Genomic DNA, 144,179 nt, shown 5'->3' with positions numbered 1-144,179 from the left:
TAAGTAGGAAATTTTGATTTCTGAATCAATATTGGGGACCCAATAATATCCCAACCTGTTCTACAAACTTCCATCTTGAGCACTGACAGCAGCGCTGATTCTGGCGCCACTGGGTACGTCTCTAAACACAGTGTACCTGTAATTTTTTTCATTGATTTCAGACTGACGTGATACTCATGGTTTACTCACAAACATTACTTTTAGTAAATTTGTAAAACTATGTGGATTTTCTGGGAGTCTTTTTTTCCTCAAAGTAAAAACCAAATAAATTTTCCACATGGGTTTAGCATTAGGCCTATATTACAAAAAAAAATCTGTCAGTGAAAATTTTGTCTCTCCCCATTCTCATATTATATGAAGAGAGACTCAGTGTCATCATTAATTATCTGTGTAGCAATACAAAGGTTAAAAAAAACATGAAACACCTTAGAATGTTGTTTTAATCAATTTCCTTCACTTTAAAATTTTATTATTTGAAAGTTAGCAACTCAGAATTAATCTAGAAGAAATTTCCTGTACTATTCTATAAAGGTAGGTCCTATGTGTATGCCTCTACATCAATATAAATTCTTAATAGAAATGGGACGAATATTCAGCTGCTATTCAGTATATTTGGCCCATCAACAGTTAAAGCTAAGCATTATTCAGTTAGGCGGAATAATGCTTAGGTATTTGGCCTAATATCCGAGTAAATCTAAGTACAACAAACAAATTTAGAAAAAATTATATTAATTGGAATCTTTTGCATAAATTAAAAATTTACTGATTATATTTTATTGTGAGTATCCTTCTTTTGCAAGAGGTTATATCGAGGTGAACTTCTAGATTAAGTAAAACATGAAACTGAAAATAGAATCCTACTGCAATAATGTGGAAGTGAGCATGAATTACAAATTCAGTAACTGAAGGATGTACCTAGACAAGATATGTACGTAGATAAGCTACTGAAAGAGGCAAGGAACATCTAGAGAGGAAAAATAAGTCATAATTTTTATGATACATTATTAGTAAATAATGGTTGACATTTACTTAATTAGATTTAATTAGTGACAAGTGTTACAAAAAATTGATTCTGTAAGTAATTTTAAAATACAATATATCATTGTTAAATTTGATTGTCAGTGTCATGGCAATAAAAATCTTTCAATATTACCAGTTTTTTTCATATTTATTCAAATAAATTGCATAATTAAAATTCAAAAAATATCAATGATTTGATACTACCAATAATTTTATTTGTAATTGTGATGAATTTTAAGAAAACTGATATTCAGTATTCTGTCAAATCACTATTTGTCCTATCCCTAATTCCAAATAATAAAAAAGCGATGTTTTCATCCAGGGGTCTTTAATATGTAGCCTACTGAGCTCTTATCATGTTAATACTACAACTAGATAAATCGATTTCAGACGTTTGAGAGAAACATGTTTAACCTCTTTATGTACAGGCTTTTGGAAACAAATTAGGGCAATGTGCAATTGAATTAGCAGATATAAATCTAAAAAAAGAGGTATTGTTAATATATAGGAAATCAAATGAATGAGAGAACACTTTTCCATTCCTTCTCCTTCCAGTCACTATTTCCATGTATTTAATACTATATTTTCTTTTACTTCTCGAATCTTCCCTTCACTATACACACCACTGATTATCTATCTTCTTCCCCCTCCCCATTCAAAGAGCCTGTATCTGGTTATGCAGCATAACTTAGAGGCCCACTGGCTTCATTGGAATTTTCAATATGGTCCACACAGTGTGTGAAAAGTTGAAGACATCTGTTTTTGTCTGTCTCTCTCTTTCCTAGTAGTTACGATTTTTTTCATACTAGGGCAGTGGTTTTCAAACTTTTGACAATCGTGGCTCCCTTGCCCAATTCATGATTCACCTGTGGCTTCCCAGAATAGTTTGGTAGATATTTTGCCATATAAAAGAATCAATTCAAAGCATAAATAGGCACACTAATCAATATCTCCAGCTTGTCCCAAAGTCCCCGACAAAGGTAGGAGACGCTGCCCTAAGAGCTGCACACATGGCCACCACAAGGGTGAGTCTGACAGTGCTCCAGCTCTGGGGCCGAGATGATTCTCATAATTTTTTTTTTGTTTTTTCAAGCCTACAAATTAATCATAAAGGGATGTATGAAAGTCTGGTCTGGGGGGGCCATGGAGCTGTCAATACACACTTTACCGGGGTGATAATATTTCAGTGAGACAAAGGATTTTGAGACAATAAATACAGGGTGTTGCTGGTTGTTTCCAAAATAATCAACAATTGCTCTACCATCATAAAAACGTTACTAATCGGCAGAGATAATTGAAAAATCCAATTCACACTTACTACAGCAAAATTACATAGCAAACATGCAGTGTATTAAAATGTGTTTCACCAAAAATTGAAATATTTGTGTTTGTAGGTTTGCAAATTACCTTTATTCAGGATTATAGTGAAGATAATGAAATTACATAAGCTTCATTATAGTAAAAAAACATTTTCATGAAAAAGACTATGATGGTCAAAATATGGGAAACTGACAAAACAATTGAAATTTTCAAACATTGTATCACTGCAAAATCCATGGCTTTATAGGCTTGTTAACACTTTTCTGCTATTCTGAAAAAAACATGATCTACCCAACCATTCAGAAACTACTTTAAACTTTGAGTTCCAGTCAAATAATCACAGACAATGAAAGATGACCATGGTGTGCCAGTCACTGGAAGCCGCACCTGAGTAGTGCAGTGGTAAGATCTCCATCTTCCACCATGAAAGTTAGTGTGAGGCAACCTCAAGGTTGACAGGTTCAAATCTGGGGGGGGGGGGGAAAGAAGAAAGAACATTAAAAACAAGTTCTTTATCTACTGAGTCTGGAGCGATCACAGATGGATGACGCCTTCATTTTCCACTCAACTTCACTGGTTGGAAAGTGTTGCATGGCGATAAAACCGGATTTGGTGTGCGGTAAAGTAGTACTACTGGTGGTAAGATGCTCATCTACCACAGTGAAGGTTGCCGTCAGGTCCCAGGGAATAATATAGATAACAAGATACTTCCCTTAACGAGTGAGAGGCAACCATCGATAAATAGCGCCTTCATTTCGAACCCAACTTGTTTTAATGGCAGTAAATTGCATATAGTGACATGGCTGGAGTTTGTGTAGTGAAGTAGTAGTCACAGGAAGTGATAGAAGTTGAATGATATACAATAAAGTCACATGTCACATACACATATTGGGAAAGCCTAAAATAGGAAAGGGTAAAAGAAAGTGAATTTTCTACATCTATGTTTTGTTAAAAGTGAGGAAGACTGGGGTTAGCTGGCATAGTTTTGACTTTATTTTTAAAAAATTTTCCTATAATACTTACAGCAAATATGACTAATGCTGCGGATAGCGGTACTCTTTGGCTACAAATTAATGACGAAAATATCACTGAAAATTTTATGCTCATTTTGTCAAACTTGTTTTAAAAGTGTAAAAAAATATGCCAACTTACACCAGAAATGGAGGGTAAGTTGGCATAGCACAAAAGTTAATAGGGTCTGGGAAATAGATGAAAGTTTGTATTTGTATAAAAGTTTTTTAGTTACTAAGGCCCCAACAGGCAAATTACCCAACGAGGTAGATGAGAAAGATGCCCATAAAAATATGGATTTAAAATATAATCAAAATACAGCAACCCAATATTAAAGCTACCATATATACTCATGTATAAGCAAGTTTTTTGTGAAAAAATTCATTCAAGTGAGGGGGTTGGCTTATACTTGGGTGTTTTTGATGAGAAAATATTGACCCGCACAATCAGTAGTCATTTTTGTAGCAGTGTTCGAGAAACTGGCATTATTGGTATGGGATATGTTCAAACTCGACAGAACCGATAATGTCAAAGCTAAGGCAAAGAAATCGAAAACATCATTGGCTTTGATACCAGGTGGGCTAAAGTCGATTGTACAGCCTTTAGATGTGAGCATCAACAAGCCTCTCAGACTATTTGAGGAATTTATGGATCGAATGGATGAGTTTCGATGATAAAGAAATTACAAAAAGTGGTGCTTTGAAGAAACCTGACATTGGCCTAGTGTACCATTGGGTACATGAGGCGTGGAATTCTGTTTCCACCAAAATTATCATCCGATCCTTCAAAATATGTTGCATCAGCAATGCGATGGATGGAACCCCCAAAGCAGAATATGCAGAAATGTGCGACGTACGTCGCAGAACAACCAGTGCTGTTGCAGAACAATCTGGAAGAATTTTAAGGAAAGTGTAGAAAAACGCTATTATGTATATGTGACTTTTTACTGCAGAACATTTTCAGTCAGCTGAGGGCTCGTTGCAGAACATCGCAAAACATTCTGCTTTGGGGAAAGGAACTAAAGATGATATCCTCTTTGAAAGTGACTATGGCAATGAGACAGCCCAGATGAAGATAAAAACGAAGATGCCCCACCCCTATGATGATCTGATGGATTACCATGACCTTGGAGACTTATAAGAAACGAATTAAAAAGTTTGAATCATTTTCTATAGTAAATTTCCGTAAGCTATTCATTTTGCATGAAAATATAAGATTTTTTTTTCTCTGAAATGTACAGATTTTTTGGGGTCAGATACATGGGTTTTCAATTTATTGTGGGTTTGGTGGTCCTGAAGTGGGGGGTTGGCTTATATACGAGTATATACGGTATATTATTTCTAGAGCCTGGAAGTTTAGGCACTAAAAATAGTCGAAATAGGCAAGCAAGAAGGCACTAAAAATACCTAAAATAGGCACTAAAAAAAAGGCATTTATAATATTTGGAAGGGGAAAAAAAATAATTATAAATAACTAAAAACGAAGGTGTTAAGAGTCCAAAAACTAGCTGGAAAGTCGGTTGCACTTAATCCTTTTATTGTTTTAATTACAGTTTATGATAACTGCATTATCCAGGTTAAAACAATTTTAAATCCAAAATAAAATGTTACTAGACCCTCAAGATTAGGCCAATTCTAGGGCCACCATTACCACACGCAGAGTTGGTAACGATAATGATCTGTGGGGCTCTCTCAAGTTGTGAATGATTCTCGTTTATTTGTTGTATTATTTAGAATAACCATTATCATTTATATAGTTAAAACATGGCTACCTTTTTCTATTTTTGAAAAAAGAAAAAAATTCATTTTTTTATATTACCACGTATGCGAGACTCCTTCAAGTACAGGGCCCTGTGTGGCCGCATCTGTCACACCCCTGAGGGGGGACTCTGGTCAATTTAATTGAATACTAAATATGTATGTTTAATAAATAGCCATGGTTGTTTGCAGTGCATTTATGATGCAGAAAAAAAGAAAAAAAAATCAAAACAAAATGGGTCCCAGAGCCCTGTCTGCTCCTACTTTTCCTTCTATGAGCCACGATGTCAATTCAAGACCTCTTGGAACAATCATCGGTTCGCTATATACACTGGTGTAAGAAATTAAGAGAATTTGCAGACTTGGTCGATTATCTCTAGAACTACTGTACCGATTTTAATGAAATTTGATATGTACATACATTGATACAATACAAAACAAATAACCATTCAATAATTGTAATACACACGCATGATCGTACGTAACACTCGTTGGAGTCAGAAGGTATGAAACAGCGGTTGCAGAATAAACAAAAAAATGGGTTAATAGATGGGTTAATGGGGGTATGGTCCCCTCTTACAGATATACAGGTCTCTCAGCGTGATTTCATACTTGAAATAAGGCAGTTTATCATTTCCTGTGGCAATTGGTCCCACTCGTTCAGCAACACTGTTTTCATTCCCTGGATGGTTCCCAGAAGGGGGGGGGGTTGAGAGTTGCAATTGCCCTCCCCAGAGCGTCCCAGACATGCTCTATAGGGTTAAGGCCTGGAGATCTGGCTGGCCAATCCATCTGGCGAATATCCTCGCTCTCTAGAAAATCTTTGAGCAGAAGAGCTCTATGTGGCCTCGCGTTATCGTCCATTAAAATTAACTCAGGGCCAACTGCACCCCTGAAAAGGCGAACATAGGGCTCCAAGACCTCATCCCTATACCTCGCACCAGTCACAGTGCCTCTTTCAAAGACATGGAGAGGTGTGCGGCCATCCAACATGATGCCTGCCCAGACCATTAAACCTCCTCCGCCATAATGGTCAATTTCGCTGACATTGGAGGGTAGGTAGCGGGTCCCCAGTTCTCTCCATATGAACGTACGGCGAGAATCGGTGCTTAGGCTGAACCGGGACTCATCAGTGAAGAGAACGGTCGCCCATTGATCCATACTCCAATCTCTATGCTCTCTGCACCATGATAAACGGATTCTCCTGTCCGTAGAAGTGAGCAGGACGCAAACAGCAGGTCTTCTTGCAAACAACCCTCTCTCATGAAGTCTTTTGGAAACAGTCACCCTTGATACACGGATTCCTGTGGCTGCATACAAGTCACGAGAGAGCTGAGAAGCTGTAGCACTCTTGTTACGCCTCGCTATAATCGACAAATGGCGATCTTCTCTGGCCGTCGTGGCTCTTGGACGACCTTGCCCAGGCTTTCTCTCCATGGATCCGGTATCCTGGAACTGTATCCATAAGTTACACACGACGCTGGGCGTTAAATTGAACTCTCTACAAATCTGGACTTGAGATTGGCCTGTTTCTAGCCTCCCCACAATTCGCCACCTCATTCCATCATCTAAACGTTGGTGGTTACTCATTTTTACTGTTACAATTTGAAATTAACCAATTGCTGCAAAATAACACCAAGAAATTCGCAGAGGTGTGCTAGCGAATGAAATGAGTCTTAACTTACGCACCCTTATAAAGCCTTTTTGTCTACTGGCTCCGCCTACACACGTGTACGCTTACGTATTTGATGTACAAGATTTGCATTTTTGTCTAGAAGCAGTGGTTTTACATTCAGTTCAGTTCTTTTCATGAAATTCGATAAAATATGCAAATTCTCTTAATTTATTCCACCAGTGCACATACAACGCAGTCCAATGCCTGAGCGAGACATTATGTGAAGCCTGTGGGGAAAAAATTTCTTTCCTCTGCTTTTTTAACAGGGGCTGCATTCATCTGAAACAAAATAATTCACATCTAACACCATCCAGTCAAACCAAAATTAATGCATGTCAACATCAATCTCGCAGATCACTTAGTTGCATCTAAATGGGGCTGGAGGGGGGCTTACTGATGGTAATTGAGACAGAGTTGGAAAATTTTAAAAAGAGCGATTATTTTGAAGTTTTCAATGCCCAAAATATAAGGTTTTATAGATTATGGCCTCTGAAATTCACTAATAAACTTAAAACTATGTTAAAATAGACATTTATGGCACGAAAATTTTGAAAAAAACATTTTTACCGAAAAAGTGAAAATAGGCAAAGCAAGGCATTTATGGCATTTGGCTTGAACTTTCAGGCTCTAATTATTCCAATACAAAATGAAAAAAAATGGTGTGCATATTAAGCACTCAATATATTTGGAAGAAGAAAACAAATGTAAAAGAAAAGTTACAAAAAACCAAAAAGAGCAAGGAAGCTTGATCACATTACCATCATCATTCACAGCTGCATGTTCAACAAGAAAACAGGCTGATTGCTCATTTGTGTGTGTGTGAACTGGTGGTTGTAACTTTTCCACAATTTCACTGTGGTTATACTAAATTGGTGAGTTGGTATATGACACATACTTCTATGCCAACATGCCCCTCAGCTGGGATGCCAACTTGCTCCAACATGACCCTTTACGCAAGAGGGCAGCTTCACTGTTTTGCAAAAGTTTTATGAAGCATTTCAGCACTTGAATACAGTTATTGACCACTTTACCTATCGCAGCCATTGAAAACATCTCACAGGCTTCACAGAATAAAAAACTTCCCTGGCAGGAAATCAGGAAACATGCTGTCCTTCATCTTTGGAAGCTCCCATCACACTGAAATTACAATAGATGATGCAACACCCTCAAGTGGTTTGACAGTGGTGATACTAGCACTCAGCGCTCACTGTAGTAGAGAAGAGAAGCTGTATGTCAACTAGCCATGGTCTCCCCCCACTTCAGAGTTGTTTACAAAAAACATGTACATTAGGATAGTTCTTATTTTTCACCTTTTAAAAGTTTAGCTTCCCAGCATCTTGTTTCAATCAAGAAAAACTATCTGTGCAAAATTTTAGCTCAATCGAACAACTGCTAGACAAACCTTAAAATAGCCTGAAGTTGGAACAGAGGGTAAGCAATATTCATTCTGTTCAAAAGCGGTATCTCAACCATTTTTTTCCTCCTTAGAAAAATTTATGAGGACACATCTAGGCAACCCCAGTAATTTTTTAGAAACATTTTGAATCCAATTTCTCAAAAAAATTGTCTCCTACAACCATTTGTTTCATAGATTGTTGCTGGAGACTAAAAAATACCCAACTGCGACTAAATTCCTCTTTTAGGAAAAAATAATATTCATTGTTTTTTTGTTCATGCATTATGTTTTGATTCCATAAAAATTATTGCTGCAAATAAAAAATTTTCTCTTATACAAGTCGTGCTTGCTATTAAAAAACCCTGTTTCTCAAAATTTTCATATTATTTCAGGTATTTTTCGAATTCGATTTTTTTTTTGGGAAATTGGATTCAGAATGTTTCTAAACAATTACTGGGGTTGCCTGGATGTGTTCGCATAAATTTATTTAAGAAAAATGGTTGAGACAGAGAAGAGTATACTGCTTTTATAAATGAAATTACTCACATTGTATATAAGGAATTAACATTGCTTACTATATTCCAACTTTAAGGCATTTGAGGGTTGCCTAGCAGTTGTCTGATTGACCAATTTGTTAGAATTGTCACAGAAGAATATGAACGAGGTGCATGTGTGGTTCAGTAGTTGTCTGATTGAGCTAAAATTTTACACAGATAGTTTTTTGTTGATTGGAACAGGATTAGAGGGTAAGAGCAGCAAAATTTTAATGTTCTGAAAATTACCTACAGCTATGGACCACCACCCTCCCCAATATACATAAGTTGTAGTAATCCTTACTTTAAGTCTAGAAGAGAGAACATGAAAAAAAACTGGAATTTTTGAGAATTGACATTATAACAAAAGCTTACTAGTTTTTGAACATCATAAACAGATATAATTTTTTAATCTTCAACAATCACTTGAAAATTATGCATAATGATAAGATTTTTTTTTTTTAAATTTGTACTTGTTATATCAGACTTTTACTGTATGTCTCATATGATCACTCAAGGATCAACTATTGCCATACCAGACTTTTGACTCACTAAATGGCAAATGATTTAAAAACAAGTTTGAAAAAGTTTAATGTATAAATGTAGTTTTATTTGAAAGCAGATTTTTTTTTTTTCACTTGTGTTTTAAACACTAGAAAAACAGAGGTTTTATTCTACATTAAAGGACTGATGCCAGTCAAAATGACCAGAGGTTGATTTCTACCACACACTCAGTTTCCATAAGTTTTATTACCTTTAACCCAAAAATGCAAAATTTTTCATTTTGTAATAAAAATATATTTTGAAATAAGTATTTCTGAAGTTTCCTTCTCATGTTCGTATTGAACCAGAGGTATGGACTGTCCTATAAATAAGATGTTGGGCAGACATGTATTCCAAATGTTAAAAATAACAAAACTAGTTTTTGCCATTGTAGAAAAAAGTGAGTTATACTTTTAATCCGTAAAGAAGAGCTGCAGCCCTGCACCAGAGATGAAATTTATTATCTTTTGATTTTACACTTTAATCTTACTTTGGAGGGGCCTGTGAAAGATCCTAGCATAGGCACCTTCTCCAGGATGTAAGAGCCCTTATAGATAACCTTTCCCACTATAGATTAAATTCTTCATGGCCTTTTTTATGGACAATGGCCTACCAAAAATTCAACCACAGTGCAAGAAGAATTATAAGTGTATGACAGTACGTGCTGCCTGATAAGCCTTGACCCTTAGACACAGGCATACAAACTATATTGTATATTTATGAATTGCTGGGAAGGGGCTCAGCCTCCTCGCAAAGTTTCTTGGAGGGGGGACAGGCCGAACCATCTTTACACCTGGGCCTGCTTGGACTGAGGCAAAGTCAATAGGGGGGCCTCATGACAGCGAGATTTGGTACTATGATTTTCAAGAGTGAGTACAGTAATTCCAAGCAAGGTACTTTGAGATAGGTAGAAACTAGAACATTACTTTACACGGGGAGGGGAGGCATGCTGCTTTTAAGACTACTGGGGGGGAGGAAGCTCAAGTTGCCTGAAGTTCCCACACATCTATGAACATACAGTACTGTACCACGATTTTTGTCACTTAAAAACAATTCTCGAACACATTTTGTGACATTTAGATATGCCCACTGATACATTTATAGGAAAAAGGAAGACAAAAAACTAAAACAAATGCCCAGCATCCTATTTATAGGACAGCAAATCAACTAATTGTTTTACACCATGCAATAATTTGTTTTTATGAAAAATTTGATTCAGAAATAGCCTACTCTTCTTTCTAAAGATAGAAATCTAACATCTATGTCAGACTGCAAAATGACTAGCTTCTCAGTTCACCACAGGGCATAAAAATTAATGCAAACTGGTTGAAAGCAGAATGGATACAACGCAAGGATGTTGGGACCTAGATGAATGCTAAAAACACTAATCATATTAATGTTTGTGATAAATAGGGAATAAAAGTCAAACTGTCCAATTTATAGGACACTGAGCATTAGCTGGTTAAATGTGCATATGAGTAGGCCTATAAGTAAGCAATAAAATTTCATGATTTATTAAATTTTATTTTTAAAATACCCAAAAGTTCATTGAATAACCGAAAAAAATCTAATTCCTTGCATTCACATATCATACATTCTCCATTAATACCTTTGTTACATTAGAAATGCATTTCCCTGCACAGATTTCTTTCTCATTGTAAATGTATCACTTGTTTTGTTATTGCTTGTCATAATCTGACGCTTAGGGGGTCGTTCAAGTATTACGTAAGCAAATTTGTCATTTTTGACCCCCTTCTCCTCCCGAGAGGAAAATTTCGGCATCACTGCTCCCTACCTCTTAACGCATATTGGTGGGATCAGAAACAAATGTGGGAGGGGGCTTGTGCGCCTCCTACTTCCCTCAGACAAAAATTTTTTAATGCAAAAAATATTTAACAAAAAAATTAAAATTTCGAAAGGAAATACCTATAATATGTTATTATAATCGATTTCTGTTAATTTCAATTCTATTTGAAGGGTAAGAACTCAAAAACTTTTCTTTAAAAAATTCATTGAGACTCACCCTTTAAGCCATTTTTGTATGGTAAACTCTTGACCCACAGACTAAATGTGGCCCTGAAGGTTATCTGATGTGTGGCTTTTTTGCCCCCCTCAAATCTAATTTCTTAAGAATGAGCTAAGCGGCACATTTACAAATCACTTAAATGATCCATGGCACAAGTCCAGAGCATTAAGTGGCCTGTGTCACATTTTCAGATCACTGAAGTAGGCCTCAAAGATCACCTAAGTAACCAGTGACACAGATACAGAACACTTGAACGATCCATGGAACATTTAGACATCCCTTGATCAGCACTTAAGCGGCAACATGTGGCACAGTCTTAGAGCACTTAAGCGGCCCCCAGTGCGGTTCTACAGCACTCAAGTTACCCACTGAACATTCCCAGATTACTCAAGTGATCTGTGGCATAATTACAGATCACTTGAGTGATACGTGGCGCAATTCCAGAGCACTTAAGTGGCCCAAAAACCTTTCCAGAGCACTTGAAGGATCCGTGAAACATTTAGAGATCATTAAAGTGGCTCTGTACGGAACTTATCAATAAATAGAATGTTAGTTCAGGTGCCCAATAACTATCAAAAGGTTTTTTAAATTTTTTGCCCACCGAATAAGATGCCATTAAGAACATTTCATAAAGGGTGGTTGATGACGTAAGCATCATCCAACCCCCCTTGTCATCAAAAGTCAGCAAATAGGAAACCCTCTCCCCCATAGATGCTGACGTAATACTTGAATGACCCGTTATTGTCAGCAAAATTCTGATTTCTGAATAAATAAAGTTCTCTAAGCTTTTTAGCTAATGTCAACAACAAGGAAATAACCTCACCAGTTCTTTTTCCAAAAAAAAAAAACATTCAATGAAGCCAAGTCAAATGTTGTAGAAAATGTGCACTGACAATCTGCATAATGATGCACACAGAGTGCTTTTGAGCCATCTGATCAACACTATATATGGGTCATTCCCAAAAAAAGTGTACATTCCACATTTTTGAGATGAAAAATTCAAAGTTGAATTTTCGAAATAAAATTCATCTTAAATTATAGCCAACGACTTGAAGTTTAATATTTCATAAATATTTTTCACTTTTATTTTGTAATATTTAATTTTTTGGGTTTTATGACTGAAAATGATAGATTTTGTCCACTCTGTTACGAAAACAAATATCGCTTTAAAAAAATAAATATTATTATTTCTGCTGTTTTTACCCATTAAAATAATGGAATCGGCTTATTTCTTACACATGGGCTGAAAAAAAATAGTTTAAAAAAAAAATTTGACCTTTTTTTTCTGTCGTTTTGGTTTTTCATGATTTTTTCGAAATAGCACATAGAAAAGTTTATTTTTTACATTTTTTCCAACTACTTAAACTTGACTTTACACTCCTTCAGATAATTTGCAATTATAATTTTCACTGAAATACACATGAAGAACAGCTTCATGTTTTTGTATGTTTCTAATGCACATTTGGTAAGCCCTATATTGGTGTTGGATATTAAAAATGTATTTCTTGAACAATTTAATTTCTTTTTGGAAAACATTAAGTCTGTTAGGTTCCACAATCTCTGCTCTTTTGTTATTTTGGTAACGTCTCATTTTACCATTCTTTTCCACTTTTTCTTGTTTGCGCTGCCATTCTTCACACTGCACAGTGCTATTCTCATCCAGTGATTTAGAAATTGCATTCATAGATACCATCTTGTCATGACAATTCAAACATTTGCCATACATACAGGATTTAGACTCTCTGCTACACGTGATATCATCAACTATGGTTTCAGGAGATGTTGTTTGGATTAATCTCAGTTTATATAGTGCAATCAATTTATATTTCAAATTACTGTGCTGCCAACACAAGCATGTGTGTGTGCTTCCCTATTTCCAACTTTCTTTTACTTCAAAATTTTTTGTTGAAATTGAATGGTTATTTCATGTTGGTATAAATCTCGCGTTTATGTCTCTCACATTAGTGATCCAGAGTATATCTAGTGAGACTTGGGGGGGGGGATGGATAGAGCCAGGAAACAAAAATAATTTTATAGGGAAATAATTGTTCTGTCCCTTTAAAATACAGAATGTATTGCCATATTACAGCCTTTATTCATACTAAAATGCCTCTTATACCAAATCTTCCTGGATCTGTGCCTGGCAGTGATTTTGACAATCTATAGTATTTAATTTTCGTATTCAAATGAAAAAATATGATGAGGGAGAATGTGGTAAAGGGTTTAAATTGAATAGAGATAACTTATTAAATTTAACTTAAAACTTCAAAACCTTTTAACTAAGGAAACTTTACTTTAAATCATAGTTTCCATTTTGTTCTGTTGGTTGAGTTTTTGGAAGAGGTAACAAAGTGTATGGACAAATTAGCCAAAATTATTTTTTTCAATTATAAATTTAAATGATTTGTGAAAACTTATGTTATATTTTGAAGCATATCTCCATGTGCTAACACTAGATGCTGATATAGATGAAAAAGAATCTTAATTATTTATGATAATCACGTAACAGAGTGGACATCTGACAGAGAAAAGTCTGGTACTAAAGACATGAAATGAATAAGTCATTTTGCAAAAGTCAAATCCAAAATTGTTGATCACACATTTAAAGTAAACCTTTCAGTGAGCTCAAAAGTGTTATCAGATTTAATCTGGTATAAAAATATATTTCCCAAATGACCGTAACAGAGTGGACATTTTAAAATGGGAAAAACTTTGGGACATGAACAAAAAAAAAAAAATAGTTTAAAAAAAAATAGTCATAAGAAAAAAATTTTTTTCCTCAAAATTTTATTGTCAGTTTTATTAAATCTATGGCACATATGTAAAATGTGATTCCAAGTTTTCTGAAAAAAAATCCCAGGTTTGCATCAAGTCTCTTGTGTTTAACACTTTTTTGAAGCTGGGACAGCCAGATTTTAACGTTTTGCTACAAATAATGATTTTTTTTAAAAATTATATACCATCTGAAACAAATTAAGAAACACTGCATGACAGAGAATTAAATTGAAGAACTAGAAAAAAAATTAAAATTACCCCCAGAGTGATCTGAAATTTTGTAAAAAAAATTACAAAGTCTCGGAAACAGTTTGTACACTTTTTTTGGGAATGACCCATATATAAGCACCATACTTTGTTTTGTTATAAAACTCAACAGTTTCAGGATTTTTTCTTATTTTGAGAATATTTATATATTTCAAAATTTCAATTCATTGAACTTAATAGAACATCATTTGACTTTTACTTACCCTAAAACACAAAATACTTTTGGTTTATCAAATGTATTTGATATAAAAGGGTCTTTGTTGAATTTTGCATGAAATTTTATTCAATTTTTTATCATTATACCTCTATCAAGGTATTCTGTTTCAGTTTTCCTGTAAGTATTGATAAAACAAAACAATCAAATAGTGACATTTTTACTAGCGCTTTTAGATAAGGCTCAGTGATTTGCATTACTATATTTTTTGCTAAATCAGTATTTTTATCTCGTCGGTTAGTAAGGATGCTTTCAATTAGAGGGAGAGCAAAAGAGAAAATTTGATATCACAGTTCAATGAAATATTTGCTGTGCATGCAATGAAAGTGTCTAACATTACTGAACAAATTGACTGGTCACAGCTTGTTTAGGTAAAACTAAAAATATCTCAGCTGATTTTTGTTTTTAAACTGATGATAGTTGGACAGCATAATCCTTCAATATTTTTGTGTGTGAAGAGCCTTGACATTTCAAAACTCTAAACAATCTAGTTCATTATGAAAAAAGGGAACGAGAAGATTAAAAATGATAAAAATGACTGGCTTGGTCCTTCTAGTTGAATAAATTAGATAATAAAAACCTTCTAGCTGGTAATTTTTGTATTTAAAAATAAAATAAAAACTGCAGCACGACTGGCTTTAATGTTTGACATAAATTACACGTATCTTCTCTGAAATAAGTTATACATACATATCTTCAACATGTTTGGTGCATACATTATATTGCCCACGAATACTATACAATTTAAAACAATTATGAGGCTTAAAGCAACAAATAAGCACTGGGTTTTTACAGTAAACACAGACAGCAACACATATGTGTGTGCTCATACGTATATATATATATAAACAATACTGCTATATGTTATAAACACCACATAAAACACCAACTATAGCTGTCACAAATATTGTCATTTCTGCAACAAGTGTTAAACAAGTTTCAATTCGGCTTTCAAAAAAAGCTTTTCTTACCTTTTTGGAAAAAAACAAACACATTTTGTATATGAATTTTGCTCACTATTAAACTAGAAAATCACAAGATCACATTTATCACATGCAAAGCAGCACAGCACAACTTCAAGGGACATAGTCTATCAAGCTGAAGAGAGCTACAGGAAAATACTTTATGTGTGTTTGCCACTGCGCTGTAAGCTGGAAGAACTTGACACCATTCCATTCAGCACCATCAATGGTGACTTTCAATGGTGTTTGTGGAGCTCGACATGAACAAATAAGTCTGTGGATATTTTCTACAGACTGACTCCTGCTTTCTGGCTCTTTTTCTTTTTCTTTCTTTTTTCCGAGGCGCATAATCTTTTGTTTTTTTTCTTTGGTAACATAGCTCAAAGTTAATGAGTTAGCATCAGGATTCCTCACTCTGGTGCATACACGAAGTGTCCTGAACGTTGTCTTCAAGGACATCTTCGATGTTTCACTCTTTTTTCCTCCTTCTCCTTTGGTAGGAACCAACCAACAATCAATTTGTAAATCCATTGTTTCTCCTGCAAGAGAAGGAACTGGACCACTTGCTACAGCATTACTTCCAATTAATGAGACTGAAATACTAGGAGAACTTGGAGGTGTAGTATTTTCACGAGGAGCTTTTTCGGATGCAGCTGGTGGGGAGCTTCCTGGGACATTCAACATGATACCAGAAGGTTGATCTTCAGAATCAACAGAAGCTTGTCCAATGCTTTCCATACCGACTGCAACATCAACGAGGAACGGGATGAATGTTTGTGAAGACTCATCTTCCGAACTCTTTTCTTTGTATGTAACCATAGCTTCTGCTATCGGCATCCGCCAAATGATATTAACATTATTTAAATATGATATAAGCCTCTCTATAACTTCTTGGATCTCAGGATTGATGCTAGACTCATCACATCGTTCCACAAGATTGTTCCAAGAGCTATCTACAAACTGACTACCATACACGAAATCCACATTTGCCATACATAAAGCAATAGCACTTGCACCTAATGGAACGATGAGAAAATTGACATAACCTTGCCATTCTGGTGATTTTGAAGAAAAATGTTCCACGTATGATCGCAATATTGAGTTGACAAAACCATCCTGGCCTATAATGCCTATTTTGATGGTTTGTGGAGCACGAGAATTACAATTGCAAAATTTTTGTATTTTATTCACCAAGCAAGAAAAAAAAGCTCTCAAATCAGCAAATGACAAAATGCTAACTATATTCATTGATCTTTCTGAGAGATGGGTGGCCAAACAGTTTCCTAACATTTCAATAGCAGAAATCAAAAATATATGATCTGGTATTGAATCATCTAGAGGAAATATTCGTGCTAATTGCTCCATGACTATCTTTTGAGGACTGCATTCAGAATCTTTTGAAGTGGACTTGTCATAAAATGGTTTCTCTTTCACATTTAAAGAACGCTTTTCTTTTGTAAAAGAAATGACACTCTTATCACCTTTAGCAAATAATCTCTTTTTTTCCTTTTCAACTGACTGAGTTTTCTTATCTTCTACCATCAATGACTTTGGGGGACTGCTTGCAGCCTGACTAGTGTCTGTATTATCTTGATCTGTACCGGATTCTTGATTATCCTCACTTCTTTTATACCCAATCATTTCTTCTGGGGGCATTGGAGGAATTAACTGCACTTTGTCCAAAGCAGTCAATGTACCAGATGAGAAAAAAGGCCTCAGGCTAGGCTTAGGAGTGGAAGAGATGCTAATGTCATCTACATCTGGTCCACTGTCTGTCATACTTTCAAGTTCATCAATGAGATCTTCGAATTCTCGAGGGTTACGAGAAATAAGCTCTTGCTCAAGTTCCTCTGGATATTGCTCGGAATCTGAAACCTCAGTCTCGGGTATCCTGAATTTTTTGAGTAAGGCAATGAACTTTTGCTTGATATTCCTTTCGGCAGGATCTGATCTTTCTTCACCATGCTGGTACATTTTCGGATTCAAGGTTTTTCTACTATGGCGACTCATTTGAGAGCAATCACCTTGACCTCCAGGATCCTCTACAGCTGGCTCACTATCACAGCCTTCTTCATTTGACGTATACTCTTCTTCTTCATCAGAGAAGTTATCAACCTCAACTCTTTGAATACTTCGAGACAGTTTTTGATGATCAGGGTCTTCATGATCAACAGGTTGACTAGAGAGAGCAAATACAGATACTCTTGCTATAACATCATTCTTCTCTTTACTACTTAACAAATCTAAAGTCATATCCATTGGTCTTTGTAATACTTCAGCCATATTAATAACTCCCCCAGCTAAGGTTTTGAATCCTAACATAGCTCGATTCTTGTAACGCTTTCGCCTCTGAAGCAGTATTTGCAAGTTATTGCCACTGCGCTTCAAGAAGTGGGGATACTGCAAGGAGAAAGTCAAATCAAGTTCTGTATCCAGTAACCCATTACTAGCCACCATCATCTCGTGAGACCGAAGTGTTCGTTTAGAGCTCTGCATTTTCACTGCGAGAATAACAGAGCTCATTTCATCACCAACAGCTTTCAGAACTATCAGCCTAGTCAGATTGAGAGTGCAAAGACGAGGTATGCAATTGGGTGGTGTTCGATCAACTTCCCAAGCTGCAAAAAGCTTCATGGGAACAGGTTTGCCCCATACATTTGAGGGTTTATTTGATTTTTCTGCCATGCTCAGCTTAATTTGGTCTTCACTCCATTTGAATTGGGGAACAGTAAGAGCACACTTTTTGTTATTGTTAGTTCACAAAGAAAAAAGATCTTTTCATAAAATAAGAACAAAGTTCATCTCCTTACCGGGAAACCATCAAACAATATCAGTCGAAATCCTTCTACGATGCACTTCGATATCATGAGTCACACGTATCATCGTATAAATGGAGAAAGGAACATCAGAGTTCCACATCGGAAGACTAATATAGTTTCGTTATCACCAAATTAACACATTCATTTTCTCTCCGCCAACATATGTGTGCTGCCACAGAAATTTCACTACCCGTAGTTTAAAATATTAATATCCGATCTTATAATTATTTTTTTAAATGAAACATCTGGTCACAAAAATAGACACAAAATAGACTGAAATGTTCATATAATATTGGATACCGAAAGTTAAAAAACAAACATCTTTTCTCGCAGACCGTGATGAAAGCTTCTCATCCACGGAAATACTAAAAAATCGGTGTGCGGACGACAGAAAACGTTACATGCTCTCCAACGAGGAAACATTCCGAGTTTATTTTACAAATAAAGCCGAACAATCTCGGTTCTATTTGGCGTATGTTGCAAATGTAAATGGACGCAAGCATGCAGCAGTGGCGTCGGAGCTGGGGTGCTCGAGCACCATAGCATTTTGTAGCGCCGGATTGAGCACCCCCAGAATCAATTCAGATATCAAAATCTACATAAATATCACCACAGGTGTAAAACACTTCTGACGCCTCTGATGCAGCTATTTCCCATGAGGGTAATATGACCTGACCATATGACCCGTGTTTTCTGGCGTATTCGCGTATTTTTGTAAAAATGTCCCGTTTTTTCAATGAAACCATCTAGAATTTTTATTCTTATCAAAAAAACATGGATAAAAGTATTTTCCGCAACCTATGGAGTATGTACATTTTTATACTCACCATAATATTATAATGATTTTAAATATATAGGATGACCCTTAGAGGAGAAATGAAGTTTCTTTTCAATGGGATGACCAGCCGCTGAAGTGATCGAGCCGTCAGTGACGGACACGCATCGGAAAGTTCCGGGTTCGAATCCCACTGACATCACAGTGGTGGTCTGCTGAAGTTGGTTTTCTGTGATTCCCAATTTCGAGTCGCAAATAATAGCCGATCTCCCTATTAAAAAGTCTCGCCAGAGAGAGAGGAAAAGGCCTAAAAAACGGTACAAATATTCAATCATTACATTGCACTCATTCCACTTCTGAAATATAGATAATAGCACTGAAAAACCAGACACAATACTTACGGTTAAGAGTTAGGGGGTATTCATTTAAAAAACAACGTTACTAATTAATACAATACTAAAATACAAAATGACGCTGTTCGTTGATACCGGGATCGGGTGGCCATTCTCGTTTGTTGACGATCTATGTTCTGTCCGGATGTTGCCATCACCCGCTCGGTAATAATGTTCTTTTCCGGTGTTGCCAGATACCCTACATTTACCCCTCTCTCATTTCAATAATTGAATTCCTGGTGAAATCTCAGAGGTGATTTCCTCTTACGCTCTGATCTCTTCCAAGATCCACCAGGAGAAGGTGTAGGTGCTTGTTGCTCTTTGTCATCATCCAGATGTGGGATAGACTCTGTGGGTTGTTCATGATTTTCACTGAAGCATGTTGAATGTTCAAGCTGAGATGTTTCTTCAGGTGATTGTTCGCAAAGTTCATGTTGAGTAACTTCATGTTGATCAATAGTTGACTCTTTTTCCTCTTGCAATGATCTGCATGAACACTTATTTGTCATCTATAGTTGTATAAGATAAAGAACCTGTTCAATGCTGTATGACTGCGGATTTCCATAGAAGACTTGTTTTTGGCGTAACCATGCTTTGTCACTAGTGTTGAATTCCATGTACTGTGATCTTTTACAGGGCCGGCGTCAGGTGACGATGCGGCCACCTAGGGCGTCATAATTATGGGGGCGGCATTTTTTATGACAGATTTATTATGACGGTGTTTTCACTCTCGCAAATTTTTACACATTGAAATAATTTTGAAGGAAATGCCCGAGGGAATAAATAAGCGACGGTAAATACAATACTTTTTAGTGTTGAAATGCTATTCAACTCTTTGCCGTTCAATGCTTAATTCATCTCAACACAATTCCTTTCTTGCACTTCCAAAAAGTGTCACCTATCTCTGGAGAAGCTGGTTTCTGAAAAAAAATCAGGTTCCTTCTCTTATTTTGTTAAGGATATTTTCACTCTTTATCAACATTTTTCCAATTGACTTTCCTTTCTTTAGTAGCCCAGCACAAGTTTGACCTAGAATCAAACTGTTTCCTATGCGTATTCTTTTGGATTGCAATCATAGAAAGCCTTTCTTTTCTTTCTTTCAAACCGAGCACAACTCAGGTCTATCACCATCTATGGGCGATTTACTACCTAGTGAGTTGTGCCGGAAGTTTAACTGTGTGTGTACATAACAGTCTGAGTGCGTATGCAGTGTTGTGCGTATTTTTCAGTGCTGCCATCTATATTTCAGAAATGAATGATGTGTTATGATTGAATTACTGTTTGTAGGTCTGTTGCTTTCTGTGGTGAGACTTTTTAAAGGGGAGATCGGCTCGCATTCGCGCCTTGAAGTTGGGAACCACCGAAAACCAACTTCAGCCGACCACCAGTGTATCACTTTTACACACACTGACATGTAGGAACCGATTGTGACCGAAGTCAAACGTCGTATAAATGTGAAAGTCGTATAAACGAGATTCTACTGTTCATCGTACCTCCGCGATAGCGGACACTCCCCGTTAGCGGGAAAACTTTTGCTCCCATGGCTGTCCGTTATCGAGAGGTTCTACTGTACCACAAAAAATAACAACTGTTAAAATTTTGAAGCAAACTTGATAGTTTAACTGATATTATTGCTTATAAAATATTGTGATATCATATCAAATTGTTTTTCTCATGCGGGGTACATTAATCGAAATCTGGTTGCTGATTTTAATAGAACGGGAATTTTAACAGTTTTATTTGATAGGTGGCGGAAGGGATTCCTTCATTGATGTTTTTCACATGTAATATAGTGATTCTAAATTCATGGGACATACTGTAAGAGGTGATATTAAGACACCTGAACAAGCATTTTTGATCATAGAATATGCGGTCGAATCGCAATAGCAAAGGCGGTAGAGGGTGTTTTTAGAGAGTGCGCTTCACCAAAATTAAGTATCATATTTTTCCGATGGATTTGCTGCGATATGTGCCATTAATCATTCGACGGTGCACATGCACCTTCGGATTGGATTGGAGATTGTTTTTTATTGGTGCAAGGACCATGAAGATTATGCTGCACCAAACAATTATCAAGCGGTATTATGACTGGTGGTAGATTTTGCGTTACCCAAGTTGCACCATGAGAACACCTACCACATTACAATACCCTTCACCCTGGTCACGAGCATTGGCGTATGCCAGATCGACCTTTGGAGGGGGCACATTGGGTTTGGACAGCCCATGAAATCTTTCCCAGAGAAATTTTAAGCTACTAACCTTCAAAAAGCATTTTAAATTAACAGAAATGTATAAAGATAAGATACAGTATAGAGGTATTTTCTTTCGATATTTTAATCTTTTACTAAAATATTTGAAAATATTTTTAATTTTTTATCGTCTTGTGGAGGGCACGGCCCTTCCTCCCTTATGTTCTCTCTTGCGTACTACGCCTCTGGTCACAAACGTATAAACTCACGGCTGTTACTTCGCTAGAACATTGCGCTGCAACGTATAAATAAAAAGGCAGAAAAACTTATGTTTAAGTTATGCGCGTGTAGGCAACATAACGCGGAGAATTATGATTTAAAAACTAGGAAATGAGGAGGAGAGCGACTGTTGGATTTTCAATAAATAAATTTTTTCTTTGAATTCAGAATAAATATTAATTTATTAATTTTCATGTTTTTTCATAAAAGTACGCAAAAGCACATTTATGATACTTGATTTTCCTTCACATTATTTTTACTAAATTTTATGTAGTATTTTAATTCATTATATGATATATATGAGCTAAATACCTCAATTGATCCTTTGAAGGGCAGACATTTTCCTAAATGTCATAGGAAAAAATGTAAACAGGTGCATCTACTGTGGGACCATCCTCCCCACTTCAAAGAAGAGTTATCTTAACTAAAATCGGGACGTTTTTATTTGGGAAATTCTCTCGTGAAATCTTAAATCATCAACGTTACGCCTTCCCCCAAGACGGCCGTGAACAACAACTTTGGAAACCACTGTATCAAGGTAATTGAGGGGAAGAAACGAAACTCTTTTCAGATAGTCGTATCTTAAGGGCGGCAAAATACTATTCGCCTCAGATGGCAGAATTTCTAAGACCGGCCCTGATCATTTATCATGGTGCAGTTTGGACTTGAGGCTTGGTACATCGTTTGTATGATGTGGTTTCAGCCTATCGAAATCAGTACGCAGTTCTCTGTTGAGGAATAGTTTAGCTGGAGTGGCATTTGCACGGTAATTGAATAAGAAGACTTGTAGTTGGTATTCTTGGTCTTCAAACTGGTTAGATGTTTTTCCGAATCTTGTCTTTAAAGTGCGAATTACTCGCTCAGCCAAACCGCTAATTTCGCAAATGCACTGCTATTCCGCGATTACACGATTTCAGCCAATCACGTCTCTTCTTGGTTTACGATAATTCTCACTACCTTAATATCGTAAGATCTGTTGTGCTTTCGGTCGCAAGGTGGCTTCCTTATGTAATCGCTGGAATGTATTCTGAAATATTAACACGCTGTTATGCCAAACAAACATTCTTTATTTTAATCCGCTTAAGGGAAGGATTAAAATTCCGTGGTTAATGTTAGCAAGTGATGAAAGTTGTAGTAAATTTCAAAAAAAAAAAAAAAAAAAATTCACTAAAAGTACATGTTTTTGGTGATAAACAATTTTAGGACACTTTTCGTCAGCCGAGTTAATGTAGGCGACAATGTATCGGACTGCGAACCTAAAAAACATGGTTCGACTCCAGTTCGCGAAAGTTATTTTTTTAGCTCCTCATCAGAAAATGATATAAAAATTTTAATTCTTTTTGCTGATGCAACTCATTTTACAATATATTTTGCGGACTCTTAAAATACAAGTACTGTAAATCAGTTAAATATTATAACAAAAGAAGAAGCATGCAGAAGAAATTAAGACCAATAATGTTATAAAAAAACGTATAGTTGTCTTTTAGTGTCTTTTCTTATCCTAAGTTCCAATTTTTAAATATTTTATAGCTGTTTACGACTAATTAACGTGCATAATATATATATTTTTTTATACAATAATTTTTCTGTTTATTTTTAGTCGATTTGCTATCGAAAAATGCATTGATAAATTGGAGAAATACTTTACTAAAATTTGAAAAGATTTTCTTGATCTGCGCCTTTAGCTGTTTGAATATTTCAGTTTGTACCGAATTTAATGTATTTATATTTTGCCGAATCTTAAAACTTTGGTGTATAATAAATTAATTAAATATTATAACAAAAAATATGTAGAAAAAATTATCAAGACCAATAATAATGCTCTAAAAAATGTAATTCTTTTTAGCATATCTTTACTCTTCTGAAGTTTTCTGATATTTAAATAGATGTTTAAATATTTCATAGTTGTTTGCGATTATTAACATGCACGATATATTTTTTCATTCTGTAATTTATCGGTTTATTTTTAGTCGATTTACTATCGAAAAATACATTGATAAATTGGAGAAATTTTTTACTAAAATTTACAAGGATTTTCTATCACATTTTCAAAGATTTGAAGTCGTTATCCTCCTTTAACTGTTTGAATATTTAAGTTTGCTTTCTATGCATAAATTTGTTGGTTTAAAAAATAAAATCGTTTTTATTGAAAATTCCACATTTGAAATGCCTCGCGGAACATGTCCACCTTGTTTGCACCACTGTTCCGCGATCAGATACGAAAATGGAGATATCGTAGAGTTACGCAAATTTTCGTAGAGGCTGAAGCAACGTGATTGGCTGTGTGGGAAAAAATCGTGTAATCGCGGTGCATATGCTGCCAAACCATCGCTTCTGGTAGTACGGAGTTGTTCTGATGTGTTTGACACCATTTCTGTTGCAAAACTCCTTGAATTCAGATGATGTGAATTGGATCCATTGTCAGACACAATTATGCGACAAATTCTATATGAAGCGAACAGCTTTCGTAAACATTTAATCACATTAGCTGATGAAACTTGTTTTAGTTTGAATACTTCCAGCCATCGAGAATGAGAGTCAGTGATGAAAAGAAAAAAATTTATCACCATTCAGCTGTGCTAAGTATAAGTGTACTTGGTTCCAAGGTTTGCCTGTGTTATTCCATAACAATAGAGGTGATTCACAAATTTTTGGATGGTTTATGTTACAGTCCAAGCATGTTTTAGACACATGTTCTATGTCACGGTTAATGCAGGGCCACCATACTGACATTCCGGATATTGATTTCAGCGAAACAATGCCAGCATGACCTTCATGAATTTTCTCCATCACACAGTTCTTCGGCTTGTTTGGTATTACAATGCAATTGTTCAACATTAAAATCCCTTGTTTATAAGACAGTTAATGTCGTTTCTCATAAAATGGATACAGGTTCTCATCCAATTTGTTCTTCTGTAGCCATCCACGTTCTGTGTGCAGAATAACTTTGCTTAGAGCAGGATCTTTTTCTGTTTGGGATTTGGATAATTCTTCGTGTGAGAAAGAGCTCGTTTATTGTATGATTCACAACTCTGTAGACAGCTGCACTGCTCTCAAAATCACTGATGCTTCTTTCAGGAAAAGGTAGTCTATACAATGCATCAGGAACACACATTTCTTTGCCAAGCAGATGTTCGATTTTGTAATCAAAAGCACTCAGAGTGCTAGCCCATTTTGTTAATCTTGAAGCAGCCAAACGAGGTACTTTCTTACCATTACCAAGAATGCATTTAAGTGGTTTGTGAACACTTTGTATAATGAAGTGATTGCCTATCAGGCAATTGTAAAACTTTTGCAGTCCAAACATAATGGCTAAGGCCTCTCGATCAATGCTGGAATAGTGCTTTTTGGCCTGGTTCAGAGTTCTGGAAGCAGCAGCAATCATTTTCAGTTCGCCATACACGATGTTGGATCACAGCTGCCAAACTTCTGATTGAAGCATAGCAAGACATTACGCTTGGTTTTGCCGGATCAAAATGTACTAGCTATATATCAGATGATATTTGCTCTCGCATATTTTCAAAGGATCATTGATGAACATTGCTCTATTTCCAATTTTTGTTCTTTTACAGAAGTTCGTGTAGAGGTGCACAAAGCATTTGCAAGTTCTTGACAAATCTACTGTAATAGTTCAATGAACCTAAAAAAAAAATCTTAGTTCTGGAACATTTGTTGGTGAGAGCTTTTGTTCTGTCACGATCAGGCAGAATACCGTTCTTGTTGTTTATGCGCCCCAAGAATTTGATCTCTGATTTCAAAAGCTGCAATTTTGGCTGTTGCGTCTTCAAGTCTACCTTTCGAAAAATATCGAAAACTTTGCGAAATCTTGATAAGTGTTATGTTCTATTGACTCCACCAACTGCAATATCATCTTGGAACCAGGTTACTCCCTCCGTTCTAACAAGGAACTGATCCATCAGTTTCTGGAATAATTGGAGCACACGACATTCCGAATGGCATGCTGGTGTAATGGTAATAACCCAGGTGTCGAAATTACCAGATACTTTTGTGAATATTTGTTGACGACTTGAAGAAATGCGTCCTTCAGATCGATGACACTAAACTCTATACAGCCATTCAACTTTGCAACAACATCCTCAAATGTTGGATACGGATACGATTCAGTTACCATGTAAGGATTTATTGTGGATTTGAAATTCACACATAGATGAATTTGTCAGTTTTTCTTTGTGACGTGAACTACAGGAGATGCCCATTAAATAATTTCATTGTTTACATCCACTTCTTCTGGTGTTCTGTTTTGTACCAGCCTGTCAATTTCTCTATCTACAACAACATGCAAGGCATAAGGAACTGGTCGTGCTTTCACAATAATAGGCACTGCATTTTCACTAAGCTTGATGTTGACTTCAAAGCTATTGACTGTTCCCATGTGTGACTGATCAAAAATGTCAGGATATTCGATAGGTCTATAGTTGTTAGTATCATTGGAAACATAGGAAGGCTTAGTCAGAATACCGAACGTATCGAAATTTAAATGACCATGAGTGGGTCGGGAGCAACTCCCTGTCGATTTGATTCCTAACTACCCACTTCAGCTTCACGTCATCTGCGAATTTGCTAACAATCCCATCGATATAAGTTGATAGAGTTTATCTATAAAAAGTGAAAAAGTGTGAGGCCAAGGACACCAGTACTGATGCCTGTCCAGTCAGAGAATTCCCCGTTCACCATAACCCGTTGTGAAATATCTCTCAACCACGATTATATCCAATTCAGCAAGTTGCCCCCCAATCCCAATCTCGTGTAAACGCTTCAAGAGTTTACCATGTTGAACCAGATCGAATGCCTTCTGGAAATCAAGGTAAACGACATCTACATTTTTGCCCTTACCCAAAGCCTTAGTCACGTGATCATAGAAGCAAAGGAGCTTAGTTACACATGATTTCCCCTTCCTGAACCTATGCTGATTATCCGATAATACACTATTCTCGTCTAGCCAATTCACCAATTGTTCTTTGATAATAATTTCCAAAATTTTCAAAATTTTCGAGAGGGAGCTCGTCAAACTCACTGGACGATAATTGGACACAGCCTCTCTACTACCCTTTTTAAATATCGGAACAAGATTAGCTAGCTTCCAATCCCTTGGGACGATACCCTCGGCAACACTACTTCTGTAAATCTGCACAACTGCCCCAACAATTCATTAGCACATTTAGGATAGATATCATCTGGTTCTGGTGCTTTGCTTGCACATACATTTTTTAGAAGATTTAGGACCTCCACATCTTCCACTTGAATATCGTTGAGGATTTTATTACTCCAAGCAACACCCGTACGTTGAATATCGTATTCTCTATTGAAAACCGACACGAAAAAGTCATTGAAAGCACTACACATACCTATGGTGCTGTGGCACCAACTTTGAATTTCTGTCATACTTGCATAAGCGGCACACGATTTGGTATTGTTTGTTCTATCTGCACATGTTCTTTAATTGTATCTATTGTATTTCGTTTTATGTGGCACATGTATATTTGACTCTGCACACGACTCATGGCAAATTGTTACTGTGATTGTTGCAACCGCATGTAACTCCTCATGGAAAAGAAGGCCAGAATGTCCAGCCGGCCACATTGGAAAAGAGGTAGATTGGCCCCATGTAAATTGCCCCTCTTTGGTGCTGTGGCACCAACTTTTGAATTTTATACAACTTGTATGTAGTACATGCATAAGCGGCGCACGATTTGGTATTGGTTGTTTTGTCTGCACATGTTCTTTTATTGTATCTGCTGTATTTCGCCATTAGATGTGGCACACATACATTTCTATGAACACTACTGAAATGGCAAATTGTTACTTTTATTGTCGCACCTGCATGTAACTTCCCAGGGAAAAGAAGGCCAAAATGCTGAGCCGGCCACATTGGAAAAGAGACAGATTGGCCCACCGGCGCCCCATGTAATTTGCCCCCCATTGGTGCTGTGGCACCAACTTTTGAATTTATATGTCATACATGCATAAGCAGCGCACGATTTTGGATTGTTTGTACTGTCTGTACATGGTTTTTTTTAATATATCTGAAGTATTTTTTGATGTGGCACACGCGCATTTTTCTGCACATGACTTTTGGCAAATTGCGACTTTGACTGTCTTACCCGCATGTAACTCCTCATGTGAAAAGGACAGAAGACCAGACAATTCAGAGGTGCAGGAAATAACAAGGAGAACAAGACTGGACTGTATGTAGACAAATCAAATAACTTCATACGTATAGTCAAGAATAACGCGCCGATTGAGGCCCTTGTCGCGAGGCGTTCCATGTTTTCCTTGATGAGGAGCGATGTTCCCGTCTTGTAACATATTGTTCTCTCATATCCACAATAGAGGTTCATGGGGGGGGGGGGGTTCTCCCTTCGCGGGACGTGGGGGTGTTGGGGCACCGTGGACTGTGCCGGCGCGCAGTGGCCAATATAGTGAATTTAGGAGGAAAAAATGTTTTCTCGAAAACTAATGAATATTTTTGAAAAATTCTTTTGCTTCACATCAAAAATAGGCATCCACGCAGGTTGAGAAGTATAATTGAATAATATTAACGTTTGGTAATTTTAAAACTACTTTGGCATGATTACTACGTTTTCTACATTTTTGCAATTCTTTAAATTTCAATGAAATAATTACTTATTTCTAATTAATCATCCCAGCTTTTACTGATGTTTCCTACTTTTCTGATTAACTGTCTCCAAAATAATAATGCATCACTCATATTTATTACGAATAATATTTAAAAAATTATAATAATACCAAAGCACATTCTAAACAAAATATTGCCGTGAAAACTTGTGGGGGAGGGGACACTTAATTGAAGTTTAATATGTAAAACATCAAGATTTTCACTCAAAAATAATAAATTATTATCTTATAACACAAAACATTAAAAATAAACAGTGCAAATAAACAAAATCTGATTTGTGGGCTTGATTACCAATTGAACATTTAAAATCGCCGAGCTGAATTTTTGTAGAGGAAATGTGTCAGGGTCTTGTTACTAGATCTCCACTTTATGGATAAGAAATTGATGAAACATTTAATTTTCAGACGAAACTTACTACTCTTAACTTCCAGGCTATGTTCAAAGTTTGACTTTTCATCAATATATTGGATTAACAGGTCTGCTGACTTTTTAAAAGGCAAGCTTAACCCACCATTAGCGCGAATAACGTCAAACAACTCTAGACGAGTCACACGTAAGACCATTTTAAAAATTTCTTACGTAGAAAGAGGCGGCTGGGGGCGGCTACGCATAATGCAAAGCATTCACCAACAATGTGTGGAACATCCGAAAAAACATTTTACGATTGAACAAAGTTAAACTTTTTTTATAACTCACCTTTTGTACTCAAAACTACTCAAAAATAAGCCAAACTTTAAGGGCGAATTACGAAAAATATTTTCTCTACTCGGAGCTTCGAAAATAACGAACCGAAAAGGACAGAGAACTAAAAATGAATAGCAAAAAGAACTTCATGGTTTCAAATTCAAACGCAACCGAGTAACAACCTAAGAAAGTTAAGCTTTTCATCACATTTCGGCGAGAGCTCCACCTGAGTGAGTCATTACCCTCCTTTGACCCCCCGGGATCTCCCCCCCCCCGATGTAAACAAATATCACCCCAAGATGCACCAGACATTTCTCTATACACCCATATGGATTTTTTTCTCCGACGCAAGAACTTCAATTTTTATTTTTTCCCAGCTAATTTCCCGATTTAGACCACTGTGCTGCGGGGTCCTTGTTGCTGGTGTCGGGACAGAGTCGCGCTTGCGGTACTGCCCAGACTTTGTAGAGCGGTGTTGTGCCCGAGGATTGGAGGTTTGGGTGTGGGGGTGTGGTTGTGCTGCTTGGCGGTTGGCGGGTGTTGGTCTGAACCGGGTGTGCTTTCCCGGCCGGCTTGCCGGTTTGAGTTTTCTCCGGCACGCCCACGATCTCACGATCAATGAGCTTATATTGCAAAAGCGGCAGAGCCTGGGCGTGCTCGGATCTAAACTAAAACTACACATACCTACACTGCTCTCTACCCCAAACCCTCCTATATAAAGGGAGCCAACTGCTCCCTTACATCCATTATTGACATACCTAAAAAATGATTTTGGGTCAGAGCCAATGTTATCTGCCAACTTAGAGATTCAACTTCCTTTTTACTATCCTTTATAGTTTTCTTCAACGCCCTTGTTTTATCAGCAAACAATGACAGGTCACCTCGTTCACTTTTATACTCCCTGACTGCTCTTTTGTTTTCAAGATAAAGGTTACGCACACTATCCGTGAACCATAGGGGGCGCGATGTACAAAACGCTTTTTTCGAACAAAGGGAATGGCGTCGTGCAAAAACGAAGATAGTTTCGTACTAAATTCTTCCCATTGACTTACCACCCCGACTGATTCCAACCTGTCTTTGAAAACTTCCGCTAACCTCTCTCTCTCTCAAAACATCTAAGTTAGTTCCCCGAAAATAAGGAACCGGTCTTTTATTATCAACCTTACCCGAAGGAAACTGACGACATGGACGATCACTGGAAGAAAACTTGTTCCCCACCAAAACATGTTCAACAAGATCCTCGGAACTAGTGAAAACTAAATCCAAAATAGTAGTACCCCTAGTGGCTTCTGATACATGCTGATACAAAAAAATATAGAGCATCCACTTGAGAAAGTCTCTTTCATATTGATCTCTAGCTGAAAGATTTTCCCAATTTTAAAAGGATTTTCCCAGGTAATTCAAATCCCCTAGTATGACAACCTTCTTACGCTTACACATGTAGGAAATTACATCATAAAGTTTGGCTATGTAGTTTGGATTCCTATTCGGTGGATTGTAACAAACCCCAATAATAAGTTTATGACATCTTTTGTTTTCAAGCTCAACCCATATAGTTCCAATATCACTTCACTGCACGTTACACTCTCTAGCCTTCCAACATGATTTTACGTATATCAACACTCCAGCCCCTTTCCTATCAGATCTATCTCTCAAAAAAGTATCGTATCCTGAGATGTGTAAGAAAGATTCATCTCCATCGTTTGTCCAAGATTCTGTAATGGCTATAAAATTCAGGCCCTCCACAGCTACCATAGTTAATAATTTCAGCATTGATAAAAGTGATAATTCCAAAATTAATGAAAGAGATAATAATAAAATTAATGAAAGAGATAATAATAAAATTAATGAAAGAGATAATAATAAAATTAATGAAAGAGATAACAATAAAATTAATGAAAGAGATAATAATAAAATTAATGGAAGATAATTTCAGCACTGATGAAAGAAAACAGTCTAGAATAAATGAAAGCTTGAATTCCAGAATTAAGGAAAGAGATAATTTCAAAATTGATAAAAGAAAAATTATAGAATTAAAGAGATAATTCCAGAATTAAGGAAAAGAGATAATTCCAGAATTAAGGAAAAGAGATACTTCCAGAATTAAGGAAAAGAGATACTTCCAGAATTAAGGAAAAGAGATACTTCCAGAATTAAGGAAAAGAGATAACTCCAAAATTATGAAATAAAAATTCTAGAATTAATTAGAGATAATTCCAAAATTAATGAAAGAAAAATTCTAGAATTAATGGAAGAGATAATTCCAAAATTGATGAAAGCGAGAATTCCAGAATTAAGGAGAGATAATTCCGAGATTAAGGAGAGATAATTCCAAAATTAATGAAAGAAAAATTCTAGAATTAATGGAAGAGATAATTCCAAAATTGATGAAAGCGAGAATTCCAGAATTAAGGAGAGATAATTCCAAAATTGATGAAAGCGAGAATTCCAGAATTAAGGAGAGATAATTCCAGAATTAAGGAGAGATAATTCCAAAATTAAGGAGAGATAATTCCAAAATTAAGGAGAGATAATTCCAAAATTAAGGAGAGATAATTCCAAAATTAATGAAAGAAAAATTCTAGAATTAATTAAAGAGAGAATTAATTAATGAAATATTGAGTTCTCTTAGAAATACGAAGCCCAGAAAATTAAATATAAAATAATGAGCCAGACCACAACAACCTTTGAGGTGGATATCCATGACATAGCATTAATTTCAGCTTTTTATTTATATCTTCTCAAGCACGAAAATGAGAATTAATGTCTCCGTATTGTCTTATATTATCCAATCGATCCCCACATATAGTTTAGGATATTTTGAAATTAATTATGGGGCCATATGAATTACATTGAAGAAATTCCGTAGCTTTAATCAAGCATTTTTAATTAATTAATAATTCCAGAATTAATGCGAGAGATACTTTTAGCATTGATGAAATTGATAATTTCAAAAAATGAAAGTAATAATTCCGGAATAAATGAAAGATAATTCCAGCATTAATGAAAGATAATTCGGAATTAATGAAAGATGATTCCAGAATAAATGAAAGGAAACTTCTAGTTTTAATGAAACAGATAATTTCAGTTCCAAAATAAATGAAAGCAATAATTTTAGTTCCAAAATAAATGAAAGCGATAATTCCAGCATTAATGAAAGATAATTCCGGAATTAATGAAAGAGATAATTTCAGCATTGATAAAAGTGATAATTCCAGAGTTAATGAAAGAGATAATTTCAGCATTGATGAAAGATAATTCCAGAATTAATGAAAGAAAAATTATAGATAATTGAAAAGATAATTCCAGATTTAAGGAAAAGAGATAATTCCAGAATTAAGGAAAAGAGATAATTCCAGAATTAAGGAAAAGAGATAATTCCAGAATTAAGGAAAAGAGATAATTCCAAATTTAATGAAAGAAATAATTTCAGCATTGATGAAAGTGATAATTCCAAAATTAATGAAAGAGATAATTCTAAAATTAATGAAAGAGATAATTCCAAAATTAATGAAAGAGGTAATTCCAAAATTAATGAAAGAGATAATTTCAAAATTAATGAAAGAGATAATTCCGGAATTAATGAGATATAATTTCAGATTCAATGAAAGAAATAATTCCAGCATTAATAAAAGAAATAATTCCAGCATTAATAAAAGAAATAATTTCAGCATTAATAAAAGAAATAATTTCAGCATTATAATGAAAAAGAAACATCCAAAATTAATAAAAGCAATTATTCCAGAAGTAAAGAAAGAAATAATAATTAATAAAGGAAATAATTCCAGAATTAATGAAAGAAAATTCCAGAATTAATGAAGGAAAATCCAGAATTAATGAAGGAAAATCCAGAATTAATGAAGGAAAATCCAGAATTAATGAAGGAAAATTCAAGAAATCGATGAAAGAAATTTTTCAGCAATAACGAAAGAAATTATTCCAGCATTAATAAAAGAAATTATTCCAGCATTAATAAAAGAAATTATTCCAGCATTAATAAAAGAAATTATTCCAGTATTAATGAAATAAATAATTTAATCTTTTTTTAGATGAGTTCTCTATCTTTTTTTTTAATCTTTAAAACCCAATATTTAAACACCGAACTGTTCATTTCTATGGGCAAATTGCCAGGCACGAACTTTGTTTTCACCGAGTCACGTGATTTCCTTGCATTTGATGTAGCTGCCGTCGCGGCGGCTGGATGCTCAAGTGGCTCCCTCCAGTACACTGAGCTATAAGTAAAGTTTACTTATAGCTCAGTGCTGAGTGCTCCAGTAATATAAGCTCGATGATAACGACACTCGAAGTGTTGCCAATGCGTGTGATATATTGAGAAAATATAAATATATATCTCTGAAAATGTCAACTCTTATAAAATGACATTGGACAAATTCAAGAAAATTGCGACTAAAAAACTGGAAAACCTCTGCATTTTTGCAAGAAAGTCCGGACGACCAGAAAATACCGGGACTATTCCGAGAAATCCGGGACGCATCATGAGTTTGGAAGGCTGATGGAAGTTCTAGCGGCTGGAAGCAGCCGTGATTGAAATAGTTGCATTCAGTGAGAAAATCGGATTACTGCATGTAATCGAATTTCTCGTCTATATGTCTGTGTTTGCATACAAGTCACTCAGCGTGTGTGGAAATTTTTAGCTCCTTGGAGCTTTCGCTGGTAGCGTATATATCAATTTCTTTTAAAACTTTCTGAAAATTTTTTTAGAAAAGAGGTTGAAAATACTGCTCTTAACGAAATGCGGAAAGTACTGATACATGTTTTGTTAATTCTCAAACGGTAAAAAAAAATAGATAAAATGAAATAAATTCAACATTGTTTTAAGTCCGCGATAATGTTTGTTTTTCTGTATTTCTTGTTGTAAGAATTGGTTTTTATAAGAAAATTCCAATCCCATATGGTATGACGATTAAGGAACAAAAAGTAGGACATATTTTCATATCTCTGGACAAAAAAAAAGGACAGAAATCAGTACATAACTGAAAAGATGCTAACTTTAGAAGTACCAATACTTTAACTTTAAGAATACATAACTTTAAAAGTACCAATTTCTATCTATATGAAAGATGTACAGCATCGTTATTGTCTTTGTAGGTAAACTTACGTTCGCTGTTTAGTTGAGCTTAAATACAAGTGCATTAACAACACACGCAAAATAGCAGTACCACTTGTAATTTGGCAATAATTTGATTTACTTACACAATCAGTCAAACACATTATCAACTCTCAATAGAAACAATGTTCTCAATCAAAAATTTTGAGCTATCTTTCAAGCAAGATGTACAAGTTGAAATGGCAATCATGGCAACCAAAGATTGAATTGCTAAATCGCAGCAATATATATCACCAAATCACAAGTATTCCCATAATTCTGTAAGCATTCCATGGTGATGTATGTAAGAAATTATGTGATGAATAACTCTTGCATTTGATGGAAAGTTTCCATGTTTTGATGGAATGTACTAATTTAAGTTATGATCGTTGTGTTTGCATAGGTGGGGATAGACTTGAAGGTCTGGGGTGGGGAGCAAGATGATTGTCAATATAGTCTATATGTACATTTATACAGAGTGGTACATTTTATATAGAATTTTTATGGCATATTGTTTTTGTTATGAGTGTGTATGAAACAATACTCAAAACTATATTTAGAGCAGAAACAGTAAAGATGGCTTTCATTTTTAAAATTGATAGCTGGAGGGAAGAATTTCACCCATACAATGCCAATCAAGTACACGAGTTGAAAGGCCTTCTCAGTATGGTGACTGCATGATCCACATTCTAAAGGATATTCAAATAATTTTCCTGCCCCAACCCTACTTTTAAAAATATGTCCAGGTATTTTATCCTAGCTTAGATGAATCGGTAATATTTACTAAACTTGTGGTCAAATATAGTATGCATAACTTATAAATTATATTATAACTGTGACAAAAATTTGTGTATGTTCATCTCATATTTTTGTTGTGTATAACAAATACTGAGGGAATTAAGAAACAAAATATAAGAGCATCTCACATAGGGGCAGTAAAATTAGAAATGCTTAGAACGGTAAGTGTTTTAAGCTGAGTTGGGTTTTTACCTATAAAAACTGGTTCTTATTTACCAGGACATGGTAATGCTTCTTTTGACTTTTTCAGGACATAGTGACCCTCTTTCATGTTGGCAAATATGCTGCTATAAGTTCAAAACGTTTTGTACTGCTATCAGCCTGCAATTTATTAATTACAGAAAGAAAATTTTAGGCACCAATACAAATTTTTTTGCCGCTATGGTGACCTGGTGCCTGTCCATCCCTGGTATAGAGATAGGTCATGTGTTATTGCGAAGCTTTAGCACACCTGGTATAGAGATAGAGAAGCTATTATCTACTATTTCTAAACTAAAAAACTATTATCGGTTAACACGGGTGTCTCTTCATTTCTTTTTACAAACCAATTTTAATTATGATAAATGATGTCATCAATATTCCAGTTCTTTCCCACTTTTTATTACCACTAAGAGCTCATAAGATCAATTTTTAAATGACTATCAAAGGCACATTATTTATGAAGAAAGAGGGTGACTAAGCTGTCTGTAGTCTAGGGTGGTGAATTTAAGTAATTTGTTGTCAAAAACATTAATTTGAAACAGGAGAAGAGAGGCAAAATTTGAATAGCCACCAGAAGGCAAAGCAAGAAGGCCTCTGCTATTTATAAATAGATACTGTGACTAGAATTTATAGTGTGTATACTTTTCTCTTTTAATCTATCAGCGTATGATTAGAATAGACTATACTCACCCTGCAGAAACGGGTGAGTAGAAACACTGTTATTATTACTTTTATTTACTTGAAATAAAAATGTAAATTGATATGGGCAATACAGACTTAAGTTTTAGGTAATAATTTATAATTTTTTATTTAAGTTGAATTGAAAAATTTGCAATCCAACTTTAAAAAGTGTTTCTACTCACTTTATTTTACAGCATTTTCCCAAAATCACCCATTTTTTATGGAAAAAACGATCAAATTTTTATTATCTTGTTTCATGGAGAAAGATGAATCCAAAAGAGACATACAGGAATTTTTCTTTTTTTCATGAATTTCTAAAGAAGGGGATCAGAAGGGTAAAAATAATAAAAAACCAATCTAAATTCGGCCTGTAAAATGTTAAAATGTACGTACAGTATTTGTTATACACAACAAAAATATGAGATGAACATACACAAATTTTTGTCACAGTTATAATATAATTTATAAGTTATGCATACTATATTTGTCCACAAGTTTAGTAAATATTACCGATTCATCTAAGCTAGGATAAAATACCTGGACATATTTTTAAAAGTAGGGTTGGGGCAGGAAAATTATTTGAATATCCTTTAGAATGTGGATCATGCAGTCACCATACTGAGAAGGCCTTTCAACTCGTGTACTTGATTGGCATTGTATGGGTGAAACAATGTATGAAATATAATTTTAAAAATAATTTTCATAAAATATGCAATGTCAAAGAAGAGGGGAACACGATACTTACAAAAAAAAGCAAAATCCTGTCAAATACATTTGAAAAATTAAGCCAAGTCTCTAGATTCTTTACCCGCAAAAAGTTGTGCTATCTGATGTAGAACCCAGTCAAATGCTGTTATTAACTGACACTTTAATTCACAAATCACTCAAAGGCTCTACACCAGTGATTCCCACGTGGGCATTAACTATTATTGTTAACGCCCACATACTTTCCATCATCCCCAAGGGGGCGGTTACGGGTATAACATAGGATCCTATGGGTTAGATTGCGTTGGAGGTGATGGGAGAAAAAAAAGGTTGGGAAACTATGTTTTACACCTTTGGTTTAACATTTTGGGACTTAACAGTTACGCAGCATGAGAATGTGTCAGCCTTGGTTAAGTTTATTATTTATGCCATTAATAAAATTCCATCAAATACTGTTTATGTAAGAATATGTGTATTTACAGTATTGATTTAATTTTACATAACATGATAAGCTGTAATATTTGCTGTGTAATTGCCAAGTCTCAATATTCAACTAAAGGTGTAGAGCCTTAGAGTGATTTGTGAATCAATGTGTCACATTTGATAACAGCATTTGGCTTGGCTCTACATCAGATATATCAAATTTTTACAGATAAAGAATCTCGAGAATTAACTTCATTAAATTGTTTTGACGGGGATATATATATCTCAGAAACCTAAGAAAAAATAAAAATTTTCTAATGGCATGAATGACATTTCAGATGCTAACCATTCAAGCAATATCGTTTATAAAAATAAATCATAACGTTGCAAGTTTTTGATACATTCAAAAGAAATTTTCACTGAAATGCTTTCAAAAAATGCAAAATATGATTTGAAAAAATTCAAATCTTCGCATCGTATGTTTTTTTTACTAATTTTTTTAAACATAATTTTTATGAATTTTTTTTATACCAAGCCTTTGTTATATGTGGCTTACTTATATTCAAACAATAATTGGTATACATTTCTTCCAGTTTTTCTATCTTTTCCTTTTGTACTGGAAGAGACAATTCTGGTTTCTACTCAGTTGGCAATAATTAAGGTGTGAGACACCTTTTGTTGGGCCATTCTATTGACATTCCCTGGGTCAAGTGCATTTTCTTTATTATTAAAATAATAGAAATTCCAACGTTTGTGGGGTTCTCTTTGCATTTATTTTTCACTATCTTATTTTTTGTATTTTTTCTGAAGTTATCTATTTTTAAATTTCCTTTATAAATCTCAGATACGGGGGGGGGGACTTGCTCACTAAAAGCAACAGAATTTCAATGCAGTTGAGAATTATAACATTGTACCGAATTTGGGAGGCTCAAGCTTACCTGCCTCCTGGGTGCAAAGCCTCATGTGCCACTTTAAAGACGACCCTGGTGGTGGTGGGGGGACTGACAGGGATTTAGTCCAGGTTACACTGTTCTCAACCTGGATTTTTTAGTAGAAAATTCTGCACATAATTTTTAACCATATGAAATGCTTGTTATCATATGTCCGGCTTTTAAAGAAACTCCTGTATTTTGATCCAGGATAGCTACACCATTCTAAATTATGCCAGATAACTTGATCCCCATTACGTCTCTTACTGAATTAGCCATCATTATTTACACTTGTCCTGTAAAGTAAAAGTATAATGAGGTAAAATTTTTTAAGAAATTAGTTTCTGGTGCTCCAGAGCCAGACAAGTAAGAAGCAGAATTCTTTCTTTGTTTTTATTTGACTGTTCTGAAAATATTGCTGGGTGGTCACCCAGCAATGACACCTAATTACACACTAGTCCTTGTGAAAAAATATATTCTTGTTTCTGGTAGCTATGGTTTCGTGCTCTCTCCATTCCCTCAAGTTTTCTCAACATCTTCGCCATCAAAATATGGCTCAAAAGGGTGATGTCATTTGAGTTTTTACTACTAGAAAATTTAAATAATTAGAGTTTCTAACTAAAGTCAATCTAAGCTGCCGCCCGCAACAACCTGCCACCCGGGTGCACCCTCACTTAAGCTGCCCCTGACCAAACAAAATACACAGTTTCCTCGTTATATACTTTCGCTAAAGTAGAGTGCTTTCATTACCATTTTAGAACCTGTATGGATATAGGTGCCCCGAAGAGAGTGAAAGTTAAATCTGACTACAAAAATAAGTTATATAGATAATATAGCTACTGCTTTCTTACTGTAAGACTATATATTTTTTGTTTTTATGGATTTACAAGTGACAGCTAATATTCTATAAAAGTTTGTGAAGTTTCAGCTTCTTATACTGATGGAATGCAACTCTGTATAACTGTTCAGAAATTATATAATGCATCCATGTGTGTATAATAAATCATGGGTATTATGAAAAATTATAAAAAAACTAATCAGGATGAACTTGGTCTTATCTATGTAAGTAGTTTATATTACTTTAAACAATGTAAATTCACTTGTTATAATATTGAGACAGGACATTAACATAACCTGACCAAGATTATTAGAGACTGGAATATGGCGCCTTACTTTGTGAAAGGTAAGGAAATGCCAATTTTATCTGAAAACTTCACTATTTTTGCATATTGTAAAAAAAATTGGGCAGGCAAATTTTTCTTTGTTACAAAATTTCGTTAAGTTCCGGGGTCTGTTCGGCCAAAATTTGGGTCCAGTTTCTGGACCTTTCACAAAATACTGGATCCAAAAACGGACCCTTCACAAAATAATTAATGAAACCATAAATTTGGCATTTCATTTATTTTATGATAGATTAACTATTGTTTTTCTTCCCACAAAATTACTTATTTTCACAAAATTTATGACCATTTTCACAAAAATAAGGAAAATTTTCACAAAACAGGACCCTACAAAAAAGTCTGGACAGACCCCTGAAGGTGTGAATTGGAACTAACTATGCATTTCCTTCATACAGCATTTTCTCCAAAAATTCATTTCTAAATATTTTTATAAATTTTTGGTGTGCTTAACTTTTTTTATTTATTAAACACAACAGAGATATAAAAATATACGCTGAGATGTAAAAGCATAAATTGAAATGTATATATTTTTTCATTTTCAATACTAGCCATGGGCTATGATGTTACTCGCTTTCAAGGGGAAGTGGATGAAGAACTCATTTGTCCAATTTGTTCCGGTGTCTTAGAAGAACCTGTACAGGTAATAGGATATATATATGCGCATCAGCATTGGCTATTTTTTGCCATGGCTGGTGAAAACCATCCTCTCAAAAATTGGGTGCTTTCTCATATTTTTTTATTTCATGAGTTTTGCAACCTTTCAGCTATTTTTTTTTTTTTGGTTATGAAGTAAAAAAAAGCCAAAAAAAATTTACCTAGAGGCATTTATGTATTTATATACATTTTATATTTAGCATGCAGGAAATTTACTGTGTGTAGCTGTGTTATAAGCAATTAAACATTCTTTCCTGTATTTGCGGGGGGGGGGGAGTATCTTATATATACAGATCAATTTTTGAGAACAAATCCATCCAGAGTTTTACCAACAACCCTTACAGTAAGGATGCACAGCCCCCGAAGAGGGTTCTGTCCAGCCCATGAAAGCAGAGCCAGCTTAACAGCATCATGGGGTCCTAAAGCCAAAGCCAAGCTATGTGCTGAGAAGTCCCCCCCTACAAAGTTGGAAAAGAACAGCATAAACTAATGGCCAATGCTTTTCCTCGTTTACGCTGTTCTTCCCCAACTTTTCCCAATATTTAAATTCAAATATATCTGTGAATATTGCATTTAGATACATGGAATTTTTTTTGTTGGCCTCAGGAGAGACAATACAACAATGTTCTACAGGGAAACCTGTATAAAACAGAACCTCAAGAGACTGAAACTATTTTCCGTTTTAGACAGTTTTCCATTTTATAAAAGTCCACACAAAAATATATATGCAGTGATTTATTTCTATCATTTTGGGGACTTAAATTTTGAGAATGTCCTAACTACTAAAAATGAACAGACACATGTAAATTATTATTTAGAATTTTTTCATGTTCTTCCAAATTACTATACATTTGAGATTTCATATTTAATTTGCTAATTGTTAAAATTCAATATAAAACGTTCTCTAGAATAGCAATGGAATGAACAGTTACTTTGGTTAAAATTGAAAAATTTGTAATACTTAAAATAAAAAATAATAAATTGAGAAATCTTGTATACCTTTTTAAAAATAGTCACAGTGAGATAAACAAGCAATAACCTTTTTTGAAAGAAAGGTTCTATATCTCTCTATCTCTCTTGGGGGAACGCTTATATATATATATATATATATATATATATATATATTTAGACTATATGATCTTCAGTTTTGTGTTCAAATCCAAGACGTGTTTCTTGCCACTGGTGGCCATTTCTATATTGAATGAAATGTTAAAACACTGTCACTAAAATCAGGAATAATAATCCAGTCTCCTTCCTTTATTCTTCTCCTGAACTGTAGAATTATCGACATTTTTCCAAGAAACAGCAGTGTTTTTCAACTTCCAGACACACCCATCCTCCAGAACACTTCAATATCTCAATGAGATGGGAAGCGGGGTGTGTTTGGTCTTCAAAGGTCAGTGTTTTTAACAAAAGTCATCATTTTCATCATAAGTGAAAAGCTAAACAGGCTTTTACTAAATTTTGAATAGTAAATCTGCTTCCATCCAAACCTAATCCCTTACTTCCAGAACCAGTTCAGATACAGTAGTAAGCATTAATCGTTATCATGCCATATGGCATGAAACTTTTTAATTTTCTTCCTCCCCCCTTCAAAGTGGCATCGATCTTTCCTGCAAGAACAAAAATATCTCCCTAAGTGTTTGTCAGTCTTCGCCTATAAAAAAGCAAAGCTATTTTTAGCATTTGCCTGTTTTTCAAAAAAACCCATCATCTCCCAAAAAAAAAACCAAACGTGACTTTGTGACGGCAACCGTCAAACATGCATGCACTGGCAAAGAACCGACACAGAATACACCAAAAAACATTGGTTGGAACTAGAAAAAACTGGATGAAACTCACCTCTCACATAGAAAAGGCCACGCAAAATAGCAAGAAAAAATTTATCTTAGATCGTCAAAGTGTGAATTATTGAGCTTTGCTTAGCATAGAGAAAAAGGCCAGTCAACATGTGATTCCGAACATGAAAAGCTGTGTTCTTGAGTCTCCAAGTTCATTTTTTGTTTTTTTAAAGTTCATTTTTCATCGTATGTGACTCAAGTGAATTTTTCTTCTGTGAGAGAACTGAGCATTTCTTAATTGTGGCAAGTTAGATGCCAAGCTTTTTTCATCTCCATCTTCATCGTTGCACACCAGCTTACTAGCCAACACATTGTGAAATGACAGCATGCATGGACTCACCTCCTTTGTCAACCCATCGGAGAACAATCACAAACTCTGTTGGTCTCAATAACCCTGCCATTGTGATTTAATGGGTATTCTTTTCAAATCTGTAGAGCTACAGTGTACATATTTTTTTTATGTGCACATCCCCACATTTTAAAGGTATAATAATTTTTTAAGAGCAAGCCTATAGTATAATCAATTTAAAAGAACATGAAAAACCTACATAATACAAATTTTCATTTCATATTTTGGGGTGTAATCTACATAATCACATTTTTGAGTCATAAATTTTATGTGATATCAAATTAGTTGTTCTGAATGCAAGTAATTTGTTCCGTCCCCATTTTTTACTTTTTATGTTATCCGTTGGATCTAAATTAAATCTTATGTAATATACTACCCTATCGACTTGATCTACTCATTTTGTTGCCTTTTTTTACTATTATTTTTATTTAGTTTTTATTTATCTCTCCTCTTTCCATTTTTTAGCTTTCCTCATCGAGATGACATGACAAATTTAATTTAATATATTCAATAACAAAAGTTTTTTTTTACAAATCTTTAGTACTCGTGTAGTTTTTTTGCATCACAATCTTTTTTTTGAAAAAGTAAAAGAGTTTCCTCAATAACAGGGAGATCAGTATGACTTAATTTTTTCCCATTCGAAGGACAAAAATTTGTATTTGGACAAAAATTCCTTCAGTTTCAGCAATTTTATCTTAAAATAGACTAAATTTGCCTTCCATTTCCACATTAGACAGTTCAGTCTTTTTCCCATGATTGAAAAGTATTAATTATCTACAAGACTATTTCTCTGTTCCGTTCAAGACAGGTTTTTGTCTCATACAGTGTCCGTCTTTTACAGGTTTCACTGTAATTGGGTTTTTGAGGATGACTGTGTTCATATAAAAAGTTATTTTTTATATTTTAATAACTGTTCAACCCTTTGCAACATGAATGACTTATCTGTGTGAGTTCTGCATATTATTTAGGCACTTTTTCTAATTGGAAGTATGCCTCTAGTATCAATGGTGCACCAGTAAAATGCAGTAAGGGGAGTTATATAACCACCCTGTATAATATATGGACAGCTTTTATATAAAAGGAACCACACACCATTAAATCAAAACTGAGAAAAGCTATTAAAAGTTATCTTCGATTCAGTTCTCTTAAGTTTGGTGGTTGGTTCAAGTGCACGCAGACGGCATCACAGCCTATATGTCACTTGGTTCTATTTAGATGATAAAATCCCACCTCTTTCTTCAAAAAAAAATTGGCACTTGTGGTTCCTTTTATATAATAATGAGATAATATGTAAAAAATGAAAATAAAATGTACTGAGAATTTACTTTTCTGTATAATAATCTCTCAACAATGATATTTTTTCTCTGTCTGAGAATATTGTATCAAAATTACTTGATACAATATTCTATTTCTGTGTATTAAAATTTATAACTCTCATTCATTTTAAGCAATCATAACTAAAAAAAATTAAATTCTGACAAAACTAAAAAAATGTATGTGAAAACTTCATGCCTTAATATATTTTGTATTTCTAATTTCATACACAGGCTCCTCAATGTGAGCATGCTTTTTGTAAAGCGTGTATTAGTGAGTGGTTATCAAGACAGCATTCCTGTCCTGTTGATCGGCAGCCGATTACGCCATCAGATTTGAAACAAGTGCCTAGAATACTGAGAAATTTGCTTTCTCGGTTGCAGATATTTTGTGATAATTCTTCCTTGGGGTGTACAGTTGTAGTTAAACTGGATCGTCTAGTAGTACATCGTGAAGAATGTGATTTCAATCCAAAAAAGCAAATTCCTTGTGAGCAAGGATGTGGATTAGTCATTCCAAAAGATGAGTTGAAGGTACTTGATTTTTTCAGCAAATTTGCTGAAAGTATTTGTTATGAAAAGATTTTTTTTTTCAATCAATTTTTTGCATCATTGTACATTTCACAGTTCAAGTATACGTTTTCATCATTCTTTTTATCTTCATCCTTATTAAAAAATAGTCCATAGAATTTACCATTCTCCTTGTTACTATAAAGATTTATGCTTTTGATGTAATTTTTATTTCTTAGTGTATTTGCATTTTTCTCCCAGTAACACATCCACACACCAACATGCAGGTCTCACAGCTCTCCTATTTTTCCTACTTTTCACAAATGTCCTATTTTTGCCATAATCCTCCTTTTTTTACCCCAATTCCCTCCTACTAGTCTTATTTTATCCCTCTCTTCTTTTGTTTACAGCCAACATCTCGCTATGAGAATTCCGAGAAACCCAAAATATCACTGCTTCCCACTCCCTCCCTGTAAGATGCATTTTATTCACTACTGAAAGAGAAGAGGAAAAAAATTTTTTTTCAGCTCTACTAGAGTTAGGGACAATAGTCGTATATTTTCGTCGCCGTGCTCAGTTAAAGGGCTTAAAATAAGCCTGAAGTCCAGTGGGGAAAGGGAATCTGTATGCTATAAAATAAGGAAGACAAAAAAAGATGGAGGGGGTACAGGCTGCCGCAAGAGAGGTTTCAGAAGAGACTAGGGTTTGTTAAGGATCCCGCAACAAGCATTCATCCCTAACGGGACAGAACCCTGGCCACATCTGGTTTTACAGGAGAGGGGGAGTGAGCCGATTAGTCGCTAGCTGAACCCGGTTTTTTTTTCTAACCTTCAGAAAATAATTTTTGGTGTCTTCATGCTATTTTAAAGTATACATGTGTGCTCAACCCATGGCCCGTGGGCCCACTTCAATTGTTCCTGGCACACTTACAGATAACTTAAGTGGTCTGCGGCACATTCATACCTTATTTAAGGGACCCATGGCATATTTCCAGATCACTTAAGTGACCTGGGACTTTGTTCTAGATTAGTGGTTCTCAACCTTTTCAAGCCTGTGGCCTGGTTTCATTTTTGTAAGTTGAAGGCCTGATCACACACACGACCAACGGAAAATGAAACGGCTAATCACATGGCCTGCTATGAATGATATTAGGGCCCGGTGGCTGAGAAACACTGTTCTAAATCATTTAAGTGGCCTGCGGCACATTCTTACTTCAATTTAGTGGCCCGTTGCACATTCCCAGATCACTTGATTCACCCACTGTACATTTACAGATCACACAAATAATCTGCAGCACTTATTAAGGCGTTTGTGATGCGTTTTTAAATCAGTGATGTGGCCACCTTTTGTGGAGTGTGGGTCACTTCATTGTTTTAGAAATGTGTTGCTGGCCACTTGAGTTAACTGCCACTTGAGTGTTTCTGGAAAACGTAATTAAAGCTTAAGTAAGGGATGAAGTTCAGCTCCAGTGTCAAGTGATTTTGGTATTTCAATTCAGTTCATAAGTTTTTAGAGAACCATGTTTAATAAGCTCGAGAAAATCTAAAAACAACTTTTAATACGACCAAAGACGACAACAGGTAGGATAGATAGAACAATAAAATACAAGCAAAGAGATCCTCAAAATGTCCACTAGGCAAAAAAACTGAGAAATTTAATTCGAAGCACATGCTGAATTTGAGTGTATTACTTATAGAATGTTAGCTGAACATTATGAGCTTGTTTGGCTGTCTTCTCTCCAAGCGAAAAAAAATTGTCATTACTTAATTGTAGAAGGGCAAGGGAGAGGCCACTGTGGTGGTCGAGTGACCATTGCAAGGATCTGGGTTCAAACCCCACCGCTGCCTCAGTGATGGTGATCTAAAGTTGGTTTTCTGTGGTTCCAAACTTAAGATGTGAATGTGAGCCGACCTCCCCGTTAAAAAGTCTTGCCACAGAGGACAACATTCCTACAAGCGATATAAATATTTAAAATCACTCTTCACTCACAACTTGTAATATAGTTGGCAGCACTAAAAATTCACACATAACACTATATACTCACTCAGACTATTAGGTACACACTGGCACGGTAGCCCAGGTCAATAAGATGCTCGCCTAAAGTACCAAAGGATGTGTAGAGGTGTCATGAATTTGATACCCTGTTCATCCTTGTCAGAAAGTTTCCTGACACAGAGGTACAACAGAAACAGCGACATGACCACAGAGAAAATGATTGCTACTGTAACGAGTCCCACACTGAGGGGTTAGCACATCAGTCGGTGAGTATAAAAAAAAAGTCTGCCGTTCAGAATCGGCAAAAAATTGTATGTCCTGGTCTAATTAGCCCTCGTATGTAGAAAATGACTGTGGTGCGACAAAAATGATCAAATGTACATGCACTCACACTTCTGGCATTACTCAATCAGTAGTAAATTGCCGATGGTGATAGATCAGAGTTGTGCTCGGTATGAAAGAAGAAAAAGAAAGGGCAAAGAAGAGGAAGAATTATGCCAATCTCTCCATTGACAAGAGAAACAATCCTAGGTACAAATAGGTGATACATAATACATATATGAGGTATTACAGGTTCTTATAGGTAGTTATAAGGTAATTATTAAGGTATTGTAGGTTGTTACTGTTAAACATTTAGGCAGAAGTGGGAATGCTCTTCTGCTAAAGATATTGGTCCTCTTAACCTTCTGTAAAAAACACTGATTTTTTTCATTACAATAACATATTTCATAGCCACATGTCCTTAACGACATGATACTTGCCGTTATTGCTCATATTGCAGCAAAACAATGACTAAATATTGCACAAAAGTTTTTAGACGTTATAGAAAAGCAACAAAGGCAGGAGTTTTATGGATGGTGAAGTCAGAGAATATCATCAAGTATTTATGGATTGAGTTCAATAGATGAGTCAGAGCCAGGAATTACCTGAATTTGATGGTTTTTTCCCAATTGTGTGAAAAAAGAATGGAAAAAATAGTTACTGACTATGGGACAAGCTCAATGTAGTCTGTGTGCCGAAGACAATGCCAATTAGTTATACAATACAATGAAAAGTTGACTCATTCTACTTTATTATAATGGGCCTATGACATGACATATCAGTATTAGCTGTTTGCATTCTTGTTTGTGTGTACCAAAAGACTTTTGACCCACCATACAAGTAATTTTTTTTTCTAATTTTGCAAAGTGTAGATGAGCAATTTTTTGGTCATAATAGTTTGTAATGAGATTGTGTTTGTTTTTCATAGAATATAATTCATTAAAAAATTAAAATATTAAATTCATGGAAAAAGTTGTGAAAAGACTTTTGAGTGCTAATGTATTTTGAGCATTTAAAATCATTCTATAGTTTATATCTCCAATCAGTGGGCTGTTTAAAACAGCGCTTTACAGATTCCATTTATAGGAAAATTATTTCTTTTTATAGGAACATAATTGTATCAGAGAACTGAGATTGATGGTACAAGGTCAGCAACAAAGACTGAGTGAACTGCAGGCACAGCTTAGTGAACAGAGAAGAGAATTTACTTTATTAAAGGCAAGTGGTTTTTTAGATACTCTATTAAATGAATGTGAATAAAAAGAAAAACCATTCCAATAAAATTGAGGCCTGGAAAAAATAGTACCCTTAAAACTATGGCTGTTTGTTAAAATAAGTTTTCTGAAATACAAATGAAAAGATAAGCATAAACTGAGATGAACATGTAAAACCGCTGATTACTTAAAACTTTTTTATCTTACCATCAGAAAACGTATTAGTGACACGCTATACAGCACATGAAGTACTCAAAATGTTTAAAAAATATCTGTACAAATTTAATTTTGCATCTAAGGGAATACTTCTCAGTGAGAGCCCCAGTTTTTTAACAATCTCAGTTTCAGGGACGTCACCATCTCCAAGACTCCCAAAAAGTTCTTATATTTCCTTAATTTCTACCATAATGGCAAAAATATCCTTTCTCATCCTTGATGGGAAAAAAGTTATTTCCAAAAACTTTACTCTGGAAAAAAGGATAGTTGCTTTTGTTTTTTATCTTCAAAATTACAAGCATGATATAAATTGATGCCATTGAATCAAATCACAAAATATTCATTTTTGGGGAAAACAAAATTCACCAAACAGCTAGCATCAGTTCAACCTTTCAACATCCAAAATTGGCAAGATGATTTTTATCTACTTTGACCATACTTCCCGTTTTGGGCCTGATGGTGATTTTTTGTTGGCAAGATTTGATACAAGAATAGTGATGATGGGTAATTTAAAAACCTATAGGTTGACGATGATTGGTAACTTGGCACTGATTGTTCATGACTTGCACGATGTCATGTTTTTGCAAAGAGGAAAAATCCTTACAATTTTACTTTTATTAATGAAAAATCCCCTGTATTCTTTTCAAAAATCTTTTATATTTTTTGTACAGGGCTGAGCAAATCACAGGTTCTAGGCTGCCCTGGCGACTAAAAAATTGTTATTGGTACCTAAAATTTTATTTGCGTAGTTACTAAATTGCAGGCTGAGAGTAGCACAAAATGTTTGGAATTTATAGGAGCATATCTACCAATATGAAAGACGGTCACTATGTCCTGAAAAAGTCAAAAGAATCATTATTTTGGACATCTTTCTTTGGGTAAAAATTTTCTTGATGCCTAAATATTTTTTGTGATTTGTCCAGCCCTGTTTTTGTACAGGATTTAGATCCCTTAAAAACACCTAATTCTAATTCTTGAATGTTGGCAGCTATGTCATAAAAATACACAATCTTCTCATATATACAGAAATGTTTTGAATCGTTATATAAGACACAGTCAAACCCCAATTAAATGTTACCATTAATTTTGCTGAATTCTGGGAATATAACGAGTAAATTGCATGGAAAAATGTAAATACACCAATACAATAAATAAATACAGTATATCAATATGTAAAATCGTCGGAAATAATGAAAGTGATATTCTCCTAGTATTATGAAATATTTTGATTGCTTTATTTCATTCTCACATGTCCTGCTAATAGCATACCTAGACACTATCACATAAATTATGTCTCACACACTGAATTACCTACAATATATAGAATTTTTGAACTTTTTGCAAAACCTTCACAATTGCAAAATTACAATCGCCTGTTTTATATTTTTTCTGATCAATTTTATCTCATTACTTTATGTCTTCATGCAAATAGAAAACCTAATAACATTGTAATGTACTTTGGTTCAAATTGGCGGCTAAACAAATAGAAATATTCAAAAGAAAGGAAAAAATATGTATGTATCACTTATTATATTACTTTTTTTAATTTTTTAATTATTTTTTTTCCGCTTTCTCTCTCCCCCTCTCTTGCTTGTGTAAACAGAAGATATCAATCTTGTAGGCTACCTGGAAGGACAGTCGTCCCTTGGCGCCACATAGATGTAATTTTTGTGTGTGCGCGCTCAATTTCATATGTGTATTTGTGTATTGTCTAATAAAAATATTAAAAAACAGCATTAAATGCAGGTAAACTGTTTTACCAACTTTCTGCCGTTTTTCGAATTTGAATATCTCAGTGAATATATATTGCACTTAGAAACATGGAATTTTTTGAGTTGGCATCAAGAGAGGGCAAAAACTTTCCAATAGGGTTTTTTGCACACAGGGAGAGTATAAAAAGTTTAATTTTTTTTTATTTTAACAACTATACACAACCCCTTGCAACATGAGTAACATATCTGAGCACTACACTTGATTTGGATATTTTTTCTAGCTGGAAGTATGCCTCTAGGATCAACGGTTTGCCAGTAAAATGCCATATGCCCTGTTACCTATGCCCTAACCCTATAAAATTCAAAAATTAGGAGCAATAGTTGAAGAATGATGATCCTCTGCTCACGTAAGGTGTGACGTCATCGACCTTGAAGGATTGGATTTTGGTTTTATTGGTGCAAGGACCAATTAGATCAAACTGTGCCAAAACAAATGACCAATTACAAAGAAGATAAAACTTGTCCTTGTCTTGTCAAGAAAGTAAAACTACGCATGATAAAATACAATGTTGCATGAAGCTTTAAACAATGATGTAAAAATTTTTTTACAATCTTTAATCCGTCGTATGAACCAATGGAATCTTGAAGGAAGTGAGATGAGGTTATGACCTGGCGCCATGACTCAATGTGGCAGGCGGGCCTGGTGTATCAGAAGCACAACAAGGTCGTGATCTGGCGATGTAGAGACCTGATGTGGCAGGCTTGCATGGCTATCAGGAAAACCGGTGCGCCTGCCAACTGGAGCTCATGTTCGGCAGCAAGTAGATCAACAGTTGTTTCGAAGCATAATGTAGACTGAGCGAGAAGACATGAAGAACCAGAACCAGCCAGCGATATGTGCCTTGTGCAAGAGAGAATTGGATAGAAACTATGACATCAGCATTTTAGCCAGATGGGCAGCTCTTCAAGAGCCAATTAGCAAAGCATGATTTTGTAATTGTGGACGGATGAACAGAAGCCACCTGATCGTCAGGTCTCCGGTTATTTATACCTGAAAAGGGAAGTATGGTACGATCCAACTCCAGGGACTGACCATCTCAGAAAATATATTAAAACATGACCAATGAGAAAACAAACCAACATTGAATTTTGTAGAAATTTTGCAATATCAATGTGGCAACAACAATCATCAAAATGGTAACGTGCACACATTTTTCCAGTCTATGATAATGAGAATATCAGAATATAACCAACATTATAACCAACTTGCAACCAACTGTGCATGGTTATAAATGGTAAGACAATTTGTATAAAAAATGACTAGACTAGGACTCTTTTCCCGGGAGTCTATGGGTGTGTTACATTTTTAACAAAGGTCACAATTTCTATTGTAAATGAAATGCTAAACTGGCTTTTACACAATTTTGAATAATAAATTCTACCTAAGCTTAACCACTTACTTTCAGAAACAGTTTAGATAGATAACAAGCATTCATCATTTTTCCAAGAAGCAAAAGAGTTTTCTAACGAAAGGGGGATCGATACGATGACTTCCTCCCATCCAAAGGACAAACACTTACACTTGGCCAAAAATTCTTTCTGTTTTAGGAGGTTTTTAAATTTTGAAAATAGATTAAATATGCCTTCCCTTTCTGCATTAGTGTTTCTGTCTTAAAGAGGTTTCCCATAATTGAAAAAAACATTAATTATCCACTAGACTATTTTTCTGTTCTGTTGAGAGAGACGACAGACACTTTTTTCATACAATGTCTGTTTTCGATATTTTTTACTGTATATATATATATATATGAAATTAATTAATAAAAATAAATTGAGAAATGAATGAAAATAAAGAGATCAATGTGGTTTCTAGAAGCTAACAAATATAGCTTTGGAATAAATAAATGATACAATGGAAACAAACTGAAGAGGATCGTTTTTCAACTCATTTCTTAATTTTTTGCTTATTTGATTTTTGAATGAATTGTAAAAGAATTCTTTGAATTTTGCAAGGGGAAAAAAATTTTTTTTAAACAACTTTTCACCAAATCATACTCAGAAAAGTTAACTCATTTTCAGCAGTGAGGTCGACTCGCCCAAATGTTGACTACTTTTGAACATGTACACTTGCCTTCTTTGCTCCCATATCTGATGAGAGCTTTATTTCTCATTGAAAATTCAAGAAAGAAAGACAAATATAGTGTTAGTACTGCATAATATTTTTTAATATAATTTTTTAACTTGTAGTATACTGTGCAGGATTGCATTCGGGCAATGAGACTTTCCAATCCAAATGTGCCTGCAATTGTTGAATCCATTGAGCAAGATGAAGCAATAAGGTATTACAAACTTAGACTGTAATTTGGTTATGTTGTGCTACTTATTCTCTGCATTTCAGAGAATACCTTGGAAATCTGTCATGATTTGTTAATTTGTGTTTTTAGTGTATGTATAGCATATATATTTAGTTTATGGCATTTATTAGTTTTTATAGATCAGCGTCTAAGGTTTGTTTGATAAAATTCAATTTTTTTGCATACAGTATACGTCATGATGAAAGCCAGAAGATGATAAATCCTAAGTTTTACCAAAGTGAACTGGTAAAAGCCCAAAATGGAGACATTTATAAGCATCATTATTATTGGTTGAATTTTCTGAATACGTTGGGTCTATCATTCAGAGAATTTATTTTGATCAACTAGTAATTATAATTAATGCAAGATAAATTAATATTAATTAATAAGTATATTTGGTATTAAATTTTAATGAGTTAGTGATGACTAATTAATAACAGATTCCTTAAAATGTGCTCATTCAATCACTGGTAAAAGAAAATGGGCTTTCGCCAATTTGTGTGGTAAAAGCCTGAAATAAGGACATTCACGAGTATTTTTCTGACTTCTACCAGTTTACTTCAGTAAACCTGTGGTTTTATTGGGTCCATCATTTCAACTTTTTCCGGGGGGGTAGGGCAAAGAACATATAATCAGTATATGTATGTATACAGGGTGATTCAGAAAAGATAGGAAAAACTCTAAGATGTGATAGTACACACCAATACAAACAATTGTCATCAAAGAATGCATGATCTAATATGAAATACAAACACACTAGCACATTTCGAAACGGGAGCTCCGCAAACGTTAAAACAATATTCCTGTTGAAATTTATCAGAAGAAAAAGAACACCATGCATGTAAATGCAACATGGGGAAGAAGAAACCATATGCAAATCTGCATCACAGTGAATAAAAGGTGCGGACACCAGCCCCTTGAAGTTATTTGAGTGTGCAACCGTTCTAATAGTTGTAGTGTACGAGATAATGGCACACTTTAGTAATACTGAGTCTGTGCCCTTTATTCACTGTGACGCAGATTTCCATACGGTTTCTTCTACCCCAGGTTACATTTGCATGCATGGTGTTCTTTTTCTCCTGATAAATTTCAACAGGAATGCCATTTTAACGTTTGCAGAGCGGCCGTTTCGAAATGCGCTAGCGTGTTTGCGTTTCATGTTAGACCATGTATTTGATGATTGTTTGTATTGGTGTTTACTATCACCTCTTAAAGTTTTTCCATCTTTTCTGAAACACTCTGTGTGTATATATAACATACATTCTAAAAGAAATACTGAATTAAAAACCAAATGTTTTGAAAAATTTAAAATTAAAACATTTCAAAAGCCAGAGTATAGCGCCAAAGGCAGCTGTATACACATAACTAGAAATTATAAAATTAGAAGAAAAATGAAAAGATGAAAAAATACAAAAGTAAATGGAACAATGAGGTCGTTCTCAAAGGGGGAACCCCCCCCCCCCCCCCCATTGTTCCAAGCAGCAAAAATGTTTCTAATGATAGTAAGCCAAGAAAAGGCATAGAATTACCTAAATGTCAGGTCCCCTGATATTTTTGCAAAAAACAAGCTTTGGAAATCGAAAAAAGCAAATATGAGAAAATACAAAAATTGAAAAACTAGAAAAACATGAAAAATACATTAGTAGAACAATATTAAATGGACACCTCCAGAAAAGTGTGTTCAAAAGTTGAAAAATAAAAATAGAAAAAAAATACATTTTTTTATTTTCTATTCAACTTTTGAACACACTTTTGTGGAGGTGTCCATTTAATATTGTGCTACTAATGTATTTTTCGTGTTTTTCTAGTTTTTTTCAATTTTTGTATTTCCTCATGTTTGCTTGTTTCAAGTTCCAAACTTTGTTTTTTGCAAATATGTCGGGGGAACTGATGGCAATTCTATGCCTTTTCTTGGCTTACCATCATTAGAAACCTTTTGCTGCTTGGAACAATGGGGGGTTCCCCCTTGAGAACAACCTCCTCATTGTTCCATTTATTTTTGTATTTTTTCAATCTTTCAATTTTTCTTCTAATTTTATATGTATATTTCAACTTGTCCATTTCTATTGTATTTTTTAAAGCTGGGGTGGGGGCACTCATCCCTCCTGCAAATGACGGGTCTGGGGTTTACTGGTCTTTGGGCTTTTACCATAACATAATTTTTTTGCTGCCACAGGGACATTTGTGAAAAATAATATTTTGAAAGTAGCAAAATATCCGTTTTTGTAACACGTTTAGTGTTTTACATCTGTTCATCATACATTATACAGTTTTTCTTCATGTAGGTGGTCAAACTCACTTCAGAGAGCTCGAGTAACCAGGTGGGGTGGGATGATTTCTACACCTGACTCAGTTCTTCAAGCTATGGTGAGAAGAGCCTTAAGTGAAAGTGGATGTCCACCACGTATTACTGATGAGTTAATGGAAAATGCTCATGAAAGGCGTTGGCCACCAGGTTTGAGTACACTAGAAACAAGACAGTCTAACAGGCGTTACTATGAGAATTATGTATGCAAGCGCATCCCAGGGAAGCAAGCAGTGGTGGTGATGGCTGTTGACAACCCTCATATGAATGATGATATGCTACTTGAACCTGGACTGGTGATGATATTTGCTCATGGAATAGAATGAATGGCATTTTACATAGGCATGTGATTTTATTTTCAGTGATTTAAGGTGCACATCGTATATTGCATCAAACAATCTCTGTGCATGGTTCATTCATTGTGAACACCCTTTTTTTTCCCAAGCTAGATCTATTTATGAGAGGAAAGGTTAAAGGACTAATGATTTTGAGTGTAGGACTGCTCCTTTATGCAGGACATACCAATGAAAAGATTGAAAAGAAATGGATGTGTGAAAGATTTTTGATTAATGAAGCAGGATTATATATATAAAGATTTTTATGACTTTTTGAAGCATGTGGAAACATTTCATCACGCTTTTTCAAATGTTGTTTTTATAATACAGGGGTTTTGAACACACATGGCCTACAGGCTCTTTGGTAATGTGTGTAGTATAGCTTTGTGGCTGCAAGCCTGATAAAAATGTCAAATGTGGCCCGCTCTGTGTCAACGGTTGAAGTTGGTATTATAGTTTCTTGCCATATATATAACATTGAGATGAATGTATGTGTAAGCTGCTATATGAATAAAATATTTTCAGTCATCAAATAGGATGTCCATTCCAGTTATTTCATGTTCTGATTTACAGAAGAATGAAAGCGGCACAGTTGTGTGGGTAACTAATTTATCCATACTTTTAAACATCACTGATGGATTGGTAATATTTGCTCTTATAGGTTCAATTGTTGATGAATGCATTGAAAATACAATTTCATATGTATTATTGGGAAAGCTACACAAGCAAATGTTTTTAAAAAAAGCGAGCATAACGAGCTTACTGCCTGTCTCTGGCTAAAAATAAATTTTGGTTAGATTACCAAGGCAAGTATGAAAGTGTCTTAGTAGCTACTTGGATTTTGTTTTAAGCTATTAATATTTGTCTGATCCGTCTGTGAGTTTACGAATGGGTGTGATGTTAAAATTGAACCAAAGAAAAGCTAGAAATTATGGCGATAAATATTTGCCATTATTTGAAAGGAGTGACATGCCACTGAAATAGCAATCAACAGGGTTTATGAGCTTTCCAGAAAGACAGAAGAAACACGACAAGTATGGGATAGAATTATGTTTTTTCTTAATATGTATATGCTTTGAATTTTAAATGAGAAAATATATGTTGTAGGCATCTTTTCTTTTAATCTACGTTTACATCATACATTAATGTGGAAGAGTAAATAATCCTTTCCCTTATATCATCACAAAAAAAGACCAATGAAAAGGGAAATACGGAATTTTATATTTTTTCTGTGTAATAGATTTTGAGACACTGTGGGTGTTGTCTTCAGAGGATAAATGTAATAACCACTGTGATGCTGACTGGGTATCCCAATTGGATTGGATACCGAATCTTAACTACTAGTTGCTCAGTGGAAAAAACGTGTGTCTATAAATCAAATGATGCCAGAATGAAGCTGAGCACCTGCATGTAAGTCTAATACAACGTTCTGATTGGTTGATTGTGAAATAGTTATTTGATTGGTCTATTCAAATTTTCTAGGCACAAATGTATATGTCTTCATAGAAGTCTAAATTAGCCATGGACTTCGTGAAAAACTCTGGCTTCACATGAAATTTGAATTTGTGGCCCTCTTGCCAGCAGTGAGAGGCGATGGTTGATTTCTCACATTCTTGATTCGTAACACAGCAAGTGTGTTCATTTAATCTTGATTTAGATGGCAATCACCACATGGAATGTGATACAGTATACTCTCACTAATCCAGCACATATCAGACCAGGGTGTGCCAGATTACTGTAAGCCAAGGGAAAAAGCCTATTTAAATAATACAAACTTCTGTGCAAAAACATGCAGTGACATATTGTTCCTCTTCAGTGCTTGAGGAAAACCTGCCTAAAAAACACAGGATTTATGGACGGCTGTACTAGCACACAGTTGGATTATCAAGAGTCTACTGTAAATGTCCTATTGTTTTTATGCTGTGGTATTTCATCTTTAAGGGGTTTGAAACTTAATTTTTTAATAGGTACATAACTACTCTCTCTTTAAGTAGCCTCTCTTTAATGTAGTTCCTCATTCAAGTTTCATGTATTTTCTACTTATTTCGTCAACAATCTTGGTGTCGAACTCCATCTTTAGCAATTACTCTGATGGTTTCAAGTTCGCTCTGTAGCATGTTCTGATCTGAGCAGATATTAAATGCTTTCGCTACATATGTACAAAATGTCTAGAGTTTGTTTCATGGTTGACAAGATCAAAAATGGGGTGATAGTGAGACAGAAAGGTTTACGATAGATGGAAATTTGAAAATGTGATTTCTGTTTTGTTACTAATATGAAAGATAATAAAGGTAGATATAATTCATTATTTCGAACAGACTTGTGTAGCCTATATTTTTCCACTGAGCAATCAGGAATTCAGATTTGGTGTCCAATCTAAGTGGGATACCCAGTCAGTGTGATAGTGATTATTATATTTATCCTCTGAAGATGATACCCATAGTGCGTTGAAATGCATTAGGGAATTTCATATTTTTTGGTCTATTTGTGTTTTTGGTGTATTTGCATTTTTGTTGGTCTTTCGTGATTACATTAAATGTGAATTTGGTGTATTGGTGTATTTGCATTTTTGTTGGTCTTTTGTGATTGCATTAAATGCGATACAAATTCTGTGTGATTTATCAATATTTTTTTTCATTCATGATTGACCTGTCAAGTAACTGACACTTAAAAAGTAAACTGAATTTTGAATGTGCAATTGTGCTTTGTTGCAAAATACATAATTGCAATAGGGAATAGATACAAGTTTTTTGAATGTATGCCATAGTACAATTTTTTTTTTCAATTTATTTTCATGTGAATTTTTAATTTTTATCATACTTTTTTTTGTAACACCAGCATTATATTAAAATAATGAATAGAATAATTTTGTATATGGTTAAATATGTAGAGTGTGCAAATATGCTGATTGTTTCCAAAGCGGAACATCTTGCATTATTCTCAGCTGATGAAAATGTTCTGCAGTAAAAATTCCCATAATAGTGTTTGTCACATGGAAGAGGTCTTTTCAAAGAATTATTCTCCTAATTGTTCTACAGCAGCACTGATTGTTCTGAGACATCACAATTTTCAGGACATTCTGTTCTGGGCTGATGGTTGTGAAACCTTCTTAACTTCTTTGAGTACGTCTCCTGTAAAAGTGGTTGCAGTTATTCCCATAGTCTATATGTTGACTAAACTATCCCTGTCTGGACTGTATTTTTTATTTTATTGAGTTTTAAATTTTTGTTTCTCTTAATTTTTTGTGCTTGTGCTACAATACTGGCTGAGCAATATTAGTCATTAAAGTCTGACAGGTAGTACCTTCTGTCTGGATTATAGATCTGGATTATTCACACTCAAAATTGATACTCGTCTTGGTCATTGTAAAATATATCACTGTAAATGTTTTGACAATTCACGAAAAACCGTTAAATCTGAGTTTTATTTAACCCAAATTTTATTGAGGAAATAAACTTCTCAACTTAAAAATTAAGCATGTGTAAATTCTCATTTTAGTTTTTTAAATTCATCTGCAGTTATACTGAATTTATTTTTAGTTATTTTTTCAATGCATTGATTTAGTTCCATTGAGGTTTGAAATTTTTAGAAAGAAATATGATAGAAAAAAAATCATAATCTACCTTTGTACCTATTGAAATAATCTTTGTTTATGAAATTGTGAAGTTGAATTATTTGGCACAAGGTTAGAATATCAAAGATAAAAGTTAAAAAAAAAATCGGTTTTCACATTGAGGGAACTGGCATGTTAGGGGCCATTCAAGTATTAGGTAAGCAAATTTTTAGCCATTTTTGACTCCCCCCCCCCCTTGTCAGCAAAAAGCTGACCCCCTTCCCCCTTGTCAGCAAAATTTCGTCATCAGCTCTGCCCCTCTGAATGCAACTCATATTTTCATAAAGGGTGGTTGATGACAAGCATTATAAAAATCCCCCTTCCCCCCTTGTCATCAAAAGTCAGCAAATCGCAAACCCCCTTCCCCCCCCCCCCATCGATGATGACGTAATACTTGAACGCCCCCTTATGCTTATTTTATTTGTTTTTTTGTTATCCTTTGTACAATTGAATTCTTTAGGTGTTATCAACAGTAAATGATGAAAATTAGTGTTCATAGAATATTTAATGTGAAGCCCTGTTATAACAATTTTTGCGGGACATTTAGGTTGCTATATCAAATCTAATACTGTGGAACACTATTTATATAGGGGGAAGGGGTTGCTCATCAAAATGTTGTATGAATGTGAAAACCACATAGCTGAAATTTCTTTGAAAATTACCTCCCCTTCATGGATCTAGAAAAAAATGAATTTGGGTATTGCTGCTCATTGATAAGAAACCTTAATAAGGACAGGGCATTTGTCAAGCCATTTGATTGATTGATATTCATCCCTCATCAAGTGCATTATGTCCATATTATGAGGGCAGTAAGAGAAACTCAAGAGTTTTGTGGTTCTCCTTGCATTTAGTTTACATTATTTTTTATATTCATTGTTTCAAGTTTCCTTTGAAGTTCCTTGTTAAATCTAAGCTACCGTAAGAAATATGCTTTCTAAATTGTTGTACAAGATATCTTGACAGAATTTGTATACAATTAGCATTGTATCAAACAGAAAGCATTAATGTGCTCATAAGTATGTCCAACTGTAGTGGTACAGTGAATTCTGCTGAAGGGGAGTTGATACCTTTAACACGGGGAAAAACTATACGCTAACAAAAATATCATTAAAAATACTATTTAACTATTGATTTATTTTAAATTTGTTACACATGTTCTTGATTGTATGTGCTATCCTATGCTGGTATAAATTTCACATATCTTGGACACTTCATTTTTTGTAAATTAAAAAAAAATGCATTAAAAAAGCTTGCACATATAATAAAATATCATGGCATCAATTTAATTGAATAAAAAATTGATTCAAAATAAAGGAAACTGTTAAGTTCACATGAAATGAAGCAAAAAGTTGAGATTTTGTTGACTCAATCTTATCTAAAATTAAATTTTAAAATTTAAATTTACAAAAAATTTTAAATAAGATTGAGTAAATGAAATCTTAACCTTTTGCATCATTGCATTCACCGAACAGTTTATTTTGAATCAATTTTTATTCAGTTACATTGATGTCATGGTATTTTATTATGTGTGCAAGCTTTTTTCATGAATTTTTTTTAAAAATTTACAAAAAATTTAGCATCTAAGATACGAAAAACTTTATACCAGCATAGGATAGCACAAGCAATCAAGAAGGTGTGTAAAAAAATTTAAAATAAATCAATCATATTTTTAATGATATTTCTGTTAGAGCAGTGTTTCACCATGTTAAAGGTATCAACTCCCCCCCTAAATTTGTTACCTGATTGATAAGGAAATTTATTTTTATATACTGTCCATTTTTTTGTACTGGTTATTTTTTTATGCTCAATGATTATTTTGAATTATTCCACTTACTGAAGTCAATGAGGCATTGATGGTGACCATACAATAACATATCAAACAAAAAAATATTTTTACACCATGAAAATACATACTCATCAATATTATGAAACATTCACTTTATTAGCATTTTGGATTTTACTCTTTTGTTAGCAAGATAGGTAATTTTTTTAAATCATTTTTGTCACACCACAGTCATTTTCTGCACAAGGGCCAATCACATCGGTGGGACCTACAATTTATTGCCAATTCTGAATGGTAGCGTTCAAAATTTACACTTTCTTATCAACCTGGGCTACCACATCCCCTAGCAAGATTGACAGAGAATTATAAAAACATATGGTTTTATGTCTTTTATCTTTTTTTTTTCTTTGGAAGATTTTCCGCCTTTGCCAAAGAATTAATTGGGATATAACTTTTTTCTGATTCAAACTATATGGGAAGTTTTCTTTTTGCATTCAAGTATATTCCTTTTTAATTTTTAAACTAGTGTTTACTTTTTGGGTTTCATGCTGCTCATTTTACCACAAGGTTTTAAAAATATTTAACCTCAAACATATCAAAAGCAAACAGTACTTCAAACTTAAATGCTTGAAAACCTGTTTTGCAAATCTCCAGTCATGGGATTTAACATCTAAATATGTTCTAGATTATTTTCCCCATGCTTTAAGTGCAATAATTGTATTATTACAAAATGATAACACACATCATATACAAAAGACCAGAAATGAAAATGAATCTATTGAGATTTAACCTTTTACTAAAAAATTTTCAATTAAGCAAAGTTTCCCCTCATTAAAATATGAAAAAGCATGTTACTCACACATACCCTTGATAATGTTTTACACCAAAAATGAGATGTGGGGAAACAATTGGGACTTCGAACTTCTGGGAGTGGGGGGCGAGGAACACCTTAAGAAGGGTTCCTAGCATTCTACTTTATAACATATTTTCTTTTTCAGGTTTGTCTCTATTGAATTTAAGCTTTAACATAATTATTGGACTGCCTATTGTCCTGACATCTGTCCTATGAATGAATCTCTTTTGTGTGAAACTATTGCTTGACAGTGTTGTTGAGGTATAGCATAACTTTGCACTGTTTTGATGGTGGTTGTATTTAATTTGATGAATCTCTTTTGTGTGAAACTATTGCTTGAAAGTGTTGTTGAAGTATAGCATAACTTTGCACTGTTTTGATGGTGGTTGTATTTCACTGCTGAATTTTTGTGACAGAACTTTGCTGAAACTAGTCCAGACACTATAGCATGTGGCATTTCTTGTCGGTGGCTGGCTAAATACAGTAGATCCGAATTAATATGTATTATATTTTTTGTTTTGTGACACGGGATGGGAGAAAATATAATTTTTTATGTATATAGAATTAGTAGAAACTTTGAGTATTTTGGTTATGTATTTCAGCACGAAATAAAAGTGTATTTGAGTTAAAAGACTTGGTTTATTTTACATTTCATTAGTTGACAGTACACAGAAGAAATGTATAAATCAAAACTTGTGGCAAGCGAGACTGCTAAAATATTCTATATTTTACTTTCTGTAGTTTTTAGTGTCGAATCAGATTACCTAATCATACTAGGAATTTATAAATCCTCCATTTGTATTCAGCATTAATGTACTTTCGTATGCTTCTGCCGCCCATATTTGGTATAGGCTATTCAGTACATTTTGTAGCTTGTTGGCGAGAGTCCTATATTCAAATTTATTTTGGGTGATTTGATGGTTTTCAGCTAAACTTTTGTTTCATTTTTCATGAATAGATGGTTAATCGTATTCAGCTGTTTATATCAATTTTTCAAAACAATGCAATCTTGTTTCTTTCAGAAGTTTTGTTGCATTTAAAAATATAAATTCAGTGCAATTACAGTAGAACCTCGATTATCCATGTGTGGATTAACTGTGCTATGAAAATTTCATGTTCAGCTCTTCCATATCCGTGTTGTAGTTGTTGGCTTTTTTTTAACATTGGTTACATAAGATTTTGTGGAGGTTGTGATGAAAACAGACATTTCCATTTCATAGAACTGGATTTCTTCAGTACTTTACATAATCGCCCCCCTCCCCCATTCTATGAGCTGAACTCCCCCATATGCATACATAAGAACCAGAGATTGTCCTGGGGTGATTGGCACTTGAAGATTTACAGGAAATGCCAGGAAGTTAGTAAAAATCTGAAAGATAAGGCACAAGAAATGGTGTAACTGAATGTGGTCACATGATGGCATGAATCATCGACTGGGTTAGTGCTGTTCTTGTTTGTGTCATCTCGTAGTACATTTTGTAACTATGCAGAATGGGGCTGACAGGAAAAGGGTAACCTTCCCCGCCATTAATCTAGATAATCGAGATTCTACTGTATTTCTGCCTTCAATGGAACTGTATATAAGTAGTGTTGCTATCTTTCAATAAGTGGTGTAATTTTGTTGTAAAATTTTTCGCATGGATATGAATATATATAAGGAATAGTCATTTCAAAAAAAGGTAAAATACATAAATACTACTTTTTTTCAATTTTTTTACTTTGAATCTTTTTTAAATCCTTCCCCCCCTCCATTAGCCCGGATAATCAAGGATCCACTATACTTTCATTTTTTTGAGGTGATAGAGATAAACATAGAATAATTTTATTAGGACATATATTCATCCAGAAAATTATGAACAAAATATTTACATTGTCAATTTTACTCTACAATAAGATAAAAAAAATGACAGCTACACACAAATGTTCAAATAAAAGGTCATGGATAAGATTAATGATAAAAATTGTGTTTGTGCATTGGGAGGAACAGATTTTTAGGTGAAAAAATTTTTCAGCATTTGTGAAAAATTTTTACTATATTATGTCATCCTAGATTTGGTCCCCCAATGGTATTGGATGTGAAACTTGAATATATTGTGTGTTTATCCTGCATTTGTTCAGAACATTGACTACAAATTCCACCTTTGAAGAAAATCTGAATGGTGAAAATTACTAGCGCAAAGAAATGATCAAATTACTGTCATTCTGCTTGCTGATCCAATTTGTTCTTCATCAAAAGCATTGTTGGTTAGACCATGCTCTTTTTCTGCAGGATATTGAACTTCGTGAATAGATTTTTCACCTAGAGAAGAAATAGCTTGTATGAAATGAAATTGTTTCACTTAGGGCTCATTGAACTGTTTGGAGAAACATTTGTCTAAAAGAAACTACAATTGGGAACAGCATTTCTCTCTATTAAAATGAAAAAAATAATAATCTTCATAAAATAAAAGTTCACTGGAAATCATAAGTTAAAGCTGTTGTGTCTTGAAAGCATTCTAACATTAACATATAAACAATTTGTCATTTTAAACACCCTAGTGTTCTTGGTTTTGTATCTTATCTCAGTTAAGCGACTCGTGGTAGAATTGTGAGCTTTTAAAATTTAACGCGTCACATTAAAGAAGATGATCATGAGAAAATTTTGATTTATCTTACAAAAGAAAGACTACATTTTTGCATACTGTTTCATAGTGTAAATTTTCGAACTTCTTATGCTCATCAGACTAATTGCTTTATTTTATAGCGCTTTCTTGGTATTCTATCTTAACCCTTTGCAGCACAATTTTCCAAAACCCATAGAAAACAATGTAAACAGGTGATCTCACTATGGGGACACCACATCTGAAAGGGTTAAAGTATGGTACATTGAGTAATATTGCAAACATTTATAATACAGCATACTTTGGCTAACAAATGCCTCGTTCATGAATTTTTCAGTTAATGAAAAGAATTTTTTTCCAATGATTTCATGCCTTGGTTAATGAATACGAATTTGGCTAGCAAACATTTCAGTTGGTATAGATGCATTCACTCACAAAACAGTCGCGTTGTGAGCTAAAATTATTGATCTAATCAAAATGAATCCAAAATGAGTAATTATTATTTGAGCAAGATTAATTTATTTCCACCTCAGAATTGCTTTCCAGACACACTTCTCTTTCAGAAATATTTCGAGCCATTTCATGTGAAATAAATGATTAAGCTAACAGGAAATGCATTTAAATAATTTTTTAAAATTTCCTAAGACACTTAAATGATTTCAGTGTATATGAGTAAATTCTTAGTTCTAAACTGAACAGTCAAGGCATACTAGGAACTCATATTTTTCATCTGCATGTGTGTGGGAGAAATGAGGTGACTAACATCACATAGCACACTACCTCACACTTTTTTTTTCTAGTATGGCTCATGAACCTGACTGTATAGCGTAAATTAGTATAAACTAAGAGATGTTCAATTTTTTACTTTTATTTTCTTTTTAAATTCTTCATACTTAATAATTGTAAAGCTGTTTATCTCAGCCTTTGGCCATCATTTGTCTTTTTAACAGTGCTTTTTAGTGTTTTATGAATTTGGTTGGGATTGCACTATAAAAGTGTGATAAAAGATCTCTCACAAAACTTGAAAAAAAAACAACCAATGATCCCATTGGCTACATTCGCTCAAATGTAACCAATGCGCTTATTGGTTGCATTTTTCAAGTTTTATAGAAGAACTTTTCTAAAACTTTTATAGTGTGATCCCAACCTTAAACTATTTTCCATAAAAACCTATCACATTCATTTCATCAGTGAAATCACATTCATTAGCTGAAACGTGATAGGTTTCTATGGAAAATCACGTTTCAGCTAATGAATGTGATTTTGGAACAAATTATCTTAGCCAAGGTAATCGTATATAAAAGTCTTTCAACCAGTGTGCCGTGAGATATGGAGATAAACCAAAAAATATAACGGTCCACTTAAAGTCTTAAAATAAATTATGTCAAATTATTCTCATGCACAACAGGTGGCAACACTGTTGATTCATTTTGATGAATTAATTACTCTTGCGTCCGTCAGATGGCATTACAGTCAATCCCTCCTGAACATTTCCAAGGTTTGATTCAATACACTCGATTCCTCATGAACATTCCGAGGCTTCGACAGAACTATCTATAAAAGTTTGAGTTTTCCTGACACTTTTAGTTGTTTTCTTAGCATTGATTCACAGTATTTTGCTATGGATAAGTTCATTCTTAAATGTAAACTCCAGGACAATGAAAGTGAACAGTTGGCTCCTACTGCTTGCTTCAAACCGAACCTTACAGTTTTTCCCGGACCATCAACTTCAACACATAATGGAAACGAAGACAAAAGAACGTACCTGGACAGTTACTTAGCACATGGATTTCCATTTAATAAGAATGAGGAAAACCCTCTCCCTGTGTGTGTGGTTTGTGGCTAAACAGCAACCAGGCCATGGTGCCTAGCAAACTGAAGCTGTATCTTACAACAAAGCATCATAGTGTGTCACAGAAAAGTTTGTCATATTTTTCACGTCGAGGGAGGGAGGGAGGGAGGGAGGGGAGAAGAAAGCAGCTCTGTGAGAATGGTTAAGAGTGTTACCATAGCTGACATTGCTCTTGAAGCATTATTTTAAGTAGCAGAACTGATAGCTAAGAAAAAGAGACCTCATACTCTTTTAGAGGAAATCATTGGCCCTGAATGCAAAATTATAGTTTTAACAATACTTGGCAAAGGAGCAGCTGATCAAGTTTCAAAAATATAACTCTCCAACAATGCAATCAGCTGCATGATATCTGAAATGTCATGTAATATCAACGAACAAGTCGTGGAGGAAATAAAATCTCATAGAATATTTGCTTTGCAAGTAGATGACAGTATTGATATTGTTGACAAACCACAACTCTTTGGGTTTATCAGATATATTGATGATAAAGATATCAGTGAGCAGTTTCTGTTCTGTAGACAGCTGGAGACTACTACCCACAGGCCATGATATTTTGTTTCTATTGCTTCCTATATCAATAATCATGACCCTCCATGGAAAGACTTGTGGTATATGTATGGATGGTGCACCATCTGTGTCTGGGAAATTTAAAGGTTTTACTGCCAGAGCTCTCAATGAAAATCCATCCATTATTATAATTCACTGTTTTTTGCACAGAGAGGCATTAGTTGTGAAAGCTTGTAATGAAGAGTTTGCTGCAGTTTTTAACAGAGTCATGAAAATGGCAAACTACATCAAGTCTTCATCTTTGAAGTGCAGAATTTTTGAACAGTTATGCTGCAAAACGGATGCCTTATACCTCTTTGTTACTTCACAGGGCCATCATTTCAACTTTTTCCAGGGGGGGCAAAGCACGTGTACTCAATGTATGTATATATATACACCATTTTTAGTGTATTTTCGAAGACGGGCCTGTTACTTCACTCAGAAATAAGGTGGTTATCATGACTGTGTATTGAACCAGTTTCTTGAACTCAAAGAACAAGTGAAAACATTTTTAAGAATGAAAATCAAGGCACTGTTACTAAATGATTCTTGGTGTTTGGAACTGTCGTATCTGGCAGATATTTTTCATAAGCTGAATGACCTTAATGTTTCAATGCAGGGTCGACAGGAAACAATAATTTCCTCAACCAGTAAAATGAAAGGTTTAAAAAGAAAACTTGGTTCTCGGAGGTCTGCAGTTCAGAAAAGAGATAGTCAAATTTTCCATCTTTTCTCATTCTGGCAGGAGATAAACATCTGGGTAAGCTGAAAGACCTCATATTTGTCATCAGTTATCAAGACTCAATATGCAATAGATATGTACTTTCCACTGAGAATCTCTACTAGGTTGTCTCACGATTCGATTTTTCAGACAGTGGGTAGGAAATACATTTCACTGCTTGCGAACGAGATGAAGTTATTGATCTTTGCCCTCTGATCTTATTCTACACTCAAAGATAAGTTCACCAAGACTGAGGCATTGGTGGCTGCTTTTCGACTTGGACTGAGAGAGGAGTATTGTAATCTAAATGAAGAAAGCAATTAACACACTTTTGCCCTTTTGGACATTATATCTATGCCTGCAAGCCTTCTCAGCTATGGCGAATAAAATACAAAGCAAGAAATAGACGGCAAGACCTTGAGGACGATATGCGTGTTTCGTTGTCAGCTGTAAAACATGGTATCAAGCATCAATCACAAGTTTCATGTTAATGATTAATCGACCAAAACTATTGATACATTTTTACTCAGTGATTTTTGTTGTATTCAAGGAAGGGTGCCCCAAGTTTTTAATGTTAATCCCAAGGGTGCCGCGAACTTCAAAAGGTTGGGAAACAACTGGTATATAGTAATATAATGTTATAGTAACCATAAAAAAAAGTCTAAAAAAAGAAAAATTGAACTTCAAAAAATGTAACCTTCAATTCCAACATGTGAAACAATGTGTGTGTTCCAACATGTGTGATTTCAAGTTTTCCAACTTTAGAAGTTACATATTCTGCTTTCATGATCATCAATTACCACTGCCAGTATATAGAAAAAACCGGAGCTGCCCGGGCTTTCTCTATATATTAGAAGCATTGAAGAAGCAAAACAAACCATTGTAAAAAAAAATCTGTCTGAAACACATTGTTTGGAAACTATGACTGTTCACACATTGTTTCCACATCTGTATGCAGAATTTGTGGAGGGAAAAGAATAAGGACTTACTGGGTATGATATCCAATGATTTTGATCGTGAACATTTATGAATGTAAAGCTGATAGATTATGCTTATTATTACACAGAAAGCTGTCATCGAAAACGCATATAGCCATGGAAAAAGTAAAACTTTGCCTTGATCCTGTGGGAATGTAAAAATACAAAAATGATTACAGTTTAAATGGCAAATACAAAAATTTCCTCCAATCTATGAAAAATGTATAAAAATGAGAAAATAACTTGCATGTACTGTATTGGTTGCATAACAGTTTTGGTTGCTTGAATTTTACAGATTGTTAAATTATCAATTTTAACAATGTTACACTTTTGCTCAAAAATATTTATTTTATCAGTATATTTCTATTATTTTGTTTTGATTCGCAAATGAATGAATAAATTAATATAAAATTCGAAGAAATTTTTAACATGTTTTAAAGTCACAATTAATCAAAACATGTAATGTGTTGAAAATTTCTTTGAATTGAAACCAGGCAATGTTTTTTTTTTGGGTAGTAGTGGAAAATTGCTGATTTTTTTTTTTAGAGTTTTGAATCTGAGTTAGTGGACACATAATCTGGAATAGTTAAGCACACTTTGAGGTGCACAAAACATATTTCTAAGTTTTCAGTTTTCCTCCAGTTTAATATGTGTAAAATGAGTAAAAATAAGTATATATATATATTATACGGAATTGTCCTACAGGTGTCAATTTAACCACATTGACCAACATTTGTATGAATTAACCTTTTTAGCTGGTTTTTAAAATTTCATCGGTTGGTATTATAACTCCCATAGTGTAAATCACACTGAACCCTATGTAAAATGCCATACCTCTTTCCAAAAAGAATATTTTTTTTCAGATTTTGTGCAACTAATAGTGCTTTCTCCCCACACCTCTAAAAATGATTTAAAAAGAACTACCCAGGAAGAGAAATACATTGGCTTTTTCTGTTATTATATGCATCTGTTACTATATGCATATTTCTATACTACCTTGAAGGGAAAGAAAAAAAACCAGTCTCTCTCTCCCCCCCCCTTCCGTTATCAAACTTTGTATAAAAGTGAGCTCCCGTCACTTGATCTGACAAGTTGTGTGGGGGGAGAGGGATAAAATGAAAACATGTGTTAGACTGTAAAAGTGTTTTATGATGTATGATATCTTGTACTTGCTAAATTAAACAGCATTGAGTTAGGCAAGATGCCTAACTCAATGCTTCCAATGCCGCTTTAAGGGTTGAATTGAGATAGTAAGCTTATCATGACTTTAACATTTAGCGAAATAAAACATTTACCAAATTTCATGATTTTTTCTCAAATATTTACTCACCACAAAAGGAAATGATAATGAAGCAATAGTCAATGCAGTGCCAACATTTTGAACACCTGATTCTATCGAAACAGTGCGTCGCACAGGTGGGGCTTGTCTGAAGATGCAGGCGATTGTATATCCTAAACCAAATCCTAGAAATGGTAGCAACACGACTGCTAGGTACAACTGGTATGGTACGTTAACGAATATGTCTGGGAAGATGAAGAACTCCATTGTCTGACAAATAAATATTATAGCAAACCCTGCTACACTTCCGGCCTAGTATATGTAGGAATGAAATAAGGTTAGATATTTCCTATAAATTAGTGGAAAAGATTAAAATTAATCAAAACACACTTAAAAATTACTTAAGACAAAGTAGTTTCTTGAGTGAAATACCTATTATATGATTCAAATTACACTCGTGTACAAAAATTATGCTTGATGCATGAAATGCCGAAAATAAAGGTAATATGAGAGACATGAACTCTTGGAATAATCTGCATAAGAGCTCAGGTTGTGGGAATTTGCAAATGTTAGATGTGGTTATGTGTGCAGTTAGCAATGAGGCACCTATAAACTAGCCAATGGTATCAGAGCTGGGATGCTGTGCCACACTAGAGATAATGCCTCACAACTGACAACAATAGTTTGAGTGTTATAATATGTGGGCTGTAGTGGTATATTTTGCACTTCTTTCATTACACACACAAGATATCAATTTTCAGAAGATAATACACAAATGTGTTATGCCGTTCTGTTAAGGAAGTAACAAAACTGAACAAAGTAGCACCTTTTGAAGTAGGCCTGGAATACACATGGTTTTAATAAAAAGGATATAGGCTTGGAATACATATGCTACTAATTAGCACAAAAGCATGCCACTTTCGAGCATATGCAATCAATGAGCTTATAACATTTGCTCGAATACAACCAATAAGTTCATTGGTTGTATTCAAGGTATTCCCAGGTTTAGTTCCAAAAAAGCATTCTAGGGCAGTGGGTCTCAACCTTGGGAAGCCCATGGCCCAGTCGATTCCTTTTTTGTGGGTGGAAGGCCTGGTCATACACACGACTGAGAAATAAATGAAGAAAAATGCAACAGAGTAAATTGCTCTGGGCTCGGCGGTTGAGAAACACTATTCTAGGGTGAGTGGTAATTAATTTTATTTTAATGAAATAAAGGACAAAATTCAGCAGCACTTATGTTAGGCGATCAATAATATTTTATTACATGTTTGTTGATTTTATTCTGAAATAACTTCACATAAATTTTTGTGAAGTACATTGTATACTTGTGGAAATACAAATTGTGTGTGTGTGTGGGCTGAGAAAAAGCAGTCTCACTCTCTATATTGTGTACTGCTAGCTTTTATCTTTTAACTGGCCTCCCACATAGGTGGGGCTGACAGAGCTCCAACCCTTTTTTGGGGGCCCGGAACGATTCTGATATTTTTGTTTTTTCACACTATATGGGCTGTCCGAAATTGTTTGCCCAGTGGATATCTTTGTAACTGTTGACTTTAGTTTACAAACGTACCATTACAAAAAGTTTTCAAATGGCTGCAGTTACTTAAAATCTGAAAATTTATTTTTTAGGGACCGTACACATAAAATGAAGGAATCAACTTTTTATTCAGTCTCTTTTTCTCTCCTTCAAAAACCCTGTGAGAGATTTATGAAATAAAATAGTTCAATTTTCAACCACCAGGTGAAAAAGTGGTGCTTTTTTTATTGAATTTTCCTTTTCCCCATGGACCATATAGCTTATATACCAAGTTTCAATGAAATGTATCCTCCAGAACGGGCGCTACATAGGTCGGAGTAGTGTCGGTATACTAACGGGTGCTACATTAGTTTCCGGGCAATTCAGCAGTATACTGAAACTACTCAGACCTATGTAGCGCCCTTTCTGGTAGACGTATTACATTGAAGCTTGGTATATACGCTATATGGTCCATGGGAAATAGGAACATTCAATTAAAAGCGCCACTTCACCTGGTGGTCAAAAGCTGAACTATTTTTTTATTTCGTAAATCTTTTCCATGGTCTCATTAAGATATCCTAAAAATTTGGCTGTATTCGACTCAGAGTACACACTCGGGAACTTTAATTGTAATCACTCTGTATATAGTAGAAAGATCATATGTGGGGAAAAGAATCGCTAACTGTGTGTGTGTGGAGTATAGATAAAAACGAGAAGCAAAAAACTTTTTGATTTGTAGGGTTACAATAAAAAAGCTTCGCGCTGGTGGGGAGAGTGAAGAAAACAGAACTGAATTGCATTTATTCCACTGCTGCTTTTGGATGACATATTTCGTTCGTGATCGTAGAGGGGTTAATAAAGATGAATAAACTGCATGCGAACAAAGCGACACTGTTTGTCAGTGATAAACCACTGGCGTTCACCGATCCCCGTAAATGTTTTCTCAAATTCCCACATTTTCTGATCCGGGAAATTAAAACAACCACGGATATTTTTCAATACAACCATCGTTTTTAATAATAGTAAATCTGAATTTGTGTTTATGTTAAGAACATTCGCAACAAATATTTATTCCTAGATGCTTCGGAAGTGCTATTAGTATAGGATGGTTATAATTCAAACTGACCTATGTAGAGGATGTTCTGCTTGAAGTATTTCGTTGAAACTTACTATGTAACATGGGGAAAACAAAAACTACAATAAAAAAATAATTCAAATTTCGATCACCAGGGGAAGAAGTGGCGCATGGAGAATAGGAAACACAAATTGGAAACAAAACTTCATTTAATCACAGCAGTTTTTCAATTTGTTATTACATTTACATCCTCAAACCATGGGCGGAGATACGGGGGGGGGGCGGCATTGCGTCCCAGCGTCAAAGGTGGAGTCGACTGATCTAATGTATATATGAAATGACATCATTATCGTGTCCCCCCCACAAATTTCCATCTTGAAGAGTGTTCCATCATGAATGCCCGTTACTGCAAACTTGTGCAGTAGCAAGTTATTCCTGCTTTACAAGAGCGAGAATGTCCGGAGACGACTATCTATGCACAAGATGGTGGAACAACTCATATTGGCCGACAAGTGAAGAACTGCTTCATGCTCTCACTTTGGAGATATTCGGGTAATTTCGAGAAGTATCCCGAAAATGACTGGACTTCTCGTTCTCTAGATTGATTTCAGGTTGTGGAAATTCATAAAAGAACGTATCTATGGAGGAAGCCATGGCCCCTACAAGGGCGGGGCTGACAGGGCCAGGGACATATCTCATCATTTTTTGCTTTAAATTTTTCATGCTGTAAATTAACTATAGAAGGGGCCCTGCTCCAGGATGTGGGGGTCATGTAGGAAGCATACAAATTCTGACTGAATTGAAAGCAAACGTGCGTAACATGCCATGTTGCTGTGATTCCTCAGGAAAGTGTTCACGCCAGTGGCGGATTACCGCACAGGCGCATGAGGCGCGCGCCTGGGGCCTCGGCAGAGCGGGGGGCCTCCAAATAGTTGTGTGCTTCATCCTACATGTGAATTTACATGCGCATCAACAAATCTCTTGAACTAAGTACAGTATCTGCTCTCCCTTTTTTTTTCAACCGCAATTTTTTTTTATTTTTTATTTTTGTTATTTTTTGTATACTGTACGTATGAGTTATGGAAGAAAAACGGGAACTGAAAGAAAAGAACAATTTACAAGACGCAGCTCTCAAGGGCCAGTTCTTCCCCGACAAAGAAAGAAGAGACATTGTAAAGCGATCATTCAGGGAGGGTCATTTTCAAACAGTATTTCCCTAAGGGCACAAGCAGGAGGAGGGATGAGAACAGCAGGTCCTAATGTCTGTCCGAAATGAAAATTGTAGTGAAGGCATAAACAGATGTCTCATTCCACAGTATTAAATGCTTTTATGGGCGCCGATAATACGACAGCTTTGGTGTAAGCTTTTGTATACAGTATAATGGATGGCAAGATGGCTATCGGCAAGCGGCGACATCGACAGGAAGAGACAGTCGTACTAATTAAAATGAATGTAGTAGAGCTCTTATTGTGATTTTGTCTCCCACTTGTTTGAATGAAATACTATAAGCTGGTTCAAACAACATATACATTTGCAATCTATGACTGGAACCATACGACCATATGACAAAAGAAAAGTGGGGTTTGAAATGAATGCTGAATGACATGCATTCTGAATCACGTGATTTTTCTGTTGCTCTTTTAACACTCCCTCCCCGGCTGAAAAAAATCAAGGGGGTTTCTTTTCCTTCTTTCTAAAGAAAAGAGCTACATTTTTGGATTGGTCAAGGAGGCTTGGGTAGACAACATCTTTGTGTCAGACCGAAAAGTGTTTATTGTTAATGTAATTGTAATGTGTGTTATTGTAATGAAAAAAATTTTCATGCCGATCCTCAAGATTTCCTTTAGGATTTAGATTGCAGAATCTCCAAAAATAACGGTAAGCAAAACTAAAAATATATAAATTATCTGATAAATTTTTATTTGAGCATTTCAATTCAACTACAGTAGTCTCTCGAGAATTCGGTCGTGCTCTAATCCAGCACGTCCAGTAGTCCAGGATATTTAGGTGGTGTGGTGTCACTTTTCTCCTGATGCCCTAACCCCCTTAACACGTTCTAATATTTCTTAATTGCTGATCAAGTCCTGACTATGTCTTTGCACGAAATTTCATATATTATTTCAATGGGTTTCTTCAAAGTTAATCCAGCAATTTTGGTAAAATCTGGCACACCGTGGTGTAATACGTACCGGATTAGCGAGAGTCTACTGCAGGGGTCTTCAACCTTTGAGGCATAGCAGGCCATATTGAAACATTTTATAAAGTACGCGGGCCACAATGTTATACAGTGGCATTTTTCGTTATTAAACGAAACGGGGGGGGGGGCATAATATAGAAGATTTTTATTCACTCTGAATACAAATAATGCAAAGGCAAAGGCCACAACAGGCAGAGTGCCCAACGAGGTGGCTGAAAGAGAAAATAATAATAATCAATATAATAATAGTAAAAATAAAATAGAATAAACAAATAAAAATAATAATTTCTAAAAAATTTTTTTTTAATAATTTCTTTCATTGACAATAATTTTAATTCATTCTGAAATAATTTCTTCCATTAAAAATATAATTCTTATATTTACTCCGATATAATTTCTTCCCTCTATTGAAGAAATGTTTTTCTATTAAATATTATCAGTATCTTTATATCAAATCAAATATATTATATTTGAGATATTATCAAATCTTTATTAATCAGTAATATTAAATTACTAAAACTATGACGGATCTCCATTTTTGCCGTGTGGCTGAAGGCACCAGGACGGACATCTTAGATTACTAAAAATATAATGCAGAATTTTACTGTGATTTTTTTTTTTTTAATGGGAGTGTGATTATTTTTCATCTAGTACCAGAGAATATCCTTATATTTCCTTATCTTATTTTTGTGTTTATGGTTTTGGTGATGCAAAAATAAAAAAAAAAGTTATGATTTTTCATAATATTGTTCATTTTAGTGAACCATCTCGTTCTTATTAGGGCCAAAAGGGTGCAGTGGTGGATAAACGCAAATTTGTGGGTGGGGGCGGTGGTTGTGACCATGTGTTCAATTTTTCAGGACGGTTCTGATTTCTTTTGGAAAAAATTCTGAATTTTCCCCTTTTTTTAAGCAAATTTATTTTCTTGGTTTGTTATTCAGTCAAAAACGTAGAAAACATTTTTCTTTCCATTTAATTTTTCTGATCTCGGGGGGGGGGGGGGTGACAGCCCCTACCTTTAATCCGTCCCTGATAGGGGGGCCTCCAGATCAGGTTGCGCCTGGGGCCTCCCGAAATCATGATCCGCCACTGGTTCACGCTACTCTTGAACATGATGCAACTCGCTTAAAACATGTGATTGACGCAAATTAAATGCACGTTGAACGAATGCTGTGATTAAATGAAGTTTAATGTTCTCGATTTGTGGTTTTCTTGGTCTTCGTGCGCTAATTCTTCACTTGGGGTCGATAAAAAAACGCCAGTGGAATAAATTCAGTTCTGTGTTTTCTTTCCTCTCCCCACCATCGCGAAGCTTCATTGTAACCCTACAAATCAAAAAGTTTTTTCCTTCTCGTTTTTATTTATACGATTCTTTTCCCCACATATGATCCTTCTACTATATACAGGGTGATCTTATTTTTAATTGCAGTTTTGTTCTCCCTAATGGTCCGTATAATGTATACTAAGTTTCAACGAAATACTTCTCAAGCAGAACAGGCAGAAGGTTTCTATTTTCAAATAGAAATTGGGAAAAAACGTGGTTAGGCGTCTGTGAGGTGCGGCCGTGTTTTTTTTCTCTTGCTCATGTGTTGAGCTGATTCCAACCGAGTGTTTCATTTTTTGGTTTTTCTCCCTTTTTTGTGCACAGTTGGTGCCTCAATTTTTTATTTTATTTGTAGTATTTAGAGCAGTATTTTGTTTGCGTCTACTGGTAATTTCATTGTCTGAGTGCCGCGTTAGCGGTTCTTCGTTGTAGCATTTGACATTGAAGTAATTCTTGATGTCTTTCATTTTTTCCTAGCTGTTCTACAAAATGGCAGCGGTCTCAGACTCAAATACGTCCTTTGCAAATGGCCCTACAAATCTTTCTTGCTTCTCGTCACTTAGTGGTATTGATGTTATTAACTCTTGTACGGAAAACAAAGTAACTTTTCACATAAAGGTCTCTGGCGACATGGATATTCCGCGTTCCAAGCCAAGGAACTCAAAACCTTTCTCCTGAGTAAATTTTCTGCCCTGAAATTAGTGCAGGACATGTGTTTCACTCGTTCCAGCGAAATAACATTCAGCACCACGTCTCCTCCTGCTGCAATTGAGGCTATGAAAATAACCAACATTTGGAACATTCCTGTGCACCCTCAACTTCTTACTGATAACAATCTCATCAAGATTTATTATTCGTGATGTTCCCCTGTCAGAATCCCTTGAGGATATTGCTCTAGAGCTACAAGAAGATGGTGTTGTCTCTTTCCAAATACGTCGCTTCTAAAACAGGGTGTCCCTTTGCCTACCATTTTGGTCACTGCCTTGGGTCTAGAAATTCTTGCTGAAATCAAGCTATGGTTGACAATTTATCGTTCACAATTATTCATTGAATTACCAAATATTTGCAATAAATGCTTTAAGTTTGGCCATAGAAGCAAGTTTTGCAAAATATCCGAGATATTGTGTCGTAACTGTGGCCTTCAAAATCACTCAGTTGAAAACTGCATCAACGAAAGTAGATGTGTTAACTGTAATGCTAACGATTATAATTAAATGGATAAACGATCTGTCCGAGCTTCATTAGAGAGGCAGAGATCCTTGAATATAAAAACTCTCACCATGTTGTTAAAGCGCGCTGTGATCATAGCTCCTCAAGCTCTTTTTGCATCTAAAGCCAGCATGATGCTGATTACATCAGAAATAACAAATCTGAAATCCGAAATTCAAAATCTTGTGAGACAGAAGGTTGCTAACTTAAAAATGTTAATTGTTGATGAAATTAAAAGCAACCTGCATGAAACTTTGATGAGGGCAATCTCTGGTCTTTTGCCGAACGTAATCACTACTGTTATTAATGAATTTAAACTGATGCTACTAACATCTGCTACAAAAGGAAAAAAAAGTGTCTCTTGACAATGCCATTTCGTACAAGAATACTGGTGATGGAGCAAAAAGAGGGAAATTCCTCTGAGAACATTTCAAAACATGTCTCGATAGAGTGTTGATACTTGTGTATCTATTATTATTTCCTTAATTTTTTTTGATTTAAATGTATACAATCTTTAGTTCTTTTATTTCGAATCTTTAGTTCTGTTGAATCCAAGACTAGTTGCTCTTGTATATACTTTATTATTTGATCACACTGATGTGGTGCCAGTGGTTTTTTTATTTTTTGACATTACAGGGACGTGTGTCAGTAGTTTTTAATTTTTGGCATTATTATAAATCGTGAGATCAGTTGTTCTCGTCGACACAATTGCCGGTCTTCATTATTAGTTTTCGTTTTGTTATACTTGCTCCAATGTAATTTATATAGTTGTCTTTTTTTGTGTCTTCCCTTCCCCACAAGATAATAATTATGGTTGTATCATCTGTTATAACAATCGTTCTTAAGCAAATAATTGTTTTGACAACAGCAAATTCTTTTAAGTTCAAGTTCCCCCCCCCCCCCGCTGTTCCTAAGTTTATTTTCATTACTCTTAAATGTAAATCTTAATTCTAGTAAATTTTATTTCTTTTGATCCCTCACATTGTTATCTCTAAAAACCTGCCCCTGGATTCCCAAAGCACAACCTTTCTTGTCTTCACCTTACCCTTCTTTTTTAAAGGCTGTTTTAACTTTTTTCATGTCAGTCAACGGTAACTTAAAGCTTCTTCAGTGGAACTGCAGAAGAATCAAACAAAAATTAACCCTTTTCAGACAAATCTTATTTCAATATGACATAATACTTCTTCATGAGACTTGGTTGAAAGACCATGATTCCCTCTTTCTACTAGGATTTCATATTTTCAGACTAGACAGACCGCCCTCCCCAGGTGGTGGTGTACTTACTGCTATTAGGTCTCATATTTCTTGTATAAAAATTTGGGGTTTCTCTAGCTTTAATTTCGAAGTTTTGTGTATTAAGATCTTCATTAATCAGCGTTCTTTAGTTTTAATCAACGTCTACCGTCCCCCCCCCCCGCCTCTAGTTTTGATGAAGACCCTTTAAACCAATGTCTCTCCTAATTTCAGGATGAATTTATTCTTCTTGGTGACTTGAACACCCACCATGTTAGTTTTGGAGGCCATCACGATTCTCCTGCTGGTGTTGGACTCTTTAATTGGTACATTAAAAATAACCTTTGTGTTACTATTCCTTCTTGCCCAACTTATTATAATTTTAACACCAAGGCCGTAGCGAGGGGGGACTTGGGGGTCTGGTCCCCCCGAAATGTGGGAAAATGACCGGAAAAAGATGGAAAAATCGATTGTTCTCTATTACTTTGCCACACGAAATTTCTGGCTACGGGCCTGGTTAACACACAGTCCTACATCGACCTCTGTTTTAGCTCTCCAAACATCCATAGACTTCTTATTTGGTCTCCCACGGACCAGTGCCATCTTAACGCATGGGCCCACCCGGGCACGGCCCGGGGGCCTCACGAGGAGAGAGGCCTCAGAAAGATGAGGAGTAGTTAAATTTTTGCGAGAATTTCTAAGGTGGGGCCTCAGAAAAATTACTTGGCCCGGAGCCCCATGATGCTCTTAAGACGGCCCTGCCACGGACTCCTTACTTAATAGTGATCACTTGAAAATAAATATGCTTACCGTATATACTCGTGTATAAGCCGACCCCCCCCCCCACTTCAGGACCACCAAAACCGCAATAAATTGAAAACCCGTGTATAAGCCGACCCCAAAAAAATCTGTGCATTTTAGGGAAAAAAATTCTTATATTTTTATGCAAAATGAATAGCTTCCGGAAATTTACAATAGAAAATGATTCAAACTTTTTAATCCATTTCTTCTGAGTCTCCAAGCTCATCGTAATTGATCATATCATCATAGGGGGTGCGGCATCTTCGTTTTTATCTTCATCTGGGCTGGCATCGCCATTGTCACTTTCAGAGGATATCATCTTCAGTTCCGTCCATCGCATTGCTGATGCAACACTTTTTGAAGGATCGGATGATAATTTCGATGGAAACAGAATTCCACGCCTCGTGTACCCATTGGCACATTAGGGCAATGTCAGGTTTCTTCCAGGCACCACCTTTTTGTAGTTGCTTTATCATCGGGACTCATCCATTCGATCCAGAAATTTCTCAGTCTTTGAGAGGCTTGTTGATGCTCACATCTAAAGGCTTCACAATCGACGTTAGCCCACCTGGTATAAAAGCCAATGATATTTTCGATTTCTTTGCCTCGGCTTTGACATTATCGGTTCTGTGGGGTTTGAACATATCCCATACCAATAATGCCGGTTTCTCGAACACTGGTCCGGGCCCTTTGTTCCATATTTCCTGGATCCATTGTAGAATGCCCTTTTCATCCATCCAGCCCTTTTCCTGGGCTTTCACGATCTTTCTTGGTGGGAACTTCATGTTCGAAGGAATTTTCTCCCTTTTAAAAATCACAACTGGAGGAAATTTCTTTCCATCGGCCATGCACGATAGCACGACCGTAAATCGTGTTTTTTCGTGGCCAGTTGTTGTAACAGAGATGTGTTTTTTTCCCCGAGTTCATCAACAGTTCTATTGCTTGAAAAATCGAAAGTAACTGGAGTTTCGTCCATATTACCGATTTGTGACAGTTGAAATCCATGTCTTTTTCGCAGTTCAGTTATGAACTTCTGGAAAGATTCAATTCTGCTTTCTAATTTTTCTGGGAGTTTTTGTGCGATCTTTGTTCGCTGGCGTAAGCACAGGTCGAAACGGTTCATGAAACGAGTGCACCAACCTGGGGATGCATAGAACTTTTCTGGATTTGTGGAACTTTTTCTGGATCTCAGCTAGTTTCGATGCTTTCGGACGAATGGCTGTTCTTGCCACGATTGTACCTTTCAGTCTGAGGTGTAGCACCCATTCATTCAATTCCTTTTCAAGTTCAGGGAACACCGATACTTTTCCTCGAAGAGTCTTTTTTTGTCTTTCGCATGGCTGAAACTTTTTCATTTTCCGCCATTCTCTCACTTGTTTCTCATTGACGTTATATGTCCTAGCTGCAGCACAGTTATTGTTTTCTTCCGTGAATTCGATAACTTTCAGTTTGAAAGACGCATCATACGGAAATATTTTTGCTTTCTCCATTTTTGATCGTTGATACTTACTGATACAACACTAGATCAATGATTTTTCTGTGGGTGATCACGACTTGTACTGCCCGGGAAAAAAATTACCACGTGGATTTAACCTGGAAAGTACTAACACAACCGCCATGTATAGCTACAAAAATCACACTGATGATTTGCAACACCATCTATCACTACTAATCATTAGCGCCATCTATAGTTACAAAAATGACTACTGATGGCGGGGGTCGATATTTTCCCGTCAAAAACTGACCCGTGTATAAGCCGACCCCCCCACTTGAACGAATTTATCCACAAAAAAACTCGGCTTATACACGAGTATATACGGTATTTCCTTAGCCACTCTTGGCCCTTTTAGCCCTTCCAGATTTATAAACTGGTCTGTTGATTTGTTGAAATCTAAGCTCGGTGATTTGAGACCTTCAGTGTACTTTGACAGCATATACAAGAATATCTCTGCAGCTGTTCAAGCTGCTTATATCTACAAATTCCGATATAGATCTCCTTGTATCACGTTGGATACTTTTTTTTACTGATGGCCATTTGCTTTTGGTGTCAAAAAAGCTTTCATTCAGGGAATATCGTCGAGCCCCTTCCTTCGCTAATTGGATTCACTATAAGCGTGCAACCGCTAAGTTTAAAAAACACGTTAAGCTTCTTTGTTTGAAACTCATTGTTTCTGAAGTCCGTCCATTCTCTCCTCCTTCTAAGATTTATAGTATTCTACGTCGTAATCGCTATGTGGCCTCTAAAACTTGGGATTCCTCCAGGGCCGTCATTTCAACTTTTTCCAGGGGGGGGGGGGCAAAGCACATGTACTCAATGTATGCATATATATATATATATATATATACACATTGTATATATATATATATATTTGTATATATACCATTTTTAGTGTATTTTCAAAAGCCAGGTCCCCACGCCCTAAATGCGGGCCTGGATTCCTCACACCTTATTTTCTCGTACTCTGGTAATATTTACTCAGATCCATTGGAGCAGATCAATATTTTGAAATCTCTTCATTTTCCCCTTTTGCCTCAGCTGTCATTCCCTCCTATTATAAGTCCTCCCAGGTCTTTCGATCCTTTTTTGAATGCCGATATCTCATTTAGATGGAACATTGTCGTGTTTTCAGATCTGGCAAATCAACGGTCCCTGGCCCAGATGGAATCCCTCTGAAAGTGTTCAATTCTCTCCCTCTTCAAGGTGGTGAACTTCTTGATTCATTCAACTTCATATGGAAAACCTCCTTAATAATCCCTTCATCATTCAAAGATGGAAAAACCATTTTCAATCTGGCAAACCAACCAATTTACTAGAGTCCTTTCGTCCCTTAACAATGATTAACTCTGTGAGTAAAATTTTCGAAAGAATTCTTCTGTTCAGACTGACCTGGATATTTGCCTTCAATACAATTTATTTCATCCAAATTTTTATGGTTTTAGACCTAAAACTGGCTCGGAGTCTTGCCTTCGGGATATTATCTCTTTTACTACTGAAGCTTTTCGTAAATCTAAATCTGTTGATCTGGTCGCTCTTGACATTAAAGCTGCATATGACTCCATTTGGTTTAATATTCTCATCCAGAAACTCTCAAGAATAGGTATACAGAGTAAATTCATCAGATATGGCTTATCCAATACGTTTCAGGCCGCAGCCACTATATTCATTAAAGAGGCTCCTCATCTCCTAATCCCAAAAATGTTCCCCCTCACGTGGCTTAATTCAAGGTTCAACCCTTTCTTCTATCCTTTTCGCACTTTAAATCTTAGACTACACTTATATTCCACCCTCTGTTATTGCCTTTACATATGCTGATGATATTTCGATTGGTCATCCAATGGTTCCCAGGCAGCTTCTCAACTTAACCAAGCCATCTGTAAAACGCTTGAATGCGCAAATGATAGTGGGCTTGCCATTTCTAAATCTTGCCATTTCATGCTCTTCCTAAATCTCGTTTCACAATTCTTACCCGTAAGCGGGCTCTATTTTTCCCGTCATTTAATATTAGTGGAGAAAATATCCCATATGACCCTCAAGATCTTGGGTTGTTTATCTAGATATCTCTCTCCACTTGGAAAAAACACATTCTTTACATTCGTTTACGTTGTTCAGTTGCCCTTAATATTTGCCGTTCTATTTCGCATTTCGTTAGAAATATCCCTTGCTCATTCATAAGACCTATTTTCCTTCATATGATTCTGGGACTGATTAGTTATGTCTCTATAGTTTGTCTTAATGCGGCCAAATCAACGTTTGCTAAAATTAATACCCCTTTCCATTCGGCCAGGGCCGCAACTAGTGGGGAGCAGACGGGTCTCGTACCCCGGGCGCTGGACCAGAGGAGGCGCAAATTTTATTTCCAAACTTCTCCTTCAATATTACAAGGGGGCGCCAAAATGCGCACTTGCTCCGGGTGACCAAGCATCTGGTTGCGGCCCTGCATTTGGCACTCAGGAATATTCTTGGTCTTTCCATTTCCTCGAGAATTACTATAATGAGGGCTATTCTTGCCGTTCCTTCACTTCATGAATTATTACTTTTTAGATACAGTTCCTTCTGTATATCATCAACTTCTTCTCCAACTCAAGGATCTTCGAATCTGTTTGATTCCGGCTTCAATAAATCTTTTCCAAATCTTTCTAAGAAATTAGACACCTTTCTAAACTCCATTAATTTTTCTCTTACTCCTACATTTCGCCCTGTTTATGCTTTTTTTCATTGGATGTGTAATAATATCTCCATTATCACAGATGAACTTGATTTTCAAAAAAATCATCCTTCGCTAATTAGACAATTTTTTTTCTATAATATCTCCTTTCCCTTAATTCCAACTCTTATCAATTCCACAGATACCTCAAAAAATAGACAAGTTGTTTGTGGAGCATATTGTACTTCCAATCATAGGAAAAATGTTTGGTGCATTAACAGATTCTTTAATTTTCACTGGAGAAGCGATGGCTATTATCCAAGGTTTGAGATCTTTTATTCCCACCCATAGCTACCCAGTTGTTGTCTTTCTCCGATACTAAATCTATATTCTCTTCTCTTTCTAATTTTTCAGTACACTCGCCAACTATCATCCATTGCTCAGGTGGCTCGTATTAGCCGATTTACTAGACACAACATTTGTATGGGTGCCCTATATAATGCCCTCAACATAACGATATACAAATTCAGATGAACTAATATTATCAAAAACGAGAGTTATATTGAAAAATATCCGTAGTGGTTTTAATTCCTAGGATCAGAGAATGTGGGAATTTGAGAAAAAAAATTTACGGGGATCCGTGAACGTCAGTGGTTCATCACTGACGAACGCAGTATCGACTTGTTTACATACCAGTTTATTCATCGTTATTAAACCGAGTGCGCAACTTACGGCGTTCGTTTGAAAACAAATTAAATCTCTGAGTATCAAGTATTGAGCTAAGAAAATTTTATCTCTGAAATGAAACTAGTTAGAATTTAAATAAAACCGTGGCGGAAAGAAGATCGGAGAGAATGTTGATTTTGTGCATTCGATTACTATTATGGTAGAAAGTGTTGCCGCCCCTTAGGCGGTGAAATGCCTGGCATCGGCTCTGCTAGTATTAATAGGGTGAAAATGTGTGAGGAACAAATTGATGAGATCCTCGTTATTTTAAATGAGAAAGTTTGGTTCGAGATACGAGTAGGTTTGAGGAATTAATTGAGCTCGTAACTTGAGATATCATTGTAGTACCTTCTGTGTATTAAAATGTTCAAGTTAAGATATAGCTATAAACTACAGGAAATTTCAAATAATTTCATGCAGAATTTTTGTCATTTACTATTGACCCTTTCCGCTGTTTTTAAAATTTCACTGATCCGTATTATAACCGGCACAATGGAAATCACACAACCATCTGTAAAATGCCACATCTTTTTTTCAAAAAGAAGACTCTTCGGATTTCTTGCAGGTGATGGTGCTTTTTGCCCAACTCCAAGAACACAATAAACCGAAAAAAATTAATACTGTTCCGAATAATGTCTCACAAGTCCTTGAAATGAGCAGGGGATGAAAAAATTTGCAGGACGTCACAGATTTATTTACAGAAACACCTACAATCAGCGATTTTAACGAAAAACGCTAACAGGAATGATCTATGAAATAACAGAGTGATCTCGTCTTCAGAATAAAATTTTACAAATCTCCTTATAGTTTTTAGAAAAGTGGCGCTTTTGTACAGACGGAGAATAATCTCGAAGTTTCTGGAAAGGTCTCTTACGGACATGACATCGCCAACTTATTGGAGCCGTCGCCAAACGTGCCCAATTCGTCGTAATTTTGAGCTCACAATAAAATGCGTTATCGATTATTTACAGGTGGAAGATGACATAATTTTCGTAACTACTCTTTTTTATTTATTTTAACCGGTGGTTCTCAAACCTTTGTTAGCCACGGCTCCCTTGCCCAATTCATGGTTTATCTATGACTCCCTATAATAGTTTAGCAGATATTTTCACGCACTTATAAAAGAACCCCTGATGGAAGGCGTAAATAGACACATAGATCAATAACTCTAGCTCACTCGACGCACACTTTTTTATTCTCAGCATGAGAATTTCTTTTATATTCAAAACAAAGTTGTGAAAAATTTCATTTCAAAATTCGAAATTTGATATGTATATAAGAAAGTTTTTCCGTTACGGTCTTATGTTTTTAGATTTTATTTTTCATCCTCGATATCAGAAATTTTTTAAATTCCAGTTGGTGTATAGTTTGTTTTTACATCATGTTTAATGGTGTAAGGGAATTAAATAAAAAAGGTATGCTTCAACCACCGTCTCTCCCCTTCTGTTAACAAAATTGATTCTGCCCACTGGCAGTTGATCTGACAAGTTGGGGGAAACGGAAAATATGTTCATAGGAGAAGAAAACTTACAATATATCTGGATCATTTTTGTCGCACCACGGTCATTTTCTGCACACGAGGGCTAATTTTTTAGACCGGGACCTACAATTTATTGCCGATTCCGAACGGCAGGCTTGTTTTTTATACTCATCGAGAAGTTGGTGCGCTAACTCCTCGATGGGGGACTCCCTGCGGTAGCAATTTTTTCTGCGGTCATGTCGCCGTTTCTGTTGTACCCCAGTGTTAGGAAAGTTTTCTGACAAAGACGAACCGGGTATCGAACTCGCGACACCTCTAAACATCCTTTGGTACTTTAGGCTAGTATTTTATCGACCTGGGCTACCGCGCCCCACGAAATACAAAGCAGGGCCGTGACTAGGATTTTTTCTGTCCGGGGCAAACATAATTTTGCCGCCCTCACAACTTCAAAACTGAATAATTCTATAACGGTGTTCTTTATTCCCACCTAAAACTGCCACCCTAAATTTTGTCACCTGGGGCAGTTGTCCCCCTGCCTCCCTCTAGTTCCGGCCCTGTACAAAGTATCATTTTAGGCGAGAAGTCTCGTAAATGCCGCTGAGAGGGTTGATATAATTAATTAATTATTAATATACACGATATTGTGTGTGCGTGTTTCAAAAGAAAAGTTCATAAAAAGATGGTCTGAGTAGACTTGATGTTATTAAGCAATCGACTATAAATTAGCTCATCTTTGTAACACATGTGATACCTTCGTAATATATACACATTGCAATAAATACTCAACTTTGTGATGTACGATGAAATGCGTGGCAGAAAGTGATGAACTAGCATCCCTACAATGACTGGACAAGTGACTGAAACGAGAGACAATGCCATTTTGCCATACGGAATTATAACGCTGTCACTGGCTAATTTACTGCCATACATGTACAGATTCAGTGGCATCATGCCTAAAGCAGCGATGGTTGAGCATGTCGTCATCGCAATACTAGAAAAAATATAAAAGTTTTGCAATTTTAGTTAGTAAAGTGAGAAAATATTGTCTTTTATACTGGTTACATAAATTTGAAAATAAAATAAACAAACACAACCAAACTCTCTCTCTCTCTTAGGATGTAAAAAAATAGTCGGCATATACAGGGCTAAAGCAAAACATAGCAAATATAGCGCTGAAAAATGAATGTTTATGTTATTTTTTTTAATATAAGTTTTACATGGTGGAAATTATGGAAGCCTGAAATATGGACTTTGTACAGATATGGTAAAATATATGAGAAGAAAAAAAGGGGGTGAAAGAATTAACTGCTTAATAGTTTATATTGAGTATGTTCGGTAAGGCTTTCTGAACAGGGTTCATAGGAAAGTTCCTTTATCCTGGAAGAACTCGCGAACAGTTGATTCTAGAAACATACTCCCAGTAAGGGAAAGTATCGAATGACGTGTAGACCTCAGATACGTCATTCATATTGCAAGGGATTATACACTTATTAAAAAAAAAAAACTAACTTTTTATTTGGTCACCCTGTCCTGAAACCCTATTATAAAGTTTTAGAAAGCCCTGTCTCTTGAGCCCAAGAAAATAAATTCCATGTTTTTAAGTGGAACATTAGATATTTTAATTGGAAAAGAAAATAAATCAAAGAACTGTATAAATTAACGGACAAGCTTATTCTACGCTTAATATGCTGTTCTTTCCCGTTTTAAGTGATTTTCGAATTGAAATATCTCAGCAAATATTGCTCTTAAAAACATGGATTTTTTTTTGTTGGGCTCAAGAGAGACAGGGCAACAATTTCTTATAGGAGTTTTGGGACAGGTCGAAATAAAAAGTTATTTTTTTAATTTTAATAACTATACAACCCCTTGGAATATGAATGACGTATATCTGAGCTCTACACCTTATTTGAATAGTTATTTCAATTGGAAGCATGTTTCTAGGATCAATAGTTCTCAATTTATTCGATGATAAGAGTACTTTCCTATGCACCTTAAACCAGTAGTTCTCAACCTTTGGGAGAACGCGACCCGGTTTCATTCCTTTTTGTAAGTTGAAGGCTCGGTCAAACCAACACCATCTATAGCAGACGGCCTCCGCGCGAAGCTCGTGACGTCACCGAAGACGGTCATCTAACATATAGCCATTGGATATACTACAAAAAAGGGAAAAGATGGGGGCATGCGTCGGTCTGCTATATCCAATGGCTATAGGTGAGATGAAATGCTTCAGTGACGTCACAAGCTTTGAGTGCAGGCCGCCTGCTACAGATGGTGTTGGTCAAATACACGAATCACGGAAAATGAATAGGGAAAAAGGAAACATCAAAGCACTCGCTGCCCGATATGAATGATGTCACGGCCCGGTGGTTAAGAAACACTGCCTTAGACCAGGGATTCTCAAACACTCAGATTTCCACGCACGGCGCCCCTTACCATAATCAACGCTTATCCAGAGCAGTTTAACAAAGAATCACTTCGAGAAACCTTTGTCAGGCCGCCGCTCCACGGCGCCCCTGAAAAAGATTGGCGGTTCACGGTTTGAGAACCCCTGCCTTAGCCTATACAGTATAAGTGTAACTTGAAAGACGCTGAGATAGGTTCTTTCAACTTTCAAAATCTTGCTAACTGGAACTTGCCTATTTGTTAATTGCCTATGCCAGGGGTCTTCAATGCATGATCCGTGGGCTGAATGTGACACTCGAAGCTTTTTCCCATGGCCCACCGGGGAAAAGGCTTACATATTTACATAATATATAGAAATAAAAAAAAAACATTTTAGCAGAACTGAAACAAATAATTTCTGAATTATTGGAGAATAAGTATTTTGCAATTCATGAAGATACATAATGAATAAAAAATGTCTTCAAAATTATTGGAAGAAATATTTTCATAGTTAATGAAGATTAATTTTTTATGGAAAAAAATGATTTCAGAATTAAAGGAAATTCAATTCAATGAAAAAAAAATCTCAGAATTAAAGGAAATTCAATTCAATGAAAAAAAATCTCAGAATAAATAAAATTATCAAAAAATATAGGGCTCCCTGTTTGCCTCGAGGCCCTAGGCCACCCCGTTAACACGCCATTGTGTGAATCCAGATATCGTGGTATGCACATGTACATTTATGGTTTTTTGCCGCCTATCTCCCACACACACATTCTAGTCTAATTTTCTTGACTACTGTTTCCTCGATTTTGTCAACCTGTACTATAACCCGCTTGACCTCCCCCTCTTGGAAGTACACCTGTGTCTCTGATGGCCCATACACACGCTCAGTTATACCTGCGCAGGCATAACTGTACAGTTATACCGAATCGAAAAACCATTCCCTTCAGGTCGCCTGTGCAGGTCAACTGACGGCCCCTACACACGCTCAGTTATGCCTGCACAGTTGGCCTGTACAGGAATAACTGCGCAGGTATAACTGAGCGTGTGTAGGGCCCTTAAGTCACTCTTTTGTTTACTCCCATTCACACATTTCCGAAATTACACTTGCCATTCTTATGCTTACACACTGTCACTCACATGATTGCACACTGTTTTGGTCACTCACATGATTGCACACTGTTTTGGTCACTCACATGATTGCTGATTGGTTTCGTCATTCACATGCTTGCTCGATGTTTTGGTAACTCACATACTCGCACATGCACCAGGTCACTCTTTTGGTCACTCGTTGATATGATTCCTTGCTTTATAAGTTACTCTAGGTCAGCGATTCTCAACCTTTGCTAGCCCGCGGCCCGGATTCATTCCTTTTCGTGCGTGGAAGTCCCGGACAAACACACGACCAACGGGAAATGAATAAGGAAAAATGAAACGGCTAATCACCCGAGGCCCGGAGAAAATGATGCCAGGACCCGGTGGTTGAGAAACACTGCTCTAGGTCATTCACATGCTTCCCAAACGTTCTAGGTCACTCACTGACCTGGTCCTTCATTCTGTAGGTTAACTGGTGAACCGTTGATCCTAGAGGCATACTTCCAGTTACAAAAAGTATTAAAATAAAGTGTAGTACTCATATGTCATTCATGTTGCTAGGGTTTGAAAAAGAAAAACCTTCGTATTGGTTGTATGGTCATTGAAATAAAAACGTTAACTTTTTATATGGCCACCCTGTGCTCAAGAACCCAATTACAAAGTTGTTGTCCTGTCTTTCCTGATGCCAACAAACATTCTACGTTTCTAAGATTCACGTTCAATGAGATATTTGAATTCGAAAGGGGCAGTTCCAAAAGGGGGGGGGGGGTGTCTAAAGGTTATATAAAGAAATCACGCCGAGCCGAAACCGCAGAAACTATAAATATGAGAGTCGGTCATTTTGTAATGTAGACACTCACTAAAAAGGAATTTTTCAAATTTCAACTTCTAAAGTCCCGTTTAAATGTGCAAGATTGGGGATTACTTTGGTGATCATTTTCTGCATGGCAACTTTTTTTCCTCGTAGGGGAAAAAAGAAGAGTTGGAGATCCCTCAAAAGAAGCCCATCTTTTTTGCAAAAAAATGGTGGGTGAGTTTGACCTCCTCTCCCATAATCCTTTGCACCACGAAAACTACTGTTAGCTCCTTTGTTAGCCATGTTGAACCAACCACTTCTGTTTAACCCATGTAACGAGTGACGACTTATGAAAAGAAGGAAGGAATACCGGCATAAACAACTAAACGCCATGTAAACGGATTGTAGCGATAAAATCCCTGCTCTCTTATCGGTAACTTTTCGAGATATTTTATTTCCCATGTAAACGGGGCTTAAGGGAGTCATAAGGTTTTTGTATATGGGGCAATTAATGCCAAGTCGAAACCACTGAAGCTAAAAAATATGAAATTTGGTCAGTATTATATTTAATTATATAGGCCTAGATACCCATTCAGACGGGATTTCTGAAAACTGAATCCCCACGGGGGCATGAGGGGTTCAAATGTTATATAGGGGGAATCATAGTCGAGTAATTTTCACACAACCAAATCCACGCGAGCGAAGCAGCTGGTAACAGCTAGTCTAAGTATAAATTAAGCATTTTACACGTGCGCGTTACAAATGCGTGTTTTTACATTATTAATGAAATCGTAAAACCGATCCGGCTGGGTAAAAAACTGATTAAATCGGAAAGAGAGGGGTGAGAGATATAAAAATTAATACGCTCATGTAATTCCCATATTTAAAAAGGTCGTCCAATATCATTGATTGTAGTTTGTAAAACTTTCGAAAGATGTCTGTACTTCCCCATTCTTGATTTCTTGCACCTCAGGAATGTCATTCCAAAAGAGCAATACGGTTTCGTTCCCGGAATGTGGCTCATTATTTAAATGCTTGAGTGCCTGAATATATGATCTTCCGCTTTGGACCTCAATAAACCTTTAGATGCTGTCGATTTTGAGAGAGCTTTTGCCAAGCTGAAAACATCTGCTGTTTCTCAAAATTAAAACATTGATTTTCCCACGAAAATTATACGCGTATAACCCACTTTGTTCTTGGTTAGATACCAACAAGTCAAAGTTGGGCATATTTTATCCGGTAGCAAGACGGTAACCAGTGGAATCGTCCAAGATTCTGTATTGGGGCCTCCGTTGCTCTTAGAGTTCACTTATGATATCCCGCTTCTCTGTATCTTGGATGGCTTCTCGATTGACAACAAACCACCGGGCAAATTAAAATGTGTGTTAATAAATGCCAGGAGCTTGGGTAACAAGAAAGATTTTTTAGAAACTATGATAGTTGTGGAGGACTTGGATCTTATAGCCATTACAGAATCTTGGGCAAACGATGGGGATGAATCTTTCTTACACATCTCCGGATACGATACTTTTTTGAGAAATAGATCTGATAGGAAAGGGGGTGGAGTGTTGATATACGTGAAATCATGTTTGAAGGCTAGAGAGTGTAACGTACAGAGAAGTGATATTGAAACCATATGGGTTGAACTTGAGAACAAAAGACGTCATAAGCTTATTGTTGGGGTTTGTTACAATCCACCGAATAGGGATCAAAACTACATCGCCAAAATGCACGATGAAATTTCCTACATGTGTAAGCGAAAGAGGGTTCTCATACTAGGGGATTTCAATTACCCGGGTATTGATTGGGAGAACCTTTCATCTGGAAATCAGTATGAAAGAGACTTTCTTAAGTTGGTGCTCGAAAATTTTTTGTATCAGCATGTATCAGAAGCCACTAGGGGTACTGCTATTTTGGATTTAGTTCTTACTAGTTCTGAGGATCTAGTTGAACATGTTTCGGTGGGGGAAGAGTTTTCTTCCAGTGATCATCGTATCGTCAGATTTCACTGTAACTTTTCCTCGGGTAAGGTTGATAACAAAAGATTGGTTCCTTGTTTTCGGAGAACTAACTTTGATGTTTTGCGAAGAAGGTTAGCGGAAGTTTTCAAAGACCGGTTGGAATCAGTAGGGGTGGTAAGTCAATGGGAAGAATTTAGTACGAAGCTGTCCTCTGTTTTGCACGACGTCATACCCTTTGTTCGAAAAAAGCGTGTTTGTACATCACACCCTCTATGGTTCACGGATAGCGTGCGGAACCTTTATCTTGAAAAGAAAAGAGCATTCAGAGAGTATAAAAGTGGACGAGGTGACCTATCATTGTTTACTGATAAAAGAAGACTGTTGAAGAAAGCGATAAGGGATAGTAAAAAGCAAGTTGAATCTAGGTTGGCAGATAACATTGGCTCTGACCCAAAATCATTTTTTCGATACGTCAATAATGGATGTAAGGGGACAGTTGGCCCCCTCTCGATAGGAGGCTCAAAAGTAGAGAGCAATGTAGGCATGTGTAGTGCTTTCAATGACTTTTTCGCGTCGGTTTTTAATGGAGATAATGATATTCGATATACGGGTGTTGCATGGGGTAATAAAACGCTCAACGATATTCAAGTGGAAGACGTGGAGGTCCTAAATCTTCTAAGAAATGTATGTGCAAGCAAAGCACCAGGACCAGATGATATCTATCCCAGGGTTCTCAGGGAAGGTGCTAATGAATTGTTGGGGCCAGTCGCACAGATATACAGGAGTAGTGTTGCTGAGGGTATCGTCCCGAGAGATTGGAAACTGGCTAACGTTGTTCCGATATTTAAGAAGGGTAGTAGAGAAGTGGTGTCTAATTATCGTCCAGTGAGTTTGACGAGCTCCCTCTCGAAAATTTTGGAAATTATCATCAAAAGGCAGTTTGTGAAGTGGATAGACGAGAATAATGTATTGTCGGATAATCAGCATGGGTTCAGGAAGGGGAAGTCATGTGTAACTAACCTCCTTTGCTTCTATGATTACGTGACTAAGGCTTTGGGTAAGAGCAAAAATGTCGACGTTGTTTACCTTGATTTCCAGAAGGCATTCGATCGGGTCCAACATGGCAAACTCTTGAAGCGTTTACACGAGATTGGAATAGGGGGCAACTTGCTGAATTGGATAGAATCGTGGTTAAGAGATAGGTCGCAACGAGTTATGGTGAACGGGGAATTCTCTGGTTGGACAGACGTCACAAGTGGAGTTCCTCAGGGAAGTGTCCTTGGCCCCATACTTTTTTCACTTTTTATCGATAAACTCGATCAGGGTATCGATGGAATTACTAGCAAATTCGCAGATGATGTGAAGCTAATGGGGGTAATCGGGAATGAAAGCGATAGGGAGTTGCTCCAGACCAACTTAAACAAGATTGCAGCATGGGCAAATGAATGGAGCATGACGTTTAGCGTAGATAAGTGCATGGTCGCTCATTTTGGTTCGAACAACCCACGGTTCTCTTACGAGTTGAATGGTGTCACTATCCCGGATGCAACTAGAGTCACCGATTTGGGAATTCTCATTGACGAGCGACTTAAGTTTTCTGAACATTGTTCAGCGGTTGTCAAAAAATCGAATAGAATGCTTGGTCTCATTTTCAAAAAGGTCTCTTCGCGTTCTCCTAAAGTCATTCTTCCGCTTTTTCGAGGCTTAGTTCGTCCTGGACTGGAGTATGCTGTAAGGTTTTGGAGACCATACCTACAGAGGGACATAGACTTGGTTGAAGGGGTGCAGAGAAGAGCTACGCGTGTCCTTATTGGCACACAGGGCTTGAGTTATGAAGAAAGACTTCATTTTTTGAATATGTTTACATTGGATGAACGCAGGTGTCGAGGAGATATGATCGAAGTGTTCAAAATTTTCAATGGGATGGATAGGATGGACCACGAACTTTTAGTACACCGCCAATCGACTGCTTTTACAAGGGGACACCAGTATCGATTGGTGAGGGACAATGCAAGGTTATGGTGTCGCAGGGAATTTTTCTCCAATAGGGTTGTTAATAAATGGAATAGCTTACCCCCGGAGGTAGTAAATTGTAACACAATTGACACGTTTAAAAAGAAATACGATAAACATGTTGGGGTAAATCGAGAAGCTATCCATTCTTAGAATAAGACAACCATAAGTATTCTTTATGGGCATCGTATAATATTTTATCATGTGTATATATTGTTTGTAATTTGTGTTAATTGCATTTTTAATTGGGTTGCTGTATTTTTGAAACATATGACAACCATATTTTTATGGGCATCTTTTTATCAGCCACCTCGTTGGGCATTTTGCCTGTTGTGGCGTTGTATTTGTATTTGTATTTGTATTTGTATTTATCCCATGCCCTGCTACTCATACGCAGATTATCTATAACTTTCCCAAATCATTGAAGATTTCCAGTCTGCCTACTGGCATGGTGGTAAGATGCTCGTCTACCGTCGTGAAGGTTGTTGTCAGGGTCCCGGGTTCGAACCCAAGGGAGGATATAGATAAGATATTTTCCCTAACGAGCTCGAGGCGACCACCGATAGACAGCACCTTCACTTCCAACCCATCTCACTAATGGCAGTAAATTGCAATATAGCGATATGGCCAGAGTTGGTGTTTGGTGAAGTAGTCTGCCTACGAATTGCAACTTGCATGTGACCGCCTGATGGAATGGAGTGATCTAAATGAACCCCCCCCCCACCACCACCACCAGTGTCCAAGAGTAAAACGTTGTTGATGAACATTGGCATTAATAATCCTGAATACAGCTATTCTATTTTTAACTGTATTATAACCTCCTTTGCAAAACATACAGACGTGGGTATTCAGGTGGACCAGAACTTGTCTACATCGGGGTACGCGAGGGCCATCGCAAAACAAGAGAAATTCCGTCGCTTATTTGATAAGGAAGTGTTACCGGAGATGCAACGGTGAGAGGCACTTATGTGAGCTTTTAATGCATTTTTCAGGCCTATCTTAGAGCACGCATCGCCGGTTTGGAGTTCCCACATGACTGGTGACATCGATCTATTGGAAAGAACTCAGAGACGATTCACTAAGCACTTGACTTACTTATACTATCGTTCATATAGTGAACGTTTGCGAATTTTGGGTGTACATTCTTTGGAATGTTGCCGTCTCATTATTGACTTACACACCATGTACAAAAAATACACGGTCTCACATATACTTCATGCTTTTCAGAGATAATAGAACTGATAAACTCGCGCACTAGAAGACATCCATTGTGTATACACATCCCTTTTGCAAGACGAAACTGCCCGAAGTGCTTATGTCGGGGGTAGAGTTTGGAACAACCTACCGTCAGACTTGATCCTGTGTGTCCCATACATATTTTTGTTTTGTAAGCATCTTTCTACATTTGACATATCGACTCTCCTGACAAGGTATTATTCTCATTTAACAAAGCTTGTTGTAATAACAGCGCCCTAGTGACCGATTCATTCATTGTTCCAAGTATCTACGACTAAGAACGGAATTCGACCTTGATGGCCCGTTACAAGCAGACTTTCACTTCGAGACTTTCTTTTTTTTCTTCAAATATTTATCAATAGAAAATTCATTCAAATGGTGGCCTTTTAAGATAGTGCTATGAACTTCCTATTTTTTGATATGGAATATAGGAGACTAAAAAAAATTCAACTCGGTAGAGATCATTTCGGGAAAACCTTTTACTTCACTCTGATGTTCTTGAAATTCTCATCTTCCATTTGCGTCTGTTGCGACATGAATACTTACATAGGTAGCACTTACCTATTGTCTAGTATTTGCTTTTTTTTTTAACTTTGTGTTAAGTTGTAGAGGATTTCAATTACCGTATCTTTCTTAGTTATTCACTCTAACGAAGAGAAAGAAACTACCTGTCTCTTATATAGTATTGAGATTGTTATTGTTGTTCTTTCCTGCTTACGCTTCTGCATTGTATGTATTTTTTTTGTGTCTTGTGAGTATGTATTCTTGTGTCAAGTTGTATGTTTCTGGGTTTACATTTTGAGTATGAATATCTGTATCACGATGCGAGTGCGACGTTATGAGTTGTTGATTCAATTATATTAATAAATAAATCAAAAAGGTGATTAGCGTCGGACAGGTGCAGAAGAATATATAAAAAAATTCGTGATACATCGCCTGTCACAGAGAGGGCAGTGGTGGTTAAAATGGTTGCAACCCAACACAAAGTAATAGCGAGCCTGCAAAATGGCTGATGTGTAGGTCCTGTTATTAGAATCTTTGAGATACAACTCTGGGTAGAAGGAGTAATGAAGATATCTGTAAAAAGTATGAGTTGCTGAGGGAAATTTTCTGGGCAAATTTATTCACAAAAATATCAATCACGGACTCAAAGACCAGTCCCAAAGAATAAAGGGTGCTATTTTGTTCCAAATTACGCAGGTTCGTTAGGAAGAAATTCTGACAGAAAGTTACAAAGCCGGTTTTCCCAGTCATGTTAAGTATAAAGACAATTTTATATAAAGTTTGAGTATATGATTCTGCGAATTATTTATTTCATCCAACCATTTGTGAGTACGTTTAAACATATTGAATGCAACTTGAAGGCTTCCGAACTCCATGTATATTATATGGGAAACGGTGGACATCCGGGTATCGTAACTTTTTTAATGAAGTAGAGTTGATTATAATGAAGTTGGGATCGAAAACACCTGAACCGACATCCCAAATTTCTGAGCCGAAAAGAAAGGGCGGGGGGGGGGGGGAATAGTTAAATCAAAAACCCTGATTTTATCTCTAAAATTTTGCAACCGTATTAATGGGGAAGAGTATAAGAATTCATTGATGCGCAGTTTGGAAAGGGAGTATGCCTGGGCGATATGCCTCGTGAAGGACCCATTGTAGTGGGAACTAATCCCTAAATACTTGTAGTGGGAACTAATCCCTAAATACTTGTAGTGGTTAACGCTTCTATTTCGCCACCAAGAAAATAACCAACTAAAAGTGTCGGGGAGTTTGAAGGCCTTCCAAAAAACCACGATTTTGGGTTTCGATAGGTTTACCTCAAGATAAGGGCTGTTGAATAGTCTACTTGTTAACTAGAAGAAGACCCTTTAATTGCTTCATTATGAGGACTTGAAGGAATCGACTAGGAGTATAGGCTTAAAGTCTAATCTGCACCTTCTCGTGGTGCAACCTGTAAGTAGCCATGTTTAACACGTGGTGAACGGACGCGGATGGGCTTCCTCGAACCCGCACTGGCCAGCGTGGAGGATTACGGCCAAAAACCCTCTAAAAAGAAATATGAACTCTGTCAATACATCAGACAGAGCAGAATGGAAAAATTTAGAGGAGACCTTCATCCAGCAGTGGATTGAAAATGGTTGTTGTTGATGATGAAGACCTCAAGATTCATGAACAAATGCCTTGAGTTCGTTAATCAGCCGAATCTATTTCTGGAATGTGCTAGCAGCACAATATCACCGGCCAAATCCAGGACATTCACCGTTTCGTTGAGGACCGAGACGCCAGAATCCTCCGAGAAAAGGTCTACAAGAAAATCGTCGATAAAGATATTAAAAAGAGCAAGACTGAGAGGCCACAGCCCCATTTTACCCCTTTTAGAGTACAAAACTTCTCGGATAGTCCAGAATGAGTGAGAACTATGCCATGGTTTGAATTATACAGACCAACTTTTGCGTAAACAAATTTGTAGCTCAAACTAAGACGAAAAAGTTCAGTAAAAAGTAAGTTTCTATTCTTATTGAGTCAAAAGCGGCCTTGAAATCCACGAAAAATTCAAAAAGTTTCTGACTGTCCTATAAGAGGGACTTTTGAATCAAGGTGTTCAAAATGAGACTATTGTCTAAAATTGAGCACCCGCATCTAAACCCAGTCTGAAAAGTGGATAAAAGTATCATTGACGGAAAGCCAATTTTTCAAGCGATCGTTCAACACGGTAACATGATTTGGAAATTGTACACAAAAGTGAGATGGGACGGTAGTTTTGTGGGTTTTGGAGGCATTAAATATACAGAAATATTTTCAAAATTATTGAAAGAAATATTTTCATAGTAAATGGAGATTCATTTTTTATGAAAAATAATAATTTCGGAATTGATGGAAGTTTATATTTGATGGAAAAATAATAATTTCGGAATTGATAGAAGTTTATATTTGACGTGGAAAAATAATTTCAGAATTAATGAAAAAATTTATATTTGATGGAAAAATAATTTCAGAATTAATGAAAAAATTTATATTTGATGGAAAAATAATTTCAGAATTAATGGAAAAATTTATATTCAATGGAAAAATCGTACAATATATAAAATTCTCAAATAATATAGAGCTCCCTGTCTACCTCGGAACCCTAGGCCCATGGGCGGAGATACGGGGCATGGGGGAGTATTGCCTGCCCCCCCACCCCCCAGCGTCAAAGGTGGAGTCGACTGACCTAATGTATATGAATTGAAATCATCATCGTGCCCCCCCCCCTAAAATAATGACCATGCACCTCACTTCCCCCAGACTTTCAATTCTATCTGCGCCTATGCCTAGGCTCCATTGGGTTCACACGTTAACACGTCACTGTGTGAATCCAGATACCGCGGTACGACTAATTGGCCTTCGGGCTTCATGGAATTTTTTTTTTTGTCAGCAATGTGTGTAAGGTCGATGATTCCTAATCTATGCTGCTTTGATGGGCATTGTTTTCGGAAAGAAAAAGATGTAAACTAAACGTTTTCTTAATTTGTTTTCAAATATCTGGCCATATACGTACTTGCTACGTTCCATGTCCAAAGTACAGCGTCTCCACGAAGCTGGCCAGCAACTGGTCGATCACTTCGTGAAGTGGCCGGTGTCTGATATCTGGTTACTGTATAGGCAACCATTTTGTGAAGATGCTATATTTTTCAAATTGATTTATCTTTGGTGTGGTTTCAGACTACTAAGATACTACAATAAGCAGTTCTGGCTTTTGTTGGACGTGAGTATTTCTTTGTCACGTTTATCGCCACCTTTCTCGCGATGCAGTGTTTCTAAAAAGTATCCATTAAGTGACAGCCATAGACTTTAGATATAATTAACATAGAATATAAGATTATACGTTATAAGATTAATAGACGTAAGATATTATTACTCTGTGGTGACAGCACGTTCCAGTAAGGAGCTGGATACGCCCATACGTGTAGTTTTGCGAAACACCTAATGCGTTTTTTCTTGAATGTCTGAGTTTCGATACTGGGGAGTTGAGTTCATCATAAACAGTAAAATAAAGTGATCATTCAGGTCTTCAATTCCTACCACTACCCTTTGTCCAGAATGATGAGGAATATTCAGACCAGGGTCGTCATTTCAACTTTTCCGGGGGGGGGGCAAAGAACATGTACTCAATGTATGTATATATATATATATATACCATTTTTAGTGTATTTTCAAAAGCCGGGGGGGGGGGGCAACGGCCCTCCTGACCCCCCTCTCAAATGACGGGTCTGATTCAGACTACTAAGATACTACAATAAGTGAACATGTTTTTTGGCCTGTGAAAATTTTAATAAACTCTCAGTTTTTTTGTTATACTAGGAGCTCTTTTATTCCTGCAGATTTTTTAAGCATTTGTAAATGACTACTTCCAGAAGGAGGAAATTTACTATTGCTATATAATCCCGTATCAGCGTGATCCCATTTTTGTACAATATATCTCTTACGAATTGGAGTGCAGATTTCTATTGCATGGAATGTACTTGGTATTCCATCTTTGATGTCTTTAAGAATAATATATATTTTACACTTATTGCTATTTGAAATGTTTATTGGCCACTGGTACGACTGTAATGCTCATAATCACAAGTTTTATCATAATAGTTTGTTAGAGAAAAAGAGCATATAAGGAAATTATGTGGGATACGAGACATACTTTGGAAATTTTTTGGATCATAAAAGATTACACCATACAACATGGAAAAAAAAAATAATAATAATGACTGGTGTATAACTTGCCTAAGAGAAATATCTCCTTCACAGAAATATGTAAAAATGTTTGACGTCACTCCTCCAGGACAACACGCGAGTAGTAGTAGTCCTGTTCCATGCAAGACTTCAAGGTTGAGAATTTGAATAAGACAATACGCGGACAAAGGCAGCAAAATGAACTGACTGCACATGCCTATGATTATTCCTAAAGGTCTTCGAATATGCTTCCATAGCTGTAAAGAAAAAAAAAACCCAACACGTCATTTAATAAAAAAATAATTGCGATTTATTGAAGCGTATCACATATAACGATTATTACTTTAGTTACTTTACACAACGTTTGTGCACGGTATTTTATCGCACTACAGAAGTGACCATTTAAAATTTTCATAACTTGATTATGGTTTCGAAAAAAGCAAACATTGGTTCATTTCTAGCATTTTCCCGCATGTTTTCGATGTAGTAAGTAGTGCATCTTGTTCATATTTTAACGTATCTTCTTCAAACCTGAGCCGAAACTAACCATTAAAAAACATTTTTTCGATCGATTTGTATTATTTTAAGTCAAAATGCCCTTTAAAAAGGAAAAACAATTATTTTCAAAAAAAAATATTAATTTATCAATTTGAGTCCTATATCTTCACTAGGGCCATTTGAGTTAGGTACCCTTACGTAAGTCTTAACTTGAAAAAAGAATCATTAAAACCATGTGAAACTATTAAAAACCGTTAAAAATGAAAGTACACGTATGTGTACCTCTGGAGCGAATAGGTTATTGTTTTTTTGTTGTTACAGTATTATGTTATTTGAAAAATAACAATTATTTCACTTAGCACATGCATCATATTTTCTGTATTACATAAAGAAATGTAAATAGAGAAAAATACTAATGTGCAAATATTAAAATTTTCGAAGTGCAGGACCAAAGACGTAAAATATACTTATTACGTATTTAAAATCCTGATTATAACTATTCAGTATCTTAATTGGTTATTTAGTACTGTTGGGCAATCGGTCGTACATCAGAATAACACATAATGCTTGATTACACTGGCCCGAATGAAGATCATGATAAATTTTAAAAAGTAGACAATATTACTATTATGTCGTAAGCAAAGTACAGTGTGTTGAAATTTTTGCCAAAATAATGATACGTTTAATGATGAAGATAAAAAGTGGGAATATTCCGGCTGTATTTGAATTTCATATAAACCTGCGGAAATTTATAGAACTTTTGATAATCTTGATGGATTTTTATCATGTGCAGTATAGATTGCGTCTTGATGTCCTAACCAAGGAAAAGGCAAATGATTTACCGTCTTTTACCTTCTATCAAGAAGACATCGCGAAAACAAAAATAAAAAAATCTTAAATCGCGTCGGTTATTGCTCTATTGCTTTATATGTTGGTTAGTACGTTCTATCCAATGTGATGGATGTCCTTCACTTCAGTTCACTGCCTCTTTCCGGTTTATAACTTTCACAATCCTTAATTAGTCACGGGGAGTCTCTCCTGTTTGGAAATAAAATGAAAAAAAAAAAAAAAGAAACTAGAAGATGTGGAATGTGGTTCTGACCGTTGCGCGTACGGTGTAGAGATTTGCTGGTGAAATATGCAAACAAGCTGCAGGCGGTCTCGCCTTGATCGTCGTTTTGGAATGAATGACCAGTAGTAGCAAGTTCGCGTAAAGTGGGACGATGAAAGTGAAACATTGAAATATATATACACAGTATATTATATTTATTATTATTTTATTTGGCAAAAAACCAGTGAGAAGATAGCGACGTCATGCAAGTGACCTACACCTCCAGGCAAGTAGTGAAAGCTACGATGGCCGTGGTCCACTTCCGACAACAGCACTATTCTCTCCTCAGATAAACAACCGAGGTAAAGAAAGAAAGTAAGATCACAAAAAAGGGAGAGAGAGAGAGAGAGAGAAACATGAACTTACTATGAAAACAATAATGATCACGCGAGTTTTGATTGTAGGCCGATGGGTATTCATCAACACTTTTTACAGAGGAATATAAGTTTTTTTTTTCCTCCAAGAAACACATGAGTTGACCGGGGGGGGGGGGGGAGAAGAATCCAAATTGTTTAATTTTTTAAACTTATTGTTAGATATGCTATGGTTTTAACGAGATTTACGCATTTGTTTCTCAATAAAAATTAATTTGTTTAGTTATTTATTTTGTTCATTAATTCATTTTTTTAAATATCCTGCACAAATACCGTACATATAGTATAATGGATATATTTATTTTTTTATAGCACTCTTCATATCATAGGAATTTATTTGAATTAACTGTGGGTAGAAAAAAAATTGAATAACTTATATTTAAAGTATATGTAATATGTAATGAGACAGCAGCTGATTAATGACGATGTCAGTTGCTGTTATTTTAATTTTCCGATGAAAAAATTATATTAATTTGAAGTTTGAGAGAGAGGTACTCGGAAAGACCGAAAAACTTGAATAAAATAAAAATAATTTCTGTCGAATCTTCTTTTCAGCATATTCTTTCAGTATAGCACCGAATATTGTGTTATTGACTGCAGCGTTCTATGTTTCATCAAGATAAACCATGGATTTGGTGAAAAAAACAATTTCTCACAAGATATTTCTAAGTTTATTTTTGTTTCTGAATGAGATATAATCAGCAAGGAAATTCTAATTCAAAAGTTAATATTCCCATCAGTTATATACTAAGGATGCGAAAAGACTAGTTACTAATTAATTATGTAACTTTAGCTCATGCAGTTGATGAATAGTCGGCGATGTTCTTGGAATCAGATCTGAATCTCTTTACCTCGCTCTAATCTTGGGGGCCATTTGCATTAATGCGATGCTTATTTAAATGAGTATAGCTATATATAGTGGGAAGCCAAAGGTATACGACTTTATGAAAAGAAAAATGTTTGAAATAAGAAGACTGTATAAAGTACTATAAGACAGAAAATCGAAGAGAATAATAATATTCTCGGGTGGCCTCGAAATGTTAATAAATAAAAGGCTCGAGAGAAGGCACACCACAAACAAGATTGAGTGATGAAATCCGACGGCTGGAGTTAACTGAATGACAATAGCAATACTATGACAAATAGAAAGTTCTATGGTACCATACAACTTTCTATAGCCCCGCTCCGTTCACATGTGTAAAAATATCCCGGGAATTTCCCGGTAACAGTCACGAACAAAGTTATCATTATAACGGACTTCTCGTTATAAGCGAGTTTTCCCTTTTTGCTCCGTGAGGATGTAAAATTGTTGAAAAAATATCTGCATTAAAACGTCTTTTAGATAATTTCGTTCTAATACAGGGTGGTTATAAATAAACCGGCACTACTCACAGTGCCGTCTTAACGCATGGGCCCACCCGGGCACGGCCCGGGGGCCTCAAGAGAAGAGGGTCCTCACAAAAATGAGATCAGGTTGAAATTTTCTAGAATTCACCAGGTAGGGCCACAGAAAAAACAGCTTGGCCCGGGGATCCATGTTGCTCTTAAGACGGCCCTGACTACTCACACGTATGTCGCGCCCATTCTGATGGAGGTATTTTGATGAAACTTGGTATATACAGTAGCATACATATATATGTCCATGGTGGAAATACGTCTGAGTAGTGTCAGTTTATTTATAACCACCCTGTATTAACGAATGCACAGAACTGTAGTCGTGAAATTGAGTTTTGGTCTCACAGAAGCCGATTCAGTAAGACATTTGGCATCAGCGATTTAGTCAACCAACTGAACAGTTAAAATTCCCAATTATTTTATCACTGCTCACTTCCATGGCTTCATGGACTCGTCAATATTTTTCTGTTAACCGGAAAGTTTTTTAGCATGGTTTTTTCAGTCATTCGAAAAAGACTTAAAACTGTTTCTGGTCCCGTGGTTTTTAGTCACTGGGGAGACAAAGTCAAATAAAATCATTATGTATTCCATGTGTATAGTGGGGAATCCAAAACATATGAATAGGAGGTTAAAAAATTAACTTTCCTGTGTGCGTTCTTTGTAATTAGTACCTCAGAGTTATTGTTACAATGAGCATGTACCATGATATATGAGTCATCATGTTTATTTCTCGAAGAGAGAAAAGAAAAAACTTGTATTTTTGAAAAAAACGTTACGTTAAAAAAAACGTTTTTACGTTATATAGCAAATGCTTCCTAATTTTTTCAACTCGATATAACCGAATATTTTTTTATCTTTAACATTAGCTATTTGACAATCACTTGGAAATCACTCGTTGTAGCGAGATTCTCGTTTTAAATCGCACTCTTACTGTACTACTTTTAGTAGTATATTAGTAAATTGTAATATTTTTCTTCTACTTCTGAGTGAGGGTTTATCAACTACTAATGTATAGGAAATTGCATATATCGATTGAATATTTATTTTACGATATAATAGAGAACTTCCTATTAAAGCTGATAAATAGTGGGACAATGTTTTAGTGTGACAGAAAACCGAATAATAAAAAGAAGCGTATGAACCAGAACTTTCAATATTCGAAGCAAATAGAAACGAAATAAAGATCATATAAGCGGTTTGTTTTTTTAATATTAATATTTATTTCCTTCATATTTTAAACTCGTTAAATGTTCAGAAGTAATTGAAAAATTAGCTGATGAAAAAACAAATCTTTCACGTAAACCATTTACTCGTGCGTAAATTTATTTCATATCCTTTCCCAATAGTATGAGGTCAGCGTCTTTGAATGTAGTAGTTTTTCAATAATTGTTTTTTCCTTTTTTTTGAGACGGCTTTTTTGAAATTCTTTCCATCGTTTATTTGTATCGAAACCACAATAAATGTTCTAAGCTTTTGCCAATCACGATAATAATCCGTTAAACTGATGATACGGTTGAACTAACCTTCAGGAGTTTCTTTCTCTTCGTTAGGGAATAACTAAGAAAGGTACGGTAATTGAAATCCTCTACAACTTGACACGAAGTTAGAAAAAAAAAAGCAAATACTAGACAATAGGTAAGTGCTACCTATGTAAGTATTCGTGTCGCAACAGACGCAAATGGAAGATGAGAATTTCAAGAACATCAAAGTGAAGAAAAAGGTTTTCCCGAAATGATCTCTACTGAGTTGAATTTTTTTTAGTCTCCTATTCCATATCAAAAAATAGGAAGTTCATAGCACTATCTTAAAAGGTCACCGGTCACCATTTGAATGAATTGTCTATTGATAAATATTTGAAGAAAAAAAAAGAAAGTCTCGAAGTGAAAGTCTGCTTGTAACGGGCCATCAAGGTCGAATTCCGTTCTTAGTCGTAGATACTCGGAACAATGAATGAATCGGTCACTAGGGCGCTGTTATTACAACAAGCTTTGTTAAATGAGAACAGTGCAGTCGTTCGTTTGACTTCAAGTTTGTTAAAAGAACGGTCACACGCGACACGGTTCGTTGCAATTGCAAGTTGAGGTTGTCCATTTCGAAATACTCGAAACCCCCCGAAGGAAATGACAAAAAGTTTGGTTTATGACAGATAAATTGAATGTCACGAAAAATCATAAAAATCGACTGCTGAAAATCCATTGTGACTTCCTTAAATTGTCTGGTAAACACAATGTTTTTTCTTTTTTTGATGATATTTTCGATAAAGTGTAGAGTATGAAAAAAAAAATGAATGCAAAGGTTTTTCCCAAAGGCAATTCCAGGTTGTGGTGTGTCGCAGGGAGTTTTTCTCCAATAAGGTTGTCGATAATCTCAATAATTGCAATAACTTACCTTCGGAGGTCGTGACTTCTAACACAATTGACAAGTTTAAAAAGAAGTACGATAAACATAGTGGGATAAATCGAGAAGCTATCCATACTTAGATAAGAGACAATCATAATCTTTTTCATGTGGGCAGTGTATTATATAGTATTAATTATTATTTCTTTCTTTCATGATATATGCTTTTATATTGGGTTGCTGTATTTTGGTTATGTTTGCTATCCATATTTTTATGGCCATATTTTTTTCATCCGCCTCATTGGGCGCATTCTTTTTACCTGTTGTGGTATTTGAATTTGTACTACCAGCTGTGCATAGAAATGGAAGAGATTTCCTAAGACATTGTACACCACGATTTTTAATCAAACACGATTCTTCATATGTATTAATCAACACTTTAAATTGCATGAGATAACGGAAGTCGGTAGAAAATAATAATTTTAATGGCTTTTACATAACCATTCGTATTCGTCTTGCTTAGTACATATATCCATCACAGTATCATATTTTGACCGTGCTCTTTTTTTTTTATCCCACACATTTATCTCATATCAACGCTAATAAGTATCGTTCCAAAACATGTCACGCAGATTTTTCTTTCACCAGAAAACAGAAACCAAGGACTCGACATTGATCATCTCTTCCCCGAATTCGGCACAGCCTCCAATGAACTTTTTAATAAATGGAAAATTGCCAACGAGAAACAAGTTCTTTAGTGATCTTTCAGTATTCTTGTTGTTTGTTCAATGTAGTGAAATAATTATTATGTATATAAATAGCATTTCCTTTCTATATTTCATTTTAAATGCTATTTGTCAATGTTGTTCTAATGGTTATTTATTAACACACTTCTGTGTCAATATATTTTTCTTAAAAGCCAATTTTTTTCCCTCTTCTTTTTTTTTTTTACAAGAATGAAATCCTCATTCCGGAAGGATCAACCGCAAGGTAGGATTAAATAACTTCGACATCAGTTAAGCAATACTTAAATACTGATTTATTGCCCAAAGATGCTTAAGTTTATTTTTATAACCTTTTTATTCGTACTAAGTATCAGTGCTTGTCACATGCTATGATACAACTCGTTTCGCGAAAACACGTAGACTCTAATTCGATTATATATCTATTTCAATTCAAAATTAGTTATATGAGTAAAATTGTGTCAAGATAGTGTGCAATATACGAACTCTAAAAGATAGAATTCCGAAATCTGGGCATTTTTATCCTGTTGATTTTTTTTAACTGCAGCTTTTATAGTCTTTTTTTACAGAAAATTGATTTCAATTCCTTTTTAATTTTAATTAGTCATTTTCTTCCACCGTTTGATCTAATTTTTCGAAATTGCATTCTTGATACGCACCACAATATACCAAATTACAGTCGGCTTACGAATTTTTCGGCCAACGAAGATTATTTTTTTGTGATTTTTCTGCCTCGGCTAACGAACATTTCCGTTGATATGTATGCACGTGCTAACCTAAACAGTCACGTCGTGAGCTGAATTTTAGCACCAATCATCACCAGAATTACTGTCACTCGAGTCATATTAACTCATGTCCACCTCGGAATATTTTCCAGATGTGCCATCAATTCACTTTCTGAGAGTTTTTGAACTGTTTCATGTAAAATGAAAGATTTGGCTAATAGAAAATGCATTGCAAAAAAAGAGCCTATGTTTTCAGAGCACGCGTTCTTTCAATGCAAGATTCTTAGCATCAAACTGGAAAGTCTGGACATATTCTAGGAACTTATCTTTTCCATTTGCATATTTCAGACTCAGAAATGAGCTAATCAAATCACAAATGGATGGGACACCTACAATACTGACTGGGTAGGGGCAACAACAGCTTTAGTAGACTAAAGTTAATGTTGGTTGTGTACATTAGTGGGAACTAAAGAGATCCTCGGTATCTCTTATCTTTTGGTAGATTCTCATTCATCCAATTTGAAGCTGTTCATTTTAGTCTTCAGTCAATTTTTGTCTTTTTTTTTTGTCTTCTTCGTATATACTTGGTGTTATAAAAAACTTATCTTCAAATTTTGGGCTGTTTCTGGAACGAAATAAGCGATTTCACATAGAAACCTATGGAAAATCATGTTTCGGCTAACGAACGTGATTCCGGAACGAATCATCTTCGTTAGCCGAGGTATCGCTGTATTTTAAAACATGGTGCTAATCACGAATATATAATCGTGAAAACGGTTACTTTAACCGACCTGGAATTTTACTCATTCATGACGACTGTGACGTCGATTTTTAATTGCTTCGGTGGACGCGAAAGTAGTCTGTACAATACCGAGATTTTAACCACGCTCAAATGATTTTAGTTTGAAAGGCGATAGCTATTGATATTGGTGTGTCTCATTTATCAACTGATCAATGAATGATAAAATTCGAACGTGACTTGAAGTAGAGGAAATGGAAGATTTATTTTTTTTGAATCTGAATTTTTTTTTAAGAAAAAAAATAATGAATGAGTGGATGACAAAAGGGTGAAAGAAACCAGTCCCAACCAGGCGCTTGCTTAACATCTTAGACAATGCGGATGACAGTTGATGAATAAGAAATCGGTTTTTCCTAACGTAACTATGAAAAGGATGATGACGATTGTTCTTGAAATCCGAGGAAAAGCAGTTTTCGAAAAATCAAAGTTGATAAAAAAAGGATGAATTATGGTACTTATGGCACTTATTACAGGTAACCCTGCCTACCTTTTCCTTTCTTCTATTTTTCAGCATGGTGATAAAAAAAACGACTGACATGTTGCGTACCATTAAAAACACGAAAAAGAGATAAAATAAAAGCATGTAAATTTTTGAGAATCAGAAATTTCTTGTAATGCAGTGTGTAGCAGTGGTCTCAAACTTTTTGAAGCGCGACCCCTTTTTTCGACAAGAATTTCATCGGTGACCCCCCATAGAGAGACCATATGTCCCGTTTTCTGGGAAATTCTTGCTTTTTCGAATGGATGGACATTAATTTCAGTAATCAATGATGAATGAAATCGAATTATTTTTCAAAATTTTGTTGGCAGAACTATTTTATTATGAGTGTTCAAACTACCCACGCGCGTTTTAGCTTTGAATCCTGCAGACGGTGTCAGCAGAGCAGCAAGTCAGTAATGAATGCACATCTTGCGCATCGTCATGGTGCAGAGTGGATAACCTAGTAACATAATCTTTTTCCAGATGTACCTGCACTTCCCCTTCTGTACGTTTTTGAATCATTTCATGTAAAATGAAAATGCTAATAGAAAATGCATTAAAAAAAGGAGCCTATGTTTTTAGAGCGCACTTTCTTTCAGTGCAAGACTCTGAGCATCAAACTGAACAGTCTGTAAATTCTAGGAGCTTATCTTTTCCATCTGTATGTATCAGACACAGAAATGAGGTGACCAAATCACAAATTGATGGTGGATGGGGCACCTGCGAACTCGACTGGGTTGTGCCAACACCAGCTTTAGTAGATTACAGCTGGTATTGGTTGTGTGTTTTTATTTTATAGTATAAAATAAAAATGTTTTCAATACCTCTCATATTTTAGTAGATTCTCATTCATCCAATTTTAAAGCTGTTTATTTTCGCCTTAATTTAATTTTTGTATTTTCTATTCTTGGTGTCTAAAAAACATATCTTTAAATTTTGGGCAGAACCTGGAACGAAATCTATGGGAAATCACGTTTCGGCTTACGAAGATTTCGGCTAACGACCATGATTCCGGAACGAATCATCTTCGTTCGTCGAGGTATCACTGTATGTATAAATACTTTAAAAGCGATTGATTCTTTCTGAATACCAATGAAAATTTTTTCTTGATCTGTTGATTGTTGTACATTGATGTTCAGCTGAGATGAGGCATTTTTTAGATTTGACATATTTTTACTTACGTTGCGAAAAAATAAATTTCTTATTCGAACGTTTTCATTTTGGAGAATATTTCGCGACCCCCCCTCCCCAGTTTATTAACGTGACCCCCACTTTGGAAACCACTGGGGGTATTGTAATAGAAACAATACGAGTTGGAAGACACTGTAAGCCTCAAAGAGTTTGGATTTAAAAGCTTCTACACTGCATGTAATATACAAAAATACAAAAACTGATAATCTCAATATCATTTCAGCAGAAAGACGGTTATTAAAAAGGTTCGTTATATTCTGAATAACTTTAAAAATGATATTGATAAACCACTTCGATTTCTTGGACTTTACAAAGAGTTCTTTATCCTAAATTAGAAAAGGATCTGTCTGATTACATTGTTCATCTACTGATTCAATGTTAGACATCCGTCACGAATGGAATAGCAGATCATAATGATTCGATAAACGTATTTTTTGACTACAGATATGAATCTTCTCTTACAGAAAAGATTGTAACAATACAAAGACACAACTATCATAAGTAAGATATGAAATTTATAGCGTAACAAGCAATAACATATACTTGGAAATCACCAACGAATAAGGCAAACACACGGAAAATACAAAACTTCTAATGTGTTTCGGCACACAGTGGTGTCTTGTTCAGAGGAAAATTGTATAACCACTAATCGCACGCTGACCGAGGATCCCACTTGGGTTGGTTACCAAATCTTAACTCTCGGTTGCTCAGCGGAAAGACTGACCACGACGTTTGAAGTGAACAGATGTACTTTTTTTCTACAGCAACCGTGTGATTAGTGGTTATATAATTTTTCTGTAATCCCCCACCGTGTGTCAAAATGCATTAGGAGTTTTGTATTTTCCGTGTATTTGCCGTATTCGTTGGTGATTTCCGCGTATTATTGGGAAAGGTTTATCTACTCTTCCAATAACATATAGTGATTATGTTATTGGATGTTATGTTAATAGATGGATCTATGTCGGTCCGTGCCCTCCGGGGCACTGAGCTAATGCGACAGGGCCTGGTCGTGCTCAGTTTGTTCTGTTCAGGTGGATTCGTGAAAAAAAACGTGGACCTTTCAACAATGAAAAATCATTTACCCCTAAATTATGGCTCACTAATTTTATAACTGCTTTGATGCTGAATAATTTAATTTAATATAGATCAAGACAAGCTCCTTGGCCCCAAACAAGGGTATGGTCGGAGAATATTCTCATCATTTTTGTTTTTTCATACAATAAAGACACTGTAGAAGGGGTCCGCGAAAAATCTGGCTTGGGGCCCGCCAAATATCCCATCCCAGTGGCACTGATGGAGGATGTGGTTGCCATGACACGTTCAAACAATATCTTTCGTTGGATTATTTCATTCTTCTTTGTAAATGAATAATTGAAGAGAGAGACCGGAAATGTGGTAAACGCAGTAACAAAAAAATAATTTTTTCCCGTGTCAAAACATATTAATACCAAGGTTGTCAACCTGGGAAACAATGTGAGAATCCAACTCACTCCAAGTAGGTAAAAAATGCATCGGTAGAGAGATGTCTTTTAACACGTTAGTTTATGGCGCCTAAAACTTGTTTTTCACTTACGACGCGTTTTCCAATTCCTGGTCTTCAATTATGCAGGATATTGCTGATTAATTTACTTCGCACGGATCTGGCATTGTTTTGCGATATCTGTGCGGGAATTCATGTTTTATCTCAAAATAATTATGATTATCTTGTAAGCCAATGGAATGATGAAGAAAATAAAATACGGTTCCAGGAACAAACAAAGCAAGATGAGTATAGCGTAATTAGTACAATAAAATGGTGAAAAACTGAACGAATATAAAAATAATATAGCTGGGAATCAATTAAAATTTTTAACTGGTTAATCAAAAAATTGTAATCGATTAATCGAATTTTAATCGAATATTTTTCACAACTATATAATATTAATTGATGCTATAAAAATGTAATTTATTAATTTCACGCACCTATTCGCTAGATACAAACAAGTATAGGAATAGACTAAGAAATTAAGGCTGCCGCTTGAAGCAATTTAATACTCGTATGCTGAACATATTTTAAAATCTGGAATTTCTTCATTTGGATCTCGTGGTTTTTTAAAATCGATTATTTTAGGTTAGTCACTGATTTTGAAACTACTTTTGATCATATGCTGTTACTTATTTTCCTTCAAACTCCTCCCAAATGGTGTTTGTGAGGAGAGGAACTGATACTTCTCTCCCAAGAATACGAACAACCACAGTTCATAGCGGAGACAATAAATTTTTGTCTTGCCTTCTAAAACTCCCACCAAACTCAATTTGAAAGTGAAACGATCACAATTTTTCGTTGAATGGACTTGCATTTCCCAATGCCGAAAAATTCGATCAAAATATTGATTCAAATGCTTTTAAATATGACCACTTCTCGAAAATGTTATACAGTATATTGGTACAATAATTTATAGGACATTTAATCAGTTTCGTTAAATAAATCAAGTCAAATTACTTACTTTTTACTCAAATTTTAATCGAATTTTAATTGATTGAGTCGATTAATTCAATTAAAATTTTTAACTGCTATTAACAATTGATCGATTAACCGACCCGATTAATCTATTAACCAGGCCAACAATAAAAACAATATTCCGGCTAAAAAAGTAATGTTTTTTTTCTGGGATTTGTTACAAACAGAAAAGTCAACCTCTAGTAAATTTTTTCCAACTAAAATAACTGAAAAACGAACCCTCTTCACACTATTGTATATAGTTATGAGTTCTTCTCTAACCTTGCGTTATTAGGCGCTATTACATAGTTGCGATTGCGATATTGCAATTGAGGTTAGCTGACTGACCCCCACACTAAATGTCAAGAGAGAAAGAGAATCCACCATACGGTTAGGTTGCATAACGTTTGCCATGTTTTTTAAAGTAATTGTGACTTGTTTCGCCTGCTCTAATCTTGCGATGTTTCTGCGTGCTAGGAAAAAAACTTACAGAAAAAGAAACGTCTGATGTTTTTGTGTGAATTTCACATTAGAGAAACATAACTTCCAAAAAACGAGGTTTTTTTTTTTTCAGTTCATTTCGTATAAATAAAAATAATGCTCAACTTAATTAATAATGGCTGTTTCGTCTTTACATAAATGAATGTATATTATGTATAACTGTATAATATGTGTTACGGCAAATGTGATAAATCCGGTTATCTCCCACCATTTTGGTGAGTTTCATAAATTTTGCTCATATATTGCGAATTTATTACATTTACCGGTGATTATGTATAATGCTTAGATTTTATGGTAAATATTATAAATCGTCAATGAAATAATTGAGATTCACAGGAATTATGCGTAAATTTCAGTCTAGAGAGATGAATGATGGTAATGTTGTTTTGTTTGCACATGTTGGTACACGTGAAGAAATTAAACATTACAGACAAATATATAATTATTTTTATGTTCTCATTTTTTTAACACTTATTTTAATTTTTATGGAAGAATAATCAAACTTATTAAAATGGTCGGAAATTATGCATAATTTCCGATTTATCACATTCCCCCAGGGTTAAATATACTGAGGCTTTTTCCTGAATATTCGTCTCCAAAAACTAGGGAAAGTAAATGCTAAAAAATAGGGAAATACAATTAGGACTTATTTGAAATATTTATATATATATATATATATATATATATATATATATATATTATGGCATTTATCACATACTCGAGAGGTGGGAGGAGGGTGCTCGTCATCTTATAGTCAGGTAAATGCGATACATACAAATGAATAATGAATTTAACCCGACGTTTAACATGTGACGTTTTTCTCTTCAAATAATTTATTTCTGCAAAAAAAATTTTCTTAGAATATCATGAAAAGTCGTTTTTAATAAGCTCAACGAATAAATAATTGAACAACCGAAATTTGTAATTGAAAATCATGAAACCAAAGAAGGATTTTTGTGTTTTTCAGAATAAGTTTTTGTACGGTTTGATATGCGAATGAAAATAAAGCAATTATTAGTTATGCTAAACCTTATCACAGACAAGATTTTTTTTACTCGTGGCAACAAACTTGGACTAATTAAAAATTAAATAATTTAAATAATTAACTAAATAACAGATAATTCTCGACCCATTGATGACATAAGAAAACTTTTTGATATCAGTACTTTCTATTTACATCAATAAAAAAATACCATTGTCTAATTTCAAAGATCCAACATGTGTCGATCAAATCGAACAGAGAAAAAAATTTAACGAACAGAAAAATACTTTCTTGGAGTAATTTTTATTTTTCGAGTGATTTTTATTATTACAGTAAGCAATATTATTACAAGGACGAAACAGATTTTTATGGATAAAACCCAGTTTATATTTTAATGCAGGAAGTAACTTTACTTTGCCGTGCACGAATGAAAAATCAAATAAACGTATATGAAGAATTCTAAATACAGCTTATATATAAAATGAATTTTGATTTCAATGGGAACAATTCTCTTCCCATACGTAACAACTGTAAATACCAAAATATTCAAAAGACCGATAATAATTTAAAATTCAGTAGAACTTCTGTAGATGAACTTCTGTACAATTAATTTTTCGATATAACGAAATATATATCGGAAAGACACGTTAGTTTTCTCTTCATTGAACTACATCAAATTTTCTGAATAATGCATTTTTAAGCGACTTCGTTATTGGAAGACTCGATTGTATGCTAATTATATTTATCCAAAGTTTTGTAAAAAATTATTTTCTGTCACTTGAGGGTTGCGGTAACACTTTAATCACAAATAATTTTTATTTATCTTTTACTACTGAAATAAATTAACAAATTTGAAATATTATATGCAAGAAGTCATAATTATTTTGCATAATTATTGATTACCAAACGAAATTCGACATTAAAAATTGAATGTTATATTGATTTGTATTTATTTTAATACATGATATTTGCAGAAAAAAAAATTAAAATTGAATTGTACTCACTTGTTCCCATGTTATTCCACATCCCATCGCAAACATAACAGTAACAAGCAGCGTTACGATAAGTACATCGTGCGCTACCTTAAGCACCGGAGTTGAGGTAACCGCTCCGTCATTATTGCCGGCGCTATCATTCGAAAAAACGGAACTCAAATTCATATCATCCAACATCCTGCGTTTAGGTGTTAAAAGCTGCTTCTGATGGTTGATTACTTGGAGCGCCGTTTTATGAGTTCGTATGTTGAGTAATACTTTTGCCGCGATAGTTGCGGCAACCTGATTTTTGACTTTTCACCAGCGTTAAAAAAGCGAAACCAGTTCCGGCTAAATAGAATAATGACAGAAGAAAAATTATATCAAACAGACACTCCTACGCTACTTCACGGTTTTGATTCAGCAAATTCTGTTCGAGACAACGATAGCTGCTGCTACTGACCCCTAAAAACAGAAAGTGAAGGAAAGAAAAATACAAAACAAGAATTTACCTTGATATCTCATCAGAGGTAAACAAAAAGTTTTCATCTCACTAATACCATTTCTACGTCTTGATTTCTTGTATATAGGTCATACTTGAATATAATACTATCATTCGACAAAACATTTATTCAAATACACGGGATATTGATTATCTACTATATACTCATTTTCTTTAAAAAAATTCTACGATAGATTAATTCAAGTTTGTTAATTCAATTCTTTGAAAGTATACGCAATAATAATACATCGTCGGCCTTCAAGAAAAAGTCACCAAGAGTCCACAATTTTTTTTGACAGATTACTGTAGTTGATTAGAATTTCCAATTAATTATTTCACGATATGAACAGTTATGAACCACTGACCAGTTATCTAAATATCAGTAAATCTACTGTAGGAGTTATAAAACTTTAAAATAATTTTTAATATTTTTCATAACGACTCAAAAGTCTAAATTGACAAAATCTCAAGACTGGATTTAGTGACTGCTCCTTGAATGCCGACGATATAGTAAATAGAATACAATGCTGTTGAAAAATATTTTCTTTTATTTACAAGCTTGTGTTGACTACCATGATTTCAAAAGATCTCAGATTTGAATAGTCATTTATTATCCGCTAAAAATTTATTATGATAAAACTATTTTGAGATCTTTAACTGATGGTTTAAATTTTTTTTTATCAAGGAAATAGCTGACGGTAACACTTGATTTTCATCGTCTAGTTCCAATTACACTAGACAACGATGAAATTGCGTCCGACATGAAAATATACTATTTCGAATGGTTTTGACCTGCTGAACACGAACATTACGATGACAAAATTTTATTGGATCTTGTTTTTGAGATATTACCGTGTTATCAGTTAAAAAGTGCTTTACGAGGGTTATTTATAGTGAAAAAGTAGTAAAGAGACCATAGAACAATGTTCCTAGGGAAAATAGTCAACATCGATGCTGGATGACTACTGTTGGCAATTGTAAGAGATGCTCCTTATGTCCGATACAAGAGCAATGCAAAACGAAGTACTTGACAGATGCCGATAAATCAACAATTTGTACTGTAATACATATGTACTTCCACGTGTTTTTGTTGTGCTTCTATGAGTTTTTGTCCCTATATATTGATGAAGTTTCTACTTATTTGTGGTTTTTCTGTATATATATATATATTTTGCTTATATTTAATACGTGTATGTTGTGTTTCCATGTGTTGCGTTCAGGGGCGTCGGAAGTGTTTCGAAACTGTGGGTGCTTGTCTTTAGTTTTATATAGGAAATTTTAATTTCTGTATCAATTCTGGGGGTGCTCGGATCCATGCCACAAATTACCGTGGGTGCTTCAGCACCCAAAGCACCCCCAGTTCCGATGCCTCTGGTTGCGTTGTTTCATTATATATGTACAGTATTAAATCTGCAATTTCAGAAAAAACCGTAGGCAATCCAGCCTTTTTATGGTCAAATTCGCATTCAGCACACCGAATTACAAAAGAAATGACTATTGTTTATTTCGGATGCAGAAACTTTTTCAAAATCTGTTGTCGAGTGTTTTTGTCCTCAACACTTTAAGCGGCAATTATAAATCATTAAACTTCCCCTTCAAAATGCCATATCTTTTTTAATGAAGTAGGGGGGTGAGGGTATAGGCAAAAGTTTTCCATTGAGAAATAATTTTTACGAAATATCTTTGCTTATCAATGCCAAAGTAAGAAGCTTTTGTGGGGTGGGGGGCGGGAATACCTCGTCATTGCCGCTTAAAGGTGCAAACAGGATGAAAGTTTTGTTCTGATCCACAAAATGACTTTAAAATTTGAAAGAAATGTAAATAAATTTGAGAAAAATACCTTTAATCCATGCACTCTTAACTTACTTATTTTTTACTTTACTTTTTTTTCGTTTATGCTTTGAGGGTCATAGCAATAGGCGTATAACTCATAGTATTAGCTTAAAAATAAAGAACTTGAACAAGATTGTAAATGGCCGATTTTTAGATTTTTGGTGTAAAAAAAACTATTATCAAATGGCAAATTTGGCTATAAAGATGAAGTAAAGTAAAAAATACTGTTATTGCAATAACGGATAATGGCTCTATCAGTAGTCATTATCAATGACTATTGTAATAACAATCAGTCTAGTCCAGAAACATCCTGTAGAAACCTGGAAATAATCTATTCACGTATACTTATATACAGGGTGACTCCATAATTTCCATTGCAGCATTTTACTGGTGAACCGTTGGTCCTAGAGGCATACTTCCAATCAGAAAAAGTATCCAAACAACGTGTGAAATTCAGATACGTTCATGTTTTAAGGGGTTGTATAGTTATGAAAATATAAAAAGTAACTAAAAATTAACTTTTTATACGGACACCCTGTACACAAAAACCGTATTAAAAAGCTGTTGCCATGTCTTTTCTGAGGCCAACAAAAAAAATTCATGTTTCCAAGTGTAATATTTGCTGAGATGTTAGAATTTTAAAAAAATGGAAAAAAAATTTGGAAAAACAGCATAAACTAACGGAAAATGTCTTCCCCCTCATTTATGCTGTTCTTTGCAGAGCAACAGTCCTACAACGATAAATCATTCAATCATAACACTTCACTCATAGTTAGAAAAACTGGTGGCAGATGGCAGCACTACACATAACAAGCATTACAGAGAAACAAAAAACTTCACGTCAGGTTTCACTACACGTGCACGCACAATAACGATTCGTTGGGGGTTCCGGGGGGGGGTGTGGGCGGGGTGCATGTGTGGTGTAGCAGTAGTAGGTAGGGCCACCAAAAAATGGCTCTGGGATCCATGATGTTCTTAAGTCAGCCACCTCGTTGGGCAATTTGCCTGTTGTGGCGTTGTATTTGTATTTCCCAACTTATCTGCGATTTTTGAATTCAAATATCTCATCGAATATTGCATTAGAAATGTGAAATGTTTTTGTTGGCTTCAGGAGAGACAGGGCAACAACTTTCTAATTGGATTTTCGAGGACAGGGTGTTCGTGTAAAAAGTCAAGTTTTATATTTTAATAACTGTATAATTGTACTGTTTAATAACTTTTCTTCGAAGCTTATCATTTACCTTCTATATACAATGCATGATGACCAGTACTATGTATTAGGTGAATAGGTACTGAAGTACATACAGTATCTACACTGAATAGCCAAAAAAACTGGTACACCTGCCTAATATCGTGTAGGGCCCCCGCGAGCCCGCAGAAGTGCCGCAACACGACGTGGCATGGACTCGACTAATGTCTGAAGTAGTGCTGGAGGTAATTGACACCATGAATCCTGCAGGGCTGTCCATAAATCCATAGTAGTAAGAGGGGGGTCGAGATCTCTTCTGAACAGCACGTTGCAAGGCATCCCAGATATGTTCAATAATGTTCATGTCTGGGGATTTAGGTGGCCAGCGGAAGTGTCTAAAGTCAGAAGAGTGTTCCTGGAGCCACTTTGTAGCAATTCTGGACGTGTGGGGTGTTGCATTGTCCTGCTGAAATTGTCCAAGTTCGTCTGAATGCACAATGGGCATGAATGGGTGCAGGTGATCAGACAGGATGCTTACGTACCTGTCACCTGTCAGAGTCGTATCAGGGGTCCCATATCACGCCAACTGCACACGCCCCATACCATCACAGAGCCTCCACCAGCTTGAACAGTCCCCTGTTGACATGTAGGGTCCATGGATTCATGAGGTTGTCTCCATACCCGTACACGTTCATCAGCTCGAAGCAATTGGAACCGAGACTCGTCAGACCAGGCAACGTGTTTCCAGTCCTCAACAGTCCAATGTCGGTGTTGTCGGGCCCAGGCGAGGCGTAAAGCTTTGTGTCGTGCAGTCATCAAGGGTACACGAGTGGGCCTTCGGCTCCGAAAGCCCATATCGATGATGTTTCGTTGAATGGTTCGCACGCTGACACTTGTTGATGGCCCAGCATTGAAATCTGCAGCAATTTGCGGAAGGGTTGCACGTCTGTCACGTTTAATGATTCTCGTCAGTCGTCGTTGGTCCCGTTCTTGCATGATCTTTTTTTGGCCGCAGCGATGTCGTAGATTGAATTTTTTACCGGATTCCCGATATTCACGGTACACTCGTGAAATTGTCATACGTGAAAATCCAAATTTCATCGCTACCTCGGAGATGCTATGTCCCATCTCTCGTGCGCCGACTATAACACCACGTTCAAACTCACTTAAATCTCGATAACCTGCCATTGTAGCAGCAATAACCGATCTAACAACTATGCCAGACACTTGTTGTGTTATATAGACGTTGCCGCAGCGCCGTACTCTGATTGGTTCCATATCTCTTTATTTGCATACGCATGCCTGTACCAGTTTTTTTGGCTCTTCAGTTTATATATACCTCTCGATACCTATTTCGAGATTGCTGTGACCTCTATCTTTTTAAAACGCTGTTTCATTGAGTGCGGATAAGCCTGTGTATCAGCGTGTATTCTGCTGCGCTGGTCGATAAGAAATAGCTCTGAGAAAGGGTTAAAGAAACAGAAAACCCTTTTTTTTTCTCTCTAATCCAATCTTATAATATTTGTCAATATGTTGCTGATGGTAATTATCCAAGACAGCATCAAAAAAAATTATTGATGATGAAGATTGATAAAAAGACCATATATACATTAATAATAATAAATTATTATTTTTATGCCACATTATTAATTAACATATTGCGTGTTATATTCCTCAATTTATATACCACAGTGCTTACCTCTGCGAGGGGTCCAGCTGATGGATTGTTTCGGAGATCGTCATGGGCACACTCCACAGCGTTAAGAATAGGCTGCTGATATGATAAAGTAACAAAAATTTAAGAAACTCATTGCAAATAGGGTAAAACTAAACAAAATAAAATTTTCAGGCATGTATGTGTCGCGAGTGTGAGAATGTTTTCAATATGGGTGCTAATTCTGTTGTTAGGTCTGGTGTAAACAAAAATGATTGGTTGTAGACTTTGTAGGGCCAAAATGTGGACGAACGACAAAACAATTCAAAAAAAGAAATTTTTAAAAAACAAAACAAATGTTGTGTAATGGTTAATGTGGCAGAACATCTAAAGAAAATGCAGTAGAAGTTAGACCACACACACACACACACACACACACAAAGCATACAGAGATATAGAGATACTGCAAAGACATCATGTGTAGCAAATGGGCCTTCGTTGCACAATTTTTTTTTTACAGAGTCTGATATTAAAAAACAATATATACAAGTGGTATTTTTATACTCTTTTGAGAAGACGTAATTTCTAATAAACGGAAAAATATGGGCATATGAGGCAAAATAAAGAATTCCGTGTTTCCTAAACATAGAAAAAACATATTTCACGCTCGGAGTGACTACATAACATAGTTGTTAGCATATCTGCGATAGAAAAATATATGGTGTAAGCGAATTATGAAAGTATGAAAAAGAATATATATATACAAATTTTATGGTAGGGTATATGCAACAAATTACATCATTGACAAGGTCTCGTGGGAGCTTCATCGCCGTTTTTCCGTTATCGAATGCATCAGTTTTTCAACAGCTCAATACAATTTGGATATTATGCTTAATTTCTCAAGCTTATAATTCTATAATTTCGATTTAATAATTCGAAGGTGTTTATGCTTCTTTTGATTCTTAGATTCCTCCCTTAGATGCTTTTTTAGACGTTTTTCCTTTGTTTCAACAAATTATTGATCTATTTTTGTATAAATCATCAACTGCTTGATCATCATCGAATGAAAGTGAGACGTTATAAACCTATAGATTTTTTATTGAAATATGCTTTCCAAGCAACTCAAATTTGACAGTTTCTTTCAAAATGCTTAGTCACCTGGAAGCCGAATGTTTAGCTCTTAAGGTCACAAACTGCTCCGGAAATGACTCACGGAGGAAGCTTTGCATCTCGTTCGCGGCCTTTAATGTAATTCAACGTATCATTTCTAAACTACTTATGGTTTTGTATTTAAAAAAATGGTTATAAGTTTAAAATTTAAATGACACCCACAACTGTTTATGTAAGGGTTATATTCACCGACATGGTTCAAACTATGGTTCAATTTTTTTGATAAGAGATCGACACGGATTGGTTAAATTCAGGTTTTTAACCAATCTATGTTGATCTCTTATCCAAAAAGTGTGACTACACTTTAAACCATGTCGGTGAATACGGCCCTTAAGGGTGGGCAACAAAAGAGTCTTTTATAGAGACTTTATTCATTGATTCGCAAAATACGGCCCACGTGCACATAAAGAGTGTCCCACAATCGACTGTTATGTAATCGACCCACTTTTATGTTAAGAACTATACAACAACCGCTTGCAACATGAATGACGTATCTGAAATTCCCGCCTTCGCACATTTATATTCTGCAAAAATAACTTCAATATCGGTCACCGTTTTCTTGCTATCCCATTTCGGAAACCGTCTGTCGAATGTGGGACGCTATATAGAATAATATTGAATACGGCGATTGTCGAAACATCTGATTTACCGTTCCTTCGGTGTGATTAAGTTAGAGCCCTGGTTTAGCCCATCACCTTCCAGTTTAGCAGGGCTGTGGAGCAGGATCGTCTTAAGAGCATCATGGGCCTCAGGGCCAAATTATTTTTCTGAGGCCCTACCAAGCAAAATCTCAACCAGATCTCATTTTAGTGAGGCCTCATTTCTCTTGAGGCCCCCGAGCCATACACGGGTGGGCCCATACCTTAAGACGACACTGCTGTGGAGTTTATGAACTTCATTCGCTATCGGTTTTACACTTCGTGCCCTGTTTCATCAAATTCATGTGCATGAAATGACCATACTACGATAAAATGACAAATGACCATCTAGTTCAAAAAATGCTTGTAAAATATTTGTAAATAACTGGTATCATGATCCCCACAAGGGTTGGACTGACAGGACTTCAGCCTGGGGCGTGGAAGGATTCTCATAGTTTTTTTTTGTTTTTTAGCACAATAAATTCATTAAAGACAGGGCCCGTAAAATGACTGGAACGGGGGAATCTCAGCCTAGGTGCCCTGCTGCAGGATTTGGGGGGCCATGCCGCATTCTAGTTTTTAAATGTGTTAAAGAGAATGGTATCATACTGACCATGGCCGTAACTAAGGACGGGCGAAAGGGCACACTCTGTTTCGATAAAAATTATGGGCAGTGGGCAGGGCCGTCTTAAGAGCATCATGGGTCCCAGGGTCAAATGATTTTTCTGAGGCCCTACCTGGCCAATTCTCGAAAATTTCAACCGGTTCTCGGGTTTGGGGGTCCCCTCTTCTCTTGAGGCTCGGGTGAGCCCATGCGTTAAGACGGCACTGGCAGTAGGGAGCAAAAATGGGTACTGGTAGGTGACAGAATAAATTTCTGTTTCCAGTTGCGGTGCTCTGCTACTCTGACTTTTGATTTTTCTTCTGATTTAGAATCGATTCTCCGATAAAAATTCTTTTCCGATAGGATTCATGATAGAACTGACAAAAATATACGTACAATTTGCTGTATAAAAGAGCACATAGGTAAGAGGGTAAAATCTCTCACAGAAACATGGAAAAAATTGTATGCTCAGCTGCTGTGACGTATGTGTGTGTGTGTAGCTGAGCATACAATTTTTATGATTAGTTATATAGTATATATATAAAATCATAAAATATTATTATTATTTATATTGTACTGGGCAGATATTTTCTTCGAAAGTTTTAAAATATACTTGATGTTCAAAATGTTACTAGTATCAATTTTAACTAGTAATACTTTAAATGCATTAATTTTATCAAATTGTACTTATTTTATTTATTCGATGGGCTAAATAGATTGGGACCTACAGGTTAGAGCGAATTTCCAAATGGTTTAGATTCTTTTTTTACTTAGAGATTCTTGAAGGTTTTTCTTTAGATACTTTCTTCAGATTCCTTCTTTAGATACTTTCTTGAGATACCTTCTCTTCAGATACTTCCTTTAGATACCTTCTCTTCAGATACTTCCTTTAGATACCTTCTTTAGATATTTCCCTTTGCTTGCTTTGTGCGGGAACCTATCTAATCCAGACTCGTTAAGCTGAAGGTTGATAAATTAACCACCTGTACGTCGGCCAACACTTTTTTATATATCTAGCTTATAATAAAGAATGGGGGATCATGCATACAAAAATTATTACAGAATATACAGGTATGATGAAAAATATCCATACAATAAATAAATAAATAAATAAATAAAACACAATTTTTGAATGTAAATTAACAGAAAAATTAATGAAAATTTCAATTTGATGAAAATTCAGAACGGAAGAAAATTTCAAACTCATGAAAATTAGGACCTAATGAAAGAAAAAATCTAAAAACTCATGAAAATTAGGACCTAATGAAAGAAAAAATCTAAAAACTAATGAAAATTAGGACCTAATGAAAGAAAAAATCTAAAAACTAATGAAAATTAGGATTCGTGAACTTGAAGATTGAAAAAATATATACAGCATCAATGAAAATTCAGTATTGATGAAAGAAATAATTATTGGGGCGCGGTATATCTACTCTGTAATATAAAATCACAAACTCGAAAAGGGCCTGTTGCTCCTTTGGGTCAAGTATTCATTTAACTCTAGCACATATTGGGACCCATTTGACCCATCGGGACCATGTTATGTGCATGTACCGAGAGGCTCCCATATCCTACAGCAGGGCCCTTAGGCTGGAATTTAGATGGCGAGCCCCCAAACCAGCTTTTCAGGGTCCCTCTGTGGTTAATTTATAGTGTGAAAAATCAAAAAATGGTTAGGAATCGTTCTGGCCCTGTCAGCCCTGCCCTTGTGGGGGGGGGGGGTCATGCCGAGAGGTATGTATATGTATAATATACATATAACAACAGTGCTCCCAACACACAGGGTCGGGGTACCCGGGGGGGATTGTACGTATACCTTCATGGGAAAGTTAAAAGTTTTCATTTCCAGGGACCCTTATGGATCTCATTGTTTTCTTGCTGCTTTAACGTTGAAAAATTTGCAACAGCGGAAGCCCGAGATAAAGCCAGTCTGGGGCCCCACTAAAAGTATGCGAATTGGTGTCCCGGGTAATTGGTTGAGGCCATCGATTTTATTCGTTGGTAAAACGAATACAAATGAAAATGTTTCATGGCACTCGCAGCGGGATATGACTGACAAGCTTCCAAGTCGGGGGGCCCATGTTTACAGGTTTCACTTTGGGGGCCCTGGATGAATCTCGTTATTTTCTGTTGTAGAATTTGCAACAGCGGATGCCCGAGATAAAGACAGTCTGGAGCCCCACTAACAGTATGCGAATTGGTGTCCCGGGTAATTGGTAGGGGGCCCTGGATTTTTTCGTTGGTAAAACGAATACAAATGAAAATTTTTCATGGCATTCTCACCGGGGGATAACCGACAAGCTTCCAAGTCGGGCCCCCATGTGTACAGGTTTCATTTTGGGGGCCCTGGATGAATCTCATTCTTTTCTGTTGTAGAATTTACAACAGCGGATGCCCGAGATCAAGCCAGTCTGGGGCCCCACTAAAAGTATGCGAATTGGTGTCCCGGGTAATTGGTTGGGGGCCCCTGGATTTTATTCGTTGGTAAAACGAATACAAATGAAAATGTTTCATGGCAATCGCAGCGGGGGATGACCGACAAGCTTCCAAGTCGGGGGCCCCATGTTTACAGGTTTCAGTTTGGGGGCACTGGATGAATCTCGTTATTTTCTGTTGTAGAATTTGCAACAGCGGAAGCCCGAGATAAAGCCAGTCTGGGGCCCCACTAAAAGTATGCGAATTGGTGTCCCGGGTAATTGGTTGAGGCCCTGAATTTTATTCGTTGGTAAAACGAATACAAATGAAAATTTTTTCATGGCATTCTCACCGGGGGATGACCGACAAGCTTCCAAGTCGGGGCCCCATGTGTACAGGTTTCATTTTGGGGCCCTGGATGAATCTCATTCTTTTCTGTTGTAGAATTTGCAACAGCGGATGCCCGAGATAAAGCCAGTCTGGGGTCCCACTAAAAGTATGCGAATTGGTGTCCCGGGTAATTGGTTGAGGCCATCGATTTTATTCGTTGGTAAAACGAATACAAATGAAAATGTTTCATGGCACTCGCAGCGGGATATGACTGACAAGCTTTCAAGTCGCCAAGTCGGGGGCCCCATGTTTACAGGTTTCATTTTGGGGGCCCTGGATGAATCTCATTATTTTCTGTTGCAGAATTTGCAACAGGGGATGCCCGAGATAAAGACAGTCTGGTGCCTCACTAAAAGTATGCGAATACAACGGGCAACTGATTGGGGGTCCTAGCTTTTATTCATTGGTAAAACGAATACAAATGAAAATTTTTCATGGCACTTGCAGTTGGGGATGACCGACAAGCTTCCAAGTCGGGGGCCCCATGTTTACAGGTTTCATTTTGGGGCTCTGGATGAATCTGATTCTTTTTGTTTTTTAACATTATACAATTTGCAACAGCGGAAGACCGAGATAAATCCGGTCTGGATTCCCCACTAAAAATCTGCGTATTGTGTTCCCGCTACTGGATGTGGGGCCCTGGATTTTATTCGTTGCAAAATTGAAAAAAATGAAAAATTTTCGTGGCCCCTTACAGGGGTGTGTCCCACAAACTTCCAGGTCAGTGCTCTATGGGAATGTTGATAGGTTCTAATTCGGGGCTCCTGGATGTATCTCATTGATTTTTGTTTTTTAACATTGTAAAATTGACAACACATCGGTAGCCCGAGATACATCCAGTGTGGGCCCCACTAAAATTCAGCGAATTGAATCTGGGGCCCCAGTTTCTGGAGGTGCTTGATGAATCTCATTTGTTTTTTGTTGCTTTATCATTATTTTTATTAAAATTCGCTTCTTCAGTAAGCTGGTGCTTCCACACGTCTCTTTCCATAGCACGCTGATGAAGTGGGACGAAATAAACAAGATATGTTGTGAAGAGAAGTTGGGGGGGGGGGGTTTGGCCGCCAAAGGCGGCAGGGGGGCAGAGTGCCCCTAGTATATATATATAACAACCTCTAAACAACCTTTGGTACTTGAGGCGAGTATCTTATCGACCTGGGCTATATATATATAGCGCCGCAAGTACCAAAGGTTGTTTAGAGGTGTCGCGAGTTCTATACCCGGTTCGGCCTTGTCAGAAATTTTCCTGGGTGGGAAACAGAAACGGCGGCATGATCACAGAAAAAGACTGCTACTGTAGGGAGTCTCACATCGAGGGGGTTATCGTGCACCAACCTCTCGATGAGTATGAAAAAGTCTACGTTCGGAATCGACAGTAAATTGTAGGTTCCAGTCTAATTAGCCCTCGTGTGCAGAAAATGATCGATGAGGTAATTATTCTAAAATTAATGTGAATTCCAGAATTAATGAAAGAAATAATTTCATAATTACTGAAAGTATTCAATAATTTGGGGGCCCCCTTTTTGATTCGGGTCTCTTTGTCCCTTTATTCACAACGAGGAACAAAAATGCTTTTATTGACTCCGGATGGTGGAGTCCCCTTCCCAAGATGAATACGTTTCCGTAAAATATGTATAACTCTTTTATTCTCTTAGCTGAAACTCAGACACCTTGTTTTACTTACTAAAATAATTTAACTGATAAATATTTTTCATTTTTCTCACTTCCATTACCGTGAGTGCGGGCAAAGCTGGTTAAAGAGTGAAAAAATACTCTTCAATCAGCTTTGGTGTGGGGCGCCTCAAAGCGCAGGGCCCGGTGGGACTGCACCTACCACACACCTCTAAGGGCGGCAGTGATGTAAACAGATGGTCTCACAACAGGGACAAAGCACCGGAAAGTGTTTAACTGTCTGTCTCTCCCTGTATAAATCTGCGTGCGTTCTTCTTGCTCAGTTCACAATTAACAATAAAAACAATTTTATTTATTAATTTATTTATTTTATTAATAATGTGATCTTCACATATTCCCAAGGGATCAGCATGATCCGTCCAGGGAATTTGTTAGTGCTATACAAACAAATACAAATATACAAATACAACGCCACAACAGGCAAAATGCCCAACGAGGTGGCTGAGAAAAAGATGCCCATAAAAATATGGATGTCATATATTTCAAAAATACAGCAACCCAATTAAAAATGCAATTAACAAAAATTGTAAACAATATATACACATGATAAAATATTATACAATGCCCATATTCTTTATGGGCGAATTATGTTAGTATACATCCTTATTATTATATATATACAACCTTATCATTACTTTTTATGTTGGTATACATCCATGTCCGAACCGGGATTCGAACCCAGACCTGCACAGTGAGAAGCTAGTTCCTTAAACCACTCGACTACCAGGCGACTAAATTTTATAATTAAGATATTATTTAATGGGCAGAAAGTCAGAATATTTTCTGGGAAAGAAGTCCTAAAAAAGGACGCGTACTATATCTCAGTGTCCCTTCATATTTCCCTTACATATAGCACGTATGTTACTTCTTGAATTACTTCATGAAACCATTATTTTTCTTTCAAGGCAGTCGTGAGAAGCATGTCACGACAAAACCTCTAATATTGTGAACGAAATTACACCGAAAAGTTTCTCTCAACCTTGATAACGTGGTATATAGTTTTGTGGTATTATTAAATAAATGTACATATGTTTTAATAAACAACGCAAGAATGAAAAACAATAAAATAAATATGTGATATGTGTTGAATGGTCTTCCGCATCGGATAAGACTGACTATGCAAACAGAAGTAGTAAAACTGTAAATATGTAATTGGCATTATAAAAGGTATCCTTGAAATATGAACAGGGTTTCGTCCCAAGAAGATGCCAGTGTTTCATCGAGGAAGGAAACGCGTATTGATGAATCAAATAGGAAATTTTCCGTGAATCAAATACTGTATCTCTCGAGACTTTTCATTGATGGATGTCGGTGGTGATCTATAGTCATCATTTCCTTTTTTTTTTTAACAAGAAAACACGACTTCCTTCAGTATATTCTGCAGACTTCCGTTCTAAACTATATTTTGACAGAGAGAATTATTTTGAAAATTGTGACTTTCGACAAATTTGTAAAAAAACTGAAAATAAAAGTTAATTTTAATAAATAAAAAAGAAAATATACATCCTTCCCACCGTGTCCTTAACAATCAAAAATATTTTTTACTAGTTCTTTTCCTTTTCGAACTGAGAGTGTAGTCAAACAATTTGTGAACTAATGGTTAGATTTATGTGAAACTGAGTAAATAAAACAAGTAATTTTTTTCATATTTTTTGAGCTCTCGATCAGTTTTCAAGTTTCTTATGTCACTCTTTTAATTAGCTACTCATGGCCATCAGTAAGGTCATGGATTCATGAGAAAGTTCTGAACTCTTGTACGTTACGAATTTTTATGATTTGGATTTGCAGCTCTATGGAGGTATTAAATAATATCTGAAATTTTTATCATCCGCAATGGTTCAGTTTATTTCCGATAAGAGAGGTTCTACTGCATGCAAAGTTGAAAATGAAGTTAAAGCAATGTTTCGAATTCATTAGAATTTTGGACAGTGTTTATGGTCCACGGACCAGAGGTGGTCTATGAATATTGGGTAGGTGGTCAGCAAGTAGACTTGAAAATTTAATTCTAACAAAATGAAGATTATTCAATCGTATGTAACTTATATTAATGATGTTCTAAAGGTTCGAATAAAAAATTTGGCTCACATACTGTAAATTAGCGGTCCATCAAATAATGTTAGAAATTTTAGTGGTCTTTGGATTTAGAAAGGTTGGGGAACGTAGTTTTCAGGGGAGAATACTCCGTTAAACTACCACCCATCTCCCTTCTCAAGAATGTAAAAAAAAAATTCTCACACCATATTTCAAATTTATAAGGCCCAGGCATTACCTTTATCAAGTTATTTCATTCAATATTGCAGAAAATAAAACTCGCCCTCAAAGGGTTAAGAGATATTTTTTTGGTGAGTGACGTGTGAAAGATCGCTAAGAATAGCAAGTACTTGAAGTCACGATCATAAGGAATGAAAATGTATTCCTTACTTCTGTTCAAATCAACGTCTATAAGAGATGCCTCTAATCTGATGTCTTTGTTAAAAAGTAATCATGTGCTTGCGATGAGACTAAGAAAAAATCAATAAATTTCACTTTTGTGATTCGAACTTTTATCTCGAGAATCCCTCATGTTCCATTAACGGCATGTAACCCATTCAAACTTGACTGAAAGAATAGGCTACTATAAGCGCTATTTGAAATATAGGACTAAGAAAATCCAAGTCTCTTTTAGATACTTTATTTGCATGTTTGTTTCGCATTTGACCAATAGGAAAGTCAGCATTTTTATGCTTAAATATACGAGATCGGACGTATGGTCATCAAAAAAGATATGAAAATGTGAGAACAAACTGACCGTGTTTGACTTTTTTCCAAGTAGAATATTCATAGTCGACATAAAACAACTTTTTGGCGCTGGAACAGGAAATCAAAAGACAGATTAAAAATTAGAATTATCGATGATACATTATGTCTGATGATGCATAAAACAAGGAAAAAATCGCTTTATACATGGTTCACTTCAGCTAAGAAAACTGTGGAAGATGAGCTAGTTAACGAGTATTGCGAAACCGAACAAATTCATTTGGGCCGGTTATCAGCATTAACGTAAAGTTGTTTATGACCCATAGACCCAAGGTGGGCATGGTAGCCCAGGTCGATAAGATACTCACCTAAAGTACCAAATGACGTTTAGAGGTGTCGTGAGTTCGATACCCGATTCGCGTCCTTGTCATAAATTTTCATGACGGGGGAAGGTGAACAGAAACGGCGGCATGACCACAGAAAAAGAATGCTACTGCAGGGAGTCCCACATCGAGGGGGTTAGCGTGCACATACCTATCGATGAGTATAATAAAAGGCTGCCGTTCGGAATCGGCAATAAATTATAGGGCCCGGTCTAATCAGTCCTCGTGTGCAGAAAATGACTGTGGTGACAAAAATGATTAATGGTCCCAAGGCTCTCTTTCCTCAATATTTGTAATCATTTTCATAATATATATAGAAATATTTGGCTTGAGACTCTCCCTCCTAACACAATAGCTTTATGCCTATTGTTATCCGTCAAATTTGAATGCCTCTGTTTCGTTTAGAGAATAACTAATGTTTTTAATGGCCGTATTCACGGAGCGACTGTTAAACGGCCGGTCGAATAACATGCGGATGAATGCTATCGCGTATGTTAGAAAAAATCGGTATTCTCGGCTAACCAGTGAGCGGCTGTGACAAGGCCACGGCGTTTAACAAGTGATGATGATGATCTTGATGCTGATTCGCCAATATCGATCACGTGTTTATTCTTTTTTCCTCTGCTGCTGCGATTGTTTTTGAAAACAAGATGGAGGACGATCGCGTTGGCTATCGCCGCAAGATGTTATTTATTTTTGTTATTGGTAGTTTTATTTTATTGAATAAAGTAACGAATTAGAGAAATTTCAAGAAACAGATGTTTAGGACGTTGGTACGTTTCGACCTCGTCACAAGAAACATGCTCGATCGCATTTCTGGGAGATGGAGGAATCTGATTATGATTCTCAAGCAGTTGATGAGGTATGTGTAAAGCTTTATTTAACAGTTATTTATATTTCCTTTTATAAAATCATTATATAAACAAATTTAAGTATCCAAAGTGCGATATATAATGTTGCTGAGTGGTCCCTGATTATCCCTCAACGAAGGTCCCCACATCCTGAAGCCGGGCCGCATGCCAGGATTTTCTGTGGGCCCTTTGATGTAAATTTAGAATGTAAAAACAAAAAATTACGATCAACCCATCCCAGGGCTGAAGCTCTGTCAACATCCCCACCTCATTTTCCCATGTGACGACTAGTGCTTTTTTTAATATCACAAATGCTGAAAAAATATTAATGTCTGATTTCACGAAAAAAAAAAAGTAGATTTCTATTTTTTCCATATAAAATTACAAATACTTTTCTATTCAAAAGCAGAGGTTTATGTATGTGTATTCGATTGAGCCATCAAAGAAATGCCAGTTTGTAAACAATACTCTGCATTGTTTGTAAACAGTGCCAATGATGATGGGAAGAGAATATGCTATTTAATTGTGAAACATCATTTGCAAGTGTATAATTACTATTAAAAATGTAGAAAAAATTACATTCCGAGAAAAATTTGTGCAACTTATTGATGGCATGGTTAATTTAAAGCAATTATATGAAATAATTTGATAAATTCTACCCTTTATTTTATGACCCAGTGTCGAGCATACAAATACTTTAATTTTCGTGAATGATTTTTGTTTCAATTTATACGATTTTTACATGGGGCTGAACTGCACAACTTTTAAAGAAAAGTGAGTCATACAGAATATTTAAGTGTATGTTCATTGAACAGTTCTGTATCTTAGAATGAAGATTACCATATAGGAATAGCTTCCTTTATCAATCAACTTTGGTTTAATTTCTTTTGTTGTGAACTTATTTCTGAAAATTTATCTAATTTTAAAATAACTGTTTATATAAGAATTTAATCTAAAGGTTTCTAAAATCTCTATACAAACTTTTAAAACCTCTCATCATGACCAGGATTAATAGGGGGGTGATTGTACCAGAAATTGTTTTGTTGTAATGTTTCAGGCAACTTATATTTCACAATGTACACGAAATTAGTAAAAAAAAGTAAATTATTTAAAAGAAAAATGAATATTCTCACCTCACATCTCTAATAAAATTATATGGAATAAAAAAATACGTTTAGAAAGAGTTTAACGTAAATAAGTGTTGTGCAAACAGAAAAATAGGTTAAGAGTTTATGAGTATTACATTATTTCTTATTTGTAGTTATTTTCATTGGTTTTGAGTTTTAAATAAGCTATAAAAATTGTAATCTAAATTATTATTTCACTGTCATTGTTTCATGTGTAAAATAAAATTCCTGAAGTAGTATGAAATATAGCTGATACTTCAAAAGTTGACACAAATTAATTTCTGGCTACTGTACTTTATTACAGAATTGGATCAAATCAAGTAAACCTCTCAACTCCCAAGCAAGCAGCCTACAGGCACCACACTTGGGGGTTCTGCACTTCTTTTCACAAAAGATAATTCGACAATTTGTCTGAGATGATCATACAACAAGACGGGCTCATGCAAATTTTTTTTCTGCCTTTTAATTATTCTATTAATACATTTATGAGTACAATAAATAGCAATTAGTTTTGAAAGTTTGATTGACTTTTTTTTCGAAATTGTCAATTTGTTTTTTCAATTGATTTTTAAATATTATTTCAGAGTACAGTGTCTTTATACTACAAAAACATGTTTTATATGTTCACCATTTTGCAGGAAAAATTTAAACGTCTCTATGTTCAAGGTATTCGAAAACATGCCGCCTCGTATGAGATTTGTGCTGAAAAAATCTTGGAAATGACAAAATATGGAAATACATTTTCTCATCTGTGCATTAGATTACTAATAACATTGGACTACGAACAGATTGTATCAAGAAGCACCATTTATCTTTACATTGAGAAGCTGAGTTTGACAAAAAAAAAATTATATCAAGAGTTATGCTCGAAAAATGCTGTATGAATGCACACTCATATTGAGCATCCAGAAGTACATAATTTATATAGTTACCCACATTTTGCAGTTATGCAAAATATATACTGTGCTGTGTAATATTCAAATACATAATGAAATTGCACAGTATAACTACAGTACACTGCTCCATTATGACATTAGCAACAGAACAAAAAAATTTGAAAAACACATGAGAAGTTATGTGCCATATGAAATTTATAATGTGGCTCTGAAAAAACACCTAGAAATTTTAATCAGTGTATGAACTTCGAATCATCAAAAATACAGGAAAAAAATTATTGATCAATTCTTTTTCTTTCAATAGTTTAAAGCAGTGGTTCTCAACCGGTGCTCCGCGGAGCCCTTGTGCACTCCCCAGGGCTCCGCGGCTCGAGGAAAATAATGAAAAACAGTGAAATTTAAAAAAATGATTATAAATATTTTTAAACAGTAGAAATAAATCAGTAACTTTGATCAGTAATTAAATTTTCCCACAGGGCTCCGCGAGTCAAAAAAGGGGGTTGAGAACCGATGGTTTAAAGTATATTTTTTTAAATTACCAAATGAACAGAAAAAATTGAATGCAGAGACAATGAAATAGAATTCGTTTCTAATATATGTATATATATATATACGAAATAGATTCAAAGTCCAGAAAATGAAATTTGAATGTCTTCATTATTATTAATATTACATATACAGCCGATACGCTTATAACATCCCCACAACTTTTTCTCGATTATTAAGACTAATTATTTTCATGTCCCCCCATCCTGGAGCTGGGATCTGGCTGGCCCTTCTATAGTGCATTTATAGCGTGAAAAAAATTATAGTAATTGTCCATGGGACAGGAGCCTTGTCAGCCCCGCCCTTGAGGAAACATGGGCGGGAGGCATTCCTCCCCCCCCCCTTCAACGTCAAAGGTCTAATGTATATATGAATTGACATCGTGTCCCCCCCAGACTTCCCAGTCTATCTCCGCCTATGTGTGGGGGCCTCGGTCCCAATCATTCTCAACAATAAGATTTTCCGTTTAAAGCGTTTTCCCATGATGGTTTATGAAAAATGTTATATAGGCGGATCCAACTGTATAAATATATATTTGGTAATTCAACGTCCGTGAAATTTAACTTTGAATTGCCCAAAAGCGCGATATGCATTTCAGAGTTCATGAAACTGAAGTACCCAAGAAAGAAACCGAAAAAAAGGAATTTGAATTCCGCAAAAGAAATTACCAAAAAAAAAAAAAAAATTCAAGTCTGAAATTGTACAGTCGAATTCCGTTATTACGAACTCCAAGATACCGGAGAAATCACTTCATTATAACGAAATTTCGTTATGAAGTTATTACAGGTTTTAGCATTGCTCCTACGTAAACTTAGCTGGGGGATGAGAAAAGTGTTCATTAAAACGAGATTTTCGCTATAACGGTATTCGTTAAAACGGGATCCAACTGCATTAGAATTGTCAAAAATATTGAAAAAAAAATTTTTTTTTAGTCCGTAAAATGGACTTCGAATTACCAAGAGAAAGAAATAAAAAACGAAACTTCAGAACGCGAATAAAATTCGAATTTTCGAAAAATACCCCAAAAAAATCGAAGTCCACGAAATAAACATGAAAGAAAAGTGAAGTCCGAAAACACACTAATCGCGCATGCGTTAACATGCCTGTCATTTTTTAACAGCCGAAATAGCAGTGGCTACATTTTCACGAAAGAACCGACTGCTAACCGGTCTGTGAAGCGCGGAGAATACCGTTTTCCAAATAACCATCGTTTTAGCAGGCGCTTGCATGTTAACAGCCGTCGGTGAATACGGCCATAAGCTACTCATGCATGAGGAAAAATCTAAAGATAAATACTTGAACGTTGATGCTTACACAGGCAATATTCCCTCTAACTTCTTCACGTGCGCGGTGTGACAATACAATGAGAGATGCTACTTCATACCCCAGTGTGCATATAAAAATTTTATGCGCGGGAAGCCAGCGTGGAACTTAGAGAGAACATTACTTATGCGGATAAACTTCTGGTTCTGAGGTTGAAGAGATCACTATCTAAGAGTGAAATTTTCAAAAGTACGATAGAAAGATAGCAATTACAGCTGTTTCTACAAAGAATAGGGAGTAAATAAATACTGAAAAAAGACACAAAGCTTCCTAAATATAGAGAAAGACACAGTAAATTTTCTGGTAGTGTGTGTGTGTGTGTGTAAGAGTATGTCTAGTAGTGTTTTAGACAGAAGTCAGTATAAAAATTCACGAAGATCTTGACATTGCAAACGAGGATAAGTTTCTACCCGATTTTCTCACGGGTAAGTGAGGCGTTCATGCACTGCCCAACAGTTTAGGGACCCCCAAAATTTGAACAAAATATAGACCTATTCACTGACTGACTAAAAATTCTGCATCTTTGTGTTGTTGGTGCACCTTCCTTCCCCCCATGATGCCATTATACTGCCTTGTCCAAGGCCTTGAACATCAGTTCGAAAACCGCAGAACATCAACTGGAAACCCATTTTGTACACCTTCTTGGCAATAATAATGAGAACTTTTAACCAATGTATTTATTTAATTTTATTCAATGTATTTATTTAATTTTATTCAATGTATTTATTTAATTTTATTCAATGTATTTATTTAATTTTATTCAATGTATTTATTTAATTTTATTCAATGTATTTATTTAATTTCATTCAACGTATTTATTTAATTTTATTCAATGTATTTATTTGATTTCATTCAACGTATTTATTTTAATTTTATTCAATATATTTATTTAATTTCATTCAACGTATTTATTTAATTTTATTCAATAAAGAGAAACAGGCATAGTTAATGACAATTAAACCTGTTGTGCCCCCTCCAAAGGTCGATCCTGCTTATGCCCCTGATTCGATTGCCCTTCGAAAATATACCATGTGAATCCGACCACCATCGTCTGACACTGCTGTAGTGAACTTTGCTATGTATGCACGAAGATAATTTTTCCATGATTACGCAGACTGAACACACTATATTTTTGTATATAATTTTGTTTGTTTCTATTAAATATAGTGTTATACACTATATTGTTATAGATTGCCGTTGCTATAGTTGATGCGAATTACAGATCATTGAGCCAGCACCTCCTAGAGATAGAAGGCCTCTGCACGGGTTGCCATAAACGTCATTCAGACTACCTAGCAAGTTTGCCAGATTTTGAAACACAGCATCCTATTTCGTTTCTTCTTATTTTGGCGTAGAATCTTCCTGATTGGCTCACAAAAACCGCATAGTGATTGGATGTGGGACATAGAAATCGTCTATTCTGAGCCCGATCATTTCTTTTCCTAACAACAATGATACTGGAACGAGCAGGGAAATTTTTTCCCTGAATATTCTCAGGGAAAATGGACTACTTACTGACGTCACAAGCAGAGTGTGGAGGCCTTCTATCTCTAGGAGGTGATGATTGCGCTCTCGTCTACTTCGTTATGGTTTCTCTAAATTCCAGAGTTGTTAATCAGTCAATGGCAAGATGGTTGCTAAAAAACAACCATTTGAGTAATTTGGAGTATTTCCTTCCTATTCAGCTACTGATGCGATGATGAAATTTTATATTGCGGATATGGGTCTTGACTATAGCGCAAGGTGGGCCTACACCATGTGTAGTTAAGTTTTTTAAGGGAATAGTAAATAAATACACACGAAAATACAAAAAGTAAAAATACCATTAAGAAATTTTTACGTGGTTGATGACGTAATTTGCCCGCATTGGCATCAAAAGTCACTAAATCCGACCCCGATGCTGACGTAATACTTTAATGTCCCCAATTTTCTTTCCGGAAATGTTAAAATTACTTACAGGATACCCTGTATTTGGGACGACTGGCAATTTTTAGCCCTACCAATATTCTTTTCTTGTCGGCGCCTCCGACACAAACATGATTCAAGAAAACAATTGCCCTACCTACAAGAACTGTTTGAGTGAAAACTGGCTGAGTTTAAACCCTTAAGGCTGATTCAGAGGCATTTTCTCATAAGCATTTTTTTATAAGATTGAAAGAAGAATTACGATTCAGATTTGCTCGTAAGTAATTAAAACAATAACACAGGTGACGGGACCAGGGCAGTACTATCCATTTATGCTTATTCAAAAATCTGATTCGTATCCGCACTGATTACGTCAGTACATTGAGCTAGCGGCGGTATAAGGATAAAAGGGAAATTTTTGTACTTTCGGTACATTCCCCCTCCAAGAAATACAAATATGCTTAAGGAAGACTCACTCCTTCAGCATCAGATGATAGTATTTTCTACTCGAGATGGCGCCGGTTTGGTGAAAAATTTATTTCTTTGACTTGAAAATTTATTACGATGACTTATAAGAAGTGTTTATCCTTGAAAGAAAACAATGCATTTTGACAACTGGTGGCCTTTTACAATTGATTGACTCAATTCGAAATCTACTCATTACCAAGTATATAGTGATACCTTGCTACAACCATATTCGATATCAACATAACCCCCCCCCCCCCGCTACAACCATACTCGATATAAACATAAACCCCGCTACAACCATACTCGATATAAACATAAACCCCGCTACAACCATACTCGATATAAACATAAACCCCGCTACAACCATACTCGATATAAACATAAACCCCGCTACAACCATACTCGATATAAACATAAACCCCGCTACAACCATACTCGATATAAACATAAACCCCGCTACAACTATAATTTTTCAAGTGTTGTTTGAAAATGCTTATACTCTAACTACTGCCTCTGGATATATATAATAATCCCTCTATAACGATGTTTTCTCTTGGTCCGCAGAGTATCGTTATATCGAGATTTCACTGTATATTACTAGATGATATAATTATATTATCCTAAAATTATAATACTGTATATGTAAAAATAAATAAATAAATGAAGCAAAATAATAATCACCCAAGTCCATCAAAGTACTAACAAGCAATGGGAGAAAACAATACGTGTTTTATTCCGCGATGAGATTTCGGCAGTTTCTTACGAACTGAAATACGGCTTAAAGAACTTCTCTCGATAAATTAATTATATTGCTGAAATATCCTCGTGAATAATATGTGCATGCTGAAATATATATTCAATTATAAAAATAACTCTTCGTGTACTTCCTCTGTTTTCCACCTTCCCCATTAAAAAAAGAAGAAACAATATCTAGGCAATAGCCCCGCTAACAACTTCCATTTCTAACGTAAAAGAATGTGATAAAAAAAAAACATACAAATCTTCTGCACGTGCATCAAAAATGAATTTGCGTTGCCACCGTCACTGAACAAAAAATTTAGTAAATGTATAGTATTAGTTGTGTATATCCCAAGCTTAATTTTGATTGGTCACCGGTCGATTGACCAAAGGGAAGCGATTTCTTTTATTTTTCCCTCTTTCACGTCACGTGACCTTAAGGAGTGAGCTTCAGAATCATTCCTTGGTAGCGTTTTTCGAATTATTCTTAAAGTCATGCTTATGAACCTATGCTTATAATTTGTTTGGGATGAGAGTAAGCATGAGCCGATAGTACTGCCCGAGATCAAAGCTGATTGAAAGTACTCTCAATATAAAGTAGCTTTGGCCCCAGGTTCTATCAATCCACGCCCATGTAAGATTAATCAAAATTTTGGTTTCAAACAAAAGAACCTGGGGACTTCTAGGACCGGGTCGCGGGGGGGTGTGACTGAGGGCGCCTGCGGTTGTTTTTAAGGCCTGTGGGCCCCTCCTGGGCCTCTCCCGGGGTGGGGGTGACGCTTCAATAGAGAGGGCAACAACCGAAAGACCAGGATCCGCGCCTGCAGCTAGGACTTAGAGGATCAGGAGTGTCGGGAGGGGGGCACTCGCTGTTGATTCACTGACCCGTGCTAGGACGCCGTTCTCCCCAGCATGGCCCAACTCACTCGGATAAAGGGTTTATATCCCGGAAGTGACAGAGCAAGAGCCCTGTCTGGTCTGACAGACAGGTTCTATATTAACAAGCCTCGTGCACATGTGGAATAAAACATCTCCGGAAGTTCCCGGTAACGGGGATTTTTACTGCAAACCATTCACATGACGTTTAGTTTATGCCGGTAATCCCCCTCTTCTTTCCGGAAGTCGTCACTGGTTACGTGGGTTTAACAGAAATGGTTGATTCAAGATGGCTGACGAAGGAGCTGACAGTAGTTTTCGCGGCGCAAAGGATTATGGGAGAGAAGGTCGGTGTCGACCACCAATCCACCCCAAGAAAGATGGGCTTTTTTTGATGAGCTTCTCTCCCACCTTTGCCATGCCGGTAATTATCATCAAAGCGACCCCCAATCTTGCACATGTGAACGGGGCTACAGAGGCCATTTACTGCCATTTTACTTCCGAAGAGGAGGTGACTGTGTTGACATTAATTACCGCGGGCCGTAATACAGTGAATTTATTTTAATTTAATGCATGTATGTGTTTTGGGTGCTACTACTACTATTTAACCGTACATGCACAGTAAAATTCACGTTTCTCAAATAAAATTAATCATTTTGTGTGGTCTGCGTATTTAAACTTTTATATAGGGTATAGGCCTACATATTTTCTTGGTTAGAGACGAGTAAATTTTAGGAAATTTAGAACAAATGACAACATATCGATACACATGCTCTTGCTACCTCTTCCCAACTAGCGTCTCCCCCAATCGCTTCCTCTCCGTCGGGTCCCTTGGCGGTCCCTTTATTTCCTTCACGACGCCATCTCCGCCACGTGGGGTTTTTTGATAGATCCGAACCTCACATGCACCTTGTACGGACTGCGGAATTTCTAACGAATTAGCACATGCCAGAATTTGTTTTCTGAGTGTATCTGTGGCCAGAGGTGAAATTAACGGAGGGCGCACTGACATAGCGCGGCCAGAGCCCTAGGACTTCTGGTTATGGACATCATCTCCCCTGCCATGATTGTCTGAGTTACTACTCTAGAAAAGTTTAAAGCAAGTGTACTCTGCTATAAGGGGCCATTAAAGTATTACGTAAGCAAATTTTTAGCCATTTTTGACCCCCCCCCCTTGTCAGCAAAATTTCGTCATTAGCTCTGTCCCTCTGATTGGTGGGATCAGAGACGTACACAGGGGGGGGGGGTAATAGGGGGGCTCGTGTCCCCTTCCCCACGATCAAAAATTTATTTTTTTAATGTAAAAAAAATATTTTTTAATTGAAATTTCGGAAGAAAATATCTTTATATGTTATTATAATCAATTTCTGTTAATTTCAATGATATTTGAAGGCTATGAACTCAAAATGTATCTTTAATAAATTCATTGCGACCCACCCTCTAAGCTATACAATGGTAAATCGCATAAAGGCACTTGGCCCGCGAACCAAATATGGCCCTGGGGGTTATCTGATGCGGCCTGAATTCCTCAAACCTAATTTTGTAAAAATGAACTAAGCGGCACATTTACAGATCGCTTGTGTCCCGTGGTACAATTCCAGAACATTTTAGCGGCCCATGGCACATTTTCAGATCACTTAAATGACCCGGGACACAGTTCCAGAACACTTAAGCGATCCGTGACATATTTAGAGATCCCTTGAGTGACATGTGACGTAGTTTTAGAGCACTTAAGTGGCCCCCAGTGCGGTTCTACATCACTCAAGTTACCCGCGGCACATTCTCAGATTATTTAAGTGATCCGCGGCATCTAATTACGGATCACTTGAGTGATGCGTTTTCACAGTTCCAGAGCACTTAAGTGGCCAGGACACATTTCCAGATCACTTGGATCCGCGAAAAATTTAGAGATCACTAAAGTGGCTCTGTAGGGCACTTATTCAATAGTGGGGGGGGGGATGTTACTTCAAGTGCCCGCAAATTATCGAAAGGGTTTTCTCGTTTTTGGCACACGGAGTAAGATGCCATTAAGAATATTTCATATTTTCATAAAGGGTGGTTGATGACGTAAGCGTTATTCAACCCCCCCCCCCTCCCCCTTGTCATAAAAATTGGAACCCCCTCCCTCCATCGATGATGACGTAATACTTGAACGGCCCCTAATGGACAAATGGTCAGAATTCAGCCAAGGTAAGTTATGGAAATCCTGTATCAAATCTACAAATTCTACAGCCACGTCGAAAAATGATAATACAGTCGAATCCCGTTTTAATGAACACCGATACAGCGAAAATCTCGTTTTAACGAACACTTTTCTAATCCTCCAGATAAGTTTACACGGGAACAATGCAAAAACCTGGAATTCCTTTATAACGAAATTCCGATATAACGAAGTAATTTATTCGGTCTCTTGGAGTTCGTTATAACGAGATTCGACTGTATGTAATCGACTATACTATTTTTGTTAAAAGACATCTATGTGAATTCGCTCCTATGATCCCCCAGGAAACATCCGTTCAAAATGGCTACAGAATTGAATTCGCAAAATTTTATTAGATAATTACCATGGGGTTTTCCCCCGTGGTCTAACGAGGCCCTGTCATGGAGTCCTGGTAAGTTATAGATAAATGTAGGGAGCCCTCGCACCATCGTTGTCACAGCGGGAATTTTGATCACCCCACAACGAATGGGGTGCCTTGGTTTAGAAAAGTGCTCATTTATATACTCATTATGTCATTAAATAATGATTATGTCATCAAGTCCCCCGAAAGCAGAAATTGAAAAAATTAACGAAATGTTGAGCGTTCATATTATGGGACTTGGGTTCACCGCAATCCTGGGAGGAAAAATTCACAACGTTCGATATTTGAATGGATTCAATTAATCGGGAACCATCAAAATCGCCATCTAAACATTCCACCACATCGCCACATGTGGGATCATACGTGTAAGCAATATATACATTATAAAGTTCATTGCGAGGGTGCCTGTGACACGGGATTTTTGAGTCCACAAAAGAAAATCTGCATAGAAAATCTGAAGTTTGCAAATATATCATAAATTTGCATTTCAATCCTTTTTCTTTCACCATGAATAAAAAACGAGGTGGTTCGTGGTTATGTCACTAATTATCACCAAATTCACAATAAAATTTCAACTGGATCTCATTTTTGTGAGGCCCCTCTCTTCTCTTGAGGAGCCAAGAGTCGTGTCCGGGTGGGCCCATGCGTTTAGACTGCACTGTCTCGACCTCTCAGCAAGTGTATTGTATCAATATGGTGAAATTTTTATCTCTCCATTCCCAGTTCAGCCCATCATGAATTCACGAATTTTTTCGAGACAAACGTCGGGCTATGCCTTCTTCGGGACTTCAAGATTATAGAAGATCAAGTTACTAAGTGTATTGCGTCGGCTATAATCCTCGAATCTGTCATGGTGGGGGGGGGGGGGGGGGGAGCTGGAAATTCATCAACTCTCCTATTAACTTCCCGTTGCAACTTTTAATTTCCGTTCGCTCCTTCCTTGCATCTTCGATCTCACTAGTTATTTCCGCGAGTCTTGATTCGAACGACGAAATTTTCTCGTTGATATCCTTTGAGAGTCTGCATTCATTAGTATGAGGCATTTTAGCTCTTCAATTTTTGAGGCTTAATCTTCGTTTTAGATTGAAAGATCTGGAGATGAACCATGCCCGTAACTAGGCTGGAGAAACAGGACCTGGGCCCTTCGGGTCGAATGCCCCCACAAAAATGTATACTTATTTTGCATAATAATAATTTTTTCAAGAAGGTCACAAGAAAAGGTTTGCCCCAGGGCCTCGAAAAGGAATGCTACGGCCCCGTGATGAATCGTGCTTCCTCTTTGCTTCCGTCGGTGGTCTTTCTCTTGGAGGCGAATGTCGCAAAGAGCATTTGTTGGAGTGAAAATTTTGTCGATGGCAATCAGGGCCGGATCTTGAATTCTGCGAACTACGCGGCCGCAGAAGGTGCCAACTGAAAGTGTCCGACTTTTTAAGTTGACAACTGAATGGAGAGGGGCGATTTTTTATCACCAAAATATCGTTCGCTTACACTTGAAAAATGTCCAGAACTAACTTGATGGCAGTTTCTGATTTTCACCTTGAAGCTCCATCGTTGCCTGGATCCGGGTTAGACCAATACCACACCCTCTTTAGTGTGGTGTTGGTTAGGCTCGACTCCAGCGGCTAATAATATTGAATTCGTTGTCGCTTCATCAAGAATCAGGAAAATCAGACGCGCAAAAATGAAAGAACCTGGAAAGCCACCCATTTTCGGATTGAATGTATCGATCACCTGAAGCACGGCCAATAGCACTGACAAAGTTGGCTGATGCACAGAAGCAGCCTATTTTACCACACCATGATAAGTCGAGGATATACATTGCAGGACAAAATTGGAAAACAGCTCTCAACGATAAAATCTGGGCAATAAATTCACTGCACTTGAAATGTATATATATATATATATTTATATTTATTTATTTTTTACACACATGTATGAATAAATTATGCCTCTTTTCCCACGGGATTTTTTTTTCTTTCCCCCTTTTCAACTAAAAAGCCGGAGATTCATCCATACACGTCTGCTCCACCATGGCAGACAACACATTGAATTGAGTCGGCCGTGGCTCCACACGCTATTGATCAACTCAAAAGTATATCCCCCCTGTCATTTTCTTTAGAATTCTTTCGGCTTTTTATCCCTGGAAACTCAAGGTTTTGAAAGTTAATTCAATTTGTAATTTTCAAAATTATTGACGCTGTGGGGAACCCCATTACATTTCCGCATTTGCACAGTGGAATCGCTACTTTTAACATAGATTTCTATATGGCGATCATCCTGTGCATGTCCCTTAAAGTGATGCTGATGATGATCATGATGTCTATTCGAAAAGGGGAAGTGGCAACGCTGAAGTAGATTCATTTGCTTTTCATATTACGTTGCATTAGGGCTGGATAAATCTTCAAAAGATTCACATAATGCTCAGTTGGACCCGAATGAGTACGGTATTTTATACGGCGCCATCGGGCACATGGTTGAAGAAACTACATTGCCCGGCAGTGATGGTAACGTTAGCCGAGCAAAATTTCCTTTTTGACTAAATTTTTCCGGCACAACCAATGACGCCACTATACTGACAAAATCCCGTCGCCGTATCCGTATCAAGAAGATTTATTCGATAATCCAGCCTATCCCGTCGCCACAACAATTTTTTTCCAACTAAAATAGGGTTACTAGATTCGAAAACTGAGAAAGGAGGAAGCCTGCACTAGAGCACCATTAGTAACGTGACTTTTCTTAATTTCCAACACAGATGGCGCCACTAATTCCACTGGCCACAACAATAATTTTTTGCTACTAAAACAGAACCGCGCTGAAAAAACAAAAACAGTAAAAATTCTGCACGAAAACAATCATATCAATAAAGATGGGAAAAAAGTTTCAGAGTGAAATTTTTTTTCTAAGAAAAAAAAAGAAAAAGTATTCCGAAAACCTAAAAAGGATGATGACAAAACGGCGAATTATCCGAAACGTAGGAGGGCGCTTGAAATGACATCAAAAAGGAGGATATGCCTAAAAAACAGCAAAAAAAGAACAAATAACGATCTCACGTTGCTGTTAATGAATTGTCCACATAGTCCAGTCAGTTTTATTGCTTTGCCTGCTGCAAGACGAGAGATTTTCTTTCTCTACCCTCAGAAGATTTTTTTCCTTTCTGAAGAGTAGCTTTTTTAAGATCAAGGGGGATTTCGCCATAGAAATCAGCATTAAGAGTGTTCTTTGAATCCTATTTCCTTTATCCCTGAATGGAAAAGAAGTAACATTCCCCCTTCTCAATTGAGCACACGGCATGGCATTAGCTGTTGGTGAGCGAGCAATGGTAATCTCAAAATGGATGTTACCGAGGTTTTGTTCTTCCAGAGCCGTTTCTCGGACTGTTTTTCTCATATTATCCTGGAGCAAGATGGGTCATGGTTAGAAGAGCATCGCTGCCCTTCTTGGAGGCAACTTGGATTCTTGTATTTTGGGAATTTCGACAGCGATTGGTCAAAGTGTGTGAAAATTCTGGGTGGGAAAAATAACAAGAAATATGTTTAAGAGTTTAAAAAAAAAATTTCTCCGGAAAAAAAGAGAAAAAATTTGGAAATCTCAAAAAGAGGACAAAGGGTGAATTTTCTAAAATGTTGGAGGACTATGAAATGACATTAAAAAGGAGAACGTCTGGTAACCGTACATGAGTTACCATTACTGTGCCCCGCGTATGTCAAAGGTGATTGATTTGTCCAGTTCTGTCTCTCTATGCTATATGTATTGCTAGGCTGACTATATTTGCTCGAGAAAAATACGTGAAATTGGGCTTCAAACTACGGGGAAATACGGGACATTGCTAATAATAGCTAAAAGTAATGCTAAAAGTACACAAAGTCGCCAACTCATGCTGAAATCAGAGAAAAGTCGCCAACTCATGCTGAAATCAGAGAAAAGTCGCGAATCAAGGGAAATATAGAATCATTTCAAATTGCAGTGAATTAAAAAAAAAAAAACCATGAAAAATATGTGAAATAAATATTCTTATTTGTAGTCGTAATTATCGTAATGTAATTTCAGAATTGGGAAGATAGTTTTAATCGTTGATTAGAAGAATTAAAGAAAAAGTTGACTTCGTTGAAAATGCTTTAAAATCCGGGACATTTCTGCAAAAAAGTCGGGACAGGCAGAAAAACAGAAAAAACTGGGACTGTTCCGGAAAATACGGGACGTATGGTCATCTTATGTATTTCATATTAAATATTGCATATTAAATTAAAGAAATTAACTATGCGCAGTGTTATGTATGTGATATGTTAAGTGTACAGGAGGTGCTGCCATCTGTTATGGGCTGGCCTAATTTTAAAACAATAATATATTAATGCAAATTATAATGCTACTTTTTTTACATTTTTGTGTAGTAATTTATCAATGAACAGTAAAATAAGTTTATATAATTTTTGTAAGAACTGAACTTAGCCTACATTTTACGTTTTGCTCATTTTGAAAGTGTGCCTATTTGTACTGTGTACAGC

The 144,179-nt window shown here is 36.0% G+C and overlaps 3 protein-coding genes and 1 long non-coding RNA gene across 5 annotated transcripts; 2 read left to right on the top strand and 2 right to left on the bottom strand.

Annotated features, from left to right (window-relative positions):
* Nucleotides 1-14,503: 14,503 nt before the first annotated feature.
* Nucleotides 14,504-18,928, bottom strand: KrT95D (phosphofurin acidic cluster sorting protein KrT95D). Its single transcript, XM_089233405.1, has one exon. The coding sequence runs from the start codon at nucleotides 18,182-18,184 to the stop codon at nucleotides 15,614-15,616; it is 2,571 nt and encodes an 856-aa protein (XP_089089531.1). The 5' UTR covers nucleotides 18,185-18,928; the 3' UTR covers nucleotides 14,504-15,613.
* Nucleotides 18,929-33,626: 14,698 nt separating this feature from the next.
* elgi (E3 ubiquitin-protein ligase NRDP1 elgi) lies at nucleotides 33,627-59,360 on the top strand. The gene is made up of 8 exons (XM_089233404.1): nucleotides 33,627-33,969; nucleotides 39,260-39,322; nucleotides 39,869-39,960; nucleotides 43,712-44,011; nucleotides 47,411-47,528; nucleotides 49,821-49,836; nucleotides 51,698-51,784; nucleotides 54,085-59,360. The coding sequence occupies exons 2-8, from the start codon at nucleotides 39,301-39,303 to the stop codon at nucleotides 54,428-54,430; spliced, it is 981 nt and encodes a 326-aa protein (XP_089089530.1). The 5' UTR covers nucleotides 33,627-33,969; nucleotides 39,260-39,300; the 3' UTR covers nucleotides 54,431-59,360.
* A 2,059-nt stretch (nucleotides 59,361-61,419) lies between these two features.
* LOC149085404 (ileal sodium/bile acid cotransporter-like) lies at nucleotides 61,420-133,260 on the bottom strand. Of its 2 annotated transcripts, XM_089233403.1 has the most exons (8): nucleotides 133,100-133,260; nucleotides 118,383-118,457; nucleotides 113,190-113,624; nucleotides 98,621-98,826; nucleotides 85,147-85,364; nucleotides 68,715-68,962; nucleotides 67,397-67,529; nucleotides 61,420-62,987 (listed from the first exon to the last, which is right to left on the bottom strand). In XM_089233403.1, exons 3-8 carry the CDS (start codon nucleotides 113,355-113,357, stop codon nucleotides 62,875-62,877), a joined length of 1,086 nt encoding a protein of 361 aa, XP_089089529.1. In that variant the 5' UTR covers nucleotides 113,358-113,624; nucleotides 118,383-118,457; nucleotides 133,100-133,260; the 3' UTR covers nucleotides 61,420-62,874. The 2 variants fall into 2 exon arrangements, with proteins under 2 accessions (XP_089089529.1, XP_089089528.1); XM_089233402.1 differs by lacking the exons at nucleotides 85,147-85,364; nucleotides 98,621-98,826; nucleotides 113,190-113,624; nucleotides 118,383-118,457 and having other exon boundaries at nucleotides 68,715-68,975.
* On the top strand, nucleotides 128,998-130,860 carry LOC149085405 (uncharacterized). Its single transcript, XR_016192841.1, has 2 exons — nucleotides 128,998-129,227; nucleotides 130,648-130,860. It is a non-coding gene; the product is annotated as an uncharacterized LOC149085405 (long non-coding RNA).
* Nucleotides 133,261-144,179: the final 10,919 nt, after the last annotated feature.

The sequence above is a fragment of the Pholcus phalangioides genome, unplaced genomic scaffold (assembly GCF_987345545.1).
Source record: "Pholcus phalangioides strain wild (caught in Gottingen) unplaced genomic scaffold, Ppha-v1.0 ptg000007l_1, whole genome shotgun sequence".
NCBI classification, from domain to species: domain Eukaryota; kingdom Metazoa; phylum Arthropoda; class Arachnida; order Araneae; family Pholcidae; genus Pholcus; species Pholcus phalangioides.
The sequence above is the reverse complement of the archived record's forward strand: the minus strand, read 5'-3'. Positions and strand labels throughout refer to the sequence as shown.

Bases quoted from the DNA above. Each gene is read 5' to 3' on its own strand.
- KrT95D (XM_089233405.1), bottom strand. From the start codon at position 18,184: ATGGCAGAAAAATCAAATAAACCCTCAAATGTATGGGGCAAACCTGTT.
- elgi (XM_089233404.1), top strand. From the start codon at position 39,301: ATGGCGCCTTACTTTGTGAAAG. The intron at 39,323-39,868 runs GTAAGGAAATGC...TTTCAATACTAG, and splicing joins GGCGCCTTACTTTGTGAAAG to CCATGGGCTATGATGTTACT. The intron at 44,012-47,410 runs GTACTTGATTTT...TTCTTTTTATAG, and splicing joins TTCCAAAAGATGAGTTGAAG to GAACATAATTGTATCAGAGA.
- LOC149085404 (XM_089233403.1), bottom strand. From the start codon at position 113,357: ATGTTGGATGATATGAATTTGAGTTCCGTTTTTTCGAATGATAGCGCC. The intron at 68,963-85,146 runs GCAATGTGTATA...CCGGAAGTGTAG, and splicing joins CACAAAGTTGAGTATTTATT to CAGGGTTTGCTATAATATTT. The intron at 62,988-67,396 runs GTAAGTCCTTAT...TTTCTTCTCTAG, and splicing joins ATCATTGGATATCATACCCA to GTGAAAAATCTATTCACGAA.